General features: G+C 38.2%; 18 protein-coding genes, 2 long non-coding RNA genes and 2 other non-coding genes across 27 annotated transcripts; 15 read left to right on the forward strand and 7 right to left on the reverse strand.

Moving 5' to 3' along the window:
• Nucleotides 1-1412: 1412 nt before the first annotated feature.
• On the reverse strand, nt 1413-4838 carry LOC133716025 (UDP-glucuronic acid decarboxylase 5-like). The gene is made up of 12 exons (XM_062142757.1): nt 4683-4838; nt 3972-4060; nt 3775-3861; nt 3594-3681; nt 3355-3446; nt 3136-3200; nt 2968-3056; nt 2575-2652; nt 2360-2453; nt 2174-2240; nt 1956-2060; nt 1413-1807 (listed from the first exon to the last, which is right to left on the reverse strand). Exons 2-12 carry the CDS (start codon nt 4047-4049, stop codon nt 1625-1627), a joined length of 1026 nt encoding a protein of 341 aa, XP_061998741.1. The 5' UTR covers nt 4050-4060; nt 4683-4838; the 3' UTR covers nt 1413-1624.
• Nucleotides 4839-6518: 1680 nt separating this feature from the next.
• On the forward strand, nt 6519-6590 carry TRNAH-GUG (transfer RNA histidin (anticodon GUG)). Its single transcript has one exon. It is a non-coding gene; the product is annotated as a tRNA-His (tRNA).
• Nucleotides 6591-8786: 2196 nt separating this feature from the next.
• On the forward strand, nt 8787-10933 carry LOC133717688 (dolichyl-diphosphooligosaccharide--protein glycosyltransferase subunit 4A-like). 2 transcript variants are annotated; one of them, XM_062144401.1, is made up of 3 exons: nt 8833-8945; nt 9746-9820; nt 10515-10933. In XM_062144401.1, exon 3 carries the CDS (start codon nt 10515-10517, stop codon nt 10626-10628), a length of 114 nt encoding a protein of 37 aa, XP_062000385.1. In that variant the 5' UTR covers nt 8833-8945; nt 9746-9820; the 3' UTR covers nt 10629-10933. The 2 variants fall into 2 exon arrangements, with proteins under 2 accessions (XP_062000386.1, XP_062000385.1); XM_062144402.1 differs by lacking the exon at nt 9746-9820 and having other exon boundaries at nt 8787-8945.
• Nucleotides 9211-9283, forward strand: TRNAR-CCG (transfer RNA arginine (anticodon CCG)). The gene has a single exon. It is a non-coding gene; the product is annotated as a tRNA-Arg (tRNA).
• Nucleotides 10934-11098: 165 nt separating the features above from the next.
• LOC133717687 (CASP-like protein 4C1) lies at nt 11099-12815 on the reverse strand. 2 transcript variants are annotated; one of them, XM_062144399.1, is made up of 3 exons: nt 12216-12815; nt 11822-11952; nt 11099-11731 (listed from the first exon to the last, which is right to left on the reverse strand). In XM_062144399.1, exons 1-3 carry the CDS (start codon nt 12443-12445, stop codon nt 11388-11390), a joined length of 705 nt encoding a protein of 234 aa, XP_062000383.1. In that variant the 5' UTR covers nt 12446-12815; the 3' UTR covers nt 11099-11387. The 2 variants fall into 2 exon arrangements, with proteins under 2 accessions (XP_062000383.1, XP_062000384.1); XM_062144400.1 differs by having other exon boundaries at nt 11377-11731; nt 11822-11957; nt 12216-12805.
• Nucleotides 12816-14384: 1569 nt separating this feature from the next.
• On the reverse strand, nt 14385-17035 carry LOC133718119 (ubiquitin-conjugating enzyme E2 7-like). Its single transcript, XM_062144932.1, has 6 exons — nt 16821-17035; nt 16626-16728; nt 16128-16225; nt 15914-16014; nt 15067-15144; nt 14385-14632 (listed from the first exon to the last, which is right to left on the reverse strand). The coding sequence occupies exons 1-6, from the start codon at nt 16870-16872 to the stop codon at nt 14555-14557; spliced, it is 510 nt and encodes a 169-aa protein (XP_062000916.1). The 5' UTR covers nt 16873-17035; the 3' UTR covers nt 14385-14554.
• Nucleotides 17036-21789: 4754 nt separating this feature from the next.
• LOC133714990 (uncharacterized) lies at nt 21790-22836 on the forward strand. The gene is made up of 3 exons (XM_062141288.1): nt 21790-22008; nt 22266-22333; nt 22438-22836. The coding sequence occupies exons 1-3, from the start codon at nt 21846-21848 to the stop codon at nt 22537-22539; spliced, it is 333 nt and encodes a 110-aa protein (XP_061997272.1). The 5' UTR covers nt 21790-21845; the 3' UTR covers nt 22540-22836.
• Nucleotides 22837-23122: 286 nt separating this feature from the next.
• Nucleotides 23123-25927, reverse strand: LOC133714989 (uncharacterized). Of its 2 annotated transcripts, none has more exons than XM_062141286.1 (2): nt 25795-25927; nt 23123-25303 (listed from the first exon to the last, which is right to left on the reverse strand). In XM_062141286.1, exon 2 carries the CDS (start codon nt 25043-25045, stop codon nt 23537-23539), a length of 1509 nt encoding a protein of 502 aa, XP_061997270.1. In that variant the 5' UTR covers nt 25046-25303; nt 25795-25927; the 3' UTR covers nt 23123-23536. The 2 variants fall into 2 exon arrangements, with proteins under 2 accessions (XP_061997270.1, XP_061997271.1); XM_062141287.1 differs by having other exon boundaries at nt 23123-25075; nt 25795-25921.
• A 5137-nt stretch (nt 25928-31064) lies between these two features.
• Nucleotides 31065-32863, forward strand: LOC133714604 (uncharacterized). Its single transcript, XM_062140754.1, has one exon. It carries the CDS (start codon nt 31527-31529, stop codon nt 32523-32525), a length of 999 nt encoding a protein of 332 aa, XP_061996738.1. The 5' UTR covers nt 31065-31526; the 3' UTR covers nt 32526-32863.
• A 902-nt stretch (nt 32864-33765) lies between these two features.
• On the reverse strand, nt 33766-37243 carry LOC133715324 (geranylgeranyl transferase type-1 subunit beta). 2 transcript variants are annotated; one of them, XM_062141779.1, is made up of 11 exons: nt 36950-37243; nt 36788-36863; nt 36624-36688; nt 36354-36493; nt 36201-36256; nt 36029-36105; nt 35814-35859; nt 35119-35243; nt 34803-34870; nt 34643-34719; nt 33766-34148 (listed from the first exon to the last, which is right to left on the reverse strand). In XM_062141779.1, exons 1-11 carry the CDS (start codon nt 37103-37105, stop codon nt 34036-34038), a joined length of 999 nt encoding a protein of 332 aa, XP_061997763.1. In that variant the 5' UTR covers nt 37106-37243; the 3' UTR covers nt 33766-34035. The 2 variants fall into 2 exon arrangements, with proteins under 2 accessions (XP_061997763.1, XP_061997762.1); XM_062141778.1 differs by having other exon boundaries at nt 34632-34719; nt 36950-37232.
• LOC133715325 (uncharacterized) lies at nt 37212-40293 on the forward strand. Its single transcript, XM_062141780.1, has 9 exons — nt 37212-37391; nt 37475-37536; nt 38033-38123; nt 38317-38403; nt 38596-38649; nt 39135-39319; nt 39512-39594; nt 39707-39807; nt 39962-40293. Exons 1-9 carry the CDS (start codon nt 37344-37346, stop codon nt 40175-40177), a joined length of 927 nt encoding a protein of 308 aa, XP_061997764.1. The 5' UTR covers nt 37212-37343; the 3' UTR covers nt 40178-40293.
• A 207-nt stretch (nt 40294-40500) lies between these two features.
• LOC133715321 (heat shock cognate 70 kDa protein 2-like) lies at nt 40501-44534 on the reverse strand. Its single transcript, XM_062141776.1, has 3 exons — nt 44180-44534; nt 43186-43979; nt 40501-42518 (listed from the first exon to the last, which is right to left on the reverse strand). Exons 2-3 carry the CDS (start codon nt 43397-43399, stop codon nt 40783-40785), a joined length of 1950 nt encoding a protein of 649 aa, XP_061997760.1. The 5' UTR covers nt 43400-43979; nt 44180-44534; the 3' UTR covers nt 40501-40782.
• A 136-nt stretch (nt 44535-44670) lies between these two features.
• LOC133715320 (heat shock cognate 70 kDa protein 2-like) lies at nt 44671-47533 on the reverse strand. The gene is made up of 2 exons (XM_062141775.1): nt 47198-47533; nt 44671-46599 (listed from the first exon to the last, which is right to left on the reverse strand). Exons 1-2 carry the CDS (start codon nt 47409-47411, stop codon nt 44858-44860), a joined length of 1956 nt encoding a protein of 651 aa, XP_061997759.1. The 5' UTR covers nt 47412-47533; the 3' UTR covers nt 44671-44857.
• Nucleotides 47534-55881: 8348 nt separating this feature from the next.
• LOC133715323 (dof zinc finger protein DOF2.4) lies at nt 55882-57762 on the forward strand. Its single transcript, XM_062141777.1, has 2 exons — nt 55882-56165; nt 56356-57762. Exons 1-2 carry the CDS (start codon nt 56112-56114, stop codon nt 57403-57405), a joined length of 1104 nt encoding a protein of 367 aa, XP_061997761.1. The 5' UTR covers nt 55882-56111; the 3' UTR covers nt 57406-57762.
• A 9389-nt stretch (nt 57763-67151) lies between these two features.
• LOC133713857 (uncharacterized) lies at nt 67152-68633 on the forward strand. The gene is made up of 3 exons (XR_009848289.1): nt 67152-67483; nt 67763-67833; nt 68392-68633. It is a non-coding gene; the product is annotated as an uncharacterized LOC133713857 (long non-coding RNA).
• A 1830-nt stretch (nt 68634-70463) lies between these two features.
• Nucleotides 70464-71454, forward strand: LOC133716858 (CASP-like protein 4D1). Its single transcript, XM_062143509.1, has 3 exons — nt 70464-70633; nt 70737-70857; nt 71121-71454. Exons 1-3 carry the CDS (start codon nt 70464-70466, stop codon nt 71325-71327), a joined length of 498 nt encoding a protein of 165 aa, XP_061999493.1. The 3' UTR covers nt 71328-71454.
• Nucleotides 71455-95206: 23752 nt separating this feature from the next.
• LOC133713640 (CASP-like protein 4D1) lies at nt 95207-97288 on the forward strand. Of its 2 annotated transcripts, XM_062139675.1 has the most exons (4): nt 95207-95447; nt 95863-95983; nt 96167-96270; nt 96466-97288. In XM_062139675.1, exons 1-4 carry the CDS (start codon nt 95236-95238, stop codon nt 96485-96487), a joined length of 459 nt encoding a protein of 152 aa, XP_061995659.1. In that variant the 5' UTR covers nt 95207-95235; the 3' UTR covers nt 96488-97288. The 2 variants fall into 2 exon arrangements, with proteins under 2 accessions (XP_061995659.1, XP_061995658.1); XM_062139674.1 differs by having other exon boundaries at nt 96167-97285.
• Nucleotides 97289-98359: 1071 nt separating this feature from the next.
• LOC133718224 (CASP-like protein 4D1) lies at nt 98360-99748 on the forward strand. Its single transcript, XM_062145046.1, has 3 exons — nt 98360-98689; nt 99239-99362; nt 99474-99748. The coding sequence occupies exons 1-3, from the start codon at nt 98514-98516 to the stop codon at nt 99693-99695; spliced, it is 522 nt and encodes a 173-aa protein (XP_062001030.1). The 5' UTR covers nt 98360-98513; the 3' UTR covers nt 99696-99748.
• An 8153-nt stretch (nt 99749-107901) lies between these two features.
• On the forward strand, nt 107902-109509 carry LOC133713815 (uncharacterized). Its single transcript, XR_009848258.1, has 5 exons — nt 107902-107978; nt 108077-108175; nt 108481-108996; nt 109060-109151; nt 109314-109509. It is a non-coding gene; the product is annotated as an uncharacterized LOC133713815 (long non-coding RNA).
• Nucleotides 109510-110448: 939 nt separating this feature from the next.
• Nucleotides 110449-111991, forward strand: LOC133718432 (CASP-like protein 4D1). The gene is made up of 3 exons (XM_062145267.1): nt 110449-110778; nt 110913-111036; nt 111679-111991. Exons 1-3 carry the CDS (start codon nt 110600-110602, stop codon nt 111901-111903), a joined length of 528 nt encoding a protein of 175 aa, XP_062001251.1. The 5' UTR covers nt 110449-110599; the 3' UTR covers nt 111904-111991.
• Nucleotides 111992-114701: 2710 nt separating this feature from the next.
• On the forward strand, nt 114702-117012 carry LOC133714139 (heat shock cognate 70 kDa protein-like). Its single transcript, XM_062140213.1, has 2 exons — nt 114702-114912; nt 115677-117012. The coding sequence occupies exons 1-2, from the start codon at nt 114702-114704 to the stop codon at nt 116519-116521; spliced, it is 1056 nt and encodes a 351-aa protein (XP_061996197.1). The 3' UTR covers nt 116522-117012.
• A 3192-nt stretch (nt 117013-120204) lies between these two features.
• On the forward strand, nt 120205-123781 carry LOC133714138 (heat shock cognate 70 kDa protein-like). The gene is made up of 3 exons (XM_062140212.1): nt 120205-120465; nt 121267-121491; nt 122139-123781. Exons 2-3 carry the CDS (start codon nt 121275-121277, stop codon nt 123530-123532), a joined length of 1611 nt encoding a protein of 536 aa, XP_061996196.1. The 5' UTR covers nt 120205-120465; nt 121267-121274; the 3' UTR covers nt 123533-123781.
• The last annotated feature ends 365 nt before the right edge of the window (nt 123782-124146 follow it).

Here is a 124146-nt window from a genome sequence, read left to right on the forward strand (position 1 = left end):
ATTGACCTAAAAATACTTGCATATAATGACTAAATTTTTAAGATGCATTCGTGTGCCGCTTTTTTTTACCCCAAATTTGGTCGAAAGAGGTTGTTAGTGAGGCTAATTGCTTGTCCCTTGATTTGCATTTGATACGCGTGATGAAGTTTCGATACCTTCTTTGATTGAAAAAAGAAAAAGTATAAGAATAAAAAAAAACTTAAATTTCATTTAAAACAAAAACAACAAGAGATAAATGATACAATTGCCAATTGGATCAATTATTTGCCACATTATTAACATTTTTGCCCAATTTAAAAAAAAAGAGCATGGCTGAAATCTACACCTGCTAAACCTAAGGGATCGAGAACTACATCTCAATTCCTCCATTCTACTTCTACATACGAATTTGTGCCCTAAAGTAGATACAAAATCTTACAATGATTTTTAAGTATCAACACATAAATGTTGATCGACTTTATCTATGTCGATTTAGTTAGCAATAATGACTTGTTTACTATAATTTACCATATTATCCATCAAGTTGAACAAAAAAAAAATTGTTGGAGACTTTTTGTGTACTGCCCTAATCTTGAGAGGTTATTGGTGTATTATACCAAATCTTTTGGTGAAGGTAGCAGTAACTGGCAATCTGGATCAACCCACTGCACTCAAGTCTTTGGCAATCTCCCTTTCGGCCAACTTTCATCTTGTATTGAAATACTTACATTTGTCAGCTACACACTCTCATGAGAATCATGCAACTTACCAAATCCCAAGCGTTTTGAATTGCTAGTTTTTGCAGAAAATTGCTAGCCGGGCTAGTCTGCGTCTGACCTCTTTCCTCAAGGCATTCCCTCATTTGTGCACTCTGTGTGTTGAAAATGAAATTCAGAGATTCTTATTTTAGTTGTGATCCACTCCAATCATTCGTGCCAAAATATGGAGAAGTAACTACATGCTAACATCGTTACCTCAAGGTGTTAGAAATAGTAAGGTATCGCCACCGTGAGACTGCTATTGCTCTGGAGAAGATTGTTATTAACCCGGTTTATTGGGAATTTCATCATACTGGAGCAGATTGGAGAAGCGAACATCTCATGATAGAAGAAGTTGCAAGAAATGGTTCTATGGACGTTCTGACAAAAAAGCTTCAACAATAGAACTTGTGGTTTTAGTGCTTAAACAAGGCCTATTGGTCCAATTGCATTTCTCCACATTCTCCCCTGAATATCTCTCTCAAAAAGTCAAAATATAACAGTTTTAGTTAGACTGAGGCATTGCTCATGGGATTCAAAAGGCCCTCTACTTCTCATGTCATTTTTCTGATGGTCTCACAGAATCAACAAAAACTTCTTAGCAACTTGGTACCCAAAATCACGATACTAGTAATTGAAGTGATAACCATCAACTTTGCTCGACAAAGCATACACTTAAACACAAAACCAAAAACGCTCTTTCATATAAAATCGAATACATTCCAAATGTTTGAGTAAATAAACATAACATGACAAAAAAAAACAATAAAATCACTTATTCTTCTGCTTGAGAAACATATGGAGTAAGATGTGTCGCACACAATGGAGGCAAGCGAATTTACAAAATTGCACCTCCATCACCCTCGATTTCTATGCTACATTCTTCATTAATTTCTGGGGACACCAAGTCTTGTACGGAAATCATCCTCCATGAGGGGCAGACCGTCACGCAACTTGACCTTTGGTTCCCATCCCAGCAACTCCTTTGCTTTTGAGATGTCAGGCTTCCTCTGCCGAGGATCATCAGGTGTGTTTTCAACCATTTTAATCTCCACCTTAGGATTGATAAGCTGCAATCATGTGGACCAAATATTTAGTTCCTTGTATAAATTCCATATTTCTGAACTATACATAACAAGTCATAATGATGTTGGATACTGAGAATGTAAACTTGGGTGACAAATGGACCAAAAAATTGACTGCAGATACAACACTGACCTCCTTGACATTCTCTGCGAGTTCGAGCATTGTAAATTCACCTGGATTCCCAATGTTGATTGGACCAGTGTTGTCTCCTTCCATAAGTCGAATAAGGCCATCAACCTTGAACATTTACAATGAAGAATTAATTAAGGGAAAGATGAACACCACCTGTTGCTAATTAGATAACCCAAAAAAAAAAAAAAATTTAAGCAAAATAATCAACTCATGCTTACCATGTCAGAGACGTAACAGAAACTCCTTGTCTGTGTTCCAGGTGCTTGAACAGTCAAGGGGTCATTCCTACAGAATCAGACAACATAAATGTGACCCCGTTACAATAGCACAAAGGATAAAAATGTCATTAAGCATCACATAATGTGTAGGTGTAGACAACAAAAGTAATGCTTAATCACACTAACCGGATAGCTTGGGCTATGAAGTTGCTGACGACACGGCCATCATCAATATTCATGCGAGGTCCATAAGTGTTGAAAATCCTAGCAATCCGTATCTCTGTTACAAGGATCATCATTTAGCATAAAAAGACAAAGAAAAAACCAGCAATATATGTCTCGAGAAAGTTAACAAAATGAAGTATTAACAGAAGAAGAAAAAGAAAGGGAGGAGATGGTACCTATGCCGTGCTGCCTGTGATAATCAAACATCAATGTTTCAGCCACTCGCTTTCCCTCATCATAGCAACTCCTAACTCCTGTTGTATAATGTCAAACACGCAAGTGGTTAATATGTGCCTCGTGTTAGTGTAGTTGACGTACAGTTGTTTAAAGATTTTGTGCAAATGACACGGAGAAGCCATAGTTTGTATCATGTCACAATATAAGCCTCAATTGTATGATGACAATGTATATAGGGAACTTTAAGAGACAAAGGCAAGCCTCATAGAATTATATATTAAAACGCATTGTTTTTTGCATCTTAAAGACCACATATACTCATCCCCAAGAATTAAAGGTAATCCAGCTGAAAGTATGTAGCATCTGCTACCGTTGATAGATGAAAAGCATACCAATTGGATTCACATTTCCCCAATAGCTCTCAACCTGAGGGTGAATAAGAGGATCTCCATACACCTCCGAAGTAGAAGTGAGCAAAATCCTGAGATCAATTTACATCACTGTGAGAAACGAAAAGACAATGACATATCAGAGTAGACAGAAGATTGACAGTCACAAACCTCGCTCCAACTCGCTTGGCCAGTCCCAGCATGTTCAATGTACCGATCACATTTGTCTTTATTGTCTGTCAAACAACAAAAATTTGAGTAAATAAGAGAATGAATCACCGTTGATTGGGATTCTTTGAAGCTCAGTTATACTTGATCTAACACAAGTATTGGGATAGACATATATTCAAGTCTTTACTGTTCTAAAACAAACTTGAAATATAAACGCACCTTTACTGGATTGTGTTTGTAGAAGATCGGAGAAGCAGGGCAAGCAAGATGGAATATTTGATCAACCTCAACCAGCAATGGCTCGGTGACATCTTCATGAAGAAAAGAACACAAATTTATTTTAAAACACAAACAATGTATACTCGTGGCATGACAATTATCTCATACAACAGCAATGGCAGATTGTTTCATGAGAGATGGGTACACAAGCTATGAAAAAAAAAAAAAAAAAGTCATACCATGACGAATAAGCTCGAATCTTGGATGACCAATCCATTTCTTAAGGTTGTCCTTTGAGCCAGTGAAGTAGTTATCTGCAACAATTACCTGACAGAAACAACATTTGAAAATGTATAAACACACTAGTCAATCATGAAATCATGAATACCAGGTCTTCATAAATAGAACAAGAAGGTCAACCTCATTCTTCTCGTTTTCCATCAGCTTGTCGACTAGGTGAGAGCCAATGAATCCAGCTCCTCCAGTAACCAAAATTCTCATATTTGCCTGCCATCAGTAAACATTTGGATATAAATATGACAGACAACAACATACTAACACCGCCATAGATATAATAGTTGAAAACTTCAGTCCAACTAATTGACCATATATGTCACCTGAAAGAATTTGGCATTCCTTAGAGGAGAGGGGGTTGGAGGCGGTTTGGTAGAAGCATGTTCTCCATTAGTAGCCATTTGATGAACTCCTGCACCCCAAACAGTCACAACCTCAATATCTCAGATCAAATTCACAACCACTAATTACACACTCATCTATCAACACACAATCTCATATTCAAAAACAAATCGTAAACTCAGCAGAAAGTTCAGACACCATGAACTCAAATTTCAAAAGAGAAAAGAAGGGTCTTAACAAATATTGAAAAAAGCACAAATCTTGATAAGATTTTGAGTTCAGATCACCTGAACTTGAGGAAAAAAGCCCAAATTTCCTAAGCTGTTTTCAGATGAGTGCAGGTGCAGTATGAGATAAAGAAGCGAGCTTTATATACACAATGCAATGGGGGTCAGACCCAAATTAGGGAAACAATCAAAATCAAAATACGGGTATATTCTAAAACCAAAAAAGAAGAATAAAAGCAATAATATCACACTACCAAACTCTACCAACTGAAGACAGAGAAGAATTGCTTCAAAATCACGAAAAGTAGAAAATCATCAAAACAAGGAGACCACACCAGCTTTAATTTCAGATCTGAAATCTGAATCTCACACACTCTCTCTCTCTCTCACCCACAATGCTGAAACATCCACAATTACAAACCCAAAAAAGAAAAAAATTAATGAAAATTAAATCGAAATCAATACCAATAATGCCGTCACCTCTTTATTCTTCTTTTTCTTCGCTTGTTCTTAGTCCAAGGTTCCAAGGTGTGAGATTTTAAGGTGGGTTTCTTTTCCTAGGCCATGTCGAACACGGAGATGGGTAACATAAATGGAGAGAGAGGGTGACGTAAGGTGAACGCAAATCGCGGGATGCCACGTCATGTTGTAATCGGTTCCAACTCTGATGCTTGCTGTCCTCTTCATCTAGTTTCACTTCCCACAGGCTTCCCTTTACCTGATTCCCGCGCGATGACGCGCATAATAACTACGGTGCATGGCCAATGGAAAACTGCCACTTGGGGATTTTTTTTTTACATAAGCTTATCTTTCAATCGTGTAGATAACATATCTTAATTGGAAACAAATATATAAATTCTTATTCTTTTTGTCTAAGAACTTTGTATCGAACAGTTTTTAAATAACGGGGTAATTCGATCAAACAAAATCAATAAGAGTGTGTTTGGATGAGAGAAAAAATGATGGAATTTAATTGAAAGTGAGGATTTCATAATTCCTAAAAGCCAATTCCCTCGTTTGGCATTATCAGATTGGAAATTTTAAATTTCTCTATGAAAAAAAAACGAAGGAGTTCGTTATTTAAATTCCTCACTTCAATTTCCACCAAAATAGGTGTCATTTACGAATTCCTTTGCAGTATTCAATTTTTATTTCCAAAACAAGACTTTTTTCTATTTTATCTTTTTATTTGTTTTAAACTTTCTTAATTTATTACACATTTCAAATCCTAAATAGATGCAACCAAACAATAGAATTTGCAATTAATGGAATTTTTGATTGATGGAATTAAAGATTCCATCATTTATAAATTCCTACGGATTTTATAATTTTCTCATCCAAACGCACCATAACGTGATTGTGATCTTGTATGTATAAGAAATTTAGATTTCAGTTAACATTTATTGAGTTAATGATGATAGTTTAGTAGACATGTCTAGCCAAGATTGGGAGTGCAATGTCAATTGGTTTAGGGCCTAAAATGTTTGACATGCTAACCAATACTTGTGAAATAAGAAAACGACTTGATTTGATTGGTTTTGCTGACATTGTTGAGTTTTAATATGAGATTTGATAGCTTCATATAAGTCATCAATAACGTGATTGTAATGGTATATGAGATTCATAATATAAGTTTCAACTTTAATAATCAAACTATTGTCTTTTGAATTGATTAGTACAATTTTGGAAATATGCCTAGCAATTGTTGGACGTGCAACTTGAATCAGCATCGATGATATAATGGTTAAAGTATATGGAAAACCAATCAATTTTAGTCTATTGAGACAACAACTCGACTCGATTGGTTTTGTTGACGCTTGTAGGTAGAATTTGAAATACAAGTTTATATGCTAGGAAAAGTGAACTTAGCTCATAAATTCAATAATATTTTTCGTAAAATATTAAAGAAGAAGTGAATAAATGGTCATTCTATATGCAATATCTGATAGTCTATAACTAACTATTGAAATATTTGCTTGTTTCAACCAAGGCTTTAATTTCTTCAACTGTACAGTTTCTCTGAAATTAAGTTCTGAAAAAAAAAAAACAAAAACAAAAACAACCAATAATAAATATCTCAGCGTCGGTGGTGAGAAACAGGAGATCATTACTCTTGAATGAGATCAGGCAGGGATGGACTGTATTGGTCAAGGGAAGTACATGAGAAGTCCGTGCACGTCTTCGTAGAAGAGATATATCTGCAGCGTCAGATCCAACGCACTACGTTTGACTTTTTCATCAATTCACCAAACTACTAGAGCATAATATATGTATTATTTTTTGTGATAATGTTTCAACCTTGTGGCTGTAGTTTAGTGGTGAGAATTCCACGTTGTGGCCGTGGAGACCTGGGCTCGAATCCCAGCAGCCACACTCCAATTTTTTTGTATTGTTATTTTTTCTAAAATTTGAACCCTCTATTGGAATATTTTGCTACACAACTACACAAGCATACAAGTCCTTATTGGATAGTAAAGCAACTACAAGTTTTGTTGTTAAATTCAAACCCTCATCTCTTTTTGCTTACAATTTGAACTCTACGTTAATGATCAGTTGAAAGTCAAAAGTTTAATTTAAAGGATAATCATAGCATAATTTTAATCGAGTGGGACTTCAAATTTTGAGTTATTATATACGAAAAGAAGCTACATTGTATGGAAAATTAATACTATTGTTAGAGAAAGTTGTTAGCAACTAAATCTCTTTTGATTACTCTGGCTTAGATTCCAAATCCACTTGGTAAGTTCAACAAACCATAACACCACAAGTAAAATTTGGAGAGAAACTAAAAAAAAAAGTAAAATTTGGAGATGCTCTAACACCACAAGTAAAATTTGTCAGTGACGTAATTTCTTTATACCCTTGAAAAAACAAATTTATGACCCTTATGAAGAAATGTCCTTTCAACTCTTATGAATACAAGTAACTCAAGTTGCTTACGCTTTCAGCTTTGACTTTGTGGCAACCCATAGATTTCATCTTACGTCAATTTGAACGTGCACGATCTGTTCAATTACGACGTTTTAATGCAATTGCATTCTCCGGTCCAAATTACTGTTTTTTTTCTCTCTCTCTCTTTTCTGTATTCTTGATTTGTCCACTAGGTCAGTCTGATTTGTTCTTTTTTTTTTTTTTTTGAGAAAAGGGCGGTGCGGCAGCCCTCAAGCCTTGATAGCCTTAATTAAAGAAACTGTCGAATACAAGGGGGGGGACATTGAGCCTAAACCCCTGATTACAATAAGTAGAACATCCTGAAATACTATCCTGAGTGTCTACTAAATGCTTGTACTCAACAAAGCACCAACTAGCAAAGAGCGCTCTACTGGCGACTCTATTTGCTTTAACTGCAATAAAGCAGCGGTGATACAACGGAAAGATAACTTGATCTGCAACCCGACTGCAGCAAAGCATAACTACCATACGCATAGCTTTCCCATCATAATGCCACTGGACACTACATCCAGTGACACTTAATTTCCCTCTGCTACTAAGAGGCAGCGACCATTTGCAAGTGCAAGGAACTCGCCGCCTACCTAGAGCAAAACAGGCACACAAGGTGCAATGACTGGCACACAGGCCACTGCCTCCTACCGGAACACGGTTGGAGGTTATTACCGACAAAGCAATAGCTGAAAAAAGATAAACAAAAAAGCAGTAAACAGTTACCGAGCCTAGATAGGCCCACCATCGGACAAAAGGAAAAACTAAACACCAAAGCCCAGCCACACAGCAAGGCCCAAGCACAAGGACCCGACCCAACCCTCACTCCTCACCAAAACTCAGCGCCGCGATCCACCCAGGCAGCACCGCGCTCCACCTAGGCCGCCGCCGGCAAAACGAGCCCCACCGGCAAATCACGTCACCAGCTGCACCTGCACCGTCGCTCCCCCACCACTCCTGCCGCTCCACCACCAGCGTCAGATCCCCAGGACCAGCGCTCCCCTGCCTGCCTGACCCCGCGCACCACCGTAGACCCAAACATCCAAAACCCATGGATCTACGACAAAAACTGAAATCAAACAACAAAAGACCACCGTCGATCCACCGATCCGCAGCAGCAAACCGTAGATCCCGCCACACCTTCCGACCGACGCAAGACACCTCCCCAATCCGACTAAGATCCGACGTTGGATCGGTCTCAAACCTCAGCCACGCCACAGATCCAGATGCAGCCACCACCGCGCCTTCCTCCATCCTTGAGCCAGACCTTCGCCCAAGAACCATGCCGCAGGCCCAGGCAAACATCCTCTCCCGGACCGGAACGCACGCAGCGGCAGGGCGCCGGCGTCGTTCGGCCGGGAGAGGGCACTCTCGATCTCCCTCTGGTTTTTCTCCGCGCGTGAGGCGCGTTCTCCTTTCTCGATCCCCCACTTCCCAAATTTTTTGGGTGTCTGATTGGTTCTTTGGGCCTCATGATTTTGTGTTGTGTAATATATTTCTCTCCGACCCAAAATGGAAAAATATCCCTAATCCTTTTTTTTTTTTTTTTGTCTGTCTTTTACTAGAAACCATCCTAAGTGGGCTGTATGTACGTATTACTCCATTAAACCAAGACATCAAAGTACCGGCCCAAAACTAGTCAACTGTTTTACTTCTTCGGGTCGGAGCGAGAAGTTGAATAAAAAGGTGGTTCTTCTCTGCTTCACTCGCGACTCCAACTCAAGTCTGGTCTGCGCATCGAAGATCTGCTCGCGCCTCTCGTCGTTTTCGCCTCTGATCTTCACCAAGGTACCTCATCTCTCTATCTAATCCCAGATCACACTCATATACACCGTTCTGATCAATACCCACTTTCGAATCGCTTCTAATTTCACACCATGTATTTGGATTCTGGAATTACGTTTAGCTGAATTGAAATACAAGTAAATGTCTTATTATGGTTGTTAGCGTGGAACCCTAAGAAAGTTTGGTGGTTTTTGTTAGATTTTGGTGTAGCGTAGCGATGATTGGGATTGGTAAATAGGCGAAAATGTAGGAGGAAATGGTACCTTACGGTCACATAGCGGAGTGGATATCGCGTTAGACTCCGACTCTAAAGGTCGTGGGTTCGAATCCCACTGTGATCATGCTAGGTTCTATATTTTGCGTCTTGTTTTTATGTGGATAAGAAAATTTTCTGGCTGAAAGACAATTTAGAGTTTTTGTTTTCATTTGCATTGCTAGTTTTCTACTGAAAAGGACGTTTTGTGAGTGGGATACAATTGCGGTCCGTGAATATGTTTGTTAGGTACTTGGGATAAGTGAGGAATGAGTGATTCTGGTTACCTAGTTCTGTGCTTTAGCTTCATGTATAATGATGATGACGCCACATTAAGGTATCAAGAGAGAAAGTGGTACTGTTTTTGTTGATGCCTAGGTATCGAAAAAGAGTTTAAGATGCGAGGAGAAAGTCTCTTTCTTAAATAAACAACATATGCTCACAGTAAGAGATTGGAGATGCCTATCTTCGTTGGTGACTTTTACTAATAAGTAATCAGCCAATTGTAGCTAATTGATGTTAGGTACTTAGTTGTTGATGACAATTACAGATTACTTAGTTGGAATTGGAGATGCCTTATTGCGTATCGCTTGTTTGGAAAATTGGAAGAAGTACCATGTAATTGGTGAGTATAGGCTATCTTGAAATACCCTTGATTCCCTTGATTATATGTAAAATGACAGAGAATACGGAAAGTGACTTTCATTTTGTCCTTTGATGCTAAACCATGATCATGTAGACTGACTTTATCGTTGGAGATGGTACTGGAAAATAGTTTACATGATTTCAACAAATAGAAGCAGGAAATTGAATATATTCACCCAAAAGAGGCTTGATATAGGAATATATTCCCAATGACTGAAGATGCCTATGTTCATGCTTTGATATTTACAATGGCTCAAGGTGCCTTGGTAGCCTATCAACATCAATGAAGATATGTTAATAGTGTACAATTTGCTCAATTTAGTTTAAAGAATACTTTAACTGAAAGTTGCTATCTGAGCATGCTTTCTCAGACCTCAGTAGCTTTGTCTGTTTCTGTGTAAATGTGCACTATGTTCTCTGTGAGTATACTATATTGAAAGCGGAGACATAGAAATTTCTATAATTCTAACTCTGAAGTGTGACAAAGCATTATCTACTTGTGTTGCCGTACTCTGATTTTAAATGCTACTATTTTACATGTGAGTCAAAAGTCTCTGGTATATAGATGAATGCAATAGACTGTGCTTCTAGCCTGGAACTGTTCATTTGCAGAAAATGCTGTGATGTTTTGTATTGTAACGCTAATATAAGTAATTATGTTCGTCTTTCTACAGATGATTGATGATCACCAACTGGGCATAATAGCCAATGTTCTTGGCATGTTCATATTTCTCCTGGTGATTGCTTATCATTACGTGACGGCAGACCCAAAATATGAAGGCCACTGAGAGTGAGAATATGGTATCGTATCTGCTAATGGAGACACCAATTGAACTCCAAAAAGACCTAGTTGATACATGTATCATTGAATTTTGTTAGCACTTGAACTTTCACTACTACCTTGGCATTTATCCGCTTCCTATTATGCCCTCTCCCTTCTAATTCCATATGCACTTGTCTGGGACTTGTATACAGATCATAATGTAGCTCAAAGTACTTAATGTTATCTGTAGAATTTCTTCGAACCAATCATTTCCAAATCCTAAACATTGTAGCAAACTGCCAGCATGTACTATGGCAAGTGTTGAATTCATGATGTGGATTTATGTGAAGGAACTGTTAGCATGACTAAACACTGTCATGCTGATAAGATCCTTGGAAGTATAGGTATTCGAAAACCACATACAAACAACAACATTATGCTACTCATTAGTGTTTGCGATTTACTTTTGTTTTTGCTTGGCGTTTGAATCAAAATAAAATATCAAGCGCCTTCAAAAAATCTCATTTAGAAATATTTATCGAAAAAACACTTGACAAGTACTTCTCCGGAAACGGGTGAAGCCCCATAAAATTGAGTAGAGTAGTTCGCAAATGCATAAAGAATACACGACTCTCCTTCTTATATACATACACACAGCTCATGCCGCTCCTCCTCATCATCATCTCATCAGCCTCTGGTCACTTGCACAAAATACTCGATGGAAAAAAAAAAAAAAAAAGCTACCACACCCACCACTGGGCCCCCACACCTAATCCACGTCGCATCAGTCAATTCCTTCTGAAAAATCAGAGTACGGCAACACAGTAAAGCTCCCAACACCCCGACTCACCCAAATATTCCCTCTCTCTTTTTTTTTTTTTTTTGGCAAGATCTCTCTCTCTCTCTCTAAAGATGAAAACGAGAACCCTTGATTACGAAGCAGGCGACCCGAAAGCCCGAGAGCACGGACGAAAAGCCCAGGAACAAAAACCCGACAAACCCCAACGCGATCGATATGTCCGTCTCTATGCAGAACGCGCTCCACGCCGTACACGTGTCCATCCCTTTCAAAACCCTCGCCAGCGCCGTTCCCGCCGAGTCCGCAGACAGCAGCAGGTACGCGAACACCTACACGATCCCACCTCTCGTTAACCCCCCCTCTCTATAATTACATTTTAAGTTCAAAAATTAAAAATATTAAGAGGGCAAAGTTTGAACCTGGTCGTGGCTGAAGTCGAACCAGACCTGCAACACCTCGCTGAACAGAGTTGAGCCTCTGGAAATCTCCCAAACCGACGCCACCATTTCGAAGAGCGAGTATATCGCCACTATCGCATTCGCTCCCACCACTAATCTGCCATGATTTTCAAATCGGTTTAGGTTAAATTATTCATGTGTTTAAAACACGTTGTATTAATCAAGACTTGAGCGCGACCGCACCAGTCATTTATTAAAAAAAACAAAAAGAGTCTACTGAATTGTTGGCAAATTTACTACCTTTTTGCAGGATGTATTAGTAATTGGAACGAAAAAGTGGAACTTTAGTCGGCTTTAATTTGAAAATTGATGGAAAAGATTTGGCATTTTTGAATTGAGACTGGAGTAGTACTACCTGAAGGCGTCGAAGTGGTACCAGCGAGGGGAGGAGGGGTCGGAGTCGCGGGAGGTGGTGAGCATGAAGACGAAGGAGGCGAGGGAGGAGCTGAAGGCGGCGATGCGGAAGATGAGGATGAGGTAGTTGAAGCGGCGGAGCTTGCGGAGGGAGACGGTGGACTGGAAGTTAGGGTGCGTGGGGATTTGGTAGGGGGTTTCACCGCCGTTTTGGGGATGAGCGGAGCGCATGGTGGTTGAGGAGGAGGAGGAGGAGAAGAAGTGGTGGTGGAGGAGGAGGTTCAGAGTGGGAAGAAATCATGGGGATTTTGAGGGTGAAATGGTGGGGGGGAGAGGAGTCACGGGAAAGGATGAACTCTCCTCCATGGGAATTGGGATAAGGCCTGAGATGGGAGAGTGAGAGGGAAAGTGTGAGAGAGTGAGAAAAAGGAAGAAGCAAAAGCTCTAAAAGACTAAAAGACTAAAAGAAAGAAAGTTGGGTTTTAGAAAGAGAGCAAGGGAGGAAAGATAGAGAGAGAGAGAGAGAGAGAGAGAGAGCAGGGAGAGAGTGATGGAGATGATAAACAAGAGCAGCCAGTGAGCCAGGGACATGAGACAGCAGCAAAGCAGTAGTGTGGGGACTTTGCTTTTCTTTCTTTTTTTCTATGCTTTGTTTCCTCTTGCCCTTTTTCTTTTTCCCTTTTGTTGATGTGAAAAAAAACAATTTTTTTTTTTAAAAAAGTAGTGAGAATTCTTGATCTCTCTCAAATTGATTGACTGTGGGTTCGAGTCTAGCACAAGATTTCAAAAAATCGTATGATTTTTCTAATTGTTATGTTATTCTATACGACTGACATAGTCTGCTTTATCTTCAAGATGTCATGTCTATAATTGTAATCGTCTTTTTGTTTTAATAAAATGATCTCTTTAATTTTTAAAAGGAGGATGTTATTATGTTTAACAAGAAAGTTAAATTGTTGGGAAGAAGATGTGAAAAAAACTGCACAAAAATGGAGCATCCTTTACAATCTTAAGGTTTAATCCATGTACAAACACATCATCAACTTTATACTTTTGTATGCATATATGTTATTCTTATGTAATTAATCATATCATAGTTTACATTTTACAACATCATCCAGGCAATGTAAACCAGTGAAAAAACGGTAATTTTGCTATAGTATTCATGGGACATATGGAAATAACATTGATTTCATGCCTCAATTATTCCACCCGACATACAAAAGATAAACTTTAGAAAAGTGTTTTTACATGATAACTTGCTATCCGCTTGCTATTCGTAGATCGGATAAGCTCGTTGATTATGCAATTTGATTGAAAAGACTCCGTAGATTGAATAAACTCATCGATTAGACAATATGATTGAAAAGACTTGGAAACAAGATTGTCGGATATTTAAATTTCACGTAAAATTTAATAATAAATCATAAGTAATCTCTTTATAAATTTGATTAATTTTCACCAATATCTCAAAATATTTCAAAAGATATGATTGACATTGAAACACACTCAACCAAGAAGTCATATATACACCGGAACTCATGAGTCATGACCCATCACTCACCTACCCACCAAAACACTATTCGATGAACGGCAAAACCAGCTTTTCCCGTTCATATAATTGGCATGACAAATCATGTTCTATGAATGATACTAGACCTGGATAAAGATGCATGTTCATAATCTCACTGAAAATGATTTTAATGATTTCATGCACCTCGTGTTTAAAAGCATGGTGATAGCATCAATGGAACTCTCGTGACAGTCATTAAATTGGGAGAAATCCATTGTCATGAAAGCTCCCTTGGTCCATATCATTCTTGCGTACTTTCACATTCTTATTTCTCTTGTCAACTAGAAATCTATGGTCCCTTCGATGACACTTTCTTTTAGCGTGCGTGATGTCTCAACGCAAGGTTCACCACTGAGATTGACAGTCGCCACATGACAAGGTTTCCAGGCAAATATTTCAAATATGTCAACTGGTGTTCCATTCCCTTTGACTATCTATGGCGGGGTTTTAAATTGAAAGCAAGCATTGCAAATTCAGTTTACATTCAGTTTTCAAACCGGAGGGCTTTGAAGTAGATATGAGAAACATCAGAGTTCCCATTTAGCTCAACATTTTGAAGACATTGAACAAGCCACAAGAAGCACAGAAGATCAAACATATAAAAAGGACTTGTATAAAATATCCAAATCTCATTGCTGAACTAGTAACAAAACAGCAGTTTTGGACGATCAAGATTAGACAGAAAATGGAATGGAATGATCTACTTGCAAACAGCTCACTCCTTGAATAAAACAAAAAGTATTTCTGGCCGCATGTTATGTGATGGGTTATAGCATTTCTTGTGACTTCCTCACGCAGCGACCTACTCTCTTCCTGAAACCGTCTCTATCTTCTCTCCATTGTTTCTGAAAACACAATTAATAAAATCCCAATATATGTCAGGAAACTGAATAGCTAAAATAAAATATGTGACTAAGACAAGTCATATATGCATCGCCAGTACACTAATCATTCCAAACTATTGCATCCAAGCCCGATCGGCATTGAAAGAACTATATTTCTGAGCAAAGTGTTTAGGAAGGAAAAAGTTGAGAGAAAGGAAATCTCAACAGTTATAACACTTTTTCGCAGTTAAATTTGGGAGAGTAGTACTGATGCAAACATTGGCATCTGTGAAGATTGCAAGGGACTATTGAAGATCCCCTGAAACTATCTTACCAACAGAGTACTAAGTTCCAGAACAGAAGCATTGTATTCTACATCTCCAACATTAGTAAAGGACAATTAATAGTTAAAATTGATAACAGAATATATAACAAAGAATCAAAGCAACACATACCGCAGCTTCAACATTTGCAGGAGACTCATCATTAGGGCATGAAAGCATTGATATTATACTCAAAACAATGCTCTCAACCTGCAGGTTAACAATCAGTCAGTAGACTACAATAAGAGGGGAATAGTAAAGCATCGTTACTACTTACTACATTCAAAGAACAATGTAGATGCAATAAAATCTGTCATCTGTGCACAAAAACTTGGTTATATTGCTTGGATAAATGTAAACATGTATCTAATCAAACTAACTACAAATCAAGACAGTGTGCATCAGAAGCAATCAAAGTAAAAATGGTGGTTTCCTATTGACTTGTAAGAGACCAGCGTGTCATCTCGTACAAGACACTGCCATCAATATATTGAGACCAAGCTGTCTATTGACTCTCTGCTTCAGCTTCTTGCAGCCCAGTTTTCAAAATATTGATGACGGTGTCTCGCATGAGATCAAATTGGTCTCAACAACAGAGCAATAGCTTAGAATTCTAGTACAGAACCCAACTTTGCCATACGCACCTAAAACACTAAGACTTGAAGCTTAAATCTCAGCTTGAAAAAACAAGTCTCAACTCTTTCCTACACTTAAAGCATGCATAAAATCCCATGTTCATTCCTTACAGTTAGTTGCCCACAACCAATTACTGCCATCAGATGGTCAATCCTCCAGAATTGCTCTAAAGGTCAGACAGTTGTAAACCAACACTACGCTCTAAAAATCTGTGCTTAGAGGATTACAAGTCTAGAACTAAACAAGTGAAACCATAAAACAGTGAAAGCCACAAGCCTTCCATTCCAGCAATGCACAATAAACAATATATAACAACAGGACAAGATACAAGTTAAGCACATACTGTATGGACTGGATTCCAGCGCTCACTCGCAAGCTCGTAGCCATTAGGATCATCGCCTGGGGGATGAAGAATTGAAATGCAAACCTTTCCATCCGAGTAAACTGCAAATTAAACAGAACCATTCATGAAACGGCACATTGATCAATTGATGAACTAGAGTGTGAAAGGCAATATAGAATCAAACTAAACAACTACACAGAAGACAAGTAGTTACCATTAGGGTGCCATATCTCTGAGGCAAACCTGACTGTAGGAGGGTTATTAGGGTAATCGTTAGGGAAGCTCATGATAGCATTGAAGAAACCACCATCACTGCAAATTGGAATCGCAAAAACAACCAATTGGGTGAGTTAAACATTCATTGGCCCGAAATATCTTGACAAATTGAATAACACAACTAACTCAACATCCAAAATTGTTTGATAAACACACAATCATAAAAAAAAAAAAAGGTACAAAGATTGTGATCACAGGCTAACTCCATCAATAACAGCCAAGATTACCACAAAAAACCAAAACCACATAACATGCATTCAACAAACCCATACTTCTTTATTCCAAACAATGATCATAAACCCGCATGCAGAAAACACAAGACTACTATGCACCAAAGCAATAATCTTTAATCAAGGCCAACCAAAAAGAACCAAACTTGAACACAAAAACATGGTTTTTAAGCACGAAACAACTTTCGGGGTTTCAGAATACACACTAGAGAGTATCAGGGGGGCCAATAATCGTGACGTTCCATTCGAAGATATTAGCCTCGTCGATCAAACCAGCCGAGAATCCATCAACTGGGTGCTTGCAAAGATCTACATAAACAGAAAAAGAAACATAGATAAATAATCAAGAAACCCAAAAACGAAAACGAAAAACGAAAACAGGGGATTGTTGGGTGTGAGACCTTTGAGTTGTTTTTGGAGGAGGAGACTGGCTTGGGATGGAGGCGCGTCCATGGAAGAAGGGAGAGAGAGAGAGAGAGAAGAAACCGGAGGGATGGCTGGTTTTTGGGGGTGCGAGGGATTAAAAGGAGGAGTTGGGTTTTATAGAAGAGAGCACCAAATTGATGAGGCAAAATTTTAATGAATTTATAAAGGTTTACGGAACTCTGTGTTTCAAATCAACCGAACGATTCGAGTATTTATATGGACGCTTGCCAAAATATTTTAACATGCCGACCCATTAGGCCAACTTGGATTAATTCTTTTTGGACTCGAATTGAAGAGTTTTCGTATTTACTATTTAGAGAAGGAGAATCGAGGATGTGGGAAAGTTTTCGTTCTTGAACTAGGGTTGGGATAACGATTAAGGTGTCCTATTTTGTAAGTCGGTATTGTATTAGGTAAGGACTAGGAAAGGGCCGGAGGAATGGGGATGAGACTATTCATTATTTGCGTGACAAGTTTTTGTTACTTGATTTTTGTATAGAACTATAGATAAGTTTCAGAGATTATGAATTAAATTCAAATTGGGGTTTGGGGGCAAGCCATTTGAGTATATATGAGCAATGTACAATGTTATCATGTAGTTTGAGTAAACAAAGACCATCTGAGATCACATTATAGAATGTCACATTATATTATAATGTTATACAGTTAAAATTTCTTGTTTACACATATATAGTTTAGGGTTAGATTAATTTTTTTGAAAATTCGTGATCACCCGAAAATTCATGAAGAATTAGGCTAAAGGGGCTGTGACCAGTTACCCATTTTTAGCCCAAAAAATGCCCACTTACTCCACAAAGAGTTTTTTAACCTCATTTACCCAATCTTACATCTATTGACATTTTAGCCCCTGTTAATTAAATTAAAACTCATCCATCTCTTATCAGTCTCTCTCTCTCTCTCTCTCTCTCTCTCTCTCTCTCTCTCTCTCTCTCTCTCTCTCTCTCTCTCTCTCTCTCTCTCTCTCTCTCTCTCTCCTCCCCATGATCTCCACCTCCGGTCTGTCTCTCTCTCTCTGATCGCCGCGCCGGAGATGCAGTCCAAATCTGAACACGACGATGAAGCTCCAGTCGGCGATCCAACGTTCTCGTCGCCGTTCGATTGATCGGCGATCCAGCCACTCCAACGTCCTCGTCGCAGTTCATCGACAATGTGTCTACTGCCCCTAACGCTGCCCCTAAACCCTAAACTTAACACGAAGACATTATTTGGGGGCAGTAATGTGTCTACTGCCCCCCACTAAACCATTATTACTGCCCCCCACTAAACCATTAAAACTTGCCCCAGTTTTGTGAAGGGTTCTGACTTCGTATGAAGACATTATTTGGGGGCAGTAATGTGTCTACTGCCCCCAAGTAAACCATTAAAACTTGCACCAGTTAAGTGAAGGGTTCTGACTTCGTATGAAGACATTATTTGGGGGCAGTAATGTGTCTACTGCCCCCCACTAAACCATTAAAACTTGCACCAGTTTCAAGAATTCACAGTGTATTGCACTTTATCACAAACAAATCAACAAGAGATGATTACTGTCTCCTAAGAAAGACATTATTGGGTGGCACTAATGTGTCTACTGCCCCCCAATAGACCATCAAACATTACACCGCTTCCTATGTTTCGCAGATTATACAAGTTATTCACACTCAAAACAACAGATAATGTCTAAAAACCCACATTATGAGGGTCAATATTCTGTCTACTGCCCCCCACTAGACTGACACAAACAACACAATTTTTTTCATTTATCAACTACTGCAATTTAACACTACATTTACTTTGGAATAGCAGTTTTCAGTCCGTCTATAAATAAAGCAGTCATCATTGGCCCCCAATACAAAGTCTACTGGGGGGCACTAATGTTACAACTTTTATGGTTATGACTGCACAATAGCAGATAGCCATTTTCAGTCCGTCGTCGATTCCTTCAGAAGGTCAACCCCGGCCTCGCCGAGCTTCTCAGCGACGAGGACCGTCGGCTTGGCGTCGAGCCTGGCAGCGGAGAGTACGACGACGAGTTTCGGCGCGGCGATGGCTAGAGCAGGCGTCGTGGGCGACCTGCCGGAGGGATGGAGGGAGGGAGAGAGAGATCCGACGTCTTCTGGAGAGAGAGAGAGAGAGAGAGAGAGAGAGAGAGAGAGAGAGAGAGAGAGAGAGAGAGAGAGAGAGAGAGAAATCGGTGAGGGGGAGAGAGAGAGAGAGAGAGAAACTGAGAGTAGAGAGATTGAAGGAGAGGGCAAAAAAGTCCCAAAAATTAATAAAAAGAATTAATTGGGTAAAGGGGAAATAATCCCTTAGAGTGTTTTGGGTAAATGGGGTTTAAAAACTCTTAGTCGGGCAAGTGGGCACATTTTAAGCTAAAATTGGGTAAATGAGCATTTTCCCTTGATTTTAATAGTGTAAATTTTAACTTGAATTGACTCTGATGTGACTTGAGGTAAATTAGGAAACGAGATTCAACTACGGAGTTTTAAGATAAATGCTCGAAACTAAACTGGAATAGATAAAATTCAAACTCAAAAATTTGAGATAAATACTCTAAGCCACTAAACATTAGGACTATACTGGCCGCAACATTCTTTCACGTTAACTAGAACTCTTTAATCTCTCCAACAAAACCAACATAGCTACCAGTTTGTCATTACAAGTCTACAAGATAGAGTAGTCTTTATTAGTCTATCCTAAAGGATCTTGTAATCTTGTATCCCTACCATTGAAATGACCAAAAATGTGCCTATGCTAGCACCAGAGCCACCAAATGTGGTTGGAGATTTGAAAATTTGCGACGTGGGATCCCTTTATTCTTGTTGGTAATCATAGTGAAAAATGTTCACATGGGACTTGCAAGTAGAGCATATGAGCAATAATACCCACCTCTCTTTATTCTTATACATGCATATTTGTTTGCTAACTTCACACTGTTATCGTTTTTATTTGCATCAGTGGATTCAATATTGGCCTAGGGTCAAGAGTATATGAATCTAGACAGCGAAAAAGTACGAGCCTAATGGCATTGTTTGTCTTGGGGTGTAATTGGATCGACCACTTATTCAGTTATTTGTGTAGACTGTAGACTTGCAATATAGCAATATATATATGAAACTCATTTAGTCCTGTTTTTCAGGCTTTCAGCTCAGCAAGAGTGGAGGATCTTATTTTCTTTATGGGGAAGAATATATCTCGAGGCCATGTGGCATATTAGTTCACTGCCCCAAACGTCGCTTGAGGCTGACCAAAGAAGAAAATAGATAGTGGCAATGTGACCTTCCATTTATGGTTAATCGTCGACTTCCATTACAGCCTCCTTTTATATGACCGACGAACAGTACGCTGGCAAACGTGTGTCCCTTCTATATATTGGGAAACTTTTAACGACGAGTCTATTCTTGGGAAAATGTTTTGTTTCATTTTTTATTGCAGGTTTTGCAGCAAAAATTTTATTGAACAATGACACAAATTAAAATGGCCCGACAAATTTCTAAAATGCAAGCATGATGCAGAACGGATGACAGTCTAATTCGAAGAGTAGCTTGATCGTGAAAAAGGAGGAAAACGAAAAGTTACTAGTAGCCACGCCATAGCTCGGTGTCTGATTGGAACGTGCCATAACTTTCCGGAAAGGGAATCGCGCCAGGAACAAAACTCGTCACTATGCCACGACGTGTGGGCTTTCGGGGTCGTTTAGCGGTTTAGGGCCTCAAAACGCAGTTTTTCTAATTCCATAGTTTTGGTTTTCTAGTTTATTTTGGATTGTTTTCGTTTTTACCCATGGGCTTTAGGGTTTCATTGTTAGTCTTCTTTTTTTTCTTTTTTCTTTTTTTTTAAAAAAAAACCCCCACCCCATTCCCACCCTTGATGGGGCTCAAACTCCTGACCTCTTATATATGAGACCAAAGCCTTACCACCCCACCAAACACACACACCCGGGTTTCATTGTTAGTCGCTCTAGGGTTTCTTTTCTCTTATTTAAGCAACCTTAAACGGCTGCAGAATCTATGAATCAATCACATAGAGAATTTTCTCTTTTATCTCTGGTGGACTCCAGAACCCTTTGTTTAGGTTTATCGCTTGTAAACCTAGTTTGGTTTATCGCTTGTAAACCTAGTTTATCATTCCGACTGCGTCAAAGCAATGATAAACTTTCAGATTATTCCAGGAGTGATTATTAGGAAAGGTCATAAGGCTATCATAATTAAGGCAACTTTAGTAGAATAATGAAGTTGTTGGATAACAATGCACGTAGTAGCAACAATGCTCCAACTGTATCAAATGTGGCGTAAGAACAGATTCCAAGAAAGAAAAGCCTTGGTGACAGAGAAATTTGACAGTACAAGTACTATATTTAAGGATCATAATGCAGCAATTAATGCCAAGTGAATGGGTTTAGAAATTTGATATGGAACTTCTCTCTCTTACGAAATTGATAACTGTATCAGCTTTACATGTTTATATATATTCAAGCTGGCTAGCAGAATTAGAGGAATGACTTCAAGTCTTCAACCACATGCATAATAGGAAAGCAAAGGAGAAAAGCCAACTAACCTTTAGCAAGAAAAAGCTAGCTAAATCAGAATATAATCAATAGATCCTAAATCCTCCAATACTCCAGACAGAAAATCATGTCCCATATTAACAGTACTAATTCAATACAAATTGTCTCATTGGAGCATGTATCATCATTGCTATGGTGAAAGGTGTCCTATCTTAAGTTAGGCACTCATTGACTAGTAAGTTGGGTTCACTGTAATTCTCTCTTCTGGTACTGTAGAGCTGGAGAGGATTGCTTTGCGTGTCACATAAGGAGGGACAATCCAGTACTGGACATGGAATAACTTGAGAAGTCAACATAACATGACAAGCTGCTTATTAACTGTGAATGATTGAATTTGTATATATAGGTGGCATTGGATTCCCAGACAGCTTTATGATGGCATTTCAATATTTCAAACAAAGATATGATTAGTAAATAAGTGAATCAGTTATAAATGCAATTCTGCAGCACTTCAGATCTTCCCATGCAAAAGAGAATCACAATTAAGCCAAAGATGAAGAGGAAACAAGTATCCCTTGTTTTTGCAATACTTCTGCTTATAGCTACTCTTCCAAGTCATTCCACTGCCTCTGTGGCTATAGATGCAGCGTCTGCAGGCAAGACCTTATCAACTTTCTTGGTATTTTGCTAAAATCTAGACATGTTCTTGCCTATAACTGTTGCATACATCGTCCCTCTCGCAAAACTATCTACACGTGATATATTGAATGCGAGAATGTAATGTTTGTATGCAATAGTTATATAAGTTGTAGGCAAAATTTTTGGATCTTTTGCTAAGTTGGTGTGTGAATCAGAAACCAAGTTAATATGCTTACTCATTTATTTTCTCCCCTTTGTTATATGCTTGTTGCAGAGCTTGATCTGGAAACTGCACCAGCAAGAAAGAGTTTGGTGGCCACAAAACACATGTTAGCTACTCGGGTGAGTCAACTACTACTACTTTTGAATTTTTTCATATGATATTTTATTTCAATCAAAATTTTAGTTAAAATGATGGACAAATGTTCTTGTTTCTGTGATAACAGCTCAATTCCAGGAAGCTGGTTGCCGTTAAGAATGTTCACAAAGTTCCATCAGGGCCAAACCCCATCGGAAATCAGCAGTTACCACCATTTACCCACTCATGAATGAGAGGCCGGCCGGGGACACTTGCCATGGATATCATGCAAGCAAGCAGAAGTAAAAATGGTTTTGACGCATTTTTGGGACTATATCAGTCAGACGAGTTTCTGGGATTAGGGTTAATGATCATTTGCTTTGCACTAGTTTTTAACCTATTTTATAACATAATTGCAGCAGTAATGCATGCTATCGGGGCTAGCTTTTTATTTGTATGTTTTGATATTATGTAGACCTGCATAGTCTATTGCATTTTCCTGATCTTGAAGTCAACAACAACATGAGGTAGTTTGGCCTTGGCTTTCTATCAGCATGTGTTGGTACTAGTTTTTTTTTTTTTTTTTAGATTACTTGTGTTGGTTCTAGTTTGCAATCGTTTAGAATAAGATAAATTAAACAAGTACAAAGGAAACTGGCTATATTCCTGTTCTGCTGCAGAATCTGTTCAAAGATTTCAACAGCAGATATGTTAAAGCGCAACGAATTCTTAGCTAACGATTTAAGGCACAAATGAAGCACTAGCAGTTTTCCACAACACAAGCTAGTGTTGTAATTCTGAATCAAATTCTACCTGTTATATACAGCCGAAGAGGCGAATGGAAACAATAAGATACATATATATGAGATAATAGTACACATAAGTATTTCATTTATACAAAGAACCTTCAATCCAAGCACTATGGGAATGCAAACTTATAATAATGTTGAACTCCCGCACCAGAACTTCAGTGCAAAGCTACAAGCAAAGAACATATGGCTAATACGACATAAGATACATAACATACCACCTACATGAATCAACATCAATTTGATAAATAGTATGGAAAAAGGAAAAGAAAAGGATGCTAACTTTTTCTTTCTTTTTCTAGGGGTTTAAAATTTCTAAAGAAAAGAAAAAAAAAAAAATCAGATTTCATTCAATAGACTTCCTCGGCGGAATCAAGTTAAAAAACAATGAAACAGAAAAAAAAAATGTTTATTGCATCTGTCATCTTAATGCCTCCTTCAGGTCAACAAATGCTCCCTTTCGTTCCAGGGAGAGGGGCGGAGGCACACACGGACCTCGTGTTCTTCTGGTCCTACTCGACGTTTGGGCACCATAACTTCGAGCATTGTTCCTGTCTCATCACAATACGCTTCCAGTTTGGCATCTTCTGGAATGCGAGTTGGAAGAGCAATTTCCCTGACAAATTCCCCAGGAGGACAGTGCTCTGGTGCCAGATCTGTTAGCTTAAATGTTCTATCACGCCTCTTAATGAATGGCATACAAGCTGTACTCACACAAGATATCTTTACAATCCCATGTGAATTAGTATTCCTCCAAGTAACTTTAACCCTTTGAAGATCTACAAAAGGTAAGCTGACAATGACCAAAAACCCTTCATCGTCCTCGTATATTGTCTTTGCAGCTGTAACCGGCCCAGATGCATTCTTCATTGCCCCACTAAACTCATTAAACCAAGATGACTCATCTGTGTGGATTTTGCCATCCAAAACTCTGTCAAAATGGTGGTTATTAGGTAAACAGCAATCATTGTCATTTCCATGAGGAAAGAGTTCTTTCTTTCGCTTATGGCAGACCGGTGACAGGTCCATTCCATCACTGTTTCCATGGTCTGATGGCTGAGTTGACAAATTCAAACCAGTACCATCAAGCAATTTTCTTTGATGAGAATTTATATTGTTCTTTGATGGAGGGGCAGGCCGGTCAAGCTCAAGTTCTGGATTCTGTATGTTCCTCCAAGAACCAAAATCACTTGCTTCAAGCGGGATTGAGAAGTTTACATCTCGGCCTGTAAGCTCTGTCCACCTCTTCCTCTCTTCCTCATCAAGACACATGAGGTTGGGTGTCCTAACAATTTCAATCCCATGAACACATTGAGGGTTAGAGAGACCCCTGTAGTGCTTCCTCTGCATTCGATGAGACCGCACAAAACCTCTGTCCACACTAAATGGGAAGGGCCGCTCTCCTTGGCGAGAATGCCCATTCATGTAACTCCTCAGCTGCATCTTCCCCAATGCATTTTCGGGCCTTTCCTTGAAAACCCACATGTACATGTTTTCCATATCATGCTGAACCAAGAAAGCATCTAGCTGCAAGTCTGTTTTGTCAAACCCAGACACCCCATTACTGTCCCGAATGATCTTGCACTTAGACTTCTCGTTCAAAACAGGCTTGAAATAGAAGCTAAAGAAAAACCATGCACCCCAAACACTATCGAGTCTCTTGTTGCATTTCCTTGCGACTTTGGGGAGACTGATTGTTGTCTCAGCTTCATACACTTGAGACCCAAGGCCTACATCCAAGATGTCACATGGATCATTCCAAGTTGGAGGAGGTGGGCTTGGTTCAGACAGCAACGGGAGATTGATATCAGGAGGGCGCGAAAGTATGAAAGTCCGATTCATCTCTCTCTCCAATTCATCATGTGCCAAAGAACCAGAATCCATCGACAACAATGTAGACAAATGAGAATTCTCTATGGACAAAGTAGTGAGAAGAGCTTCCCCCATGATTCTCCACAAATCAATTAATTCCTTCTCCTGCTTTCGGGTTACAAGTCATAAACCCACTATTCAAATATAGTCACCTCACAAACATCTTTAACACATCAAAATGAACTAACAAAGACTGCAGATCCGTCACACAATCATCAAACGAAAAAGTCCTTATGACTCACACCCACAAACAAATCATCCAAATAGTTGCAGACCCATCACTCAATCCCAAACCACATTGAAGCACAACAATCAACTCAAAACAAGAACAACCTGAAAACCATAACAAATCAATGAAACTCAATCACAACTACTTCTCACAAAATCAATAACATTATATTCAATCAATGAACTTCAGCACAGCCCATCCCTCATTCTGCTTCACATAAAACCCAAAACCCAAAAACAAAAACAGGGCTCATAAATTCCATCATTTCTTTCATTCCCACACAACAAATTAACTTACTTTCAAAACCCATACATCTCAGTTCTATACAAAGCTTCAAACTTTCTTCAAAATCCCAAGAATCCAAACCATCTTTGCTTTTCAAAGATCCAATATTCCAATATATTTCCCATTCCCACCTTCTTATCATCCAAAACAAACCGACCCAGAACCCAAAAAAAAAACCCTAGAATCTCAACAACAACAAAAAATCCCCAAAATGTATATGAGAATATAAATATTCAAAGCAATAAAATCAAGCAAAAACAAACCCAAAAAAAAAAATTCCCAAAATCGAAGAGATATTCGAAGGTTTTACCTATAAAGGAAGCTTTGGAAACAAACAGCTACAGAGGAAATTGCAATCAGAGCCTCAAAATTGGGAGAGAGAATGATAGAAAGAAAGAGAGGGAGAGAGAGAGAGGGGTGGAGATAACGGAGTCTGTTTAAAGAGACGGAGTTAGTGAGAACAGACCTGCACCGGTTAACATCGGAGTTCGGAATGTAACGGCGTTTGAGTTAACGGCGGCGGTGAATTATGTGCCCCCGAGATGGGTCAAAACAGGCGTCTCTTGGAATTGGACCTATGTGGGTTCAGATGGACCATTGTGAGTTTGACCCGGACCCGGATTCTAGTAAGCCGATCTTAACCGTTAAATCATGTTTAATGCTTGAGATGACGCCACATTAGCCATTTTAAGGTACTATCATGATTTTTGGAATATTTGTACGTAATTAAACTCTTTCCTTTTCAGCTCATTTTCCATTCAAAATAGATAACTTATGATGAGACTTTGGTCCAAATTTATGGTCTTAATAATAGTCTGGTTGTTAGAAATAAATGGAAAGATGACTCGTACGGCGACAAATGTTCGCATCTCTTTACATTACTCTTCACCGATTTTATGGTTGACCTATGTCATCTAATTGAGATTTGATCGTGTAACTGATGGATTGAGATGTTAACGGGCGTGACTGAATGAAGTCTGTGTAGCTTACGGTTTTCATTGGTCTTGTGGCTACTTTTGCCTAATAGAGTTTTTTGTCCAACCTAGTTGTGCACATTGGAAGGTCTGTTATCACAAACTTGAAAGCATACGCAACTATCCTCTACAATCAGTAGCCAACTGCCCAACTATTGTGATATTATTTTGTAAAAACACTTTTTTTTCTTGAATCGCTCATATGGTGAATTTCTTTTTTACGGTCTATAATGAAAATTAAGGTGATTATTTTATTCAAAATTTATATTTCTTTGTTCTAGTCAAAGTGTATATTTCTCTTCAGAGAACATGAAAAGAATGGAAGAATCCTACAAAATAAAAGTGGAATTGTTGGGGACCTAGCTTGCTTGACATATGTTGAGTTGAAGACGACTACCAGTCAACAACACAGCCGTTAGCGACGACTGACGGCGTTAACCATACTTAGGAGCTTATCACAGACACGTAATAGCTTTTCGAATTTTTATGTCGATCACATAATTGTCAAAGTCTGAAAGATAAGAAGAAGACACGGTGCTCCATGGCTCACACCCAGTCCAAGTCTACTTATCACCACACCACACCACCTCCATTATTTGATAACCCAAAACCATAAGTTGGGCCTCACTCCACTTGATCTCAAGATATTTTCCGGATATTTTATATTACCAAATCATTTTCTTCACTTTTTATCACATTCTAAACTTTATTAGTAGGAAAAAAAAAAATTGTTAGTAGAACTAGATAGATGATCATCTCTCGTATACGACCGATCTTGTTATAGTAGTGTTGCTGTCAGAATAACTGAATATCGAATAATTAGTAGCGTCAGAAGATATTCTGCTCTCGCCTAATTATTTATTATGATAAAAAAAATTAATGAAAGGGATCGAACATATATTTTGGGTCTCGGAAGTACAAGCCTGGTAAATGGGAATTGTCCTTTAAGCCTTCTAGGTCTCCCACTTACACTTCATCAATGACATCAAGTGTTTTACTAGTCACCAAAGATTAAGCGTGTGTCCACTATTACAACAACTTCAACACATGGGTAGTCAAGGAAAATAATGTTATTAATATAGGGAGAATTATTGATACTTGGAGTTGATAATGTACCAAATGGTACCTTAACTATAAGTCTAAGTGTTTTCTGATTTTAGGCTGTATCCTAGACCCTTATTACAGTTAATTGGAATTATTTAATTGAGACCCTAATCATCTAAATCGGTGACTAAAAGACGGAAAATTATTTAAAAAGAAGATAAGAGCTAGCATGCTTCTATCTAATTTGTCCTCGTATATATGTCATATGTGGTGTGTCCTTATAGGGGCCGTCCATGGCAGCTTTCATGTATAACTAGTACTTAAAGTTAGTAAGATTCCATTTTGCTATATCTTAAGTGAAAAGCAAGTAAGCATAGATCGTCCTCCACTAACACTACTTGCAGAAAATGGTAGGTGCTCTCTGATCCAAATCATTTGATGTACCAAGTTGAGTGTATGAGATATGAGAAAAGACTAGAGTGATTTGCCTTATATGGCTACTTGTAAGCAAGAGCCGATCTCATCGATGATCCACATGAGAATAACACGAGATGAAATGTAAACTCATACGAGTTTTTTTTTTTATGTGTAAAATAATATTGAGGTCATTTCAATTGGAGCATGGACTGAGCTTTTATCTACAATATATCATGAGTTTTGTCATCGATATTGTGAGAATGTTGATTTGGTAATTGCATAGTGCGAACATTTTCATGTTTTCTCCATAGCTCCAGCTCCATTTTATAGGATCTTCATTTGATGACTATGTTTCGATTCTCTAATAAAAACTGAAGGGAACCAATCTCATAAAAAAGGGGTCCAAGTTTAAAAAATGACTAAATTCAGTTTGCCCCCTCCAACTTTGGGGCAAACATCAGTTTGGTCCATGATCTTTTTTTTTAATCATGATGGTCCTTGCACTTTCATTTTCCATCACGCGAGTCCAAAAATCAAATTTGACTCGAAAGATGACGTCACAAGCTGAGTTGGCCCCGACATGAGGGCCCACTTTTCAGATTTTAACTCTCAATTTGGATGAAATGTCCAGATTGCCCCTCTGCACAATTCTTCTTTTTCTTCCTCTTGTTCATCCTTTCGGCAGCAAAAGCAGAAGAAAAATTCAAAGTCCACTCATCAAATTGTGATAGACAAATTCATCCTCTTCCTCATTGTTTTCTTTTCTGACTCATTCATCATCATCTTCTATCTTACCTCTTCTATTGGCATTGACAGCTTCTCTCACTCCCATTCAAACTCCCGATCCGAACCACCACCATTACCGCCACCACTGCATAAAAACAAAAATCAAGCTAAATTAATTGAATCGGCTATTATGATATGCAGCTGTCAATCAAGAATAAATCAAAACCACATCTCTAAATTAAAGCCTATAGTGATACTTGCTAGCTCTCAGTTTCGTAGAAATAGTAAATTCCTAATCAATGCGCCAACAAATCACACCTAATAGCCACAACAAATTTTTGGATCAATCAAGAAAAATACAACTGTTGCGGAAAGGAAAATGGTGATCAAATCTGAGTTGCTGCGGCGAGGAAAATGGTGATCAATCCCAGACCCGATTTGTGTGGCCCGAAGAGTTAAGGACTGGATTGATCCTGAGATTCATAGTGTGGCTGGCCTCGAATGATTGGACACCCGAGACGATACAAAATCTGATTGGTCCAAATCAGACCCAGAAGCCGGTTTCGCCTTCGGCTAATTCGTCGTCGTCTTCCTCCTCCTCGGTGGCATCTCTGTCAACCCTGTCGTGTTCAAACCAGTCGATGATAGAGGTCGCACCAGCCATTTCAGAAGGGAAATCCAATGCCGCGGCTGAGATCTTCAATCGCCTGACCCAGGTAACAAACCCAAGACCCAATACGGAGCAGAGGCTGCTTGAGTTCTCTGCTTTGGCGTTGAAGTCCTGGGTCAACCCGGTGGATAATCCGGGCAGGTTGAAGATTGAGAGTGCGGTGCTTGAATCTCGGCTTGACAGAGGACAAAAGAGATTGAGAAGATTTTGGTTTTAGGCTTTACAAATTGCAGCAGAAGAGAGAAGAGAGAGAAAATGCAAAGAAGAAAAAATAAATAAATTAGAAATTAGATTTATTAGAAATAAAAGGAAAAAGAAATTAGATTGGATTGGAAATATCCATTTTACCCTTCATAGGGGTTCAAAATCTGAAAAGTGGGCCTTCATGTCGGGGCCAACTCAGCTTGTGACGTCATCTTTCGAGTCAAATTTGATTTTTGGACTCGCGTAATGAAAAATGAAAGTGCAATGACCATCATGATTAAAAAAAAAGATCAATGACCAAACTGATGTTTCCCCCAAAGTTAGAGGGGGCAAACTGAATTTAGTCCTTTAAAAAAACTTTCCTTTTTAGAATGGCATTGTCAGTTTATCTATTATAGGGCAACAAACATTCAACCTTCTACAGTTCCACTAAAGATCTCCTGGTGTGGAATGTGCAGATGCGCATGGACATTGGGCCTGAACACTACCACTCATTGTGGGGACTGACACTCTAAACTGGGCCCTGTTATCTGCAACATGGTACCCAAAACGCAGGCATTATCTCTGGCTGTAAGGCCTGTGATTAAAAAAATACCACATAGACCCAAAGAGGTCTTTTGATAAGTCCACATCACAGAATACCACATAAACCCTAGGCCCAAGGTATTGATGTCTCTAGTCAAGGCCTGCAAGTGTTTTTCCGGTGAGCTATGATCGGTTTGTGCGACTTATTGCACTTCTTTAGAGTAGGTCGTTACGTGTAATTTTACCTATTGAGTATCGAATTATATGTAGTTGATATCTGTATATGCATAAAAATTCTTTAACATGGTGCAGAGGTCCCAAATTTCAATAATAAGATCATATGGATTGATTCTATTGAATGCCCACTTGTTTCCAGCAAACTACAGGCAAGGCAACAGCTGAAGATGAACTTCAAGATGAATATTCCTATTGTTTTTCCTTTTCCATTTTATAATGCTGTGGTATATAAATTATCAGCATATAGTCTCATATGGATATGGCCGATATGCAGTATATAATATTCTGTGAAAACAGAAAGGGAATGTGCATTTGTCAGAAGATTAATATCTTTTAATCATGGGGTGTCAACCCCACTTCTATAAGATAAAAAGGTCATTAGCATTTTGACTTGGAGTCAAAGACAGAAGAATCATATACAGTCCTGCTCAAGATATTAAGGTTCAGAAAAATTTCCCCAACTATACTCAGAAAAATAATGTACTTGTTTGTGCCTTCTCCCTTTCGGGTTTTCAATTGAAGTATTTTCAGACAAAAAAAAAAATTAATAATTAAACTTTTAGTTTATTAATAAAGCATAATTTTTGTTTACTCTAATTTGGTACAATATGAAACAAGATGCTAACCTATGGCTATGAGTATAGTTGGGGAAATTAGAGAGGTCCATTAGCATATAATCATATGACATATCACTGTCTTTTGTCTCTGTCTTCCCATGTGAACATTTCTCGAAGGAAGCGAGTCCTCTCAGCCATAAAACTAGGGAAGCCGTTTGGCCATTTGCCCACTTTCATATCATAGCTTGCTGTTTCTATTTAGAGCTCCCAGTTTTGTTTTGTTTTTTATTTTGCTATAGTTTTGACACATTTGTGTTAACTTGGGGGGTTTTTCTCAATGTGCTATCTGGGCCAGTTTTAGTGCTTAGTGGGTTAAAAGCAGGAGGCTTTTGTAATCATGATTTAAAGGGTGTGATTTAGAGAGAAAGAGAAGGCCTTTAGGTGATGGGTTTTAGCTTGTGGGTAAAGTAGTGAGCATGCAAAATAAAGAGAACTGGTGAAACAAATATCTGGGCTCTGTAGCTTTCTCTTTTTTCTCAGAGAAGATTTGAGCTGTTCTGTTTAGTTGCCTACTTGCCTTGAAGTTGTTTGATAATATGCTTGGTTGTTTGATAATATGCTTGGGTGAAAAAAGCTGGAGTCTTTAAAGGTGATATTAGTGGTTTTCTGATGAGATTTGGAGACAAAGATGAAATCTTTGAGTAGTGTAGGACTTGGTTTGAGTGTGGTTTTTGGTTGCTTATTCTTGGCTCTAATTGCTGAGCTTTACTACTTGCTCTGGTGGAAGAAGAGGCTGACCAACAGAGAGATAGAAGATGACTACAGCAGCCCATCAAAGGAGGTGTTCTACATGTTCTGCTGGAGAAGGACTTCTAAGTCTTTGAGCCACATGGCTCAAAGTCCCCAACAGCTTTGTTCTTCATTCAGAATCACAGACACACTTGTCCATCAACCAAATGCTCAGCTTCAGCTTCATATGCACACAGCAAGCAACAATGATTTGCTGCTCAAACCCTTTGAAGAAGATGAACTGGATGCAGAGCTTATGAGGCTGCAAAGCGCTTCTGGGCCACCAAGACACCTCTTCACAATTGTAGAGGAAACAAAGGAGGACTTGGAATCTGAAGATGCGAAGTCTAGGTGTGGCGACAAGAGCCAAAAGGGGTCAAGAAGTAAGAGTTTGAGTGATTTGCTTATCACAGTGGAGACACCATATTTGACTCCTTTGGGCTCTCCAACTCTTTTCACACCTCCTCTCACTCCTGTGGACTCTCATAACCAACATGGATTCAATTTCAGTTCCCCTCTCTTTGAATCAAAGAGTGATGCAGAGTTCAACAGGATAAGGTCATCACCTCCTCCAAAGTTCAAGTTCTTGCAGGAAGCAGAGGAGAAACTTAGAGTGAAATTAAAGGAACAAGCTGAGGAGGGTCTTCAGAAGAATGATGGACCTGTTGAAGAGAAAGAGAGTAAAGCTAGTAAAGCTTCAATGTCAAAGTTCCTTAAAGATGAGGATCAAGATGGGTCTTATATCACCATAATTATTGACAAGAACAAAGAAAGGGAGCTCAATCACCATCTTCATCATCTACAACAACACCATTCAAGCACTTCACAGGTACTCCCACTAGTTTCTTCACCTTCAGCATTCAGATCATCAATCAACAAGAAGCCCACTTTACATTAGAGCTCCATGAAACTATTGTGATCCCTCTCTTTTTCTTTTTTCTTCTTAATTAATTAAATTTTTAGTTTTATCTTTGCTTTTTTAGTGGTGTTTTAGGGGGTCTTCGGGATTAGGTTAATATGAAAATGCCTTGTGCACTGTATCTTAATCTGAGTTTTAATGGGGGACAACAATTTGTGTAAGATGGTGGTGAAGATGGGGTGGGGACCTACGGAGGACTGTGGAGTTCTTTGTTTTTATTCAGTCTCCATGTCTCCTGAGTTGTCTGATTCCTGTAAGGCTGTAACCTTCTTGTGACTGAATGCTACTATTGATCTGCCCTGTCCAAATACCAAAAATTCTATAGGACTCCAGAGTTGTACACAATGAGCTAATCTAAGCCTCGTGACTTCGTAATATTGCAACTCCGGAATACTATACAACACACTTTCAAATACCGCAATAATTTCATAAAGTTCTTTTGGGACCGAAGTCTAGTTCCGCTTTATCAGTAAGAAAATGCATTAACAATCACTGTGGCCATGCCATTGTTCTCGCATGTTTATCCCCACTAGGTAGATGTTGAAGATTTAGTTAATGTTAAACCTGGATTTACCAGTTTACTTAATAAACAGAACATGGATTTACAAGCTGACATAAGAATTAACAAATTGAGGAAGGGGTTGCATACCATTACCACCTGCATTACATGACAAAGTTGATGGGGAGAGAGATGCCTTTAGGCTTTTACCTAAACAACAAAGCCAAAGCAAATGCCCGTGAAAGTGCCTTGTGGGAATTTGCCGAAAGGTGCATATTCCCACCTTCAAGAATCATTATAGGCTTTTACTTTTTTACTGTCCCTTTGTATGGGCAATGCTGATGGATTCATGGCTGAAATCATGAGCTTCAGGACTTTAATATAGAGTACTCGGACATCCTTAACCTTGAAAGAGCTGTTATTCACCGAATGTTCTACCATACACCGGACTACCGGAGTATGTGATTGCACAACTGTTAGACTCGGTGAAAAACAGAATTTCTCGTACTTAACCTCTCAATATTCTAACTCGAGTAATCATTCTTAAATTCGAGGCATCTAAACCCTAAATGCAAACAACCTGCAACACAACCGGTGCTGGGGAAGATTTTCTCACTTTAGATTACAATAACGTTTTAGAAAGCTCATTGCAGTTAAGCAGTTTTATGCTGTGTTATAAAACAATATCATGGTGAGCAGAGACGATACAGAAAGCAACTCTTGCAATCCATGGAGAGGCGGTAATTCTTTTATATAACTCACACTTACCGTCCTTCCAGAAAAAAAAATATATATTTTTCAGTTACAACTTGTAACTAAGGATTTGTACTTTATAATCACTGTATACATGAATGAAAATAAAAATTCTTGTTAATTACTGAGAACACAATTGAATATGTGGAAACACACGTAAACTTAGTTGCAACTCCAAGGCAACGAATATGAAGAATAAGTTAGATTCCTATGGCAGCAAGATCCGTCATTCCTAGCTCAACACAGAGTGGATTGAGGCCAGGTTCTTCCAGAAGGCTGAATGCTGTAAACCCATAATAAGAGTGATACAGATCTGGCAGGTCCCCTGGAAATTTGCTGAAACCACCATACTAATGGAAACACGTATATGAACATCAAAGGTCAGGAGTCATAAGCAAGTAGATTAGCTGGGGAAAAATTAAGATAGAGATTCACAGACTTCTATATTATCATATGAATTTGCTCTTCTGAAGAGTTTCATACAAATCAAGTGATTCAACTTATTTCTGCATTGTATTGGTCTGAACTTACTTTTTTAAGAACATGAACTTCCCTTTATATTCAATGTCTTTCTAGCCGTAATCATATGTACGTAAGATGCATCCAATAAATAGAAAGCAATTATGATTCTTTTTTATGACATGGAAAACCCACAGGGCATGCTGGCAGAGCCTCTATCATCAATAACCTCAGAATATCATTTATATCACGCATGAGAAAGAGATTGGTCAAATAGTGGTTTTTTTCATATGCAGTAATAACAAGGCAAATCTAAAGATAATGTGCATCTTCTATCATCACAGGTTAATATGAGAAAAAGAGAAATAAAGCACCTGAGACTGACAAGTTATTAAGAATCCACGTAAAGCTTTCTGGTCAATCAATTTGTGCCCCCCTAAAATCTTCAAAACTGATACAATCCTATACAAACATATATATTCCTTGTCACATTACACAATTCCAAATATTATACATATGAAACCACAAGTTGTTCACCCACATACCAAAATGCATAACATGTGTCACTAGGCTTGTTCGGTCTACCCTGGAATCCACCATCAGCTGCCTGCCTCTGCAGTGGTATACAAGAATGATTGGTGAGAAAAGTTAATAAAATGTCACTGGAACAGCTTATAACAGCAGAAAAGTTAAACTATGAGAATGCAAAACTCAGGGACTTCTTTCTAGATTACTTAATTAGCAGATTTTAAAGCTTTTAACGGCCCACATGCCTGTCAATTGTTTATGTGCTGGAATGCTATAAGCCTACAATCTCTAGGAAACTGATAATGCTTGAAGAGATTAGGTGAGATCATAAACCTGTAGGCACCAAACCAGCAGCAGAGGCACATTTACTATGGAGGATGACACATTTTTGGAAAGTACATCCTCTTCAAGGAATCCCATCAACCGGAGAGATGTAATACCACAATAAATTGCACCACCTGTGACACTAAAAGGAACATTATATCATTGGAGAAGATGCAGAGTTGAACTCTACGACCTTAAAACAAGATAGCTAGTAAAGCAGTTATTTTATTCCCTCTGTAGCCAAAATACTCATCAATAAGACTCGAGCAAAATACCAACAAACAAGCAACCAACTGGTAAGGGTCTAGGGGGCAAGGAATGAGGAAAAGACATGGCTATGTTCTCATTAACATTCAATAAGTACAAGTAACTCAATTCTTGAAATCAGATGTAAACCACCACATTTATAATATAACTAGTCCTGGGAGATATATCAAGTACTTCAATAACTACGAAGAGAAACAAAAGATTTTATCTGTCAATAAAGGAGTGTTTGAGAAAAACTCAGTATGTCTTTAGAATTTTTCATTGAATTTTTGAACTATTCAGCATATCTTAGTTAAGTATCATCTCTAATAAGGATGTGATACCAATACTACAGAACAAGTTACTAGGACTGAAAACGAAAGTACAGAATTCAATCGGACCACATATACTGCCTAACGAAAATAGTTAAGCATTTCTAAATATATGTTTTAACTTACCATGAGATTCTGCACCAGGAGTCAACCCAAATCCACCATCATATGACTGAAATATCAATGTCAGTTATGTATAAGTATCTACACAGTGATAATAAATATTTGTGATTTGGAAATGTACTGATCAAATACTAGACACAAGATATAAATGCGAAGAGGATGAAAAAGTATTGATATATAGACAGACTACCTAAGATCACTAAAGTAGCTAGACAGACCTGGCAATTTATTATGTACTCCTTGGCTCTCTCCTTGTCCATGCCACTCCAATTTCCCAACATATGACAAATCGCAGCTGGTACATCAATCAGCTAAATTCATACCACATTGTCAAAAGTATTGAATTAAACAACTGAAAAAGTAAATTCACAACTGCTTTTCCCTTCTTACCAGCACAATAAACGAATCGAAGATCAGTCTCCGCCCCTGTATGTATAGGCATAAAACTGCCAAATTCAGTCGAAATCATCATCAGTAAATCAATCCATTTACCTCATAACACCCCAAAAACAATGGAGAAAGTAACTACAACTTTCACCACACCTCCCATCAGGCTGTTGAAGGTTCCTCATCGACTTCAATAACGACTCAGAGTCGATACTAGACAAGTCATAGCCGATAATTTTCAGTATGGCCAAAGCACAATACGTGCTTGCCAAGTTACTGATACCGGAACTCGAAGCCTGTAAAAAGTAATCACACCACATCAGTAACTCATGCATACACTTGTGCTCATATTTCTTAGAATTACCTCAACAGATCAAAACGCATAATTATTCAAACTTGAACAACCCAAAAAAACAGAGTCCATACCCCATTATTATCATCTTGAGGAGAAAACTGAGAACTTCTGGAACCATAAAACCCATAGAATTGCCCTGCACCAAATCAAAGACTCGTTTTTTTTTTTTTTTTTCCAATAAAATTTACAAAAATTTAAGCTCAAACAAAATTGAAAAGCTGAATTGAATTAATACCATTGTTGACTTGGTCGCTGTCACTCGGGCGAGCTTGGAGTGACAGAACCCAATCGGCAACTGCGTCCTTGTCAATCTGAAAATCCAAAATCCCAATCAGTGAATGAAAAATGAAAAAATCAAAAACTGAATCCCTGAAACGGCGACGTATTGATGACGTACGCGGTGGAGAGCGCGGAGGAGGTCGAGGCCGGAGACGACGAAGTAGGCGAGAGTGAGGCGGTTGATCTCTTGGGTCTGGTACTGGTGTGGGAGGAGCCGGTACATCATCTCCAGAAAAGTCACGTGCTTTTCTCTCTCGAATGGCTCCGATTCCATGGCCGGAGATCGAGATCCAGGGACCGGTGGACTCCTTTGCCTTCTTCTCAGTTCTCACTCTTTCTGTGGGGGCCAATTTGTTATCAAAGCTTTAATCTTTTTGCTTTAATTACGCAACCGAAGACAAAACGGTGGCGTTTTGTAGAGAAAGCCTCATTTGTCTTTACTATTTTGGGTGGTACCCATTCTAAAACCCACACACCCTAAAACCCTGACCCGCTCCGACGCCTCTTCAGTTATGAAGACGAACAAAGCGACGGTTTTGACGTTTGCTGAGAAATGCAAGGTGACCCCTTTTCGTTTTCTGTTCTTAGTTTTTATAGGATTTTTGGATGGTGGAGATTTTTGATGAGGTTGAAATTATTGCAGAGTATATTGTCTTCGAATTGGCAAGGGCAGCTCAATACCGTCAAGGCTGATGCTAAAGGAAGGTACCCATTTGCTCTGACCCTTTAATTCTCAGCTTCATCTGCTTCTTCTTTGCAGCTTTATACCCTTGAGCTTGTTTGGTGGTTTGTTAACAATAAAAGAATCAATTTTTTTTTCTTTTCTTTTTTTGGGTTCTTAATCTAATAGCAGACTTTCACTGAACTGAGTATAGTGTCCAGTTTGTTGGGTTAGTTGAGCTGAGAACTTAGCTTATCGAAGATGTAGCAGAAATGGACTGAATTGTTTGAATAGAATTCACATTGAAAACGCCGTGATTTGGATTAGATAATCCATATAGACAATCACACCTGTGAACTTAAGGTTCGGATAATAGCTTGCTGTTGATCATAACTGTGATGTTAATAAGACATAGGGTTCAAAGTTTTGGTGCCTGCTCATTTTCTGGAGGTCTTTAGTAAACATTTGATATCTATAATGGAAGGGACAGCTAGGCTCAGACATTAACTCTTGTTGTTTTTATCTGTATGGTTGTGTTAGCAAGGAGGACATTTACACATCGAAGATCAAGTACATATGCAAAAGAGGGAAGCCTTACATTTGGGTACCAGAGAATGAGTTGCATAATGTGGTAAGCTCATTTCATAGTGTTTAAAGTGATTAGCTTTACCTTCTGACATCATTAATTGCTTTCTTAATCTTCTCACTTAAGTGCTTTTGAGATATCCGCACACAAAGATTGTATTTTGTTGTCTATTGAGTGGGGACACTCGCCTGCTATCTAGCCATAACGGTTCTTATTCTCTTATTATTTTGGTGTGCAGAACTTAATTGTTGATGAACGGAGTTCTTTTTCTGTGGCTAATCCCATCCCAGGGCCACTGGCAAGTTTACTTAGATCAATAAAGAAGGTAGATTTGTGTCCCTTTGCCAAAATTAGCTAATTGAATGATACATGTTTAGTGCCCAAGATTTAGTCTAAAGGACTTTCTTTCACAGAGCATTTAATTGTTGGAATAAATATGAAGCTGAATAAGGTAGTGTCAGAGATAGTATCTTGTTTAAATAAAGCTACCTAATAGTTGATTTTTCTTAACTTTCAGTTACCAGCTCGAGTTGCTCTGACTGGAGATGTTGTATCTTTAACAGATGAAAAGGTAGTCTTAGATTCTTAACCCCCCAACACTCACTCTTTTACAACATTATAATTTCTAATCCCAAGTGATCTTATTCCAACATGCTAGATTCATGTTCATTATCTTGAAACTTGATATTTTAGTGTAGTTTTACTACATATGATTCTGCAACTGATTGCTTTCCTAAAGTAACCAATTCAGTGAACTAAATAACATCAGATGATTGCATAGCCTGTTTCAAATAATTGGTGGTCCAGAATGTGTAGGAATGCTGAAAATAGAAGGCATCCTGCAGACGGTCTTTCATAGAATTTCTGCACCTATTAATATGGTTGATTAAGGCCAGTTCATTACATCCACTATAAGGACACTAAAACAAAGAATGAATGCTAATATTAACGTCATTAGATATAACTATATAAGTGATGAGTTGGAAATTCAGCGTTCATATTATGCAATTAGCTATGGTTTGAATACTTTCATTGACTGTGTTGTTCTTGATATAGGCTCAGTCTGCAACAAAAGTCCTTAGAGAAGACATGCTATCGGAACAGACAGCAATCAGCACGTCTAGTTATACAGTTTCAGGTGTATTAAGTTCTTCTGACCATAGTCGTACATCGCGGAGTGAAAACCTTAAGGATCTCTTGGAAGGGGATGAAAAGTACATAGTTTATAAGTTCAACCAAAGGCAAGAACCTTTTATTCTGCATACTGCCCTGTATTCTCTGCATAACATTTCTTTGTAAATGCTGATATAGAGATCTCATCGGTATGCTTGATAGTATCATTTTAAGGTCATATCAGAACTTGAATCATGTTTAGCAAGAGATGGAGTAATATCAGTGTCGACTACCTCTGACTCAAGGTCTTTTTTGTCCAGATCATGCATGTACATTGATGGCAATGGAAGCACTCATGACATTGACCAAGAAGATATAGGTGGATCTAAAGCAGATCCGTTAGGTGAAATATCTTTGAATTTCTTTTCGAGGATTCTTACTCATTTTTAGCACTACGAGTGTATGACAAGCTAAACTGTAGCATCTACTCACATCTGAAACATTCTCATGTCCAGCTCCTTTATCTGCTAAACTTATTGATGGGATAAATCAGAGTGTAGCAAGACGCAGAGCCCTGATGCTTTTTTGTTTGACATACAAGAATGTCAATGCTAAGGTATGACTTTCTGTTTGTCTTTTTCGACATAATATAGACAAATAGTATATGAATAGCTGCAGTTAAAAGTTTTATCGTACGTTAGTAGCTAGGCATGCATTATCACCTACTCTTCTGGAAGACCTTAACTTATTAATACATGCTTTCTTGGAAGGATGCATACATGCTGTCTGTCGATCGCAAGGGATTTGACATATTGAGCAAGGTTGCCGGTCCGTTGTTGAAGGATGGCATTGGTCAGTACCAGTGGAAGGAGTTTAGATTTACTTTGAAGGAAGAGGCACGTGATGTTGAATCATTCTGCAGTCAACTAGTAGAAATGGAAGAGGATGCTGTTAAGGAGGTTTCAAGCCATAGTGGTTTAGCATGACAAGGTTTAATGGCTGTTCTATATCACTCCAGCATTTTTTTCTTTCTTTTTCATTTCGACATATTATATGGAAAGAATTCTTTGATTTTTCTTTATGCAATCTATTTTAAGCTCGAGTCCCAGTTACAACTCTTGCTTCCACCCTTCAATTCATACAATTGGGAGAACTTTCTGTATAATACATAGTTCGAGTCATGAACTGACCAAAGACAACATAAGCCTTTCTATATAATCTGTTTAGGAAATTACAGGCTTAAGAACCTCCTCCATACAGTAATTGCAATGCAGAAAATTCGCACGGCGGTTAGGAGCCGCAGACAAAAGACTTATAATTGCCTGGACTGTTATTAGCAGAAAGTGCTGGGAGCGGCCCTACTGCCCAAATCTCATTCATTTAAGGAATAAGAATGCATCACAAAACAAGAAATATATTGAACAGATTCGTTTCATTGGCAAACATGATTAGCAAACTTACCAAGAAACATCATAGGGATCTTGGCAAGAAAAAGTGAAAAACTGTTCAGAAGTACCATAGGGAAAATTGTACCGACATTACTACAGCAAAATCAAACTAAAAACCACCAGTTTTCCAGAACAAAACCAACTTAGTCGACTTCTTCAATCTTTGGACCAGCCCCACTTCCACCAGAAGGAGGAACATCAGCTTCCCCACCGCCACCCATGTCAGGAGCAGCACCACCCTGGTACATCTTGGCAATGATAGGGTTGCAAAGACTCTCGAGCTCCTTCATCTTGTCCTCGAATTCATCAGCCTCTGCTAGCTGATTATTATCGAGCCACTGAATGGCCTGATCAATTGCATCTTCAATCTTCTTTTTGTCAGATGGGTCAATCTTTGAAGCAATCTTGTCATCCTTGATGGTGTTCCTCATGTTGTAAGCATAATTCTCAAGAGCATTCTTAGCCTCGACCTTCTTCTTGTGCTCCTCATCTTCTGCTTTGTACTTCTCAGCCTCTTGAACCATCTTCTCAATTTCCTCCTTCGATAGCCTTCCCTTGTCATTGGTAATAGTAATCTTGTTCTTCTGCCCTGTGGTCTTGTCCTCAGCAGACACATTGAGAATGCCATTGGCATCGATGTCAAAGCAAACAGTAATCTGAGGAACTCCCCTAGGAGCTGGAGGAATGCCAGAAAGCTCAAATTTGCCCAGCAAATTGTTGTCACGAGTCCTTGTCCGCTCACCCTCATAAACCTGGATCAAGACACCAGGCTGATTATCTGAATAAGTAGAGAACACTTGCTCTTTCTTGGTTGGAATGGTGGTATTCCTGGGAATCAACACGGTCATCACACCTCCAGCTGTTTCCAAACCCAAGGACAGAGGAGTCACATCAAGAAGCAATAGGTCCTGCACCTTCTCATTACCCTCACCACTAAGAATAGCAGCCTGCACAGCGGCTCCATAAGCAACAGCTTCGTCCGGGTTAATGCTTTTGCACAGTTCCTTTCCATTGAAGAAGTCTTGCAACAACTGTTGGACTTTGGGAATCCTAGTAGAACCACCCACAAGGACCACATCATGGACAGTACTCTTGTCCATCTTTGCATCTCTCAGACACTTCTCAACCGGCTCCATACACTTTCTAAACAGATCCATGTTAAGCTCTTCAAACCTAGCACGGGTAATGGTTGAATAGAAGTCAATACCCTCAAACAGGGAGTCGATCTCAATGGTAGTCTGAGCAGTGGATGAGAGAGTCCTCTTTGCTCTCTCACAAGATGTCCTCAACCTCCTAAGAGCTCTTGGATTTCCACTGATGTCCTTCTTGTTCTTCCTCTTGAACTCTTGAACAAAGTGGTTCACCATCCTATTATCAAAATCCTCTCCTCCCAAATGGGTATCTCCAGCAGTAGCCTTCACCTCAAAAATACCTTCTTCAATGGTAAGTAGAGAGACATCGAAAGTACCTCCACCAAGATCGAAAATCAACACATTCTTCTCTCCAACACTGGTTGCCTTCTTGTCAAGACCATATGCAATGGCTGCAGCTGTAGGCTCATTGATGATTCGCATCACATTAAGGCCAGCAATGACCCCAGCATCCTTTGTAGCCTGCCTCTGAGAGTCATTGAAGTATGCAGGCACAGTCACAACTGCATTCTTGACTGTTGTGCCAAGATAAGCCTCTGCGATCTCCCTCATCTTAATGAGAACCATAGACGAAACTTCTTCTGCTGCAAACTGTTTCTCCTCTGCTTTGTAAGTAACACCAATCATGGGTTTGTCACCTGGCCCAGCAGTGACCTTGAAAGGCCATAGCTTCATGTCACCCTGAACAGTGGAGTCACTAAACCTCCTACCAATCAACCGCTTTGCATCTGCAAAGATAACCAAATCCATTTAGAAAGCACTGCATAAAAACCACCAGCTGGAACACTGACAAAATCCTCAAAAACAACAAAATCAACCACAGTAAACTTAACACACACTCAACATCATACAGTTCCAAAAGCCCTCGTCTCTTAAAAGACATCAAGAACGAACCACCAAGAGCACCAAACTATAACACATTGTTTCGCACAGTGCATACCTCTAAATTACAACATTGACAGTGTCGAATTCATTATATTCAAATCAAAATTTGGTAAATTTACAAAACTACGATTCAAAGGCAGTAGATCATCGAGCTAGTGTAGGTAAAACAATCAATCACATGCATATTTGATCCACTCATTTCCCCTACTTCTCCTTTGACATAAAAATCTTTGTTTTGGAATTGTATTTCATGTCCAAAAATAAGGTATTAAAGCATCAGATTAACACGAAAAGAAGGTATTAAAGCATTCAAAATCTTGAAGAAGCTAAAACAAAAACTCGTAGATCTTGCATGAAAGGCTCTTAAATTATCCAAACGAGCACAGATTTATAATACATTGCACCAAATCATAATATCAAAGCACAATGTATAGCAGCAATTACCAAAACTCAACCAAAATTCATAGATCTTGTACAAAAAAAAAAAATATATGGATTTCGAAACGTTACCGAAAACGGTGTTGATAGGGTTCATGGCGACCTGGTTCTTGGCGGCATCACCGATCAAACGCTCGGTGTCAGTGAACGCCACATAAGACGGCGTCGTCCGGTTCCCCTGATCGTTGGCTATGATCTCAACACGGTCGTGCTGCCACACTCCGACGCAGGAGTAGGTGGTGCCGAGGTCGATTCCGATCGCCGGTCCCTCTCCTTTTCCGGCCATTGTGTACGGATCAAGATCTCTAAAGAGTGAGAGAATGTGAGGGTAGCAGCTTGTGTTTGTCACTTATCACAGGCTCAGAGGCGTTTGGGGCTTTTATATAGGAGAGTCTGGTCTAGAATGTTCGTAATGCGATTTTTGGGGGGAGATAGGAGAGTGTGAACAGTCGAGAGGGTTCTGTTTTGATCGCAGCCGTTGGTTTTGATATCGGACGGTGCTCATTGGGCTAGTTTGTTTCCGTTTTTAAGATCGTTTTACCAAGTCCAGTCCACAGTCTCCACTCTTGGAAGATATCTTAGAATTTGATATTATTATTTATTAACTTCCTCATTTTCTTGGGTTAAATGTTAGTTGATGATATACATCTTGCAAAGAAAAGGTCATTGGTGCCGTGGACTACGGGACATATGTTTGCCGGCGAAAGAATCATCGACAAAACCATTCCATATAATAGAAAGAATACATCATGATGCTAGATATCTCTACTTTGATAGGGATTAAGAATCAAAGATTATACTTTATGTATGACCTCAGACTCTTAATCACAAGGTCACACCACCTGATACCAATTTGTGGATATGTCCTGCATTGTCAAAACCAAAGTGTAATAATTAGTCTGATAAACTAAATGTTAAACAAATTGTAGTTTTCTGAGAATATGTTGTTTGGTTTCACCAGATGGAACTATCGAACAACTCATCAAAAATGAGATACAAAACCAAAATCAGACCCTAAATTTGAAACATAAATAGATATAAGGGAATGCAGAGTGTTGTTCCTAACTTCCTATGTCGTGCTATCATGAACAGTGCACAGGTCCTCGCAGAGATCGGAATTTGCATGGAAAAGATGTCTCCTCTTTTGTTCATTGAGGTTGAAAGATTGGTGAATGATCCTCAGAAAGGTAGGGTGCTAATGGCAAATTCGCATTGATTTGCAGGGTTCTTTGGCTTAAAACCCATAAGCCAACTCCTGTGAAATGGAATTAGTTTTGGGTAGTTATATATCGTACTGGTATGAGCATATGCTGGGTGTTTCGGGTAGGCAGTAAAACCACATCATACATTTACCTTCCATTCCTGAAGTTTGTGGTTTTTATCTCCAAACTTTGCAATCTAATTGACCATTTTCTTGAACCAGTAGTTACTGCATAAACCCAGGTTCTTCTCTTCAAGGACCTCTCTGGGGATTTGAAAACCTCAAGCAAACCAGAAAAAGAACAATCAATCACCAACTTAAAGAAATAGTGCATCATTAGAAACATCAAGACATGATTAGCAGAAATTATCAAGAACACAATGTATATAGATTTCACGGATAAAAACCATTAAAGAAGTTTAAAACTTATACAAACACATCAGCGCAAGGCCGAACAAAACTACCTTAAACAAAAGCTTAAACACCTATAACGCCTCCCCATCCCAGAGCAGAAACACAACTAATGAATCAAAAGAAAACTCCTTAATCAACTTCCTCGATCTTGGGACCAGCACCACTGCCACCAGCAGGAGGAACATCTTCATCCATGCCTCCACCCATACCCATGTCGGGAGCAGCACCCCCCTGATACATCTTGGCAATGATGGGATTGCAAATGCCTTCAAGCTCCTTCACCTTGTCATCATATTCCTCAGCCTCGGCAAGCTGATTCCCATCCAGCCATTGAATGGCTTGCTCAATTGCATCTTCAATCTTCTTCTTGTCTGCAGCGTCAAGCTTGGAAGCAATCTTCTCATCTCTGATAGTGTTCCTCATGTTATAAGCATAGTTCTCCAGGGCATTCTTTGATTCCACCTTCTTCTTGAGCTCCTCATCTTCTGACTTGTACTTCTCAGCTTCTTGAACCATCTTCTCGATCTCCTCTTTGGACAGCCTTCCCTTGTCATTAGTGATTGTAATCTTGTTCTTCTGGCCTGTAGTCTTGTCCTCAGCAGAGACATTGAGAATGCCATTAGCATCGATGTCAAAGCAAACAGTGATCTGAGGTACTCCCCTTGGTGCTGGAGGAATGCCTGAAAGCTCAAACTTGCCCAGCAAGTTGTTATCACGAGTCCTCGCCCTTTCACCCTCAAAGACTTGAATCAAGACACCGGGTTGATTGTCTGAGTAAGTAGAGAAAACCTGCTCCTTTTTTGTTGGAATTGTTGTATTCCTGGGAATCAACACAGTCATCACACCTCCAGCTGTTTCCAGACCCTGGGACAGAGGAGTCACATCAAGAAGCAATAGGTCCTGCACCTTCTCATTACCCTCACCACTAAGAATAGCCGCCTGCACAGCTGCTCCATAAGCAACAGCTTCGTCTGGGTTGATGCTTTTGCACAGTTCCTTTCCATTGAAGAAGTCTTGCAACAACTGCTGAACTTTGGGAATCCTAGTAGAACCACCCACAAGGACCACATCATGGACAGTACTCTTGTCCATCTTTGCATCTCTCAGACACTTCTCAACCGGCTCCATACACTTTCTAAACAGATCCATGTTAAGCTCTTCAAACCTAGCACGGGTAATGGTGGAATAGAAGTCGATACCCTCAAAGAGCGAGTCAATCTCAATGGTAGTCTGAGCAGTGGACGAGAGAGTCCTCTTTGCTCTCTCACAAGCTGTCCTCAACCTCCTAAGAGCTCTTGGGTTTCCACTGATGTCTTTTTTGTTCTTCCTCTTGAACTCCTGAACAAAGTGATTCACCATCCTGTTATCAAAATCCTCACCACCCAAATGGGTATCTCCAGCAGTAGACTTCACCTCAAATATCCCTTCTTCAATTGTAAGTAGAGAGACATCAAAAGTACCTCCACCAAGATCGAAAATCAACACATTCTTTTCACCAACACTGGTTGCCTTCTTGTCAAGACCATATGCAATGGCAGCAGCAGTAGGCTCATTGATGATACGAAGCACATTAAGGCCAGCAATGACCCCAGCATCCTTTGTGGCCTGTCTCTGAGAGTCGTTGAAGTATGCTGGCACAGTAACAACAGCATTCTTAATTGTTATCCCAAGATAAGCCTCTGCAATCTCTCGCATCTTGACTAGAACCATAGACGAGATTTCTTCTGCAGCAAACTGTTTCTCTTCACCTTTGTAAGTAACATTAATCATGGGCTTGTCACCAGGGCCGGCAACAACCTTGAAAGGCCATAACTTCATGTCTCCCTGAACAGAGGCGTCACTAAATCTCCTACCAATTAGCCGCTTTGCATCTGCAATCATAACAAAACCCAATTTAGAATGCAATTCATACAGAATCAAACACATAGCAATCAACAAACCAATACACAATCAAACAATATAAGCCTGATACACAAAAAGAACAATAATAATTCTACTAACACAGCCAAATTAACACACATAGGAACTGAACATCATCTAAAAAGCCTGCCCTGCAGTACATGATGCAGACACTAATCTATTTTCTTTTGAAATCCTTAAACAAATCGTATAATTTCCAATTGACATGTACTGAAAACCTAACTTAATCAAAGCCTCAAACCAGTCAAAAATTGCCAGATAATTCATCGAATTAAGCAAACACAGATCCAGTCTGAAATCAAGCAGACTAACCTATATCTTCATAAAATTCTGACCAAAATAATTAACCTAACAAAACAAAAACCACAAGATAGAATTTTTTGTTCAATTTAAGCATCAAAGAACCGACCAATCTACAGCAACAGTAAAAATTGCTAAAGTAAATCACCAAATCAGCCAATAAACTATGCAATTAACTAAACAATATACCAAAATCACAACAATTAGAGCACAAATCTTGAATTACAGAACCGGATTTCGAAATCTTACCGAAAACAGTGTTGATAGGGTTCATCGCGACCTGGTTCTTAGCCGCGTCACCGATCAAACGCTCGGTATCAGTAAACCCCACATAAGACGGCGTCGTTCGGTTCCCCTGATCGTTGGCGATGATCTCGACACGGTCGTGCTGCCAAACTCCGACGCAACTGTACGTGGTTCCGAGATCGATTCCGATCGCTGGTCCCTCTCCTTTTCCGGCCATCGTAAAATCAACAACTCAAAAGACTTGAAAAAATCGAACAAAGAAAAAAGTAAAGATTTGGATCGTAGAGAATCTAGGGTTTTTTTAGGATTCCGAAGAATTCTGATTTTCTAGGATAAGAGGAATTGGGGGTGGTTTATATAGGGGTCTTGGGGGTGACTGTCTAGAATGTTCGCACATAAGATCTTTTTGGAGGGAGGGAGTCTAGAATGTTCGGGTTCAATGTGGACCGTTTATTTTTATGATGTGGAAGGTGACGATTCTGTTTTCTGAGTGATTCTTGCGTGGGGCAGCCGCACCACCACGTGGTGCAGCAGGCCAATCATTCCCCTAGCAGGGGGGTATTTTAGATATTTCACATTTAAAAATCAGGGACAATTTTGAAACAAAGACAAAAAGTTCTTAAATTTGATTGGGCAGCCGCACCGTACACGTGGTGCGGCTACCCGCACCTAAGAATTGGCCCTGTTTTCTTATTGGGGGTCTGTTTTCTTATTGGTGGTGGTTTCCTTCTTATTTCTTAACTACCTTTCACACGTCGGCCTACGCGGTCCCGTTGACTCCTCCCGTCCTCTGACCCATTTCTCATTGGGTCTTGTCTTTTCAGCTTCGGTTTAGATTGGGCTGGGCAAACTCAGAGGACTGGTGAACTTGAATGGTCTTCATCTTTTTGGGCTTGTTAAAACGATGTGGAAATCTAGGCCCATGGATTTAGTGGGCTTCATAGGTCGACTTTAATACAAGGATACTAAATGGGCTGTTAATGTCCATTTGCCGTGTATGTATTATTAATAATACAGTGTATACTGTTGACGTGACGTATCAATCCATTTATGGTGTTGGAGGAGAGATTTGATTGGTACGGTTAGGATTCGGTTGGATATGGTAATGTCGTCCAATAGTAATTACAATAGTTAAAAATGTTATCTTGCCTTGGCTGGAAGCTTGTTGTTATGCATATCCCCATATGCTCTTTCATTGCATAACGCCATAACTAATGAAGAGACTAAGACTTTGTTTTTGCACATTTACTATGATTCATAGTGAGGAAGAGATAGGCCAGACATGAAAGCTCTCTCTAATGGTAGTTAGTTTTAGCTTATGCATAATGTCAAACCATTTTTTGTGGTCTCAAAGAAAGTCTTCAATTGGGCCGTCTAACCATCCTAATAGTTAGAGGGATGATTGTATGCACTCTGGCACATTTATATATTACATGCTATTAACGCAATAGGTAGAACTATATTATGAAAATCAATCAATGTTAATACGAAGTTTCAGAAAGTTAGGATATTTTTATAATTTATTGCCTATTCAAAAACCATTGATCAATTTTTTTTTCTAAATTTTTTTTTTTTTTTACTTGAGCTGTGTCTGGAAAACCCTATTTGAAAAATCTTGTTCCTCGAGTGCTTTTTGCATGTTTATATCACAAATTTAAATAGCAAGACTATTTCTTGACCCGCATTTGTGTTCAAGTTATATGCATCTAACCACGTGGTGTGGTGTGTTGGTCGAACGGCCTAGTCTGAAACCCTCAGGTCTAGCGTTCGAATCCCAGCTCCATCCCGTGGCCAGCAGATTTGAGGGATCCTTTGGATTCGTGCGTCTGCGGTGCAGTGGATTAGTCTGGTTTTGCCTGGCTTTCGCCGCAATGTCGGTGCAGGTGTCCTGACGCTGAGATACCACTGCATGGGTGTGTGAGTTACTAACAGCTACCTACCTGATCAAAAAAAAAAAAGTTATATGCATCTGCCCATTCAAATTTACTTCATCGCATTATAACTACTCCCTATAATTGTAATGCAGAATTTATTGGACCACTATCTTTACCCCTAAGAAAAGCTAAAGCACGTGAGGAGAATCAGGAGTGAGATTTGTGTGCTTCAATTCTTAATCTTGATTTACAATTCTGAAATCCCTTCTTCTGACCAAGCCCATATTACAACAAGAGTATGATGATTAAGTATACTAATGAATCAAAACAATAAACTACTGCATACCAGATGTAATTTAATGTGTATATGTGGGAGGGCTAGGTGACAACAAGAAAAACAAATAATGGGGGCACAAAAGCTGCAGGGCTCGCTAAAGCTTTCCTTTGCTGCTTTGCATAATTGTACAGCTGAGTACTGCTTTCGTTTTTTGCATGAAAATGAGTTAAAGAAATATTCTGCAAAGATTGATTAGATAGGGGAATTAGATTCCTACACCACTCACCAACCTTAAAATTTACTCAGATTTCCCCAGATCAGGCACATGCTGTCATGCTATAGATGCAAGTCAATTTGAGATCTGATCCCTATATATATAATAGTTTCATGTAGAAAAAAGGATATATTCCATTTAATTTCCTGGCAGGTATCCTCAGAACTTTTGCTGCATATATAAACAGTCTGGAATTTGCTGCATTTTTTAAGCCTAGTGATCATTAAGTGATTAGCATACAAAAGCGTATAGGGAATGTTACTTTTAATGTAAATACAAATTATTGTTCTGACAGTCTATCAAGTATTAAGCTTACACTTGAATGTTTGTGATGACTACTGGATATGATAAATCCATTACAGACAATGAAATTATGTTCAAGGTATTCTTTCAAGGTCAATTTTGTTGTTGCCGTGTAAACAGAGAAACTGATCAATTTTATCATAGAAGTTCTTTCAAGTATATATTCCTACCATCCATGAGAACTATGTGCAAATTTAGATGTGTGAACATAGACAACTAACTAGGTATGTCGGATTTTTGGTAAGTCATAAAAGAACTACAACTGCATATCCTGTGTGTTTTGCAAAGTTAAGGGACTAAAATATTCATAAAAATGCATCAAAAAGTCTCTCCAGAAGCAAGAATAACGGAAGCTAGGCATACTTAATAACTCAGTACGTTCTCCTAAGATTATTTTGTGCCACTTACAACTAAGCAAAAATAATTAATCAAATAACCCACTGGATAGGATGATTTATGTGCTGGAGTTACAAACTCGATCTATATATACACTAGACTCCAAACACACTCTATGGGTGTAGATAATTACATGGGAAATTATTCCACAGAATGTGGAGAACATTGCTGCACATATTTTGTTTTTGATTTTTGATTTTTTTTTGTTAAATTTTTTTTGTTTTTCTTTTATTTGTGAATTGACCATTTTGTCTTTCTCAAATATTTCAGTTCAAATGTTTTTTAATATTGGAGGAATATTTTGGTAAAATTTTTCTGTTTTGGCTGACAAATTCTCTTCTCTTAATAATAGTATAGATATATGCTAAATTGTCACCTCAACTGCCCTAAATGGTATGACTTGTGCAACCAGAGTGAATATCAACATTTAATATTATTGATTAAGCTTGGTACAATATTGAAGCGAATAGGACTGGAATATGTACACGCGGATTGTTTTACATCGAATAATCAGTAGCAATCATATTATAGGTAAGCTCTCTGCATGCACCTAGCTAGCTTGCAAAAGGTTATTGTCTGTAACTGTAAGTATTAACACGTACATATACGTAGAGGAAAACCCCTGGAATTGATAAGTGCAAGTGTCATGCTATAAATTTCACTAATTAATAATTAGTCAGGATCCAGGCAGAAATGAAAAATGTGATCAAAAATCTCTATGCCAAATGGTTGATGATGAAGGACCAAAATGCATTCATATGCTTAAATATTTGAATGGGGGCAAGTACTGGAATTTAAGGGAGTCCAAAACCAGTAACACTTTTTAATATAATGTAGATCGAACAAGGTGTGATCCAAAGTCTAATTAAACCAAGTGAAATAAAATGCAGAAAAAGTACTGGTTTGAAATTTGGCGAGAAGGCGCAGGCTGCAAACTTAGCTATATATGATGCTGGAAAGGCATGAGGATGTTTATTCATGAATTTGTCTTTGTTGGGGTGATCAACCAGTGCATTCTCATCACATGATTGCAGTGTGCCTCCTTTTAATTCTGCCTATTACAACTTCTTTAAAACATATCTATGAACACTCATAACACATAAGATGTACGTAAAGCTCTTTCATGGCTTACCCAAAATTTGAATCCCTTTTTCAGTTGTTTGGTATCTAAACTCTTTATGTTATATCTGTTGAGCACCCTATGTTGATATAATAAAAGAACCTCTTTATTCACCTTGTAGGTATAAGTTTTTACTCAGATTATCAGAAGGCATGGGTTTTGAGTGTGAGTGTGTGACCACTGTTATAGAGCTAAGGAAAGCAAATTCTGCGTGTCCCGACTTTTCAGAGCATACAAGACTGGGGTCCATATCCTGAAAAATATAACATGTTTCATCCTAGCTATTGCACTTTGGAGTACCATATACAAATAAATGGCTATTTACTAAGTATATAAGATGCAGATGAATACACACATTGATTAATTCATATCGATCAAACAGAGGTAGCTCGGACATTTAGCTCATTGGGTACATTCTTAATTGTGGGTTAGGGTTTCATATACTTTGGTTCATATAATTAAGTTGTTGTAGAGGCTGCATCTAGCCACATTATGCATGCCTATGAATTAGATACTATCAATTAAATTTGATTCATTGTAGTGGGTAGTATGTTATTAGCTTACGTACTGTTTGATATTTGGACCACATGAGCTAGCTTGCTTCTTTGTATGGGGACAGCATCATATCCTGAATCATTTTCTTCTTTTCAGCCGTATGAATTACAACACTGTTGCTATGTTTGAGCTCTCCCAAGCCACAGTGTCCAAGATGTTAGCAATTTAGTTTTAATCGTAGATCACCAAGATGAGGGAGGATCAACTTCTTCTGTTCATCCCCCATTTTCTATGAAAAAAGGAAAGAAATACACGTAAAGATAGGGTACTACAACTGTAACCCTCGTAAAGAAAAATAAGAAAATGAGATCAACAATTCGAAAACCTCCAAAATATAAATTATAAAAAAAGGGAAATTAACTAGGAAGCCACTTATCTGTGTTACATGTTATCAGAAATTAATTAAGCTCTTATGTGCAATTTTTACTTGTGATCAAACACTATTAAAACTAAGTTCATTTAATTTAGGAAATTTTCACATGTTAATTATTTGATTAAACATGTGAAACCACTAGTATATACAGGTAAAGAACTGTTAATAAGTGGTGTAGTAATTATTCTGATGAGATCTCGATCAGTACTTTCAATTGAGTAAATTGTGCATGGTAGGTCTCAGTACAATTATTCTGATAATATGATTATTATTTGTTGATCAATGAAACTTCAAATTTATTAAGCGTCAATTTCTTTCCGTCATTGTGCACGTGACTCTTCATCATCATTCTCCATTGAAAATTAAGGTGACAACATGCAGCAGCATAGAACTAGCTAATCGGGTATCAATTCCTCCTTAATCATCAACTTTGATTGATAAATGTGTTTTTGTCACTCCAGCTGTTCCAGTATCGATCTCCTTGTCAATTCTGTCTCATCGTTCGGTAGTCCTCACAATTAATAATGGCATCCATTTATTAATCCTTGGTAACTCCTGTTAAATTTTTCTCATTTGACGTGGTTTGTGTATAACCAGGAACCTAATTTTATACGTTGACCGACGATAATGAAATCATACACCGTAGTTAAGAATTTTCAGGATGGGTAAAGCTATGATATGTTAACATTTCTCATACATCAATTATTTTTACCCCTCTAAAAGACTCATGTTATCACTTTGAGTACTAATATTACTATTTTTAAGACTCATATGGTAAACTAAAAAAATTTACCATTTTAAGGACTCATGTTACCACTTTGAGAACTAATATTACTATTTTGAGGACTCATGTGGTAACTAATAAAATTTACCACTTTAAGGACTCATGTTACTACTCTGAGGACTAATATTACTATTTTGAGGACTCATTTTACCACTTTTAAGGCAATTGTATGCATGTCATACGTTAACACATTGTAGAATTTTCCTTTCAGGATAGTTGCAACTTCGGACCAAGGTGTAGGACTTCGATCGGTGTGATATAATGTTAAGCTTGTATGAGACCGATTGTTGCTCATTGCTCAGCTGAGTCATGAGGGCAATTTTGGTGAAAACTATCATTCGCGTACATATGACTCGAAATATTAGTGTAAGTCTCAAAAAGAAGTTTACAGGATTTTATTTCTTTGCTACGCGCACAAGATGTTTATGGTTTTGTGTTTGAGTTAGATCGATTAATTACTGTTTGTTTGCTACATAAGCATAAAATTAAGATGCAATGCATTCTGCATCCGCCGATATTGCTAAGTAGATAATTGAAAATTCCGCTAAAAACTCTGGTGTTTTTAGATTAAACGCTGCCTTCCCAAATCCCAATTTGTATTATAAGGTTTGAACTCAAGTATTCAATTTTCACAACCGACGGGAAAAAAAAAAACTCAGAATAACCATCAACACAAATATAGAACCGAGTTGTCGTGATCATGCTTTCATTCATCAAATTCATATCTGAAGGTCACACAATCTGATCCAGAAAAAGAAGATATAGATTTGATGCGCACGTTGATAATACATATATTTCTGGGTTGGCAAAATGAGGACAAGAAGGTGAGACTGGGACCCCTTGATATCAACTGGAAAAAAAAAGTAGGAGTCCCCGACCGTGAGCATCTGATGACGACCACTCTATCCACCCCACAAACCGCGGCTTGGCCACGACAGGGGTAATGCACCAAACCCTAGCTAGCTAGTCTTTGTTAAAGCTTAGTACGAATTCAAAAAGCTGTTAGTGATTGGTAGATTATACTGGAAATTCTCGTATGAGGGTATATACAAAAAAATTTTAAGCATAAAATATGGCTTAATTTGTAAAACCTTATGTGAAATCACGTCTTTACTTTCCTCTATAAGATGTTTTTTCCGGAAAAAAAACTTTCATATCCTCTTCAAAACTCCTTGAGCACCAGACTTGAGTATAATACAAAAGAAACCAATCGCTGAGATAACTTTGGTTGACAAATCTCTTCTTTAAACAATAATACTTAATCAGAAAAAAAATGTTACATTTGAATGTTCACCGATGCTAATCAGCCCGAAGGTGATTTGGTGAAACATGCCTCACAAAAGATATTTAATGAGTCACTAATTTACGTTACATGATGGCTTATGAGGGGATGAAATCAGCTATCCCCAATTGATTATGTCCCCATGCATTCATTGGTCCACAAAAAATAAAAAATGGAACAAAAGATTTAAAAAAATATTTTCTTAATTTTTGTGGACCAATGAATGCATGAGAACAGAATAGAGATAGTGTATTGGGGACAGCTGATTTCATCCCTTTCCGGGCTTATGAGTATTGTCATAGACATAGAGCTAGTATCAAATATCAAATTTCCTCTTAATTTCCTAGCTTTTGACCGTTCTTGATCGAGATTGAGACCAGTTTTATATGTATGTTAAAAGAGCTTTTCAGTAGCTCACCATGAATTGCCACCCCTTTCAGCTTCAAGCATGCATTTCCATATATACAGGTTGGCATAGACCACAGCACTCTCAATATGAATTTAAGGCCATAAAATGACTTCAAACTAACTTCTTGATGAACCTACTTAGCTGCAGGTTAATTAATTAGCTAGGTAGAATAGTATTCTGACTAGGCAGAAATGTAGAATAGTATTATGGTGTCTCTGATGCGTATAGATAAGATAATTGAACAGAGTTAAATAACCCTAAGGCTCCCACAAACATAATGGTACGTCAGTATGCATTAACGGTCATTCATCCTTTGGTTATTTTCCCATCATTTCACTTGTAACTTTTGACCTGCACTTTTATACTTCTACATGAAACAGTTTGACTGTTTGAAGAGTAAAAAGGGAAAGTATATTGAATGAGATCACTAAGTACGGGTTGCTTAATAGCACTAGCAATAACATCTCGATCTCTTTTCACAGTTTTGGCGAGACAGTTTCTGGGTGGGGAATGAGCTTGTAGCTTCCATTCTATTCCAAATGCCGAGTTAAAAAGGCTGAGTAAATAATACTACAAGTTCCAAAATTTTGTATATATTACTGTTTACGCTAAACCCTAAAACATGTTATATATAAGGAGAGGGTAATAGTAATGTAGTAATTGCATACACATTTCCATGCAAAAATAAAATCTCGATCTGTCAAGAACAGATTGGAGAAACAGAGGTACATTCGATTGTGACACTTCCACCCATGACCACCCCCACAATCACTCACCTTTTCATTATTAATTCCTTATTAAATCTATTTATTTACATGTTGCTAGGAATGCTAGCTTATATAATATGTTGATTTTTTTTTTCTTGACTAATTAATCGTTGGCGCTCTCTCTCTCCCTACATGCATGGCCATTGGCCCGGTAATCTTTATGGGATTACTGTAAAAACAGCATCATCGAAAAGAAGCTTAAAGACTAAGAAAATGGTTTTGTCGTCTCCTTCAAACCCTAAAAATTTAATAAAACAAAAAGAGAAAGATGAGAGAGAGAGAGAGAGAGTGTGGGTATGGGGTGAGAGAAGAAGGAACAGAATAAATAAATTAAAAAGCACCAGCTAGCAAGCTGTGGCTCCTTTATCTTTCCGTCTCCTTCTCATCTTTTCTCTCTTTCTCTGCAACTCTCTTGTGTTTGATGTGATTCTCTTCATTACTTCCCCTAAAAAACCCACACCAACCCTTTACAAAAAGAGAAAGCTCTCCGAGACATAAGAGCCATGGTTTTCTCATCCATTCCCGGCTATCTGGATCCACCCAACTGGCAGCAACAGGTAATAAGGGTTTTAGTTTCAACCAATTTTTTTTTTTTTTCCTTTTTTCTTTCCATAGCTTCTTCATCAATAAAGTTAATTTTAAAGATAATTATTCCTACCCTTTTTTCATTCTAAAAATCTTCTTGAATATACACTGGTTTTCGATTTGTTTCTCATATTCTATGTTTTTTTTAAATTTTTTTTGAAGCAATCCACTCATCATCATCAACAACAAGGAGGTGGCACGGATCAGAATCCCCATCTTCTTCCACCGCCACCACCACCTTCCGGAGGACCTGGAGATGCTGGTAACGGCGGAGCAGGCACGATTAGACCTGGATCGATGTCTGATCTTGCCAGACAGGCCAAGTTGCCGCAGCCCGAGACAGCCCTAAAATGCCCTCGATGCGAATCCACAAACACCAAGTTTTGCTACTTCAACAATTACAGCCTGACGCAGCCGCGCCACTTCTGCAAGACCTGTCGGCGCTACTGGACCCGAGGAGGAGCGCTGAGAAGTGTGCCGGTCGGAGGAGGCTGCAGAAGGAACAAAAGGAGCAAAAGGTCAAAGTCACCAGCGTCGGCATCAGCAGCAGATCATCATCATCAGCGCCAAGGCGGAGCTGGTTCGAGCTCCAGCACAGTTTCCAACTCCAACAGCTGCAGTACTAGTGAAAATATCTTAGGCCATTTGGCTCCTCCACCACATCAGTTTCCCTTTCTGCCCTCTTTACATCATCTAAGTGATTATAGTTCCGGCGGCTTAAGTTTCGGGGGGATTCAACAACCTTCTGGTGTTGAATTCCATAGTCAGAATATTGGTGCTAGTGGAAATAGTGGTGGTGTTGGGTCTATCTTGTCAACTGGGCTGGCTGAGCATTGGAGATCATCACTTCAGCATCATCAAGTTCAACAAGGGCAGCAATTTCCTTTCTTGGCTAATTTGGAGCCACCAAGTAGTCATGGCTTATACCAGTTTGAAGGTAATCAAAATAATGCTCACGATACAGCAAGCTATGGAAAAGGAGCTGGTCAGCTCCTTTCTAAGCCATTATTGGATTCAAGCATTGGGGCTACTCAGGTGGCTAATGTGAAAATGGAAGAAAGCCAAGCATTGAATATGTCAAGAAATTTTTTGGGTAGTCTTGGAAATGATCATCATCAGCAATACTGGGGTAGTACTACTGCTGCTGGTGGCATTAATAATGCTTGGACTGATCTTTCAGGTTTCACTTCTTCTACCAGTCATCTCTTATAATGCTTTGATGATCACTAAGCCTCTGAGTTTCAAACCAACCAACAACCCTAACCGTTGAGTTTTATCGAAAGTTCAAAGTTTAAATGCGAAATATATTTATGGTGAAATGGGAAAGATCGATCGATGGAGTGATCTCTTCCTATTTTGCTGAAACAAACTTAGAATGGTAGGTTTTTCTAGCATTGAAACGTTTTGTTGTGTGTTTATTGCTTGAGCGTTTGTGGGGTTATTCAATGGGTATGTCCAAAGTAGCTAGGCTAGCTTGTGTTCCATGTAGTATTATCTGACATGAAGGGATTAAATTGTTATCATTATCAAATTAATGCAATGTGTACTGAAGTAATTTTCCTTCATTAATTCTATGGAATTGTAGCCACTAAATTTTTGTGTAGTCTTTACTCTCTATCAGTTGTTTCAGTTGAGATGGTGGAGGAAAATCACCCACACACATTATCTTAGCTCCTTCCACACTCTAGCTAGAGTTGGAACAAGCATAGCCAGAGACTGTTATTTCAGTTTCCAGATTTTAGTCTCTCACCTGTTGGGTTATTTCCATGAAAGACTACTGATCATATTCATTAATTCTCTATGCTTTCTTAGTCATCACCATAAAGCTTGGAGTTTGAGTAGTCCTTTATTGATTGCTTCTAGTAGTTAACCCAGTTTCCTTGAGCATCCAAGTGGCAATCGATCTGTAGCAGATATTTTGGTCTCATATATTTCTGCCAAAATATGTATTTACTTCTAGCTCTTCCTAGTTACTTTTCAACCGCGCTCCCAAAAGTTTGTGCCCCTTATATGCTTTTAGACTCAAAGAGAAAAAGAAAGAAGGGTTTATTTGGAGTGTTAGTTACTTGTGGGTAGTGCGATTAGTAGAGTTAAGTGAGATATGGACGACTATAAAGGAACTAAAGGAAGACGCCAAAATCTCACTCAAAACCATGCAAAGGAGCGAAGGACATATTCTTCGAATTTTGTTGGAAAAAAAAAAACTAACCCAAGAGACCACGACCATACTACACAAGTACACATGTCAAAAGCATAACAAATAACCACAAAAGAAGAAAATTACGAAAACTCAAGTAACTTAAGAGATCTAAATCCCACTTGATACATTTTAATCATATTTAGCTTACGATTATGATGTAACTTTATGATAATTAATATTTGCTTTTCTGTAGTAAAGAAAATGGAATCTGGGTTTTGGATTTGCTTTTGCATCAACCAAGGTAAGCAATGAACCATCAAAAAAGCTAGTCCATCTCTGTCTTCCTCACTATAGTACGTGCAACAGTGAAGATGGTTTCTTTGGTCGGTTTCTCGTAGACTACGACAGGGACGTGAATATATGTTTGAATTCTAGCTTGGCCATAGGGGATATATTATATATAGTTGTAGCTCATATTCATACAAAGAGGGTGAGAAAGTATCTGGATACCCTAGTAAATAGAGAATACAATATATGGTCCTTCTCCAATCCACAAGCTAGAGCCTATAAGCAACTTAAGTAATGTTCAACTTTAGCCTATCCATTAGTAATACTGATTCTTTTTTATACGAAGCCATCAATTTTTATTTTATTTTTTAAAACCCTTAATTAACCCACCCCATCCCACCTTTACATATGTCAGTGAGAATCAAACCGTGATCTTTACAATATTGGAATTATAACTTACCAACAGGTCACAACTCACTGACAACAACGTCATCAAAATTGATTTTGCATTAACCAAACTGTAATTTATAGTTTTCTAGACTTCCACTTCTTGGTACTACTTTCGTTCGATTAACCCCTTGGTAGTTTTTATATATATATATTTAATATAATTTGGATACTTGAGGATGAATAATTGAACTCATTACCTTGAGCCTCGGATGTAGGGAAACGCTCTTAATCACTGTAACTATGTACGAGCCTAGCTAGACAATACATACTTTAATTTCTTTGAAAAAAAAAATACTTTATATTAATTAACCATACTACTATATTAGTTTAACGTATTATACAATACTGGCGATGGCTAACCCAAACCTGGCTATTAACGCCGACATTATCTTAATTCTATTTCATCATTATGCGTGCTTAAATGGCATGTCAAGGCTACTTTAGGGTTTACAGTATTTTAATGATCTCGGAATTATATTGATGTTCAAACATAACGATCCCAAAAATTCAGTACTGTCTGATGGGAATGGGGCGCCTGTCTGTCTCTCTGTCTGATTGAAAAGAAAACGAGGAGAAAAGGAAATATGGAAGTATAAGAAGAAGTAAGGAGATAAAGCACATTATGTAGCTCGGAAATCCAAGGTGTATATTAAGTAATATGTACTGTTGATGGCCACAATATGCTGGAGAGGCGTGAAGTTTTTCTCTCTCTTGAGACCAGAAAAAGAAAAAGAAGGAAGAGATGTTCTCTCTCTCTGTTTCCATGGCAGCTTTCCCTTTTGTGACGTCGTTATTAACTAGTTAACACTAGCTTTCTCATCATGTACTGTTATTGATGTATAGCAGATCGAGTCTGATATATATGGGCACGCACACGCACAGATTCCAATCTAGCTAGCTGCTACAAATGCTTCTTCTAATTCTAATTCTTGATCAGCCCTCACGTTCTCCCACATGTGCTCAATCATACATGTACTAGATTCTTTGCTCACTTAGTTCAAGAATCAAGACCAGTACTTCTACAAAATCATAAACTGCATGCAGGAAAGAACTGAAAAATACTATCATAGAAACCCTAACTATGTGTGGTTAATTTGGCTTGGATCGTATTTGATCTGTGTTTGTACCCACATTTGCATGTTCACTCGGACATAGCTAATGTGCATGGTTATTGAATGATTTCTAATTACAATGAGCCGATCAACAAGTAATTTGGGCCGGTAGCCAGAAATGTTGGCCAATGAGTAATTGGATACTTCGTTTGGTCCAAGACGAGTCAGACAAAACTAGGCTTTTAGTTATCGGCCGGCCCGTAATCATTAATTCAGAAAAGAGATTTATTGTCTAAAAGACAATCGGCCAATTGTTCAAATCACTCTAGTCAGTTTCCAACTCGAACTCAACTTTGAAAGAAAGCAGCCGATTAACATAGAAGGCCGATAAGTGATCAAGTTAGTTTTTCAATCAAATTGAAGTTCGTTAGCCGATGAGGAGAGTTCAATTCAAGATAGTCTACCTCAAAATTAATCACAGCCATTGATGACGATCATCAAAGCCGATCAAGACGGAGTCCAGCATCAAGTCAGCCAAAGATAAGCATTGGAGCCAAATCAAGATAGAGTCACTGAGCCAAGAGGAGGCCGAATTACACTCAACTTCAAAGAGCCAAGAGATCAGTTCAAGCCACAGAGTAGCCAATATAAATAGAAGCATCGACAGAAGACATCACACACACAACTCCAGAAACTCAAGCCATCAAGCTTTTCTTATTTTCGTCTTACCTTTTGCTTAGGTAGAATTTCCGTCTGTTTCCTTAGTGTATTTGCTCTGCTAGTTACAATCTCAGTTACTTTACCTTTCTTGTAGCCTAGTATCGATTTTGAATTATTTTCGTTGTTCTCTTTCAAACAATAGTTAATAATTTTCAGTTTGCTTCGTTTATTTGTTTAGCCATTCTACATTTTAGTTTACTAGTCTTGTCTTTAATCTGCTTTCTATTTCCTTATTGTCTTTATGCTTTACTTGTTTGATCATACTATTTACTGTTCGTAGTCGCATAGTAGCTATCAATCTTGAAGATTTCATTCGTTACGAGTTTACTTTTACAGTTACATGTTATTACTTAGATCCAATTGACTTAAGGCCTGTGACCAGACAATTCGTATTCACTCACACTCTCACAACCACACCTAATTCACCCGACCTTCAGCCATCATGTCCTTGATCCAAAGGCAGCGAACTATCGGCCGAGAATAAGTTCATTCCTCGGCCAACAATTGCTTGATAAGTCAGAGCACGCGCACTTCATCTACTACATCTACAACTGCACACTTGGCCTTCTGGCCGTGTGCTGGCACGCCCCGCAATCTACTCACCAAGAAGGACATTTGTTCCTTGATCTCTCGGCTTTCTTGGCCGAGGTGATTTTTAGAGGCAACAATCTGATGTAATTATGTAAATTCTTATTGATTGATCGATGGTTTAAGTGTAAGATGGAAATTCAGTGATTGATAGATTGATACCCGATCCCCTTTTATTTCCTTCATTACATCATCCATCATACAATCATGAACGGAATCTTGCGTAACCAAACACTAATAAAATTAAGTTTCAATCAAAGCTTGAATTCCTTTCTAATTCTTTATAATTACAATGTAATTGGACTATTGGGGAGGGAGGGGGAGAGAGAGATGAATGTTTGACTAGCTAGTCTACCAGTGAGGAAACTTGATTAGCCTACAAGCATGATATAATTACTAACTGGTACTAAACGGCCAGTCTCATTAACTAGTATATTTCAAATTAATCAACTTTTTGATAGTGCTAACAACATTTCCCGTTTGTATATCAACACCTTCAACTAATAAAGGAACTTCGGCTTTTTCGGTCGTCCTTGTTCGAAGGCTCAAATTAAGCATGCACCACACTGATTACGCATCACTAATTACTGTAGTTGATGAGTACTTTAGATTCTGTAATCATCTTATTTCAGTACTAACCCGTCTCACCGACATGATTTTCTCCCATTCTGTGGACGTGTTATAACGTAAGAGGATCGTGCATATATAATCCCAACTGTAAGGTCCTACACTTTGCTTTACATATTTATAATTCAAAATTGTGACATGTTTAACTTTAATCATGTCTTAAAGTTGATGAGTCATAATTTCTCTTCTAACCTATAATATGCTTGATCTTACGTACAATTCAAGGGATCGAGCTCTAGCAGTCAAAAGCTAAACTTGAATGCATCAATAGTGTTACTCTGATCCTTTTCTTTCTATTTTTTTCCTCTTTTGGATCCTTTACTTACGAGTTAAGATCACAAAAATCGTATCACCAAAACAGAAAAGGATCATTAAAGTACTAAACCCCAAGGAAAAAGTAGTAATATGCAGGGTTCTAATTTTAGGAGGTTAATTCACAGGGCACTAGTTCGACTCGTCACGGTCCGTGGCCATGCATGCTTAGTAGTAAAGCAGCTGGTACAGGTTGAAGCAAAGTGATGGAAGTCCATTTGCTGTGGTCCAAAACATGTCATCGATCTTCTACATGACTTGTAAAGCAATATATATATAAATATTGGGGTACGGTAGGAAAGCCATTGTTGTTGCAGAAATAACGAAAAGCCAAGCAAGGTGACAGAGCAAATAGGAATGCCAAAGCATGCATGGTATATATACAGATAATCCATAAGCTTTACATGTCAAGCCCTTCGCAGCAAATCTGGACCACGTACTGCAGCCTTGGGACATGCATCATGTGAAAAATTGCAGCATCCTGATCATGGTGCTTTCTTAATATATAAGAGTGATAAGCGCTTAAGAACAAAACAACTATAAATTATCCCTAAAATAATCAATCTTAAATTTGTAAGACATTAAGAACAATTAGCAATGAACTTTAATCTTTTGCACACTGTTATGGAAGGCTCTCAGCAGGGAAGCCCAATTTCCAACCAAGGTCAAGCTTGTCATAATATACACCCGGGAGAATTTGCTCCATATATAACGCACCCTCGCTCCCTTCTACAGTTCTACTTGTTTTGCAGAAGTCCTCTAGATTATAGATTGTTCTTTCACATCTGTTGTCCTCTCGAGTCTCGACTACTCCACACCAGCCGCTACCTTCGGGTTGTACGTGGTTACTCTTGTGGACATGGTGAAAAGCGCGTAATCTTCTAATTTGGGAGGACACTTCTCCATGTATACCAGGGGCGGATCTAGGTATAGGGGTGGGAGGACTCAAGCCCTCCCCAGACTTTTAGGTTGGAAAAAAAAAAAACAAACTATAATATGATATATATATACACACACACGAAAATGTTCTGAAGAGGACGTCCGCACTGTTGCTAAAGTACGGACGTCGCCGCTGCAGCTCGGCTCGGGGTTCGACGGAGCGGCGGGGCTTGGCGGACGGACTGCAGGGGTTGGACGGAGCGGTCTGCAGTCGGTGGAGTCGCCGGCGAAGGGGGTTGTAGCTCGCTGCAGAAAACCTGCAGTTGCAGGTCAGGCTGCTGCCCAGAACCTGCAACCCTGACCTCCTCCGACCTCGAACGCTGCCCAGAACCGTCCGGGATGCCTCCGGCCTCCCTCCTGCAAGCCGCGCGCTGCCTGGAACGCCTCAGCTGCGTCGACGTCCGCACTTTAGCGAAGTGAGGAAGTCCTCTTCAGAACCAGACTCTATATATATATATTTTGTTTGTATGTATGTTTGTTTGATGAAGGCCACCCGAACTCCCGAATTATCAAAATTAAACTCCTCCCGAATTATCAAAATTAAACTCCTCTCTGGCTCTCTCATTCTCTTCGTCCATCACCATTCACAAACTCTCATTCTTTGTCTTCTTCTTCTTCTTCCCAAAAAAGCCTAAATTCCAGACTAAATTCAATAATTGAATACTTGAACTCTTAGGTTCTTATCGATCTCCTCGCTCCTGCACTCCCACACATGTGCATAATTGTACTAATTTTTTTTTTCAGCTTCGCTCAAAGAGTCACATGAATACATAGCTCACTCCATTTTTGGATCCTAGATCCGCCACTATACCTGCTAATGTTGCCATCGATCCATGCTTTTGTCTGGCTAGACACATTTCTTAGGGATAATGCTAGTTCTCCAATACCCCAATGAAAGATAGAATACTGGACTTTCTTAATATGTATTGTCTTCTTTTAACGAAAAAGATTTGGGAATGGGATACGAACAATGGCAATTGAATTTTGAAGCTTAATTTAGTGTGACGAGGTCTGCAAAACCTCCACAAGAACAGCTCCTCCTTTTTTCTTTTTTTTTTTGTGATCAAGTAAAGGTTAGAAATTCATAATTGAGAGCTATACCAATCGATAGTCCACATTAACAACAGTTTTTTAGTTTTCCAAAGTGTGGCAGTCATTTCACCTTCGGTTTGAGGGTGAGACCTTTCACTCTTTATTTAATTTATAGAAGAAAAAAAAACATAATCCATATCAAAAACAGTTCCGAAGCTCATTTCTGCTTATTATAGCTGATGAACAATTATCAGACGTTCATCTATGTGAATATTAGTGGGGGACTCAAACATGTACGGCTCCAAATCGGTCCCGTAGTAGCCATAGACGGAGCTTCAGAATGGGTTGGGCTATTGATGTGGGCTTTTTAACCAAGTGGAATTTTTTTTTTTCTGCATGTCGATAGGAACATCACCATCATCTTGGTTTTGTTTTCTTTATTTTTTGTCTATTTGGGCCAAGTCTTTGTTTGTATTCTATATGAGGCTGGTCTAGTATGGGCCTCGTGGGCATGTTGCCCATATGTCAATGCAATTTCTTTCTCGTTCAAAAAAAACAAGAAGAAAAAAAAAAGAAAAAAAGAGTGATGCATCATATTGGTTTCGTCAAATGCTAAAAATACATGGGATTCATAGCTATTTACACCCAATCAAGTTTATTATTTTAGGGGAAAAGTTCAGCCACTTCATTGAAATTTAGCAAGCAGTACAAAAACGACACACTCCTAAGGGGTCGACAGAAAGAAACGTTTCTCAGAGCACCCTAAAATCCTATTCTAAAAAATAATAAGAACCCAGCATAGCCCCAGTACAACCACCTTTTAGAAAGTCCATGCACTTTTATTCTAAAAGTGGAATAAATTGATCTAATGACTAGTCTTTTTACGACCTAAAAAATTTAAGCAATAATAGGAGCAAAATGCTTTTCATTTTTTGTACCAAAAATAATAGGAGCAAAATGTGACAACCCACCCTCCACTCCTCTAATTAAGGCAGCCCACACCCTAAAAGACCTAGGATCGAGCCCACCCAATCCCGACCTTGCTTAAGGCCCACAAACCAGAGTGAAGCCCAGATGACCCAAGCAAAGATTGCTAAGGACACCCCATAGGCTCCACCCCTCCTTTCCAGACCATCGCCGCCAACCCGCGCTGCCGTGGAGGAGAACCAGCCCGTCACATTAGGCATCACCAACCAGTTCTCCACTGAGCCAAAGTACACCCAATCAATTCTGATAAGAATGCCAAATCATCATTCCAATAATAATGTATATATGGTCAACAAGACTTGAAGAACAATTTTCAATTAACTCTTAAGTTCCAAGTAACCGTTAATATGATTCCTGCAATATATTGCTGTCAAAATTTGCTTCTCCCATGCACAAAAGAGTTGACAGAACTAATATATGCCCAATTTTCTTTTGAACTATACTGAGAACACGACCAATGAAATAGTACTTTCATACACAACTTCCTTTTAATTTTGGGGTTTTGTCCATTTACACCATTTTTAGAGATTTTTTTCCCACTTACCCCATTAAGATTTTTTAATTCTCTCTTACCCAAAACACTCTAAGGAGGTCTTCCCTAATACCCCATTAAGATTTTTTTTTTGTTTTTTAATTTTTTTTAATACCATTTTACCCTTACCCCTTTGTTACTTAGAGAGAGAGAAAAAAAATGGAAGAGAGATAAACCATGGGAGACTTCGCCGGAGCCCGGTCACCGGCCGCCGGAGTCCGGTCACCTGCCGCCGGAGTCCGGTCAACTTTCGCCGGAGTCCGGTCAACTTTCACCGGATTCCGGTCACCGGTCGCCGGATTCCGGTTACCGGCCGCCGGATTCCGGTCATCGGCTACCGGCCACCGGAATTTGCTGAAAATCTCACCGGAAAGTTTTTTTGCCCCCAATAGACGTCTATTGCCCCCCAATAGACGACTATCAGCCATGTATTGCCCCCCAATAGACGACTATCAGCCATGTATTGCCCCCCAATAGACGTCTATTGCCTCCCAATAGGACTTTCAGTTGCCAAAATGAGAACTAATCTCCCTAAATTTAGACAACTAAAACTTTGATTACAGAAAAAAAAACAAGGAGATTACATCAATTCAAAACGTCTATTGCCCCCCAATAGTCGTCTATTGCCCCCCAATAGAATTTTAGATAGCCAGAATAGGAACTAATCTTCGTAAAATTAGATAAATAAAACTTTGATTAAGCAAAAAAACGAGTAGATTACATCAATTCAAATGTCTATTGCTCCCCAATAGACGTATATTGCCCCCCAATAGACGTCTATTGGGGAGCAATATACTTCTATTTTTCCTGTTTTCTTTCCTTTTGGGCCTTCTGTTGCAAAACAGAAGTAGCACCATTTTGATTTGCCCCCCAAATAGGAGGACCAACAAAATTAGAAGTATGAAAACAAACGTAGAAAACAAATGAACCAAAACTGAATACAATGATAGAACAGTAGAACTAAGACTCACTTTGGTATAGGGATGGGCGTCCGGACCCGAAAGACCGAGGACCCGACCCGAACCGAGGAAAAAAGACCGATTCGGTTCGGTTTTAGAATAGAAATTTTCGGTTCGGTCTAAAGCCCGACCCGAATTCATGTAATCGGTTCGGTCTCGGGTTTCATATTTTTAGGGCCCGAAAGCCCGAACCGACCCGAATACTGTAGCAGTTGCCACATGTCAGTCCATGATTGGGTGTTATAATAATAAGTTAAATATTAAAAAAAATAATAAACAACCCTAAACTCCTAAAGGCCTCGGTCTCCTCCAGTCCACTAACTCAACCTCAGCCTCCCTCTCTTTGCTTGTCGATACTCGACCTCAGCCCCAAATTTCAGATCTTCATAAACCCAGATGAAATCTCCCTCTCACTCTCTCAGTCCCTCCCTCACCCTTCTCTGAGTTGTCTATCTCTCTCTCCTTCCATTACCAGCTCCTGCTCCAGTCTCGATCTCCGAATATCGAAATCCTCCTCCGCTCTCTCCGTCACGGAATCAAAACTGAAGGTCAAGGCTTGACCGTTACTTTTTCTCAACGTCTCTCTCTCTCTCTCTCTCTCTCTCTCTCTCTCTCTCTCTCTCTGTGATCAAAGCTTCTTTTTCTTCTTCTCTGCAATACCCAGGTATGTTTCTTCTATGTTATCCATTTTACTGATTCATTTGGAGTGTTTTGTTTCTGTGTTCTGTAGTTCATTTGGTAGAACAGTCTTACCAAAGCTGGGTTCTTTTTTCTTTTTCTTTTTTTAATCTGAGTTTCTTGAATATGGAAGCTGAAAAAAAAGAGTTGAAATTTAGAATTGTTATATAGAAATTGGGTAAAGCTTCTCTTTCTCGTCTCATCTCCACTGGGCTTTCATTATTCTGAATACTAACAAAATTCCCAATGTTCTTGGCTGCTGTAGGTTCAAAGCTTGTTCCGGTGGTTGGTCAATTTGTGTGCAGAAGCAAATAGCCGGTGCGACTCTTTATTCCGGTACGACCCTTTGTATGCACCCATAATCAATTGCTTATTTTCTGATTATCAATTGCCTGGGTTTAATTGGAATTCAAAGTTGGAGCATCTTCTTTCCTTTAATTTTTCTTTTGATTGGGAGATGGGCACGTAGCATCATGTTTCTTGTTTTGATTTGCATTTAAAACCGACTTGCTGCATACTTGCGGAAAGTCTTGACTTGCAGCTCCTTTTTGACAAGCTTTTATACAATTAAAGCTACTTGTCATTATCGACAGGTCTTGCTAGTTTCCTAGCAAAAAGTTATGTGTATGGGAGGCTCTTGAGCTAGTACTTTAGTAGGCAGTTATTGGCTTATTGCATAATCAGGATTTAATAGTTATGTTTTAGGTGTTTGGACTGATAGAAAAGGCTTGAAAGAATCCAAGTTCTCCTAATTGTTCAAGTTTGTGATGTTCTTAAACCTTCTTTGTGACTAAAATATAAAGAAAAGTACCCAGATCTTTTCCAAGTGTTTTTAGTCCTATAGGAGATTTTAATTATGTGTATGTTGGTACTGAAAATTTGATTTCTCTGCAGATTCTTTCCTCTTCTTTGTTTCTTTTGTTTGCACATGCAAACATTCTTCATGTTGGAGTGAGGCTGTTGAGTACTCCTCTGCTAATCAGGCTCAGAATATCCTTATGTATCTGGCAAGAAATACAGAAGACTTGATTATTGCAAATTGTGTTTATGTTTCTGTTGGACAATTTGGATTGTTTTCTGTTAACCAATGTATTCTGGACTCTTGAGTTTGTGTTGTAAACTGTAAACTGTGGCTAAACTTGATTATTGCAAATTGATTATAGTTATGTTAATGACTTTATTTCACAGCATTATAATTTGATATGCATTCCAGTCTTCCAGGTACCAAAACAGGCAAAACTGACAAAACAGGCATTTTGGGCCCGAAAAAGCCCGAAAACCGAACCGGCCCGAATCGGTTCGGTTTCTGTCGGTTTTCAGTTTACAAAAAACCCGAACCGGCCCGAACCGAAAGTTTCGGGTTCGGTCTCGGTCTCACCAATTTTCGGGCCCGACCCGACCCGAGCCCAGCCCTACTTTGGTACTCCAAACAAAGAATAAACCTGAGCACCCAAAAGAATAGCAATGAAAATCATGTGGGCACCCAAGAAATTCCACTGCACACCCAAAAGAAAAGATGGCATCCACAACAAGCCATGAGCCCATGATGCTTGCGACAGTAGCAACTAACTTCATTAAATAGAATAGGATGCAGTTGCACCTCACTTTGACGCACACCAGCAGTAGCCAAGAGCTGAGAATTTTGGAAGAACCAGAAGAGAGAAGACTCCCCAAAACTTAAAAGAAGACCACATTGGAGAAGGGAAGCAAATAACCCAGAACGCATTATCTGTATCTATATGAACCCATTGGAGCTAGGTCTTTACCGTAAGGAACAGAGAGGAATGAACGCATTATCTGTATCTCTGACCTTTTCTTCGACTCATGGCTCTGTCAAAACGGCTACCCTGAAATCCTCGAGCACCGACTCACCTCCACCACACCTGCCACCGCCTCCGCCGCCATTTCAACCTCCACCTTCACCGCAAATGGGTTTTTCAGCTCACTCTACTCCACCATCTGCATCCTCCTCTCTCTCTTCGCCACCAACCACTTCGCCAAGCTCACCAACGAAGACCTCGCCGCCCCTACGCCGGCGGAGGGGCTGAGGTCCTTGCCGGATCCGGTCCTCGGGTCGAGCAGTGGAGATCGGTCTCATCGAAGCCGGTGATGACCTCCTCGACGAAGTAGCAAGTCGGTTGAACTGACCTCTCTCCCGGAGCATCAACGACGACTTAGCGTCGTCGACGAGGCCGGACCGACGTCGATAATCACCTGATACGGTCTGGTATCCTCCGGCATCGCCGGACCTCAATTCAGACCAAATCTTGGCCTCACAGAGGGGGGAGAGAGAGAGAGAGGAGAGAGATACTGCAGTCGGAGAGATGACACAGAGAGAGAGAGAGAGCTCGGAGGGAGGAGAGAGATGAGGGAGTGGCATTATGCGATTTCTTAATTAAGTTATGGGCAAAGTTGTCATTTCATTTTAAATTGGGTTGGTGGGAATAAAAATATGTTGCTGGGGTAAGTGGGCTAGTTTTAGCCAATTTTGGTGCTTTGGGTCAAGAACCCTTTAATTTTGAATCTTATAAATTTGGTCCAAGATTTTTGAGTAACATCCACTTTGACAAGCAATTGAGCAAAACAATCAATAAGATGTCAATGAAAGCAATTTTGACACAACCCCCTTGTGTTCGATTGCTTTTTTTGCATACCACCACCACTTCCGGGTCAAGCACGTTTAATATGAATGGCTAGAGCCATTAATGTTTCATATATTTCATTTACAAAGCCAACGTACTCTCATATATTCTCAAGGTTTAAGGACTTAGATAGTCATTGACTCGGACTTAATTGGTAGGTACAAAGTAAAGACAAGGAAGGGCTCAAGTAACCGGTGGCATAGCCAATTATTTGAAATCTGGTCTATAAAAGGCTAGCAGTTGCAGTCATATTGTGCAGCAAGTAAATTAAGATAGGCATACAAGAAGAAGAAGAAGAAGAAGAAGAAGAAGAAGAAGAAGAACATGGCACAATTGTCCTCTGCATCTTCACGAACTGCCTCATTCATATTGAGGATCTTGGCCTTCGCTTTCTCACTCATATCACTCATAGTGCTCGCCACGAATACTGTAATTGCCATTGATTCCGATTATGATGAGGCCAAAGTTCATTTTCAGGATTTTTATGCCTACCGGTAATCAAGCAATTAGCTAGCTGATCAATATTTAAGTTGTTCTCTTTCAATGAAATAGTTATCTTTGAATATGTTGAATTAATGTAAAAGATTAATATTGCAGATACATGCTTGCTACGATCGTTGTTGGTACCGCATATAGCCTCCTGCAGCTCGTGGCATCAATCTGTACTGCAGTATCTGGTCGCGAGGGCATGCTTGTACTTGCTTTCTTTGGTGACAAGGTACATATTTTGAGCTACTCAACGGTCTTGATTAAACAATGGCTAGACTTTAACTCAAGTAACACTGGGAGGGCCTATTTGATTGGTTCGATTCTCTGCACGAAACAAGAAAAAAACCAATCTAGAAATTGTAGGATTCATTTGCTTTTATGTGGAAAAAGGATGACACTGAAACTTGGAGCATAGCTACTTGGTTAATTCCTTGTTTATATGTTCTTAATTATTCTCGATTAACAGTATCCTCTCTTAATTTGGATTTGCAGTTCATGTCCTATGTGCTAGCCACCGGAGCTGCTGCTGGATTTGGTGTAACTGTAGACCTAAAACGAATCACGGATGCCGAGGGTTTAGAGATGAGCAAGTTCTATGAGAAGGCATATGCATCAGCTAGTCTCCTCCTCCTCGCTTTTATTTGCACTGCTGTGTTATCTATTATCTCTGCCTTTATACTCCCAAGGCGATCACTTTGATTCCATAACCCATTGCTTCGAAGAAGAGCCAAAAACCGTGGACTTTCTACATCATTGATACATATATTCGATCTCTTCTTCTCTTTTGGGGTTGCAAGTGCGTTTCTTCAGTTGAGCCATAGTTGTAATTGTCAATTCTAAGCTCTTGTTTTATTTCTATCTCTTCCTAAAGTACATTGTATAACATGCAATTGTCTTGGTGAGCCAATGCGTCTCGAGTTATATGATATCTACAAATTTCAAATATCGATATTTCTGCAAATTTTTTTTTTTTGAAATATTCCATTGTGAACAGTCAATTTACGATGTGTTAACATATGACATGCATACAATTGCCTTAAAGTAGTAAAATAAGTCCTCAAAATAGTATTATTATTCCTCAAAGTGGTAACATGAGTCTTTAACGTGATAAATTTTTTAGTTACCACATGAGTCCTCAAGTAGTAAAATGAGTCCTTAAAGTGGTAAAATGAGTTCTCAAAGTAGTAAAAATAGTTGATGTATGAGAAATATTAACATATAAAAAAAAATATTAACATACCATAGCCTTACCCTATGGAAAATTCTATAATACATATCCGTATGTCATACACACATTTATAAATGTGACAACAAACTAGTTGTCAGAGTGGTAACGTTAAGTCCTATTTTGAGTAATCTTAGTTCTACAAATGGTAATTACACCACCTATGACCTTGTTAGAAGTTTTTGAATATAAATTGAGTGTATGGTAAACATCACAATATCATAACTTGTCTCTTCGATTGTATGCCTCATTCCTTATTCCATATAACAAGAAACTCAAAATTAATGACATGACCAGCCAGCCTCGCCTTTTAGTGGTAATTTCGGGTTAGTCAAATATGTGTCGAGAATTGTGCATTTCGAGAACAAATGAAATTAGTAGTGGATTCATAACGCAATGAGAAACTCGAAGGTACATCGTTGTGCTTTACTAAACTCTAAGTTCTAAGTGATTGGTGGGTATTGTGGGTTGGTATAACTTAGTTTGGTTGCAATTGTCGCCACTTAAGTTCGATTTCCACTAACACAAAAAATATATAGCCTTCTTAGCTCCAGTGAAATTTGGTTGGGAGAACAATTACTGAGATAAGCTATAAAAATCAAACATTAGCCGGTCGAATTATCCCCGGCTCTACAATCCTTGAGTTGCATTGCATGAGTTGAAGGACCAGTACGTGTGGTTGAGGTTTACCTTCTTTCCTCACTAGAGTACAACAACCTTGAAATTTCTCAAAGGTAAAGAGTTTGGAGAAATAATTTATCCCCAATACAGAAAAAAAAATTCATTACTTTCCCCTTGCATAATTTAACACATTTGAGATAAATAACAAACTACAAAAAAACCTTTGATAAATGATCATTTTGGTACTACATTCATAATATTTCAAATCATGCTCATAAGGACAAACTTTTGCATATAAGAACAAGTTGTTATTTTTGTTGCCATGCGCTAGCAACACATTTACAATTATACCCTTCAGACATGAATAATTAAATATTAATGATTTTCTTTAATTCAAACTCTTTTATGATCAAAATGAAGAGAGAGAGAAACCACATCAGACACTCATCTAGTTATGCTACTGCAGTATTGAAGGTTAGCTGCTACTGCTTCAAGATGAAGATGAGATGAAGGTTAGCTCTGCTACTGTTTCACATGTGTGTGTGTGTGTACGTAGGGGCCTTCCACTAAGCGATCCCTTGTGAGACTCACTTTTCGATCGTTTTTCGGCATCTCGACGGTTCAATTTTTTTGTCCTAATGTATAGATCAAATCTGCAACTTTTCAGCCAAATTGATGATCGTTAAGGCATCGAACTAGTTTAAATCAATGGATAAATAGAATCGATCTAACCTGAACCGTTTATATTTATACTTGTAAATCACGGTTTTGAATGCCTTAATGATTATCAATTTGGCTGAACATTTGCAGAGGTGATCTACTCATATAGACCTAAACACTGAACAGTAGAGATGTGAATATGCGATCGAAAAGTGGGTCTAATAAGCTATCCCTTAAAATGGCCAAAAAAAGGATCCCTCACTACAAAAGAATTATTAAACTAGCTGATATTTCAATAGTGATATCAGTTATCCCAGTCTGGTTAATAACAATTTTTTAACAACCTAACCAAGCAATTTAGAAAGCAAAATTCAAATATATGGATTGATTTGATATAAAAAAGACCAACCAACCTTACTGGTGAAGAAGATTCTCTTGTATGCATTAACATACTTGGAGTGAGCCCATGAATCACATGGGACAGTGACAGCACAAGGGTTTGGGAAGCCGTTAATGTGCGAAATGTATGATCGATATAATGATATATCTTGATGTAAAGCTCCTTGAGATTCCAAGTTCAATGATCAAGTTTACAAGTTTACCTCTTCAAACTTCGCATAAGAAACTAATCCAAAATAATAGTAATAGTTGCAGCAATGCTTTTCAGTTAATTACCAAAAACCCAAACAAGAACATTTACAAATTATTGTGGGAATTGAAAGTAAGTGTTAAACATTATACATTTAGATTAGAAAACATTATCTGTTAGAGTAGTAATGTGTGAAATCGGACCATGGAGGCCGCTGATTGCTAAGCACCAAAGCCTTCAGTTTGGGTAGCGAGGGACATGTTCTGCACCTGCAACTCGGCAAAGAGGAGAGAAACGACGCAAGTGACCGGCTGACTGCTTCTTGGCGGACGGAGAAGGCGGAGAGGTCAGGGTGAGCGCAGGTAGAGGTTGGAGGGCACCGTTCCGTCAAGGAAATGAAAGACGCGAATCCGGGATTGAGGTTGTCGGACTGGGAGATTCAAGTCTTGCATCGTCGAAGTAGAAGAACTGTCGACCATGATTATTAAGGAGTGCAGAGGTTTGAGAACGAATTGAAATCTAGTTTGGGATTTGAGGGTTTTTCGTGTCTGTCTTAGGGTTGGGAACGATGATCTCTGTGTGTGTGTGATCCTCAGTGGCATTGCTGAAAATATTTTTAAAAATTGAGAATTTTGGTAATTTTGCATTAAAATATGGAATTAGATTGCTTCATTTGCTTTGGGCCTGAGCTCCATCTCCTTAATTTGTATAAAACTGTCAAAAGATGGGTTTTATGTTTTTCAATTTTTGGTCTGGTGCTAATATGCTTTTCTCTATATTTTGTATTCTTCTTTAACTTTGCATTATGGATGAAGGTGTTGCTTCTGACATCGGTAATTTTATTATTTGTTTTCTATGGAGGCCTACATAGTAGAATATTTTATGGATTAGGGGTTAAGGGTTAGCGTTTAGATAACGAGTAACGGGAAACGGGAAACGAGGAACTGGTAATGGGTAAAAGGTATAGCGGGTAACTGGTAACTGACAAAGGGGAACGGGGAATGGGATGAACATGGAACGGGGTAATAGGATTAATTTAGTGAATAGTAAATAATTGATAAATTAATAACTTATTAACATATAAAAGTATTCTTTATTTTCTTAAATATTGTAATATTTTGTACAATGTGCTATCTTGACTGCTGATTGCGTCATGGGAAATGATCCAGATGATAGTTCTATTATGGAGCTCATTTCACAAAAGGAAGCTCTCAAAGCTGTTATGACATTGAATAGTACTTTTGAGTTAATTTGATCTAAGTCCAAAACTCACAACCTATATTGAATGTAGTTCGGATGAATTTTTTTGTTAATCACAGTCCTATGGCTCAGGCCGCTCAGCTGCCTCATTAGATTTATTTCCTTTTCTATCTTGCTGACTCAATACCTAAATTTTTCATTCCTAACAAACCCTTATTTAATATCTATTGCACAAAAGTTAGTAAAAATCAATATATTAATTGCAATCCTAAATTATTGCAATCTTCTTTAATGTAAAATTAACAAATTTAATATGTTCACTTTAATTTATATTATTAGTTTCTTGATTGAATTCAAAAGAAAAATCTATATATATTAAGACATTATTCTTCCTTGATCTTGCCTATTACGTATTGCCTTCTTCTCTTTCTCCTTCTTCTTCTTCTTTCTCTCATCTCCTATCAATCTTGTCTCGTCTTTCTTATCACCCCCACTTTTTTATCACCACCATTGAGGTAAATATTATTATTCTATATTTGGAATGATAGAGGTAAATGCTACATGTGTCTTTTCATTTTGTATTCTATGAACCATTTTTATCTTATCAATGGATTGATGATTTGTTGTCGTACGTGTATATAAAATTTTGTTTATGTATCTTCATATGAGTTATAGTACGTGGTTAAACTTTTACCTTTGTTTTAGACATATATCGTGAAAAACTTACCTCTTTATAAGGTGAAAATAATTATACCCCTATATAAGGTTAACCATTCTAGTTTATATATTGTTTGTTATTTTCATTTCTTATTCTATAATTATATGTACCTTGTAGTTAGGTTGATTTAATGTTCTTCACTTTCTACCTTTTGGTTAGGTTTATATACAATATACTAGACATACCATATTTCATCTTTGCGAGGTGAAAATATATACCTCTTTATAAGGTGAAAATAATCATACCTCTATATTCTAGTTTGTATATTGTTTTTTTGTTTTTTGTTTTTTTTTGTATTCTATAATTATATGTACCTTGTAGTTAGGTTGATTTAATGTTCATCACTTTCTACCTTTTGATTAGGTTTATACTATACATACCATATTTTCTCTTTGGGAGGTGAAATTATATACCTTTATATGAGGTAAAAGTATAAAACGCTCATGCTTGCATGCTTTTTGGTTAAATTGATTTCAACTTCTTTCATTATACCTCGTGGTTAGGTTGACTTGATGTTTTAAGTTTTGCATTGTTTAGTTATGTTCATTTTATATGGATTCATAATTTTTGGAATCATGATTACGTATAATTAATAATGCGTGAATTCAAATTTAAAAATTTTAAAAATTAAAAATAATAATAATGAAAAATCACAATATTAAGAAATTTAATTTTGTTTCCTTTCTTGACCTTTAAGGCAAATTGGACAGAAGAAATAGTTAATGGACTGCAATTAACAAAGAAAAAGTGATCGGACTGCATCCATTATTGAACTACGAAATTAGACCTTGATTCAAATTCCGCAATAGTTTTTTGTTGCAACATGAGAAAATCACACCAGATGTTCTTATCATGTTAAGAAAAGTCAGATATGAGATCGAAAATGACATCAATTTCAAGAAGAAACAAACAATGATTGAGTCATTATACATATTCTAAAGTAAAATGAGATTTTTACTGTTCAATGAACAGTACTACTGAAAAAAAACACAAAATATTAACTCAATTAAATTATTACAAATCGAAGTGAAAGATGATTATGATTTTAAAATTTATATGTTCTTGAATCCATGGTTTTAGCTTAGTAGGATTATACAGATGTTTTATCCATCTTTATATATGGCTTAGGTTTGTCAAATGTGAAATAACCTAAGCCTAGAACATAAGCCTTGATTTAAGTTGATTTTTAAAATAGAAATAGAAAAAATTAGTAAACATGGTATTATATAGACGGATGTCTTGAGTAATTCTTAAATTTGAATTTAGAACTTTATATGTTTATCACAGATCAGTAAATTGTTATAAAGATTTTTGAAAGCTTCACTGCTAAGTTTCATATGCTGCTCCTTATATTATATCATCTGTATCCAAAAAGAAATGAAGGGTCTTCAACACCATATGAACCAATAAGTGATACATCAGAGGATGATTAGTTCCAACTTGAAATGTATGATATTTTGGTGAGATTTAACCACTTTCTTAATTTGTATGTAAAGAATATATTTTGTTAGACTATCCCTTTCTTTTGAAAAATGTAAATACAGAAGTTTGGTTAAAATATCAGCTCATACTCAACACTTCCATTTAAAGCTAGGTTAAAATACCAGCTTTCATAATATGCAAAACGATAATATATTTAGTTAACATTTTTTTATAGGGGAGTGAAATTTGCACCCCCCTTATTACAATCTGCACCCCCTTCCTAATTTTTTAACATTTTCTGATGCCATCTTACATGTGTTTCCCATATTACCCTCTTCTCCAACCATTTTTCTTCAGTCTCTCTCTCTTTGTCTCTATGTCTCAAAACTCTCACTCCTCACTCCTTCCCTCCCTCCTTCCCTCTTACTCTAGTCTCCGGCGATGGATACCAAACCGAGTCGCTAAAGCTGGCTTGCGACAGAGAGATTCCTGCTCAGTTGCAGAAGACGGACGCTGCCGCGGCGGATCGTTGACCCGAGTGCTCCTACCGGCGACCAGATTCCATCTTCGCCATCCTGCCACGACACGACAGCGGACCACCATCAATTGAAGCGTCACTTCATCGTCGACTTGTTGGTGGTCTCGGATCATCCATGCACTGGCTGTAGAGAGAGAGTCGAAGGCCCGAAGTTCATGATCCTCTGACGGTTTCTAGGCAAGTTTCGGCAACTCCGGCGTCCGGCCCCCCCACGACGGCGCACCAGCACGGTTCTCTTCTTCTCAACATCGCCGTCACACTTCTGGTGGTAGTTCATTCAATTGTCGACTGTGGAGGAAGAATCGACGACGACTGCGAGAATCCTACTCTCAAGAACATCCCTCAAGAATTTCAATCACTTCCTTCATCCTCCTATCCACGATTCCTCATCCTCCTCTCAATTCCTCCGAAGCCTATGCTCCCTCGTTTCCCGACAATTCAATTCCCGCCATGCCAAGAACCCTTATCCTGGGTATTCCAGGAGCATGGTCTCTGCCTCAAGCTACAATCTTGACGAGAATCCGTGCTTGGGTCTCGATACCCGTGTTCCTGCGACCATTATCACCGGCTTTCTCGGTTCCGGAAAGGTGGGGTTTGGTTTCTCTGCTTCTCATTGTCTTTTTTCAATCTAGGTTTTGATCAGTTTTGTTGTTTATGATGTTGCAGACTACATTGCTCAATCATATACTAACATCTCAACATGGAAAGCGGATTGCGGTCATAGAAAATGAGGTATCTCTTACTCTGTTTTGTTTTCCCTATACACTTCAACACACCCATCAAGAAATATGAAGCATTAAGCATCAGCTTGTTAACTTATTCCGAATATTTTGTGGAATAATATCCATGTCGGTGGTTGCAATAAATTTTGTTTCCTGGAAGCTGAGTTAGTAATTTTTACGGTAAATGCAGTTTAGATTTTTTTTTTTTTTGAAAGTGAGTCAGGATTTTTGAAGGTCTTTGGTTGTGAAGATAACTATTTTGTTTGGATGCTGAGAAATCGAAGGAAAAGAAATTAAATGAAAGTTCTGATATCAAATGAAAACAAGTTGGGAAAATTATTGGTATAATTGGTTTTCAGTTTTGATGGAGTTTTGATGGATGGGTGTTTTGATTGTTTCGGCCGTCGTCGTCTTTCACTGTGCTTGGCGATCGGTCTGTGTCACTGTGCTTCTAATGCTTTGGCCCCCTCTCCGATTGCTGCAGAAGCTTTGGCTCTGCAACTGGTCTGTTCTCTCTTTGCAAAGCGGGTTTGAGAGGATGAGATGCAACTTTGAGTTGGTTGGAGAAGAAGGGTAATATGGGAAACACATGTAAGAGGGCATCAGAAAATGTTAAAAAATTAGGAAGGGGGTGCAGATTGTAATAAGGGGGGTGCAAATTTCACTCCCCTTTTTATATTGTCATTTCTACCCTACTGCGTATAAAATTTAGGACAAATTAAACAAATCCGCAGCATCGCGCGGGCGAGCTGCCTAGTTCTTTATAAAAGCCTCATAGTCGAATCATAAACACTCTGTATCAAGGAATTATTAATTTATATATTATATTATTAATTTATATATTATATGTGGTATATATAATTTTTTTTAAATGAATTATATATCTTATCAATTTAGCGAGTTTTTAATTTAGCACATTGTCCACAAATCTGGACCTGTCAAAAATATTATTAATCGAGATTATCAGTTTGGGCCCTCTTTGTGCTAGCCCAGTTGTGCGCCTGTTATGCGGTTCTTGGGCCTGGGGTATCTCTCTAGGTCCAAGATGCTTTATTTTTTGTTTTAAAGTATTTAGTTTTTTTTTAGGGCTGGGATTTCTGAACTGAGAACCGGAGAACCGCGCCGAACTGAATCAGAATAGGGCGGTTCGGTCCGGTTCTTCATATAAAACACTTTATTTTTTGGAGGACCCGAACCGGTCTATAGCATGCAGTTCGGTTTCGATGCTGACTTTTGCAAACTAACAAGAACTGGAGGAACCGGTCACTAGTCCGATTTATCCATTATGCCCATATATGGCTTATAAGCCCATATACCCATGTCCCTATCTGAAGCCCATAACCCATCTTTGTTTAACTCATCAACAAACTAAAAGACAAAAAAAATCCATTTTGATCACAAATCATTCATCCATAATTCCAAATCGAACTGTTCTTCTTCAGTTCTTCTGTTCTTCGACTTCTTCCCTTCTTCGTTCTTCCCCCATTCAATAACCCAAAAAAATTGAGAACCCTCATTTAATCTAAAATACCAAATCGGCCAATCCCCGCAAACCCTCATTCAATCATCTCATTCATCTGAAATCCCAGCAAACCATAAACCTTCTATCTTCACTTCTTCCCCAATTCGAAAAGACAAAAACCCAGATAACCATCCAACAAGTTCATCTCAAATACGAAATCAGCAAAACTCAAACCTCGCTCCTCATTCAATCTTCTGAAATCCCAAATCCCAAACCTCAATCCTCATTCAATCTTCTGAAATCCCAAATCCCAAATCCCAAATCCCAAACCTCGATACTCATTCAATCTTCTGCAAAGAGAAAGAGGGCAAAGAAGAAGTCGCAAGCAGCAACTTCATCAACTGATTGAAGTTGAATTTGGAAGCACTTCGATTTGGACCACCCAATTATTGAAAACGGTTGATGGAATGGAGCAGGTGGTTGGCCTGAAAAACTGCAAAACTGGGGCTTTTTGATGCTGTGTGCAAGAACCGGAAATAATGCATAACCGAACCGGAAAAAACAGTTCCGGCAATGAAAAGTTACATAACCGAACCGAAAAAAACAGTCCGGTTCCGGCAAAAAATGCCAAAATGAGAACCGATCCCAGGCCTAGTTTTTTTTTTTTTCAAGTTTACTTATTAGTAGATGGGTTAATAAGTTGCTACCATTACGTGGTAGGACAAGGTGGGCTTGGTTCCGGTTTATGCACCTTGAGTGCCTTGTCTGCTCTAGGAAGGTGGCGAGTTCCTTGCATTAGCAAATAGTCGCAACCTCCTAGTGGCAGTAACGTGTCTGCTCTAGGTAGGGGGTGAGTTCCTTGCTTGGTCAAATGGTCTTAGTCTCCTAGTGGCATGGTGAAACTAAGTGTTGTCGGATTTATCCTCCGGCGGCAACATAGTAGGAAAGCTGTGCAATTGGTAATTATGTTACGTTGTAAAGTTACATTTCGAGTTATCTTTCCGTTATGTCCCCGCTATGTCAAATTTTTTTATTTTTTTATTTTTTAAAGAGGATCAAAAGATTTCACTCCTACCCCCATGGTGACTTGAACCCATGACCTCGATCTTAGGTAGTGGGTGCTCTAACCACTGAGCTAACACCACTTCGTCGAATGATTTCCGAAAGCTTATCACAAAGTCAAAACACTTGCACCAAATTAGTATGAAATTTGGATACTATTTGACTCCAAAAAAAAAAAAAAAACTTCTTTTGTTTAATTTTTTTTATTTATTTATGAAATTTTGGATTCTTCAACCTTATTTTCATTAGGATCCTTGACCCAAAGCACCAAAATGAGGAAAAATTATCCCACTTACCCCATCAAATCCCTCTTACCCCATTTAAAGTAAAATGACAACTTTGCCCTCGACTTAATTACTGAATTACTTCCATGCCAACTCTCTCTCTCTTTCTCTCAACGCCGCCGTCAAATTCAGATTCCGCCGCTGCTCTCACCAAGCTCGCCATGTCGTTGGAAGCTGTAGAAGTCTGGGTTCGGGTGGTGATTACTTGCATTTTTATGCGCGTAATTACATTCTAAACACTAGAATTATGCTAATCCTCAAACTAATTATTATGTAATTAATTTATTTTTATTTAGGACTAATTTCAGTTTACCCCTTGAGGTTAGGGGTCGTCATCATGTTAGTCCCTCGAGTTTCAATTTAATCAGTAACATCCTTGTACTCTCCAAATTCATCAGCCGTGTCCAATTTCTACTATTCCGTCCAATTTGGACCGTTAAGTCTGACTTTTGAGGGCTAAAATGGTCATTTCAAGACAAAAAAAAACTATAAAAAAAAAAAGATTTTTTTTCCTTTTTTTTTTTGCATTTTTTTTTCTGTTTTTTTTTTCATTAAATTTTTTTTTTACCCATTTTTTTTTCTTGTCTTTTTTTTTTTCTTTTTCTTCGCTTATTATTATTATTATTATTTTTTATAATTTTGTCTTCAACCTATACACCACAAGTTATAATAGGTTTATAAAAACAAAAAAAATACTCTAGGTTGTTAAAAAGCCGCTCGCTGGTCTACGATATTTGTGATATATCTCCGATAAAGCGAAGAATTTTAGGATATATCTGTAAAATATAATAGGTTTATAAAGTGAAGAATTTTAGGATATATCCCCAATAAAGTGAAGAAATATCTATAAAATATAATTAAAAAAATAAATACAGATATTTCTTCACTTTATTGGGGATATATCCTAAAATTTTTCGCTTTATCGGAGATGTTACACAAATATCGTACACCAGCGAGCGAAGAATTTTAGGATATATCCCCAATAAAGTGAAGAAATATCTGTATTTATTTTTTTAATCATATTTTATAAATATATATTCACTTTATTGGGGATATATCCTATTATTCTTCACTTTATAAACCTATTATATTTTATAGATATATTTTACAAATATATCCTAAAATTTTTCGCTTTATCGGAGATATATCACAAATATCGTAGACCAGCAAGCGACTTTTTAACCACCTAGAGTATTTTTTTTTTGTTTTTATAAACCTATTATAACTTGTGGTGTATAGGTTGAAGACAAAATTTATAAAAATAAAAAATAAAAAAATAAAAAGAAACACCTAGAGTATTTTTTTTTGTTTTTATAAACCTATTATAACTTGTGGTGTATAGGTTGAAGACAAAAAAAAATAATAATAATAATAATAAGCGAAGAAACAGAAAAAAAAAAAAAAAAAAAAAAAAAAAACGAAGAAAAAAGAAAAAAAAAAAAAAGGAAAAAAACAGATTTTATTTTTATATTTTTTATAATTTGGAGCTCAAAATTACCATTTTACCCCCTACATGGGACCCACATAACAGATTTAACAGCCAATTTGGACGGAGGTCCAAAAATTGGACAAGGCTGATGAATTTGGAGAGTACAAGGGTGTTACTGATTAAATTGAAACTCGAGGGACTAACATGATGACGACCCCTAACCTCAGGGGGGTAAATTGAAATTAGTCCTTTTATTTATGTTGTAGTAAATAAGCGGAGTTGTGGATTTCGGAAGAAGTTGCGCAAAAATAGAGCTAATTGGAGTTATCGACAAAATGACGAAAAGTCAACAATAATCAGCGGGTCAATGCAAGCAAATATGTGAAAATCATTGGTTTGAGCTCGGAAAAAGTAAAAGAAGAAGAAGAAAATTGAAGCAAAGAAAAAGTTGTATCTGTATTAATTAATCAAGCTCAACCAAATGTCACGCGTAGCAATTAAACCATAATTGCTTGCTTAATTAGCTTGAGGCAATTGAAGGCTACCACGTGCTAGAGTGCCAGACCATCCCTCTCTTTCTCCTTGCCCACTCCCATGCTGCCACATGGCAGCCCCTATCCCATCCTTTCCTCTTAGTGACGAAAATGCCTGCTCACCTAAGAGATAGTTTTTAAGGGACTGTGAGGGACAAGTGAATCTAACGGCTGAAAATAAATGCACAGTTTTAAGTTGTTATAATTTCTGCTTTTATATTTAATACATGTGGTTTAGATGCATTTGTCCCTCACAGTCCCTTAAAATTGTCCCTTAGGTGAGCAAATCTGTACTTACGAAAGCAGCAGCCACCCATTTAAAAAGGAATTCTCTCTTCTCCAATTCGGCAGACGCCAAAACTCCATCAGACCTAGGGCTGGGCGTTTGAGGCCGATAACCCGAGAAACCGACGGTTCGGGTCGGGCTTTGATGTGTTTTTTTTTCGGGCCGGGCTAAGACTGAACCGAGAATGCATACAACGGGCCAGGCTCGGTTTCTAACATCTCTAAGTTCGGGTAACCCGAACCGGCCCGATACTTATGCCTTGTGTACGTGTCAGTGTGCCATTGGTCACTAGTTAGCCCTAAAGCCCGAGTCAAACACGACCTTAGCCTTCATTTTCCCATTTCTCCTCATTCAGTCGAACACAAACCCTTCTTCCCCAAATTTCTTCCTTAATCGAGTCGATCAAGCCATTGACCATAATTTCTTCCTCAATCAAACAATCGACTAATCGAGCCATTGACCCAAATTTAATTTCTTCATTTCTTCCTTCAATCCACTCCCATTCTCGGATTCCCTCAATTGAGTTAAGGATGGCCTCACCTAATGCAACAAGCATGGCTTCTGGGGGGGGGGGGGGCGCCGGTAACGCTATAATTCCGGCAATTTCATCAACGGAAGCGAGTCAATCCAATCTGAGAAGTTCAGCAGCTCTACCACCGGTTGACCCAAAAGGGAAAGGGAAGAGGAAGAAGGGTGACAAGCCTACAAAGTTTTGATCCGAGGTTTGGCTGCACTTTGAGAAGATTGAGAAGCCTGTGTTCGAAACAGTTTATGGGAAGATGCAGCAGGTTCGAACCATCACTTGTGCCCAATGTATGTACTGCTCAACCGATTTGGCTTGTGATTCATATGGCAATGGGACTAGTTCTCTTAGAAGACACATTCAAGATGTTTGTAAGAAGTATCCGGGTAGGGCTGACATAGAGAAAGGGCAAACGCTTTTAGGTAGTGATGGGAGTGTAAGTGTTAGTGGTGAACCTAGTCTAGCTGTTAAACTGTGGTCGCAGGATCGGTGTAGGACAGCTGCAGTTGAGATGATTGTGATGGATGAATTTCCATTTAGCGCAATTGAAATGAAGGGTTTTAGGCATTTTTGTTCAGTGGTTGTCCCAAAGTGGGAGATTCCATCTAGGAGAACAATAGTGAAACTGTTTTTGAAGATGTATGATGCAAAAAAGCTAGAGTTGAGGAAGGAATTGCAGAGCCATAGTGTGTGTTTAACCACTGATACATGGACATCAGTGCAAAACATAAACTACATGGTGCTAACTACACATTTTATAGATTATGGATGGAGCATGCACAAAAGAATTCTCAACTTTTGTGTAATTAGTAATCATTCGGGGAATAGTATAGGGAAGCTTATCGAAACATGCTTGATTCAATGGGGTATCGAGAGGGTTTTGACAATTAGTGTCGATAATGCAGCGGCTAATAAGCATGCAATTGATTATGTGAGGAAGAAAATGGTGAATTGGTCGAAGCAGCCAGTTTTAGGAGGTAAGTTTCTGCATGTGAGGTGTTTGGCTCACATCCTTAATCTCATTGTGAGATCAGGACTCACAATGTTAGATAGGTCAGTGGGTTCAATTAGAAATGCAGTTAAGTATGTTAAGAGCAATTCATCGAGGCTTGAGGTGTTCAAGAAGTGTGTTGAGAAAGAGAAGCTGGAATCTAAGAAAATATGTGTCTTAGATGTCCCAACTAGGTGGAATTCAACATTTATTATGTTGGAGACTGCCCTAGAGCTTAAGAAAGCCTTTGATAGGATGGCTGACGAAGAGGACAGCAAATATGACAGCTATTTTGATGAACCTGAACCTGAAGACCATGATGGGGAAGAGGATGGTTTTCTAGTGGTTGATCCAAAGTCCAGAAAAAGGATTGGACCACCAAATGACTTTGATTGGGAGAAAGCTGGAATATTTGTGCAGTTCTTGAAAGTCTTCTATGAGGTAACCTTGAGGGTTAGTGCATCAAACAAGCCTACCTCACATCGAGCATTCCATGACATTGTAAGCATTCAAGCTGAGATAGAGGACTTGTTTGATAGAGATTCAGAAGATTTTGAGCATGAAGCACACAGAACCCTTCACCAAATGGCTGTGAAGATGAAAGCCAAGTTTACGAAGTACTTTGCCAAGTTGGAGGACATGAACCAGCTTCTTTTGGTAGCTCTCGTGCTGGATTCTAGGTATAAACTTAGGAACTTTGGCAGTACTTGTTGGGATATGCTTGGATATGATGCATCGCAAGTAAAAAAGACATCGGATGAACTGAAGGAGTTAGTTGTGCAGCTTACTGACCTTTATGCATCTTCAAATGGAACTCAGAAAAGTAAAACAAGTTCAGGGAGTGGCATTACTAGTGGAAGGACTGGAAGCAGCAGCTCTAGTGCAAGGACCTTGAGTGGCAAGAAGGCTGACATGTTGAAAAAATGGAAAACAGAGTTAAGGGAATCAGAAGAGGTGGTCGTGCAACATGAAGTGGACATGTATTGTCTTGATCCGATTGAAGATCCACCTGAAGAAGAGGATTAGGACATTTTGATGTGGTGGAAGCTTATTGGAGTGAAGTACCCAAATCTGCAACTTGTGGCCAAAGATGTGCTTGCTGTCCAAGTCAGTACAGTGGCTTCAGAAAGTGCCTTTAGTACTGGAGGTAGGGTGATTGATCCCTATAGAAGTTCAATGACTCCCCGAAATGTGGAAGCCCTCATTTGCATGCAAAATTGGATAAATGCTACGAGCATATCAGAGGTTGAGTACTTTCCGACCGCAGAAGATATGGTGTTCTATGAAAAAATGGAAAAAGGTCGTACAATGCTTCATTAGTTCATTCTGTACTTCGTTTCAAATTTTCAATATTTACTGACCTGTAGTTTTTTTATTTATTTCTGCATTGAACATTAAAGTGAACTAACTGTCCAATTTTCGAATGTGTTGGTGCAGAACATCAACTTGAGGATACTGCATCAAGTGGACAGGCTCGTGTGGGAAAGCAAAATAAGGTTGCAAAGATAACAATCGATTGTGATGCAGTAGAGGCTTCAAATCTGTCATCTTGAATTCTTGCAGCAGGTTGCTTGGTACAAGCTATGTGAGTATGTATGGTGTTATATTGTGCAATGTGTTTTCCAGAATTTGAATTATTTATGTTTTTATAAAGTGTGGGATTGCATTGTGATGTAATAGTGTTGTGGAATGGCAATCAGAGATAGTGTATTTGACATTTTAACTAATTAACTTTCACTCACAAAATTCACAATGTGTTATGTGTTAGTTAGTGTGTTACTAAATCAGTCAATCTTCAAATATGCCAATCTTCAAATCATCAAATGTGTTAGTTGAATTATTTCTAATATGAGCCCCAATGTGTTATGTTGTTTTGATTAATTAGTTAATTGGAACTGCAATATGTTGTCGAGCTGATTTGGATCACAGATCAAGTTGTGTTATGGATCATTGATCAAGTTGTGACTGTTGTGTTATTGTGTTATGATCACTGATTTTGATCAATCTGCAATGTGAATATGTGATAGTGTTATGGTACTGATTTGCACGTTTTGCAGGCTGTTTGAGACTTGGAGACTCGGAGGCTTGGGGAAATCAGCAATGTGAGATTGATGATGCAGCTGCAATGTTCATCAGTTCATATATGCCTATATGGAATCCAATCCTTTGTTTGATTGCTTCTCAATTCCTCCTCTTCATCTTCAATTGCTCTTCATTTTCATTTTTCAATTTGACAATTTATTCTATTTTTTTAAGTTCAAATATGCAGTTAATTTGACAATTTCTGAGTTGTAAGTTGTGACTTTTTCTGTTTTGGGACTTTGGCTTAAGGAACAATGTGAGTTGACTGAGTTCTGTACTTCTGTTGTGGTCTTGTGGATGCTGTGCACTTGTGCAGCTGTGCTTAAGTGCTTTTTTGGCAGTTCTGCTATTCTGGAATCAATGGAATGTATTTCAGTATTTGTCTATTTGACTAGTTGTATTTTGTAATCTCTTCAATCATAATGTATGAATGTAATGTGTTCGTTCACTTGATTGTATCAATTCTAAGTCCTTCTGTATGATCATTGTCTTGCATATTCATAAATGTGGGAAAACAGGAAAGCTGGGAAGCTGGAAATTTGCAGGAAAGTGACAAACTCTGTTTCAGGACCGATAGCCCGAAAACTGGGACCGAATGTTACCGGTTCGGGTTGTAGTCGGTTTCACATGGGAAAAAACTTTAAACTGAACCGAGACCGATTAGACCTGGTTCGGTCTGGGGTCCATACAAAACTGGGACCGGACCGGACTGCGCCCAGCCCTAATCAGACCCCATTTTCTCTCTTCCTTCTTCTCTACAGCCGCAACCCACCTCCATCTTCTCTCTCATTCTCTCTCTTCTCAATTTATCATTCTCTACCATTTTTTTTTAAGGAAAATCAAGGGACTTTTACTACCCACACCATCAATTGCTCATCAACACAAAGAAATTTTACCTTTGGTAAAGAGTAGGGGCTTAATATCAAGTTGGATTCATGTTTGCCTATAGCAAATTGTGAGCCTAATTTGTGTTTCCTCTCTCTTCTAAACTTTTATCTTAATTTCTTATGTATTGGATGATGTATTTGAGTATGGTTAGTGAGTAGTTCAATTTTGGGAGTTAGGGTTGTGAAGCCCTAACTTATCTTGTATAAATATTGATGCTTTAATTTTAATAAATTCAATTTTCATTGTATATGCTTTAAATCCGAATGTATTGGTCCTTAGAAGCATGTCACGCTTTGAAATTATGTTGTGGGTAATTGTGATGAATAGATTGATAAATTGACAATTTATTAGTCTTGTTGCATCTAGGATTTAAGTGTGGTAACCATTAGCTAGTTTAATTGTAGCTAAGCTTGCTTGAGTCTCTATTATCTTGCACTCTAGGCCTCTAATTTTGGATATTGCGGCCTTAACCGGCGTAATGCCTAAGTTAGAGAGTTGATTGTGGCCCTAACCGGCATAATCGATACACCGAAAGGATAATTGGTTTAGTAGGCTTGACCGGTACTAAATACGGGACTTAACACATATAGGAAATGCATGCATTTGTGAAATTGACATCGATATTTGCAAGAGAGTTAGTGTGAATCACCCGACACTCCCATGTTTTCATTAATTTGAATTCCAATTTTAATTTCTTGCACTTCCAAAGAGAGTTTAGCTAGATATTATCAGTAGTGGTTGTTCATTGAATTGAAGTGTTATGGCCGGTTGTTTTGAATTCAAGTGTTACCTTTTTACAGCCAGGCCTGCTGGGCATTGAGTGGGCCTTCTTCGTGGGCTACTTTGGACTGCAGATTTTTGGGCTAGGGTTTTTGCCCTAGGCCCATCTCTATGTTTTTAGTTTTTGTCTAATTACAATAATTTCCTTGTATTTAGGAAGCTATGCACCTGTATGTGCTCTATGTACCTCTAGCGCCTCTGAGGTAGTACCAAAGGAGGATTCCCGCTACGTCTACGTATTTGATGTCTAATAAGTGGACCTGTTTCTATGTACTAACGTGGGTACTACCACAACTTCTTGATCTGTCTGGAAAGAAGGCAGCATGAGGGTATGTAATGGCCACTTTGGCTTGTGATGAATGAAATCGAAACCCGTTCTGGGATTGATAAAAAAAAGTGTTACCTTTTTATTTTGTTTAACCAAATTCTCCCCCTTCGAAGTGTTAACGGTCATATGTGATGTAGGTTTTAGAGGAATTCAACTTTGGACTTGAAGGGAATAATGAATGCAGAGGAATTTAAACATGAGCAAGTTTTAAGAGAGGGCGCACCGTATGAATCGGCTATTTTTTTTAATTTTTTTTAATCAAACTCAAATCGGGCGAATATCGTTCTCAAGGCAGAATGAGCCATTATATATCCTCCCTCTACCGATATAGGGTAGATAAAAAGTTTATGGTGGTACCACAACGATACATAGATTATGTCCACTCATTAAGCACTCCACGCTCACTTAAAAATGTGAGCCTATAAACTATGTTGAACTATAACATAGTAAATAGGTACAATGAAACACAAAAGTGCATAGCTTCCTATACAGTAGGGAATTATTAGAAAGTAAAAGCTACTAACTAAATAGAAGCCCAGAGTCCCACATGAAAAAAAACTAGCCCAAGGCCAGGCAGCAGCCCTACCCAAATTCAGTCCCTTCATCCCTGTTCAACAACTCCTTCATGAGCACAAACTTCCGCCGTAGCTACGACTTGTCGCCAAATCCACCGCCACGACATACTGCAGAGCTTCATTGCCCGCATCCAAGAAACCCCACCACCACCGCGCACTACCATCAATGGGACAACCACAAACCTGCAAAACAGTCATACCTGCATTAAAGCCACTGTTGGACCACTTGATGATGATGAAATCGCCGCCGCTGCTTAGACCAAACCAGTCTGCGCACTGTCGCCGTCGCCGTCTTGACCATGGTGCTCATGAGGGCCATATCCACTGAGATGAGTTGCCCTAAACAGAACCACCACCATGAATCGGCTAGCTAGCGTCCTCTTAATTTAATATCTGAAAATCTTGACTTTTCCAGATAAAGAATAAATTTTTGGTCTATAACCATTTGATTGTAAACACAAGGGTGCGGCTATTGTCACCTTACTATTTTATTAGTTCACCCTACGAACATTTGAATTATTGCATGAAAGACTATTTTATTCAAGTGCAAAATAACTAATAAGTACACTAATTTTATAAAATGCAAATCTGTAAGGAAGTCTAAATACATAACCAATTAATTAAATACATAGGCTACTTAAATTCTCATTGGATAACATTAATCTTCATCTCTCCACCCGAATATGAATTTATTACTATTTTTTTATTTTGTCTTTTTGTTCCCTCTTCATCGTTAATTGATTATTCAATTCATATTGTGTAGTTGTATTGTACGTTTTTCTATTTCTAAGAATTGAGCTTCAATTTTGTAATTGAACAACTATTCTGACAATATATGGTTTGTTCTGCCTTAGATTTTTAGGTTAATCTAATTAGGTTAAATTATGCTCATGTGAATGTTCAAGATGCCCCTATGAATAATTGTAACTATCGTTGAGGATTAAATATAAACATTATTTTTTATTCAACAAAAAAAAATTCGTTATTCAGTTCACAAAACCATTCGTGTTAATTTCATCAAAATTTTTGTAATACCTTTTGTGAACACTAAAAGTAAAGATTTTGTTATTCACGTGGCACTACTTTGGAATTAGTACAAATCCTTGGCCTTCAATTTGTGCACATGGCATTCTCTGATTTTCCTTCACCATGTGTTGGTCCCATTATCATTAGAGACCTGACCTATCCTTAGGGTGAAACTTAGCCCACCCCTTGACATTTTGACCTCTAAATTAGCCCTTTAGTCCTCTTGTGGGCTCTTGTTAGAGATGAAATCAAGGCCAAATAATAGGAATTAGCTCTAAATATATCTTTCTTTAGATTAAATAAGTAACTGAGTCCGATCTATTAGGGCGATATCATTCTGTGTGTGTGTGTGTGTGTGTGGAGAAAACCCTAAAGAAGCCGCGACCGACTTCTGTAACATCGTTCTCATCCGATGGTGATCTGACGTCACTTCGCCGACGTTGTGATGCTGCCAGACAGGTGATGAACGAAATATAGCACTTGGACGTTTGGATTGCTGTGACTGTGGTTTTGACAGGTTTGGTTTGGCATGGTTTTCCCATATTGCTCTGCGGCGGGGCAGCCATAAACATCGATTCAAGGAATGAGTAGGTGGCGCGGGGGTGATTAGATCGTGATCCAGATCTTCTCCAAGCATGATGAGGGCGACGTTGAGTTTTGCTGAGGTTTCGAATATGTTTGTGGTCGGGTTTTTCTCGATGTGGCTTCGCGAGTCTTCTTGGTGTCTTTGAGTCATGGCGGCGTTGATCGACATGCGGTGAGTTACAGGTGACGGGTTTTGACTGCAACGAATTATGGCGGCCGCGTTGGCCAGGGTGTGGCTGACAGGACCCAACCTGAGATTTTACCCTGAAATCCGAGGTGGTCCTGCGGGGCCTACTTTTCGAGAAAATTCGGCAAAACCTTCCCTAAAAGTGGACAACCCAAAACCTGTTAAAACACATTTCTCTTCTAATAAACCAACCTTATTCTCCTGGAGCCACCCTGCTCCCAAAACTAAAAAACTCCACAAAATAATTATCGAAAACAATTCAAATATTTCAAGTTTACAACCAACTCAGGAAAAATTTCTATCTCCAACCAATCCATAATTTACAATATTAATACAAATAAAATCCCATGGTTAGCAGAGCAGTCTAGGGATAATAGAAAAACATTACACAAAGTAGGTTAGCAAGTAACCTACGAATGATAGAGGGCAGCGGTGGTGCTAAGCCTCAACTCCTAATGCCAAACAGCTACACTGTGAACTAGGCATTTAAAGCCAAATGGCCCAGAGGGAAGCATTTAAAAATGTTAGCGTGAGTGGACAAAAGTAAATAAACAAGATAATTTAAATGAAATAAAGCTTTGATATTTTCCCACGTTTTCCTTCTTTGAAAATATCAATGCATGCAACGATGGTAAAAATACTTATCTTTAAAACCGAGAGTCCCGTAAAAACAAGCCAGCCCTGCTGGTTAAGTAAAATCGGACTAGCCCCGCTAGTCGAAAATAATAAAGTATAAGTAGGGGAATACGATAACCATACGAGTGAGCCTTCCAGACTCGGGTGATAGCCACCGAGGATAAAGTACTCCCATACTCCGGTATATACTCTTACGCCACTAAGTGCGGCGAATAGGGTACTAGGCTTTAGAGTTACAGCCACAAAGGCAGCAACCCAGCGCCACAAAGGCGGACGGGCTTCCATGATCCCATCACGTCACCACAAAGGCGGACTACATGCTAGCATGATAAATAATCACCCTAGGTACGGCATAGGAAAACATGAGAAAAACCAAAATCAGTAAAGCTTCCCCAACTCTCAAAATAAAGGCACAAGTACGATTTCCAACCGCGCTCGGAAAATCTCGTGATAAGAAATCAATAAATCAACGTCGTGTCCCACACGCCAAAATATTCTCGAGTCAATAAACGAATAAGCAAGGAAATCCATAAAATTCAATAATGTCCACAACTCGAAAGATTCATCGGAAAGCTCAAAATAATAAACCAATGAGAAATTCTCAATCATTTCTAAGGCAAGAACCACAAGCCAATGTCAATAAACCAAATTTAAATTCCAAATTCCAGAATCAAATTATAATCTCAAATAAATAAAACCATCATTTACGAAAAGAATTATTGCATGCATATATTTTAAAAGAAAGCGTTCACTCACAATATACGGCTAATCCTGCCGTCGATCAGCAGTACTCTCCTCGTACAGGGTCTCCTCTCATCCTGTACAAAGTAGCAATCATAAACAACTAAACTATTCCTCGGAATTACATTTACTTTAAATTATAACGGACTCTAAACACTACTCTCGTGAATCAACATCTCCATTACTCCTCGGATTTATTCCAACTTCACCACTAACATCAATTCATAAATTTAAAGGTTCTAGGGCAGAACCGAGAGAAATCCGATGGTCGAATTCTCGTAATTCGATAATCAAAACTCCACACTTCGGAGAAATCAAAATCAATATCGAAACTTCTCCAATTTTCACCAAAAACATATCTATAAATTCTACAATTCCCAATTAAATTATCTTGTCAAAAATAGCAAGTTAGAATCTGCCCTACACGCCTCCACACGCCCCCAACAGTGGGTCGGCCAACTCCGATCCGGGACACAAAATTTCATCAACATGATCAACTCAACATTTTCAACATCTTTCACAACTACAACAATGTCAAAAACATATCTTGGTTGGCCGGAATTTAAGCAAAACCGCAAGAACACCAATATGAACAGTGAAATCTTCAAATCGTCGATTTTCCTTCCACACCTCAAATTGGGTTATGAAACTTGGAGGGATTCATCATTGGAGGATGGGCTTTCCAGAATGACCGGAATTGTCGAAGATGGTGGCCGAAATCGAGAGAAATTGCCGGAAATGTCAAACTGCTACAGTGGAGGTATTTGGCTTCAATCTCTCTTCTCCGGTTAAATCGCCGTGAACTACCACCTCCGGCGTGTGTAGCAGGAGGAAGCGGTTCCAAAATGGCCAGTGGCACGCCATTAGGTGGTCGGACGCCGGAGTTATGCCGGAAAAACCAAAGAATCCGAAGAGAGAGAGAGAGAGAGAGAGAGAGAGAGAGAGAGAGAGAGAGAGAGAGAGAGAGAGAGAGAGAATTAACCGGAAGGGCGGGTTTCCAGAAATGAAAACATACCACAGTAGCTTTCCTTTTTTATACAAAATTACCATGAACAGTAAGTTTATTTTTTTGGCTATAACTTTCGCATACAAACTCCGATTTAAGTGTACCACATGTCCACGGACTCGGTTTAACGTCCTCTACGATTTTCATGAAGAAAATTTTCCCAAAAACTGGCCCGAATAAAGAGTCAACTTTTTGGTCCACTAAAAGTATCGAACAAAGTAAAAGTGAGTGAAATTGTCGTTTACTGCCTAAATAACCAAGAAACCGATAAATTTAGGTTCGGGACGTAACAGTGGCTACTTTGCACAAAGAGGAGAAGGGTCTAGGCTTGTGTTGGGTCTAGGGTTTCAGCCCTTTTTTGGGCTTTGGGCTTATATTTAGTTGGATTTTTTTCTTCTTACTTTAACTCCTTTTGTTTTGGGAGCCCTAGCTTAATAGCTAGTCTATTTTCAATCATTCTCTTTTTGTTAGAGAGCTATGCACTTTGTTGTACTTTTAGCGAATCTTTTCGAGTAGTACCGAAAGAAGATTCATACTATTTTGATGTATTTAATGTCAAATGAGTGCCCTAGTTTCTACGTACCACTATGGGTAATAGCACATCTTCTTGCCTAGCCCTAATTGGTAGCAGAAGGGTATGTAATAGTCATTAATTATGGCTTGTGATCAATATATTGACTTCTGCCTTGATTCAAAAAAACGGTAACTGAGTCCGATCCTAAAAGTATTGGTAATTGCATTATTATATACATATACAGAAAAACACCCTAGCTAGACATCAATTCAAGTTCCAAAAGTAATTGGATCAAAAACTGAAGATTAAGCAATATTCCCCCGTTAAAAAACAGCGTGAGTCCATTTCATTAAGAATTAAAATTCCTCTGATCTCCAAATGTAACATCAATTGCTTTGAAAAAGCTGTCGTAAGCTAGAAGACTTACATACGAAGTATTTATAGTTATTTCAAATTCAACGTTTTGGCATCTTTGGATCCTTCAACCAAGATTTCGATCGTTATAATTTATGCTTCTCACTACGCAAACGTAATGCATCTCATATACCCTTCGCACCGATCAGTAGCTGCCGCCATGTCAATTTTATCGTATACGTAACACACTTTCGATAAATAATTACATAACTAAGTCGACTCCACCATACATAGCCAAAGCTTAAGCAGAAGTCAACCAGAAAAAACTAACCTAGTTAATCCAGGAAGACCCTTACTTTTCGATTGTCTTTTCTGCTACCAGGTTGCTATTTGGAATGGCCGGCGATTTGTTCTACGTACGAAAAAGAAATGAACTTAAAAAGTGGCAAAATTAGTAGTGTTAGATCATTATCTTTGGTTGTCATTATGTGTTTGTTTTCCTTGGTTTTGCCAAATGAGAAAAAACAATTTCACGCATAGATAGCCTCAATAAACCTGGCTATAAAAGGAGAGCAGATCTATCAGTAGCAACATATGCTGTAATACTGATACCTGTGTTTAATTAGATAGCAAACTAAGTATGGATCAGCATATGTATTCAGAAAAGCCAGCAGTGTTTACCCCCAGATTTCTAAAGATTTCTGCTATTGGGCTGAGGATCCTCACCACCATTTTCCTCTTTCTGTCACTCATCATCCTCATCACCAAAGTTACTACAGACGTGGTGGAAGTTACTGCAGACGGGGAGGCCAAGGATGACACACTTCACTTTTATGACCTTGTTGGATACCGGTACGCCTTTAATTAGTATAATTTCTAGTACGTGTCACTTTATTCCAGATTTCCAGTGTCCAGTCGTGTGCTGAAGCAAGAGTTTAGAGTTTATATTTCCTACCAAGTGCGTTATCAATTGTTAGTAGAGTCAAATCAATATACACCCTATAAAGAGTACGAGACTAGCTTTACACCAATTCTTAATTGGTTTTGAGTTGAATGCTCTAGTTCCAAGTTCCAACACAGTATTAGAACATGTACTCGACTCACTCCTTGGCGTTAAGTGAGAATTTCAGATGCGACTTGGCAACTGCATGCTCTAAAATCCCATTTTTCAACGTCCTGAAATGGTTTTTTTATTTTTTATTTTTATATATATATATTTTTAATTCACACTTGGTTTAATTTGTTTGTTCTCCTAATACAATTGCAGATACATGACTGCCACAATTATTCTTGGATGTGCATATTCAATCTGGCAAACCGTGACAACAGTTATCCGCCTCAAGAAAGGATATGAGGCGAACCTTGTACTTGAATACTATGGGGATAAGGTACACATATAATGCGCATGCATACACAAGTAGTTACTTCTAGCTAGTAAGCAGAGATTTCAGGTTTAATTCCTACCAGTGACTATACTGTGACAATCATCAATAGCTTAGTCAGTATATGTGTGCGTGTGTTTTTTCTTTTCTCTTCGAATGAATAATAACGAGTGAAGATGATTTGGGCAGGTTATGTCGATAGCATTAGCCACAGGATCGGTTGCAGGATTTATTATGACTGGAGAATTACAAAGAGTAATAGTTAGCAAAGGACATGGTGATTACATCCACAGGTATTTCAAAATGGGATATGCAGCAGATGGTTTCGTCTTCCTTGGATTCATTTGCGCTCTTATATTATCGGAACTCTCTTCATATGCACTCCCTAAGAGATTTTAGATTTCAGATGCACCAGGACCAACATCAGTATCATTATCAGTTGCTGTTAATTGAATTCATGTTTTACCTTTTATCTTCTATGGTTTCAGGGCCCTGGTTAAGGTTTGTTGATAAGGTGCGATTATTTTATCATTTAAGGCTACTGGTGTAAGTTGCTAATTAAACAAAACATAATATTCCATTGAGAAAGGGGTGGAAGAAATTTGGCTTCTTGGTGTCATATATATACTTTTCAATTAAGTAACAAAATCTCACTAGCTAGCTAGCTAGCCAGTATCTTTTTTCTTTTTCTTTTCTTTTTTTTTAAAAAAATTATTTTGCCAAAAAAAAAAAAATCTTTCCTTCAAATTACTCACTAGCTACCTTATATTTTGATATAGCAAAGCCCTAAAATGGGTAAAATGTACCGGGACATATTATGCGTTTGATCAGTGATCACAATTTGAACAGATGCATCTTTAAGAAATATGGAAAAAATGTACCAATTACAAGTACTAGTTAGGAACTAGGAAGTACAAATTCTGTTTTCCCTTAGAAGAGAAGTAATGCTGGTCACTATTTTCAGTGAAAAACCTCACATATTATCAAAGTTTTATTTTGTATCTCTCTTAGTACACCGAAGGTCAAGGCCCAAGGGCACCGGTCAGGCCCGAGTTGGAGATAGTTCAGAAATAAAATGAATTGAATCTTGAACGAGGCCAACCTATAACGAAGTGCTTATGCTTATAGAGGGCCCTTCCACTAAGGGATCCATTTTTTTGGCTATTTTAAGGGATCCTTTATGGGACTCACTATTCAATCGCATTTCGGCATCTCGACTGTTCAGTTTTTAGGTCCTAATGTATAGATTACTTCTGCAATTTTTCAGCCAAGTTGATAATTAATTGTTAACGTATCGAACTAGATTAAATTAGTGGATGAATCAAATCTGTCCAACCTGAACCGTTCATGTTTATAATTGTAAATCGCAGTTATGAATACCTTAATGATTATCAATTTGGCTAAAAATTTACAGAGGTTATCTACTCATATAGACCTAAAATCTGAACGGTTGAGAAGTATACATATGATCGAAAAATGGATCTAATAAGCTTTCCCTTAAAATGGCTGAAAAAAAGGATCCCTTATGTATATATATATATATATATCTGTGTGTGTGTGTGTGTGTGGAAAAGGTCCTACAAAAATGGTCACTACAGAATGATCCGAAATCATGGGTACCTAACATTTGGGTGCCCTGAGGTGGCTGTCTCACTAGGTGCACCAAATCCAGCATTCGAAAGACACAAACTATGCAACTAAAGAGAACTAAAGCAAGCAAAAGCACCTATCATGACACAACGAAAGTCAGGGATGCCTATCATGAAGAATATACGCACATGCACACACAGTGCTTCTCTGCCAAGGACCTTCGCATATATTAAAATATGCAGATTTCCTTAATAGACTCACTTTTTGATCGCATAATCACATCCTAACAGTTCAGTTTTTAAGTCATAATGTATAGATCACTTCTGTAAATTTTCAGCCAAATTAATGATTGTTTAAGAATAAGATTTTGGAGATCATTCAATCTCTAATTGTTGCCTGAGAAAATGCATGCAGTAGCAGAAAAAGAAGGAGAAAAAAACCTCTGTGGGGGAAGAAGAGAGAGAAAGAAGGAAGAGAAACAATAAAAAATAAAAGATAGAAGGAGTTCAAGCTGTCAAATTTGACAGAGGAAGGCTCTATGTCAACTCCACCTGTATATGACATATGTGTTTGATAAGAGTTTGGACAGTCAATTATATCTGTTTGTCTTTCACGTGACAAAAGACCACTTCGTTGGAGATGCTAAGAAACACCATCCCTTTATCTTCTCTCTATTTTTCTTTGGCTCCATAAAATTGTTTGTACTATTTCGGGAACGCAATAATCTCATTTTTTTTTTCCTAAAAATAAAAACTAATCCAGAGGCAATTAATGGCACACCCGGAGTCTTCAACCTGTGTTTTAAAATTAGAAATAATGAAGAAGAAGAAGAAGAAGAAAGAAAAACTAGGCCTGCGGAATAGTGCTGTTCCAAAGTCCAGGCCATCAGGACCCGCAGATCGAGGCAGAGGAAATAGTTCGAGTCTGAAGAGAAAGCAGCAGCAAAATGCTTTCCTTCAAAATCACTCGGGTTATTTCTTTGATATTAAGGATCCTGAGCGCCATTGCGCTCTTTACGTCCATGGTCATCCTTGGCATCAATAATCTCGAACTGATTCCTTACAAGAACGGAAAGCTTGGAAAACCCTACACCTCCCACTTTTATGACGAAGTAGGGTTCCGGTATGTATATATCGAATTTCATTTCATTAAGTTGTGAACCGGCCAATTTGATGCGTCTCCTCCCTTTACATAGACACGTAAATTTTTTGAATTTTTCAAAAGTTAAGGGTTGGAAGAAAATCTATTAAGTTTCATATAGATAGATGCTCTTATTTTGCTAGATTCTGAATAATTGTCTCTTTACTCTCATATTGCAATTGAAAAACTTTACGCGTTTCCATAGTTTGATCAAAAGTGAAGATATTGTGCAAAGTAGATTAGTAGACTCCTACTCAGATTGGTGCATAATCTGAATGGGATTGTACCAATCCATATTTTTGTAATCTCGTAATTAAAGAATATGATTGCTGAATTGGATGAGATTATACACCAATTTGAGAGGAATGTAACAATCCCCAGGACAATATTTTGTCTCGATAAATATACGTAAATTCATCTAAAAAGCTAGAAGGTCATCTCTAGATGGTTTATATGACTTGATTAATTATTACATGCCATATAGATATATCAATTGCAGAAACACAGTTTTAACGAATAAATCAATTGCAGATACGTTTTTGCTACGGCTTTTATTGGGACTGCATATTCAATCGGCCAGGGTGTATGTACAATTATCCATATGGCGAAAGGAAATCAAGTAGGGCATGTCACGTTTGATTTCTATGCTGAGGAGGTGATAACTGATAATCATATTTGCTTCCTTCGACATTGTTCAATTTTTATTTCTCGAGTTCGTTTTTCTGAACCCTCCGATTGTTTCCAACGCTCGGATTATGTTGCGCAGGTTATGTCAAATTTTTTAGCTTCAGGAGCTGTCCCAGGATTTATCACGGCTGCACAGTACTTGAAAATGTGGGATGAAATTAATTCGGGAATAGACCATCGCTTTATCAATATGACATATATAGCATCTGGACTTGTCATCTTTGCCTTCCTCAGCAGTTTCGTAATATCAGTCTTCTCTTCATATGCACTCGGTAGAAATGATGATGATGAGCTTTTGTAAACAAAACTACTGATCAGTAAGTTCGGGCCGTTTTTGGCTATTCATTAATGGAAGTCTTGCCTTCTTGTTTTGCCTTTAGTTATAAAGTAAATAACTTCATATTACACAATCATATTATAATAAAACTGATTTTCAAATATAGAACCTGCTAGCTAGATTAGAATTGTCTTTAGTTTAATTACATGAGTACTTGAAGGGGCTGATTTTAGCTTGATATGATGCCACATGCCAACCATTTCCCATAAAGAAGTCGTACATCATAGAGCCTACAAAGACAAGCAATGACAAATAGGGCTGGGACAGGTCGGGTCTCCGACCACCATCTACCGGAACCGGCACCGAACCGATGTACTAAACTTCGGTTCAGTTTGAAGAATATCAGTCTCTAGAACCGAGCAAAACCCGAACCGATAAAAATCGGTTTCATTTCCTCGATTCTTCGGTTCTATTATCTGTTTGAATCAATGAATCCAAATCTTGCTCGATCTCAAATCAATAGCTATGAAGAAGAAGATAAGACTGTAGACCAGTAGCTATGAAGAATAAGAGAACATGGGTTCAAATCCCTTCAATAATAGCTTCAAGTTTTTTCAACATGCAAAGTCACTGAAGAATTGAAGATTCAATACCTGGAAAATGATGGAAGAATTGAGATTGGATTGCAAGGAAAACGAGTTGAGACAGAACAAGGATGAAGAAAAAGTTGAGCTCTCAAAGTCCTTACTTTGAGAGACGAAGAGGAGCAGCAGGTTGAGATTGCAAACATCGTCGAAGACAAAATTTGGCAGAATTACCCCAAAAAATAGGCTACCCTAGGGGTCGTCAAAGGGCTGGGCCAGGCCATCCGTAACAGGATTGGACTGGGCCAGGCTGGGTCTTGCAATATTTTACTAGGGCTGGGTAGGTCAAACCGAAATACCGAATCCGTCCTAAACCCTTATTGAAAATAGGTGGGACGGGCTGGTATCAAAAATATAAAAATTACTATTCAGCCAGGCCTATACCGAATTGAACAAACGGGACGGGTGACGGTATTAAAGTTTTGAATACCGACTGGGCCTGGCCCGTACTGATTTGTGTATGTATGTATGTATGTATGTATGTATGTATATATATATATGTTTTTTTATTCATATCTATAAGATATATTTACAAGTCCTCGTCTTTCTTATCTTCTAATGGGACCTCTGCACCTCCCACTTTCGCAACTGTCTCTCTCTCTCTCTCTCTCTCTCTCTCTCTCTCTCTGTTCACTGCCCTCTCTCTCTCTTCCTAACCCTTTATCCAGCCTCTCTTACCATCGGTACCAACTTTGGAAAATCAAAATCCTGTCCCCACCCGTACCAAAATATATTTTCGGGATCGGGCTCGATATTAGCACAAAATCGGCCCGTGCCCAGCCTAATTTTTACATAATGACGGACCGAGCCGGGCTTCATTAAAAATGTTACGATCCAAGCCACTCCATATAAACAAGGCCTTGCGGGCTTTTTCGAGCCTGCCCGGGTAGCCCTCGCTTATCCGGGTCGGGCCTGTGTTCTCTAGTTCTAAATAATTTAATCTCGTTAATTAGGGTTCTTAAAGTATAGCTTGTAATATTTAATTTTAGGGAAGAACACATGTGTATGTGTGTGCGTGCGCGGGCGCAGGCGCGTGTATATATATATATATGCATTTATTATCTAATATATAATTTTTATATATAGTATATATAATTAACTACACATAGTATAGTATTTAATTTCCGGGCTTACGAGCCGGGCCGCGCTTCAAACCTTTAGACCAAGCCCCATCCTCTACCTACTGGGTCGGGCCTTTTGAGGAATTTTATGTGGGCTGGGATTTTACCCGCCGGGCCTTGCAGGCTAAATGACGAGGCCTAGACTACCCAAGCCTGTGAAAAACAAAGACACACATCTAATAGTCAACAACAACTCAATCTCTATAAGCCTACGTGCCCTCAACAATTCAACTTCCACCAAGTAATAAAAAATAAATCTTAAACACAATATCCAATATTAACCTATTATTACAACTAATTTCGGCATTCAGAGCAATCTAGACCAAGGGCTGAAGTAAAATATAAGTAGGTTAAACATATAACCTACAACGAGGATGGAAGTGGTAGACTCTATGCCTCGACTCCTATGCACGCCCAATCTCAACTAATCTGCAGACTGGGCACGAAAAACTGAAAAAGTTTGGGGAAAAGCATTGAAAACCGTTAGAGTGAGTGGACGAAAAATAAATGATTTTAAGGAAATAAAATAAAATTTAATGCTTTCACAATTTTTATTCTCAAATGAAGCAAAGCATGCGGTAAGTTTTCGTTAAAATACTCTAAACCAGTTTTTAATACTGATATCATAAAACATACTGCAAATCAACTCATTTAAAACTCGATATCTCAAAATCCTTATGAATTCTCACATGATCAAATATCTCAAAATCATTTCAAAACATACTGATTCTCATATGATAAAATATGTGATGACTAGAAGATACTGATTCTCAGAATGTCCATTTACCCAAATTTGAGCTACACTAACCTCATTCACCCTAACATCTTATAAGATTGCCCATTTACCCAACTAATTGCATTTTTTTTTGCCCTAATATCCAATTAAGTTATTTTTTAGTTTATTTTTGGGACAATTTTGACCTCTCTCCCTTTGTCACATAGAGAGAGACTTCGCCGGACTCCCATCCCCTATCGCCAGGATCCAACCATCGGCCGTTGGAATTCGGCAACCGGTGACTAGAGTCCGGCATCCTGTTTTATTGCCCCCAATAAAATTTGTATTGCCCTCCAATAAAAATTTGTTGGGCTTTATTAGGGGAGGATAATAAAAGTCTCCGATGACCTCTTGCGAACTTCAGACAACCTCCTGATCGGTAACCGGAGTCAGGCGTCCTGTTTTATAGCTTCCCAATGATACCCAATAAACATTTTATTGCTCCAATAAAAATTTATTGGGATGTGATAAAAGTCTTTGGCGACCTCTTTGGGAATCTCCAGCCGATGATCGGATTCTAGCAACCGATGACCGGAGTCCGGAGAAAATCTCCAATGATTTTTTAATTATTTAAAGGACAAACTTGTCTTTTTACATTTAAATTATGTAAGTGGGCACACAAATCTTTCAGTGGAGTAAGTGAGCTTTTATTGGGCTCAAAATGGGTAAATGGTCAAGATCTTCTTTCTTTTTTTTTTTTCTTCAAGAAGTACATGGCATGATGTGGAAACGATGCGCTTGCTTGACATGACATGCCGCATTAGATTGAGGTCACAAATTTTAGACATAATTTGAGGCCAACAATCATTTTTATATCTCCCTAGATACAATTACCGTTACGTCCCAAACCCAAATTTTATCGGTTTACTGGTCATCTAGGTGGTAAACGACAATTTCACTCACTTTTTACTTTGTTCGATACGTTTGGTGGACCAAATAGTTGACTTTTTGTTCGGGTCAGTTTTTGAGAAAATTTTGTTCACAAAAGTTGTAGAAGACGTTAAACTGAGTCCGTACATATGTGGTACGCTTAAATCGGAGTTCATACTATGGCCGAAAAACAAAAGTTACTGTTTATGGTAAATGGTTATAAAAAGAAAAAGTTACTGTGGCAGGTTTCCATTTCCGAAAACCCACCCTTGTAAATTTCTCTCTCTCTCTCCTCCCTCCCGCACATTTTCTCTCTCTCTCTCTCACTTCGGGTTTTCTGTTTCCCGGCTTATCTCCACTGTCCTCCTCGACACGCCGGTGATAGTGGGTCACGACAATTTGGGCGGAAAATTTCAAATCAAAGCTAAGAACTTTACTGTTTTAGTTGGAGGTCAACGCCGATTTCTTCCAAATCCGGCCACCTTCCGCGACGAAACTAGTGTTATTAGAAGCGCCTTGAGGCACACTTGAAGCTCTCCAAGCCTCTTAAAGTGATTCGAAGCGTGGAGGAAGAATCAACGATTTGAACTTTCCACTGTTCAAATAGGGTTTTCTCGGTCAACTCCTTTTTCCGGTCAATCAAAGTATTTTCAGACTTTGTTGTAGTTGAGAAAGATTTTGATTGCTGAGATGATCGTGCTAGTAAATTTTTTTGGCCCGGGTTGGAGTTGACCGGCCCACGCGCCACCACTATGGGTGGCGCGTAAGGCCAGTTTTGGCTTTCTGTTTTTAGCTAGTTAAATCTTATACATGTTGTAGAACTTATAAATGTAATTTTGGTGGAAATAGAAGGAGTTTTGTTTCGATTGTGAATTGTCCGGAATTCAGAATTTTGGTTAACGATTTACGAGAATCCAACCGTCAGATTTCTCTCGGTTCTACCCTAGAACCTTTAAATTAATGAATTGATGTTAGTGGTGAAGTTGGATTAAATCCGAAGAGTAATGGAGGTGTTAATTCACGGGAGTGGTGGTTAGAGTCCGTTATATTTTAAGTAAACGTAATTTCTGATGAATAGTTTAGTTGTTTACGATTGGCACTTTGTACAGGATGAGAGGAGACCTCATATGAGGAGAGTGCTGATCGACGACATGATTAGCCGTATACTGTGAGTGGACCTTGTTTTAAATATTATGCATGCAACTGTTCTTTTTAAATGCATGGATTTACTTATCGAGCATGTTTCGAGATTGTGGAGTTTGAGTTATGACACTTACTTTGATGTTGACTTTCGAGAATGGTGTTGCCTTATTTTAATTGATTAAGAATTTACTTTATTTTCGATTTATTTTGTTTATTGAGTTGAGAGTCGCATATTTTGGCGTGTGGGACATGTCGTTAAATTTCATTGATTTATTTCTTGAGATTTTTCCGAGTACGGTTGGGAATCGTACTCGAGGTTTTAATTGCGAGATTTGGGGAAGCTTTATGGATTTATTGATTTACGGATTTTTGAATGTTTCATTCACCATACTTGGGTTGCTCTATTTTCAGTTCTCCTCTTCACGTGAGTTGCAGTCGAGGCTCCTCCTCACTTACTTTGTGTTTGTGGGTTGAAGTCGAGGGTAGAGCCTAGGAGGCTCTGACTCGAGTCTGGGAGACTCCATGTTGTATGGTGATATTATCTTCCCCATACCTTTATGTTCAACCAGCGGGGCTGGTCTTATTTTTGAGTATTTTTTTTTTTTCCTTTTTTTCATTACTTGATTTGAGACTAGTGGGGCCAGTCGGTTTTTCTTGAGTTGAGCTTCAATCAGATTATGTTTGTCTAAATGTTGCATGCATCGAGTTTTTAAAGGAATAAATGTGGGAAAGTATAAAATCCTTTTTCTTTACAATTACTTATTTTTGTCCACTCACGCTAACGTTTTTATATGCTTTCCCCCTGGGCCCTTTGTTTTTAAATGCCTAGTTCACATGTAGCTGTTTGGCTTAGGAGTTGAGGCTTAGCATATTATTGTAAAATATGGGCTGGATTGAGTAGAATTTTCTCTGGACATGGTTGTAAACATCTAATTTTCAGTTGTAGTCTTTTAAATTACCAGTTGGACATGTTTGGTTTTATGATAATCCATTTGGTGGAGTTGTTTGTTTACGGGGAGCAGGGTGGCTCCAGGCGTAGTTGGTGTAAATGTTCTAGAAGTGTGGTTTTACTTCCTTTCACAGGTTTGGGTTGTCCATTTTTAGGGAAAGTGTTCTACCGAATTTTAGGTAGGATGTTTTCAAAAAGTGGGCCCACAAGACCACCTGGGATTTCATGGTGAAATTCCATGGCGGGTCCTGTCAATTACGGTTATAGTTAGGGCTAGTTTCAGCTCGGTAACCGAGTTTTTCAACGTCAGTGGTAGGACTAAATGTTTTTATTGGGATAGGGTTTAATGTTATCAGCTTAATATGTAAGGAATAAAATGTTGTCTGTATGCAATGTAACAACTAAATAGTGTGGCATAGTGATTGAGGTTGATTGTTTTGCATCTTAGAAAGAGAAGGTTTGAACCCTGCAAACAACACAAGGAAGGTAAATTTAATTCATTTTAAATTAAATTGTTTTATTTCGGTCAGTTTGGTCTAAGCCAAGCTTATGATTTTCTTGAACCAGGACCTTACTGTTTTCGACCGGTTCCGATTTGTTCGGTAAAATAAGAAAACTGAAATCTTACCTTTTTCGACCGGTTCTGATTTGTTTGGTAAAATAAGACAGCCCAATTATAGTTACAGTTATTACTAGGGGTGGGTACGCGAAACTGAAAACCGAAAAAAACCGAGCCGAAAAAAATCGCACCAAACAAAAACCGCACCGAAATGAAAAAAACCGAACTTAACCAAACCGGTGCGGTTCGGTTTCAGGGTGTCAGAAACCGAACCGAACCGAAAAAAACCGAATTTGCCAAAACGACGTCGTTTTGGCTACAAGTCAGAAACCCTAATGACGTGATATAAATAGTTGCTCATAAGGCCTTCTCTAATGGTGGGTCTAAAGTCTAAATTATAGACCATTGTTTCCCGAAATCCATCTCCAATAGGAGGTTGGGTCTATTACAAAAATCAAATATGGAGGTCTAAAGTCTATTGGTTGGTCTAAATATAGACCTTGGTTTAGACCATGAAAACCAACAGCTGGCCCACATGGATGATTCAAATGAGTTAGAGTATGCAATTGTAGATCTCAAACAATTGGAGTTGAAAAAATTATAGACCTTACTATTTAGATGAATAATACTTTTTAGGATTAATTACAGTTTACCCCCCTGTGGTTTGGGGGTGTCATCATTTCACCCCCCACACTCTCAATTTCACTTTTTTACCCCCTGAACTTTCCAATTTCAATCAGTCGTGTCCTATTTCTCCTATTTCGTCTAAATTGGACTTTAACTCTGACTTTTAAGGGGTAAAATGGTCATTTCAAGACAAAAAAAAAAAATCATTTTTTGTTTTTTGTTTTTTTTTTTTTTCTGTTTTTTTTTTTTTTTTTTTTTTTTTTTTTTAAATTTTGTCTTCAACCTATACACCACAAGTTATAATAGGTTTATAAAAACAAAAAAATACTCTAGGTGGTTAAAAGCCGCTCGCTGGTCTACGATATTTGTGATATATCTCCGATAAAGTGAAGAATTTTAGGATATATCCCCAATAAAGTGAAGAAATATCTGTAAAAAATAATTTTACACTTTATCTGTAAATAAATATCTGTAAAAAATGATTTTACACACTCGCTGGTCTACGATATTTGTGATATATCTCTGAAAAAGTGAAGAATTTTAGGATATATCCCCAATAAAGTGAAGAAATATCTATAAAAAATAATTTTACACTTTATATGTAAATAAATATCTGTAAAAAATGATTTTAAACAGATATTTCTTCACTTTATTGGGGATATACAGATATTTACAGATAAAGTGTAAAATCATTTTTTACAGATATTTCTTCACTTTATTGGGGATATATCCTAAAATTCTTCACTTTATTGGAGATATATCACAAATATCGTAGACCAAAAATGATTTTACACAGATATTTCTTCACTTTATTGGGGATATACAAATATTTATTTACAGATAAAGTGTAAAATTATTTTTTACAGATATTTCTTCACTTTATTGGGGATATATTCTAAAATTCTTCACTTTATCGGAGATATATAACAAATATCGTAGACCAGCGAGCGGCTTTTAACCATCTAGAGTATTTTTTTATTTTTATAAACCTATTATAACTTGTGGTGTATAGGTTGAAGACAAAATAAAATAATAAAAAAAAAAAACGAATTTTTTTATTTTATTTTTTATTATTTTCATTTTTTTTTGTCTTGAAATGACCATTTTACCCCTCAAAAGTCAAAGTTAAAGTCCAATTTGGACGGAATAGGAGAAATTGGACACGACTGATTGAAATTGGAAAGTTCAGGGGGTAAAAAAGTGAAATTGAGAGTTTGGGGGGTGAAATGATGACACCCCCAAACCTCAGGGGGGTAAACTGAAATTAATCCTACTTTTTAAAGGTCTAAAAACTTAGACTATGGTCTATTTTAGACCTTGACGATTGGAGATGGCCTGACCTCACTTCGTTAGTTCCTTTCTTTCTTTTCCGCCTCTCTTCCTCCAGACACATCGCACACAGATCGAATTTTGATATGACTAGATCAGACGTCGATCAAAGCACCAAACGGTGCCCAATGGATGTCGTTGTCACCGGCGCTATCAACTATATCATCAAGTGATGGGTTTGTCAACACCGTCTTCTGAGTCCAGACCATTATCGGCCGAAGCTTAAGTCGAGTACAGGGTCGACGAGATCGGAAGAGTCCGGCATCCCCGATGAATATCTTCGTAGAAAGGTACTCTCTATTTATCAAATTATTTATACTATGTTTCACATCAGATTGATATTTCTATTTGTTGTAAACATATTAAATTGTTGTTTGCAACTCCGTAGAGAAAGAGACGATGGAGACCAAAGTGTAGCAAGTAGACAAAGCGCCACCGCCGGAGGCCCAACCCATCTTTTCACAACCACCACCGCCACCACTTTCCGGTCATTCCTCACCCAACTTATTATCTCCGATTATGCAATCTTGTTAACACTGTCTTCTTGTTCTAAATGCTAAGTTTCATATCATATGGGTTTTCTCATATTTGAAACTTGAAAAGTTCTGTATACTTCTCTTCAATATATGATAGCAACAAAGAATTTATAGATTGGGGATTTTTTATTAATGGAAATATAGTATGGAATGTTCTATAGAGCCTTAGTGCTCTCAGGTTTAGTAAATTGTGAAATCTCGATCACATGGTGAACGTTGTAATGGTGACCGTTGTAATTGTGGATTTGTGATGTAGAAATAGCTTAAATGGTTTGTGGATCTTGCCGCCGCCTGCCTACATACCCACTAGGAGCCAAGCATGTGCTACAAGGTTTTTCTCTCTTCCGTTTTCACCTAGTTATCGGTTATTGTTCGCAGTCTTATTTTGTCATTTTTTTGTTCCCTTGTTTCAGATCTAAAGCACAATAGAGGTTGCTTATGGTAGGTAGGTTATACTTGAACTTAAAAAGAAAATTATGGGTAAACATGTTTTTTGTGAACCTTCTTTGCAAGATGGAATCTTACTACTTGATATTCAATTGGGTACTTCTACATCTACATTTTGTTTCGAAGAATTTGGCCAAGGTTTGCATCTTTTTGCTTCTGTTTGTGGTTGAGAACTCAGCTTCTATTCATTTATATTATGACTGTGCAGGTTCCATTCTGTGTCATGGTAGCTTTGATTATGGGTATTAACATAGATCTCAATTTCAGTCTCCTTGAGACTGGCTCTCTAGCTTTATCAATCCTAGCCATAGCCTTCACATTGCTGGTAATTTTTTTTATGCTGCATTGTTTTCTTCTGTATAATTTTATCTATTTTTTTGTGGCTGAGTTTAATCCATTGCTGCAAGCTGGTCTTGGTATGGAGAAGATATCTGCAGTGAGATGAAAATGCTTAGAACATAATGCTGCTGCTTTGGCATGGTAAGTTGCACTACCCGTGAACTTTATGGAATAAAGGTTTTCTCCAGTGAGATGAGAATGGCTATAGTTCTTTGCAATATTATTTTTCAAGGTGCATAGAAATATACTGATAAATGTATTAGAATGTAGACTCATGAATAATAGTGATTGTCTTTTCCTCAGGTTCTCGGTTTCAATCTAATTATCTTTTACTTTGTTGACCTTGTCGGTAAGATTGCTCAGTATTGCTACACAAATGAGGAGTAAGTGAAGTTGCCCTGTGAGAGATCTACAAGCTCAAGTAGTGAAATTTGTGTTTACATGGTAGAAGAGCGATTTGCTCCTTCCTTTTCTGGTGGTTCTTTTAGTTTTGTATATGGTTAATGAGTTGCTCTTTTATTTTTTTATCTTATATTAAATAAGGCTCCAATGGCCTTATTATTATTATGAGGAAGGCTCCAATGGCCTTTATACCTAGTTTCTAGATTATTGTTAGCATATGGACTTGATTCGTGGCTCAAATGGATATGGATAAATATATATAAATGATTAAAAAAAGCTAAAACGTTAGTATGAAAATTCTTTATTTAGTTGAGATTATTCATAAAATGATTTAAAAAAAAAAAAAAAAAAACCTAACTGGACCTGAACAAACTGAAGCGGTCAGGTCGGTTCGATTTTCGGTTTCAAATTCTCAAAAATGCAAAAACGAACCGAATAGAACCGAAGCCCTAATTCGGTTCGGTTCTCAGTTTTAACCCAAAACCGAATCGTTCAGAACCAAACCCACCCCTTGTTATTACTACTTAAATGATGTACATAATGTTTTTTTAAATGCCTTTTAGCATGTGGTCATGTTCTTATTAATTACCCTCTAATTTAGATGGGCCTAATGCACCTTGGTTTTGTTTTTATTTATTTATTTTATTTTTTATTTTGATGTTCTTTTTGCATCTATCTGTTGTACTCTATAGTGTCATTTAATATACCGATTGTTTTTTTTTTGAACAAAATTGTCTTCTTTCCCTAGAGAGAGAGAGAGAAAAAAAAAAACAAAAAGGAAAACTATGAAACATTGCAAGATCAATTTCAGATATAAATTGAAAAGTAAAAATAAAAATCTATTGATACGCTTGTGAGTGAGTGGCTAGAGTAGTTTAGGGTGAAATTTGTTTTCTGGTCAGAAGTTTAGGGTGAAATGTACCTTCAGGTTTCTGGAAGTTGCAGATTATAATCAGTCAACACTCGAGAAAGAAAAGAGAAAAAAAGGTCTATATATGGTCTTGGCTCCGCTATGTTTATGCAGCTCCAAATTTTGTGCAACTATTCCTGGAACAACTTCCAATAGAGAACAAAAACAATGGCATACTAGCTAGCTAGCTGAAACTCTGAAAGAAACCAACGTAGGAACGCCCTTTTGAAAGCTCTGGCCAGGCGGAAGCGAAATCTCTGGTGTTGAGAAAGCAGAGATGGCCTTTATGCTTTCGCCTGGGGTCTCGCGAATCGTTACTATTGTATTGAGGGTCCTGACTGCCATTGTTCTGTTTGTATCACTCGTGATGCTCGTAACCAATAATCAGGATTATCAAGACCCTAATGACAACGGAAACACTAAAACCGCTCGTTTTTATGATCAAGTTGGATTCCAGTATGTATAAATATGCATGTCAAATTGATCCATCACTACTGTCAATCATCCCCATGCATCATCAACTTGTAATCCCATGTATGCTATATCAACATTATAGACGAAACTCAGTTCATTTCATTAATTAAATGCAGATACATGGCTGCCACAACAGTTCTCGGAATTGGGTTTTCAATCTATGGAACCGTAATTGTAGCTTTGCGCATCAAGAGAGGAAATGATGAAGGGAACCTGTTGATTGATTTCTATGGCCAGAAGGTATGGGTGCATAGTTACTTAATTTGCACTTTTCATTATTATTATTATTTTTTTCTGATACCAGAAAAGAAAAACTACAACGAAAACTCACAAATACAACCCCCGACCATGGAACGCTGGGAACATGGGGAGACAAGAAAACCAAACAGCAGGTTGAATTCTATCATAGTCAAGATCCGCCAATTTATTAGCAACGAAATTCGCTTTGTAAATGTGCCTGAACAGAATAAATTAAAACTTGGGAGCCAAGAGAAGGAAAACTTTTCATTATGTTATTATTTCATCAATACAGTATCAAAAAACATACGCCTGTTTGATAAATTAATTTAAGGCGTATAAAACTAGATTGTCACCAGGGCATGACTTCGCTCGGTATGAGCTTTACCGGCTTGGAGAAATTCACCTCGATAAAACGAAATCTGGGAACAAGAAAAATGAGGTTAATTTGGTTGTTTGATTTATAATTTGAGAGGATCGATGATAATTATTTATGGTTTCATCAGTCATACTTTTTTTTCTTTTCTTTTCTCATCAGTCTTACTAATTTGGTAATTAATCGAAAACTATCTGGTTGATGTATATAGCAATTGGAGTTGGGAGTCGACATCTTTCGATAACAATCTATCAAACAAATTTTGGCAGGTTTTGTCGAATTTATTAGTTACAGGAGCTGTTGCAGGATTTCTTACTGTCCAAGCTGTGGATAAAGCTCTCTCTGATCACTTTGGCACGTTCGCGGAGCTGGCCACTAACGGCTATTATTGGGGTTTGTATAAGACATGTTCTGGACTTGTCCTCCTTGGCTTCTTCTTGTCTGTAGCACTGTCGATCCTGTCTTCCCATACCCTTGCTAGAAGGAATTATTAGACTCACAACATGCTTGAGAATCGTTTCTGTAGCTTGTACTCACTGATTAATGAAGAGTCTCTACCCGTTTCGTTTGGGTCTTGTGTCACAGCGATCATATATATATATATACCAATATGAGACTTTGCAATTTTTTCTTTCTTTCGAGGAGAATAAATAATTTTTTTAGTTAAAATCTTACGACCATACTATTTCAATGCTAGACTGTTGCATGCGCTAGGATTCAACTTTTTCATAGTGTTGAAACCACACATGGACAGATCAAAAACGTTCCTAATAAGCGGCTCTAATTAAGAGCTTGGATTGCACACTTATTCAGTGACTGAAAATAAAACAAAAAGAACATGAAATAAACCCTAGCTAGTGATCTTATATAAGACTCATCTTCCCGTAGCTTACATGCATAAGGATATCGTCTAAGAACTCTTGGTTGTGTGCCAGTATTACTCCGATAAAGGAATGCCACAAACAAGCCTAATAAAGGTGAGGTATGAGACCCGCCTTAGACAATGGGATCTTGCCCCAACCCAACAGCAACCTGGGAACAGTTACTAGCAGTAGAAGTCAAATATATCACTGAAGATGGAGAGGATGGGTGAGTATCCCCAGAATCAGGGTTTCAGATTGTTCCTGATCACGCGGACACCCTCTATTGCGTTTGGGAGCACCTCCTATGGTAATAACCACCTCAAACGGGCCATCCTCATTGGCTGTCAACCCAAGATTATCATGTTGCATCATGCAAGGTTCCCCATTTCCTTGTGGACCTTTATCATCGGAATCAACTTAATTGGGTTACTTCATTTTCATTTTCTTCACTGAGTTTCATTTAGTGCTGCTAAGTTTTGTATGTAGGTTGCTTTGTTTTTTTAATTTGGAGGGGTTTCGTTTAGCCCTTCATCCTTTTTGTATTGACATTCTTTCTTATAAATGGAGTTCTGCTCCCTTTAAGAAAAGGAAAGTCTCATGGACCCTGACTCCCTGAGTAAGTCTTGTTTTGTTGGAGCTACAACTGCTTTAGTAGAATAGGTGTCATGGAAGGTTTTGAACCTGATCGAGTTTACATTTTCCTCCTCTACCAGTTATAGTTAGGAATCGCAATTTCTTTCTTATTGACTATTTTTGTTGCAGCTATGAAAAGTAAATCATTATGTGAAATTTCACTTCACTAATGCAATTGATCTTCCACATTAAAAAAAAAAATGAAAAATGATATTCTCTACTACCCTCAATTCATGAATTGTGCTGTCCTTTAACATTTTGATCCCAAAGGTAGTGGGAGCCTTGAGTTTAAAAGTAACTTATCAAAGTTTAATATATAATATTATTCTCTCACACCACGTTTTATGATAAAGTGGGCTATTTGCGAAAATTCTTGTATGCAGCGACGATGCAAGTAACATAATATCGGTGCATAATGTCTTCCCCTCACTATAACTAAATTATGCTATGGTTTTGATAAGGAGGAAGCAAATGACATAATGTCGGTTGGCATCCCTAGAGACACCTCCTATCCATACAGAGATCCTATGGGGCCATGGGTTATGAATAAACTGGATTTTGAACTTGACCTAGGTCGGTTCAATTTTGAGTAACATCATGTTATTTGATTACTTGAAAAATGAGAACAGCGGTGTTTTCACGGTATCATTACGTCGAGTTTCTACTTCACTAGGCCTCTAGTCAGTAACTTTTTTCTTACCGGGCCCAAAACATGTGAATTACTGTGTATTGTTTACTTCTTGCTACATGTTAATGGATTGAGTGATTGACACGATTAAAAAAGAAAGAAGCGGGAGAATTTTTTAGAGCGCCAAAGTTAAAAGATCCCGATCCTTATTGAGGGCATATGTATATACATACATACATAGAGAGATACAGAGAGAGAGAGAGACTCAGACACTCTGGTTTACTCTAACTCCGCTCCACAGTCGAGATCGTCGCCGTTGACAGGTAAGACATTTTTCTTATGAAAAAGGTAAGACCTTTTCATCGCTCCAAAAATTGCCAAGGCCTTCCTTTTTTCGTTCTTTGATGATTAAAGGTGCGACCTTTGATGTTTAAAGTTTAAAGGTTCGACCTTTTATGCCTAAAGGTAAGACCTTTGTTACCCTTTCTTCCCATCATTTTGATTTTACAGTTTCTGATTTATCTGAAGTGGTTATCAAATGCCAATTCACAGAACGGTTTCATATTCTCTCCAAAACTAATGATAACAAATTATTTAAGTACTGAGTTTGCATCAGTCACCATGGTTTTGGGGTTTAGATACAGTAGAGATAAATTGTCAAAATGTCAATGTTTTGTTAATTTGCTATGTTCAATTGGGTATAATTCATTGCTGTTATTGATGTTATCATTAGTGTTCTATTCGGGTGTTATTCTAGTTCTAGAAAGAATCAATATTCGGAAAGATAGTATTAGAATTCCAAGAGAGTTTTCTTCTTCGGTTGATCGGTTCCCCTGTATCTTTGAGTAGGGTAACTCAGGAGTAATTGCAATTTCAAACAACTTCGTGTACCTGCTGTTATTAGCTAAATATGCTGCCTTCAATAACTGGCTCAATAACTTACAGAAGAGTAGTGCTATCACTGCTATGTAAGGTTAATTACCCCCATTTACTTTATCTACCTGGTATCTGTTTTTTGACCACTTTCCCTTCCCCAGTGGACTTCTCTTTGTTATGCACATGAAGAACATGTAGAAAGTTAGAAGACTAAAGACAGCCTCTTTGACACTGTATTTGATTATTAACTCTTTTCTTGTGTTATGTTTTTGTCCCAGTTTTTTACTAGAGAATGGATGGGACAGGAGGCCATGCAATTGGGATTGATCTGGGAACAACATACTCATGTGTGGGAGTGTGGAAGCACAATCGTGTAGAAATAATAGTAAATGATCAGGGCAATAGGACAACTCCATCTCATGTTGCCTTCACTGATAAGAAGCGATTGGTAGGTGATGCAGCATTTAACCAGGTCATCAGAAATCCAACCAACTCAATATTTGGTACGATTATCTACATATCTTCCACATCCACATACATCCAAATAGTCATTTATCAGTTCTGTTCTCAGTACTCCTCTACATATTTTCTTTCATCATCAATTTTTATTCTGTTTGTTTATTTGTTTTTTTTTTTTTTTTTAATTTTGCTCAAGTTCTGTGACTACATTAGGTCAGCTTTATTGCATTTTCAATTCTGATTTAGGTCTGTTTTTAATTCGCACTGCACGTCATATATGAGTACCTCTACCACTCCCATTGTTGACAAATGGTGCCATTAACTATGTACCCGATTCACAATGTACCTATGATATACAAAGTCCAGGAATGAAATCAAAATTCAGTCTAACACCTGGTCTTCAATGAAATAAGCAGATCTCTCTGATTTACATAGTAGATAGAGGAAAAAAGTATTTTACACATGTACTCATCTGATTTTGTGTAAAGAGCAAGTGTGATTGAAGTGATGCATAGTAATCCACCAGTCATAGTAATTTTGGAGTTATATGCCTGAAACCCTGTATAGTGAGAGTGAGGATTTGGAATAACCATAAGGTATTCACTTAACAATATTACTACTAACCAAATAACCATAAAAGAAACAATAAATATTGTACCAAACTGACTGGTGAATTAAATTTAGTCATTTTGTTCAATCTTGTAACATAAATAATTTCAACTGCTGGCCTGATACTGCATGTTTCTAAATATTCTTTTATTCTCTTTCTTTTATAGTTTGTGTTTCTAAGTTTGGCACCAATTTGCAGATGCAAAGCGTTTAATTGGTAGGAGATTCAGTGATTCAACAGTTCAGAATGATGTGAAACTTTGGCCATTCAAGGTCATTGAAGGTCCTGGTGACAGGCCCTTGATTGCGGTTACCCAAAACGGTGAAGAAAAACAGTTTGCTGCAGAAGAAATCTCATCCATGGTTCTCGGAAAGATGCGAGAGATAGCTGAGGCCTACCTTGGCTCAACAGTAAGGAATGCAGTTATAACTGTCCCTGCTCACTTCAATGATTCACAGCGTCAGGCTACAAAAGATGCTGGTGGCATTGCTGGCCTAAATGTGATGCGGATTATAAATGAACCAACTGCTGCAGCCATTGCGTATGGCCTTGACAAGAAGGCCAGTGGGTATAGTAGGAGAAATGTGATGATATTTGATTTAGGTGGTGGTACTTTAGATGTCTCATTACTTACCATTATTGGTGGTGTCTTTGAAGTGAAGGCCACAGCTGGAGACACTCACCTTGGAGGTGAAGACTTCGATAACAGAATGGTGAATTACTGTGTTGAGCAATTTAAGAGGAAACATAATTTGGACCTTAGTGGAAACTCCAGAGCTCTTAGTAGGTTACGAAATGCCTGCGAGAAGGCAAAGAGGAGACTTTCTTTTATGACAGAGACTGACATTGAAATTGACTGTTTGCATCAAGGTACTGATTTCTATACTAGTATTACTCGAGGAAAATTTGAACAACTGAACATGGATTTCTTCAACAAGTGTGTGGAGCCTGTGGAGAAGTGTCTGAAGGATGCAAACATGGGCAAAAGCAGTGTACATGATGTTGTTCTTGCTGGTGGCTCTTCTAGAATTCCAAAACTATAACAGATATTACAGGATTTGTTCCAAGGGATAGAGTTGTGCAAGGGCATTAATCCAGATGAGGCTGTGGCATATGGTGCTGCTGTTGAAGCTGCTGTATTAAGTGGGAATGGAAATGGGGAGCTTCAAGACTTCACTCTCTTGGATGTCACCCCTTTCTCACTTGGCGTTGAGACTGGTTATGATGGTAAGATGACAGTTCTGATTCCAAGAAACACTACAATTCCTGTCATGAAAAACCAATATTTAACTACTGGTTATGACAATCAAGTTGGGGCCCTATATAGGATTTATGAGGGCGAGAATGCAATGGCAGTATACAATAATCTTTTGGGTGAATTTTCCCTAGACAACATTCCTCCAGCTCCCAAGGGTGTTCCTCAACTGAATACTTGCTTTCATATTGATTGTAATGGTTTATTGAGTGTGTTTGCTGAGGAGATGTCGACCGGCCAGAAGAAAGGGATCACAATTAACAGATAAAAAAATCTTGATTTTATTGGAAAGTTGAGGTAAGAATTTAAAAATAATCTATGGCATACTAAGGACACTGCATTTTTTTATAAAATCAATTTGGTGCTGGTGTTCCTATCTTTTTGACAGTTTTTTTTATGCTTGATCCAGGTTATTGGAAGTTTACTGGGATGAATCAAAATTTTGGGGCAGTGAGGTAGCCAGCTGACTCTTCTATGCTGTTTGGTTATGGGGTGTAAAGTGCCTGTTTGTTTTTCTTTTCCTGGGTAAGAGACATGACCGATTGATTACTGGAATCATTAAGAACACATTTGAGTTCTACATTATCAATACTACTCACTGCATGGGTATGTTTGACAATATATACACAATTGAATATCATATTTTTGAGTCGTGATATGATGTGAGATTAGAAGTGGGATTTGGTAATTGAGAGAAAATAGACGAGAAATAGAAAACGGGACTTTAGGGGTTTTAGAGATTAGCAGAATGTAGCTTGAGCGGAAAAGAAGATGGAACAGAGAACAGCATGTTATAATCATACTTTTACTCAAAGTATGATTACAATAGACTACAATGGTCCAATTTATAATACCCTATGCTAAATAAAACATCTACAAAAATGCTATCCTAATAACCTTAACATAAGTAGACAGATCACTACTCATATGATTAGTATTCTTGGTCTTTTATTAGATCAATTTTACACTTGTGTTGCGTGTTTGGAGGCAACAAAAGGAGACTTTTGTTTTTGTTTAGGGATCAGAGAAGAGGGACTGTAGCTCCACAGGGTTATACTATCCGATAATTTTGTTGATACATGTAATGAAAAGGAAGCTTAATGCAGTAAAAATCAGTAACATGATTGTGATTTGTGAATTGCATTAGAAACCAACCTGATTTCTGGAGCATCATTTGAAACACCTTATTTTTCATCATAGTTATTGTGCTGTTATAGAAATGATCACCTTTCGATGGTTAAACAGTTCAGAAGCTCCCTTACCTAGTTAGAACCTTGATAAAGTCATGTAGTCTAAAACTCACTTTGCAACTAATTATAACTCTCTTTGGCTCTCCTTTTCTAAACATTTTCTTGGCCTGTTTCGTAACTTTACTAATTTCGTATAGAAAACTATTGCCCCTTTAGCAAAACAAACACAATCTTAATCATGCAAGTTTTCTCTCCATATGGATGAACTGTAAGTCTATAACATATATGAACGAGAAATTGCTCAAATAAGAAAAAAGAGAAAGACAAATACCAGTCAAATAGCGATCGCCTTGTAATACATTCTGGCATAAGAAAGTCGTAAGAAATCCCAATGCTTATGTTTTTGATCGCGGACACAGAAAGAAAGAGACAAGCAAAAGTAACGGGGAGACTAAACGACGCTCTGGTTTAGGCTTGCCCTGCTCCTACTCCACAGTCCAGATCATTGTGTTTAAAGACAAAACCTTTTCTCACAAAAAGTAAGACCACAACAAAAATCAGCAAGATTTTTTTCTTTCCTTTGCTTTTATAGTGACCAAGTCCTTTGATGTTTAAACTGGCCAGAAGAAAGGGAATACCATCAACAGATAGAAAATCTTGCATTGAGGGAATCGGAAAGTTGAGGTAAGAAATCAGTGATTGTTGTTATACACGATCCAGGTTATTGGAAGTCCTTGGAGATGAGTGTTAATTTTGGGGGAGTGACGAGGACTCTCCAATGCTGTTTTGGTTATGGGGTGTAAAGTGGCTGTTTAATTTTGTTTTCCTGGCTAAGAGGCCTAAGTCATTAAAAACAGTTAAAACACATTTGAGTTGTACAATATTATCACTACTACAGTACTACTCACTGCATGTGCATGTTTGACAGTATGTACACGTGCAATTGAATATCATGTTCTTGAGTCGTGATATGACGTAGTATCAGAAGTGGGATTCGGGAATTAAAAGAAAATAGTGAGGAGCAATAGAAAAGGGAACTTAGCGTTTTAGACAGAAGAGGTTTATAGACTTGATTGATCAAAGAAACAGGTTGAAAAAGAAGCAGGTAGAGAGGAAGGTATCTGGGAGAACTCATTTGCTTAATCCATCGGTTCAATAAAAGGTCATAAATAATCCTAGTCTACTAACCTTAATGGATAAAAGTAGTCAGTGATCACTATTCATTTGATTAGTATCTTCGTCTTTTAGGTATAGATTGGCGTTCAAACTCCAACTTATTTGTTTGACAGGGTTGAATGTGAATGCTTAAGAAAATCAACAGCTTTGCCAAGCTTATTGAAGCAAATTAGTGTATGGAAGAAAAGGGTGTGCTGCTATATAAATTAGCAGTTTTTGTTGCTTAAAACAGTTCAGAAGCTCCATAACTAGCCACCATAAGCTCCAGGAGGCAATTTTGGTTAACACAGTAGAAATCTCAAACAGACTCATGGCCTCATGGGACAAGTCTTTTCTTTCGGCTCATACATGAGTGTGGTTACGCTCTTGGAAACATTCAATCAAGTGGTACAAACTCCTCTCTGCTTCAAGGTTTTCCAATCCCACATTCTTTCCGATGTTCAGTCAAAATTCGTAACTCACAAAAGGAGATGCCAGTGATTTTAAATTGTTAAGAAAAGATATATGTAGAAAGTCTCATGCATCCTATGCCAGTGATTTTAAGTAGATGAGACTTTCTACATATATCTTTTCTTAACAATTTCATTCGTTCGGTCAACAGTTATTGGTGACAAATCCATGAAACTCATAACATCATGCCTAATCATCGTTGAGCATGATTGCCCCTCTAATCACTTTAGATTTCCCTTTAACAAAGCATACACAAGCTCTCTTATAAAAAAAAGCATACACAAGCTCAATCATACTAGTTTTCTCTCTTCATGAAGGGATTCAAATGGTGGGAGACCTTGGTCAATTCTGGCCATCACCTAGAAAGAAAGACACAGGTGTCAAGTCATGATTGGTTTTTTTTTTCTTTGAAGCAGGTTTTTTTTTTTTTTTTTTTTTTTTTAAATGGAGGCCAAGTGTGCTACCACTTTGACTCTTTGAGTCGGGACCTGATTTAGATAAAAATCTCCCCAATATCCAGCTCATATTGTAGGCCTAACCAGGTTTCCGCTAGACCAAACCTCTTAGGTGAAGCAAGCTTTCTTTTGTTTTATTTTTTTTTATTTTTTGGGCCAATTTCTTGTTTTCATTTTTCAGTGCGCCAAAGTTAAAGCGGGATAGAAAAAAAAATCCCAGTTTTAAAGCCTTTTGCATTGTCTTTAGAGAAAAAGAACTTTGCTTTTGCCTTCTCTTTAATTCTTTGGTAGGTTTCTTGATGATGATCCCATTGTTCACCAAAAAAAAAAAAAATCCCATATTGTTTGAGAGCATAAAAGGATAGAGGCGAGAAATATTCCTGTGAAGACGCTCTGGTTTAGGCTTACTCTGCTCTACACTCGAGATCGTTAAGAACTCAAGAGGTCCTGCTTAATTAAAGGTAAGGCCTTTCATTTTCTAGTGATTAAATGTAAGAACTTGATGGTTAAAGGTTAGACCTTTTATGCTTAAAGGTAGGACCTTTGAAGCCCTCTCTCCCTTTAATCATTTTGGTTTTATAGTTTCAGATTTTAGTTGGGTTTTAGACTAAATTTGAAGTGGGGTTTTTAGGTACTGTTCAGAGAGAGGTCTCACATATTCTCTCCAGCCTAGTGATAATACTTCTAAATTTGGATCAACCCTGCCATGAATTTTGGGGCTGGTTTAGATATTGTAGAGAGAAATCGTCAATGTGTTGCTTTATTTTCTATGTTCAATTGGGTCTGTGTATAACTGAAAGAGTAGAGTATAACTAAAACCTGATCAGGAACACTACTGATCTCAAAAAACTCATGAACAAACTCCTTTTTTTTTTCCAATTATGGGACATGTTTTTATTTGTTTTTGATACATGGGGCCTATACCTCAAACCATCTAAAGGATTGAATTTGGATAGCCTTTATGGATTTGTTTAGTTATTATTGTGTAGTGTCATGATACATAATCCCATTGAGGTGTTATTCTAGTTTGAGAAACAATGAGAATTTGGGGAACTTGTATAATAATTCCGCAACCTTGATTCCCCTTTTTCTCGTAGATCCATCAATAGAGAAATGTGATTGTTAGTTATATATTGCATTTTAAGTTTATATGTTTATCAGTTCATAGCAGTTCTACAAAGTGAAAATCTAATAAAAAATCATCCTTCTGCATTCTCCATGTTTAACTTTCTCTTTGATCGTTATTTATGTTTGTTCTCCAGCTTTTGAGATGAGTATGGGTGGAAAGGAAGGCCATGCAATCGGGATTGATCTTGGGACAACATATTCATGTGTGGCAGTGTGGAAACACGACCGCGTGGAAGTCATAGTGAATGAGCAGGGCAACAGAATGACTCCATCTTATGTTGCTTTCACTGATACCGAACGAATGATTGGTGATGCAGCATATAACCAAATCATCAGAAACCCTGCAAACTCAATCTTTGGTAAGTTTATTGTCACATCCATTATCGCAGTTAAATACCCTAACAGTATATTTAGAGAGTAATTCTGTAAAACATGGAATGATAGATTATACCATAGGTACACCATGTTTAGTTGTGCTAACTTAAAGAGATGCATAGTCTAAATCTCTAATGATAGAAATTATCATAATAATTTATAATAGTTTGTCTGACATCAACTTGATCCAGAAATATGCATACCACGAGATGTTTTTACTCATCTTCAGGAATTCCGCATTTACTGCTAAAACATGCATACAAATTTATTTATGTTGTCTAGTTAACCAACTGTATTTTGTGGAAGTTCACGGAATGTGTGGGTTGAGAATTAGTGAAGTATGCAAGTATAGCCATATGTGATAAAAGCAAATATATATACATTAGACTATAGAACATTCTTCAAACTAGCAATTTCAGCTTCACTGTAGTTTCTGTGATAAATCATGTGGCATATAGATGATGTTACATGTTTAGATTTAGCATCATTAACGTAGATTTAACATGGTTATTATGTAGTAACCTATTATATATATCAGCTAATTAAAACTTCAGTGTTATTCCACTCTTTCCAAAGTTTCTCTCCATTGGCCTAATCTAATTTAGTTTCTAACTATGATATCAATTTGCAGATGCAAAAAGGTTAATCGGTAGAAGATTCAGTGATGCATTTGTTCAGAGTGATATGAAGCTCTGGCCATTCAAGGTCATTGAAGGTCCTGCTGACAAGCCCATGATTGTGGTTACCCAAAAGGGTGAGGAGAAACAGTTTGCGGCTGAACAAATCTCATCCATGGTTCTTGGAAAGATGCGGGAGATTGCTGAGGCCTATCTAGGCTCAACTGTGAGGAATGCAGTTATCACTGTCCCTGCTTACTTTAATGACTCACAGCGTCAGGCTACTAACACTGCTGCTGTCACTGCTGGCCTAAAGGTGATGCGCCTTATCAACGAACCAACTGCTGCAGCTATTGCTTATGGGATTGACAATAAAGTTGGTTGGTATTGCAAGAGAAACGTGATGATATTTGATTTAGGTGGTGGTACTATAGATGTCTCACTGCTTGCTATAAGTTATGGTGTCTTTGAAGTGAAGGCTACGGCTGGAGACACCCATCTAGGAGGCGAGGACTTCAGTAACAAAATGGTCGATTACTGTGTTGAACAGTTCAAGAAGAAGCATAATGTGGATGTTAGTGGAAACTCCAGAGCTCTTAGGAGGTTAAGAAATGAATGTGAGAAGGCAAAGAGGAGGCTTTCGTTTACAACTACTACTGACATCGAAATTGATTGTTTGCATCATGATAATGATTTCTATATAACTATTACCCGCGCGAAATTTGAACAACTCAACATGGAGTTCTTCGATAATTGTATGGATCCTGTGAAGAAGTGTTTGAGAGATGCTAATATGGACATAAGCAGTGTCGATGATGTTGTTCTTGCTGGTGGCTCTTCTAGAATTCCCAAGGTGCAGCAGCTATTACAGAACCTGTTTCAGGGGAAGGAACTGTGCAAGGGCATTAATCCAGATGAGGCTGTTGCATATGGTGCCGCTCTTCAAGCTGCCAGTTTAAGTGGAAAGATCTTTTCCCTTCAAAATTTCACTCTCTTGGATGTCACCCCCCTGTCACTTGGGGTGGAAACTATAGCGCCAAGTACTGGTGATCGACATTTCATGACCGTTGTGATCCCAAGAAACACAAGGACTCCAGTCATGAAGCACAGAGTTTTAAAGACTGCTTGTGACAACCAAGAAGTTATCTGCTTCAGCATTTATGAGGGTGAGAGTGAAAGAACTTTAAATAATAACTTTCTGGGCGAATTTGAGATCGATGGTATTCCTCCAGGTCCAAAAGGTGTTTACAAATTTGATGTTCATTTTGATATTGATGCAAATGGTATCTTGAGTGTGCGTGCCGAGGACAGGTTGTCTGGGCGGAAGAGAGGGATTACAATCAATCGTGAAAGAACTCTGGAAATTGAGAAGATGAAAAGAGATGGTAATCTTTTATTCTTACTATGACTGAAGATGACACCTATTCTTAAGTGATTATGATCTACAGGTTTAGCTATATTTGAACATTATTTTACTTTGTCCGTTAAGCCGAAGTCTCTTTTATGTGCCTGTTCTGTTATTTGAGGATGAAATGAAGTTTTAAAGGAGTGATGGAATGGTGTCCACAGGCACTCCTTTTTCTGGCTGTAATATTTTACCGTTATGGTGACTTGCTCATTGTTGTGCTAACATGACTAGTCTGGTTTGGTTTTTGTTCTTGTTCTGCTTTGAGGTAGATAATGCCTGATTGCTATAGATATCATTTTTGTTTTCAGATCTATGATCTCACAACTCAATTCACAAGACATGCCACAGGAGTAAAATTTTGTGCCCTGGTTGCTCTGTTTTACAAAATGCTCGAGTCACTACAGTTACATAATTAAACCCTCCTGTTGAATTTGAAACCTTGGAAAAACTTAAATTTGCTAACTAAAGCAGAAAAAGCTACAAGCTACACGAGAAAGATCTGGCTGTTCCTAAATTTGATGTTTGCTTTAGTGTGTGTGTGTGTCTATATATATATATATATATATATATACAGATTTTATCCAGAGCGAGGCCTCGCTTTGAAATTTCAGAGC

This window comes from Rosa rugosa, chromosome 6 (assembly GCF_958449725.1).
Source record: "Rosa rugosa chromosome 6, drRosRugo1.1, whole genome shotgun sequence".
Taxonomy (NCBI): Eukaryota; Viridiplantae; Streptophyta; class Magnoliopsida; order Rosales; family Rosaceae; genus Rosa; species Rosa rugosa.

Coding starts and splice junctions, on each gene's coding strand:
- LOC133715321 (XM_062141776.1), bottom strand. CDS start 43,399: ATGGCCGGAAAAGGAGAGGGACCGGCGATCGGAATCGACCTCGGCACC. Junction 42,519..43,185: donor CCCTATCAACACCGTTTTCG/GTAACGTTTCGA, acceptor TTATCTTTGCAG/ATGCAAAGCGGTTGATTGGT.
- LOC133718224 (XM_062145046.1), top strand. CDS start 98,514: ATGCTTTCCTTCAAAATCACTCGGGTTATTTCTTTGATATTAAGGATC. Junction 98,690..99,238: donor TATGACGAAGTAGGGTTCCG/GTATGTATATAT, acceptor AATCAATTGCAG/ATACGTTTTTGCTACGGCTT. Junction 99,363..99,473: donor TTGATTTCTATGCTGAGGAG/GTGATAACTGAT, acceptor TATGTTGCGCAG/GTTATGTCAAATTTTTTAGC.
- LOC133718119 (XM_062144932.1), bottom strand. CDS start 16,872: ATGGACGCGCCTCCATCCCAAGCCAGTCTCCTCCTCCAAAAACAACTC. Junction 16,729..16,820: donor CCTCCAAAAACAACTCAAAG/GTCTCACACCCA, acceptor CTGTTTATGTAG/ATCTTTGCAAGCACCCAGTT. Junction 15,145..15,913: donor GCTGGAATCCAGTCCATACA/GTATGTGCTTAA, acceptor GTTAACCTGCAG/GTTGAGAGCATTGTTTTGAG.
- LOC133714139 (XM_062140213.1), top strand. CDS start 114,702: ATGGATGGGACAGGAGGCCATGCAATTGGGATTGATCTGGGAACAACA. Junction 114,913..115,676: donor TCCAACCAACTCAATATTTG/GTACGATTATCT, acceptor ACCAATTTGCAG/ATGCAAAGCGTTTAATTGGT.
- LOC133717687 (XM_062144399.1), bottom strand. CDS start 12,445: ATGCGCTCCGCTCATCCCCAAAACGGCGGTGAAACCCCCTACCAAATC. Junction 11,953..12,215: donor TACCACTTCGACGCCTTCAG/GTAGTACTACTC, acceptor ATGGCAGATTAG/TGGTGGGAGCGAATGCGATA. Junction 11,732..11,821: donor TCGACTTCAGCCACGACCAG/GTTCAAACTTTG, acceptor GGGATCGTGTAG/GTGTTCGCGTACCTGCTGCT.
- LOC133716858 (XM_062143509.1), top strand. CDS start 70,464: ATGGCACAATTGTCCTCTGCATCTTCACGAACTGCCTCATTCATATTG. Junction 70,634..70,736: donor CAGGATTTTTATGCCTACCG/GTAATCAAGCAA, acceptor TTAATATTGCAG/ATACATGCTTGCTACGATCG. Junction 70,858..71,120: donor TTGCTTTCTTTGGTGACAAG/GTACATATTTTG, acceptor TTGGATTTGCAG/TTCATGTCCTATGTGCTAGC.
- LOC133715323 (XM_062141777.1), top strand. CDS start 56,112: ATGGTTTTCTCATCCATTCCCGGCTATCTGGATCCACCCAACTGGCAG. Junction 56,166..56,355: donor CACCCAACTGGCAGCAACAG/GTAATAAGGGTT, acceptor TTTTTTTTGAAG/CAATCCACTCATCATCATCA.
- LOC133714989 (XM_062141286.1), bottom strand. CDS start 25,045: ATGGGGGAAGCTCTTCTCACTACTTTGTCCATAGAGAATTCTCATTTG.
- LOC133714604 (XM_062140754.1), top strand. CDS start 31,527: ATGAAATCTTTGAGTAGTGTAGGACTTGGTTTGAGTGTGGTTTTTGGT.
- LOC133715320 (XM_062141775.1), bottom strand. CDS start 47,411: ATGGCCGGAAAAGGAGAGGGACCAGCGATCGGAATCGATCTCGGAACC. Junction 46,600..47,197: donor CCCTATCAACACTGTTTTCG/GTAAGATTTCGA, acceptor TTATGATTGCAG/ATGCAAAGCGGCTAATTGGT.
- LOC133718432 (XM_062145267.1), top strand. CDS start 110,600: ATGGCCTTTATGCTTTCGCCTGGGGTCTCGCGAATCGTTACTATTGTA. Junction 110,779..110,912: donor TATGATCAAGTTGGATTCCA/GTATGTATAAAT, acceptor AATTAAATGCAG/ATACATGGCTGCCACAACAG. Junction 111,037..111,678: donor TTGATTTCTATGGCCAGAAG/GTATGGGTGCAT, acceptor AAATTTTGGCAG/GTTTTGTCGAATTTATTAGT.
- LOC133716025 (XM_062142757.1), bottom strand. CDS start 4,049: ATGGCTACTAATGGAGAACATGCTTCTACCAAACCGCCTCCAACCCCC. Junction 3,201..3,354: donor ACAAACACAATCCAGTAAAG/GTGCGTTTATAT, acceptor GTTGTTTGACAG/ACAATAAAGACAAATGTGAT. Junction 3,057..3,135: donor GCCAAGCGAGTTGGAGCGAG/GTTTGTGACTGT, acceptor AATTGATCTCAG/GATTTTGCTCACTTCTACTT.
- LOC133714990 (XM_062141288.1), top strand. CDS start 21,846: ATGCAATTCTGCAGCACTTCAGATCTTCCCATGCAAAAGAGAATCACA. Junction 22,009..22,265: donor TATAGATGCAGCGTCTGCAG/GCAAGACCTTAT, acceptor TGCTTGTTGCAG/AGCTTGATCTGGAAACTGCA. Junction 22,334..22,437: donor AACACATGTTAGCTACTCGG/GTGAGTCAACTA, acceptor CTGTGATAACAG/CTCAATTCCAGGAAGCTGGT.
- LOC133715324 (XM_062141778.1), bottom strand. CDS start 37,105: ATGGAATCGGAGCCATTCGAGAGAGAAAAGCACGTGACTTTTCTGGAG. Junction 36,689..36,787: donor CAGCGACCAAGTCAACAATG/GTATTAATTCAA, acceptor GATTTGGTGCAG/GGCAATTCTATGGGTTTTAT. Junction 36,494..36,623: donor CTCAAGATGATAATAATGGG/GTATGGACTCTG, acceptor TACTTTTTACAG/GCTTCGAGTTCCGGTATCAG.
- LOC133717688 (XM_062144402.1), top strand. CDS start 10,515: ATGATTGATGATCACCAACTGGGCATAATAGCCAATGTTCTTGGCATG.
- LOC133714138 (XM_062140212.1), top strand. CDS start 121,275: ATGAGTATGGGTGGAAAGGAAGGCCATGCAATCGGGATTGATCTTGGG. Junction 121,492..122,138: donor CCCTGCAAACTCAATCTTTG/GTAAGTTTATTG, acceptor ATCAATTTGCAG/ATGCAAAAAGGTTAATCGGT.
- LOC133715325 (XM_062141780.1), top strand. CDS start 37,344: ATGAAGACGAACAAAGCGACGGTTTTGACGTTTGCTGAGAAATGCAAG. Junction 37,392..37,474: donor CGTTTGCTGAGAAATGCAAG/GTGACCCCTTTT, acceptor AAATTATTGCAG/AGTATATTGTCTTCGAATTG. Junction 39,320..39,511: donor GTTTATAAGTTCAACCAAAG/GCAAGAACCTTT, acceptor TTTTTTGTCCAG/ATCATGCATGTACATTGATG.
- LOC133713640 (XM_062139674.1), top strand. CDS start 95,236: ATGGATCAGCATATGTATTCAGAAAAGCCAGCAGTGTTTACCCCCAGA. Junction 95,448..95,862: donor TATGACCTTGTTGGATACCG/GTACGCCTTTAA, acceptor ATACAATTGCAG/ATACATGACTGCCACAATTA. Junction 95,984..96,166: donor TTGAATACTATGGGGATAAG/GTACACATATAA, acceptor TGATTTGGGCAG/GTTATGTCGATAGCATTAGC.